Source organism: Heliconius melpomene, chromosome 19, assembly GCF_056956725.1.
Source record: "Heliconius melpomene rosina isolate 202511_hmr_F chromosome 19, ASM5695672v1, whole genome shotgun sequence".
Classification (NCBI taxonomy): domain Eukaryota; kingdom Metazoa; phylum Arthropoda; class Insecta; order Lepidoptera; family Nymphalidae; genus Heliconius; species Heliconius melpomene.
In genome coordinates this window covers 450,416-594,594 of record NC_140407.1, presented here as the reverse complement: position 1 = coordinate 594,594, position 144,179 = coordinate 450,416, and the positions used below count along the sequence as shown (strand labels likewise).

The 144,179-nt window shown below is 33.6% G+C and overlaps 4 protein-coding genes across 7 annotated transcripts in view; 1 reads left to right on the top strand and 3 right to left on the bottom strand.

Moving 5' to 3' along the window:
- Positions 1 to 34,930, bottom strand: part of mbc (dedicator of cytokinesis protein myoblast city) — a 48,651-nt gene extending 13,721 nt beyond the window's left edge. For 2 of the 3 annotated variants that reach the window (XM_085202602.1, XM_085202603.1), the window contains exons 1-19: positions 34,772 to 34,930; positions 19,243 to 19,414; positions 16,004 to 16,106; positions 15,558 to 15,703; positions 15,073 to 15,196; positions 14,317 to 14,544; positions 13,767 to 13,993; positions 13,372 to 13,492; positions 11,492 to 11,707; positions 11,044 to 11,142; positions 10,603 to 10,779; positions 9,784 to 9,979; positions 9,011 to 9,162; positions 8,411 to 8,571; positions 6,913 to 7,087; positions 6,581 to 6,711; positions 6,285 to 6,459; positions 1,038 to 1,127; positions 1 to 51 (exon numbers count right to left, since the gene is read on the bottom strand). The exon at positions 1 to 51 is cut by the window's left edge and continues 135 nt beyond it. In XM_085202602.1, the coding sequence (XP_085058728.1) occupies positions 1 to 51; positions 1,038 to 1,127; positions 6,285 to 6,459; positions 6,581 to 6,711; positions 6,913 to 7,087; positions 8,411 to 8,571; positions 9,011 to 9,162; positions 9,784 to 9,979; positions 10,603 to 10,779; positions 11,044 to 11,142; positions 11,492 to 11,707; positions 13,372 to 13,492; positions 13,767 to 13,993; positions 14,317 to 14,544; positions 15,073 to 15,196; positions 15,558 to 15,703; positions 16,004 to 16,106; positions 19,243 to 19,414; positions 34,772 to 34,817 (2,790 nt within the window). In that variant the 5' untranslated portion in view covers positions 34,818 to 34,930. The remainder of the gene's footprint in view (positions 52 to 1,037; positions 1,128 to 6,284; positions 6,460 to 6,580; positions 6,712 to 6,912; positions 7,088 to 8,410; positions 8,572 to 9,010; positions 9,163 to 9,783; positions 9,980 to 10,602; positions 10,780 to 11,043; positions 11,143 to 11,491; positions 11,708 to 13,371; positions 13,493 to 13,766; positions 13,994 to 14,316; positions 14,545 to 15,072; positions 15,197 to 15,557; positions 15,704 to 16,003; positions 16,107 to 19,242; positions 19,415 to 34,771) is intronic. The other variant, XM_085202604.1, reaches the window with a different exon arrangement.
- Positions 34,931 to 72,814: 37,884 nt separating this feature from the next.
- Positions 72,815 to 78,800, bottom strand: LOC146528217 (uncharacterized). Its single transcript, XM_085203539.1, has 5 exons — positions 75,019 to 78,800; positions 74,367 to 74,477; positions 73,942 to 74,039; positions 73,486 to 73,545; positions 72,815 to 72,915 (listed from the first exon to the last, which is right to left on the bottom strand). Exons 1-5 carry the CDS (start codon positions 75,096 to 75,098, stop codon positions 72,857 to 72,859), a joined length of 408 nt encoding a protein of 135 aa, XP_085059665.1. The 5' UTR covers positions 75,099 to 78,800; the 3' UTR covers positions 72,815 to 72,856.
- A 3,472-nt stretch (positions 78,801 to 82,272) lies between these two features.
- Positions 82,273 to 134,034, bottom strand: LOC146528216 (uncharacterized). 2 transcript variants are annotated; one of them, XM_085203223.1, is made up of 4 exons: positions 133,929 to 134,034; positions 109,910 to 110,092; positions 97,058 to 97,115; positions 82,273 to 85,634 (listed from the first exon to the last, which is right to left on the bottom strand). In XM_085203223.1, the coding sequence occupies exons 2-4, from the start codon at positions 110,090 to 110,092 to the stop codon at positions 85,519 to 85,521; spliced, it is 357 nt and encodes a 118-aa protein (XP_085059349.1). In that variant the 5' UTR covers positions 133,929 to 134,034; the 3' UTR covers positions 82,273 to 85,518. The 2 variants fall into 2 exon arrangements, with proteins under 2 accessions (XP_085059349.1, XP_085059348.1); XM_085203222.1 differs by lacking the exon at positions 133,929 to 134,034 and adding an exon at positions 111,226 to 111,376.
- A 7,948-nt stretch (positions 134,035 to 141,982) lies between these two features.
- LOC146528215 (uncharacterized) lies at positions 141,983 to 143,811 on the top strand. The gene has a single exon (XM_085203535.1). It carries the CDS (start codon positions 142,113 to 142,115, stop codon positions 142,959 to 142,961), a length of 849 nt encoding a protein of 282 aa, XP_085059661.1. The 5' UTR covers positions 141,983 to 142,112; the 3' UTR covers positions 142,962 to 143,811.
- The last annotated feature ends 368 nt before the right edge of the window (positions 143,812 to 144,179 follow it).

The window sequence follows — 144,179 nt, the reverse complement described above, 5'->3', positions numbered from 1 at the left end:
CCGAGCTAAGAGGGATACGACTTCCCCCAACGCTTCTACGCATAGTTCCACCTAAATTTAAAAGTTTATTTAGCAATTTTAGTACAATAGAAAGTATAGTACGGCCGATGTGTCGTAGCCGCCTTGAATTAAGATTTTCTACACTTTTTCGCCTTGTACACCCGGAAAGAAAACAAAGTAAGAAAATATCCTAAATTCAAATCTGTACAGACATCTCAGAAGACGGCAGCCACGACTCGTTGACCGCGTTGTAGTATCGTACCGTACTCAGTGATTATTCAGTTGATAGAGGAGCTAGCGTTAAAAACTCGTCTCAATCATAGAACAAAAACAACATTTCTAGAAAAAAATACTAGAATTCTTTTAATTAGAAAATTTTTACATATAAACTAAATTTTCATGGTAAATATGGACTAAGTTTTTACACATACCAGAAAAGTCTATGTTCTACAATTGGGACGAATAAGTGCTATATTTTATGTATACAGTATACACACAAAACTAACCTTCACATCCACTTCTATATGGCTGCAGTGAACCACATAAGGAAAATTATTTATATATTTCATATATATTTGTTTAAAACAATATTTTAATTAATAATAAACATTTTATAATACTTATTATTATATGTTAGAGTATTTAGAAATCATATTGTCTTCCTACCCGTAGTATTCTCAGTTGAGGGTAAAGAAGACCGTTACTTACTTAAATCGAAGTCTCTGCAAGGATCAGTTAGTAGTTAATATTGTATATTAGTTAACAATATAATATTTCAGGGAGTCATTCACAATCATAGGTCACAAAAGTTGTGAGTCAAATGGACGACTTAAACGACTGTCAATTGAAAATTGAAAAATTCGAACAAAAAATGCTCAAGTCTAATCGGCTGTATTTATATTATAAAGTTATCGTTTATTAAAAAATAATAAAGTAAGAAAACGTATTCTAATTTAAGGTCATACCTCTTCAATCCATCAACCTATCAATCTATATGTCACAGTCCAAGCGACCGTACACAAACACTATATACGTACAACGTGTTGCAGATGCGTGGTGTCCGGCAGACAGGCGCTGGCGCCGAGCAGCCGCGCCGCCTTGCCCGCCGAGCGCGAGCGCTGCTCCAGCTACGACACACTGACGATAGCGACGCGGACTTATGCCTCATATACTGGGGTCGGTTTGACAAAGACAAAGTGTAATCGACGGACGTGTGATTCACGACGAAAATTTATAAATTCATTTAATTAAAAAAAAAATCGCTATTATGTATATTTTTATTATTAAACGCGAAATAATCGAGAGTACATTAATTTATCCCAATCAAAATTATACCGATAAACCTATCAAGCCCATCACTAGCTGACTGTATAGAAGGTAAAATAATTTTATTTTAATCAGAAGTTACGCACATAAAAACTTATTACGAATTTATTGTCATAACATTTTTACGACAGATTATTATTAAGTAAATAACTAAAGTAACTAAATTAATTGTAAGCTGTAAAAAGGAATGTTTATATATGACCTTTTAAACGATATATCTTTTAAAAGTACTATGAAGCTGGTGGGTAAATAAACAAGAACAAAACATTTACAGTATTAATACAGTATAATTTAAACAAAATAAATGAATGAGTCGTTTCTTACTTCAAAATATGATTTTCAGTATTTTAGTATTCACTCAATGTTTATTTTATTTCACTAGCATTTCTATTTATAAAAACATTTAAAATATATATATATGTATAAAATAAGTTTACTACATAAGTTTACTGTAAATAATTTTTTGATTACACAATTCAACTCGAAAATCACACGTACGTATATTAAAAAAGAAAACACTAAAAACCAACCAGTATATTAAGAACAGCGTTTGCAAGCGGCAATGTTAGCTTAATAGAAGACTACACAAAAATATTAATTGTGTAACCTTCGTAATCATTACAAGCTTACACCAAATGTATTAAATAAAAAAAAAGTACAAACTATCAAGTTTGAAAATTGAAGAATACATTCATAAACAATTAATATTGCTAAAAAAAACAAAAACATAAGAAAAAAAACATGTTAGTTCATACTGAGTTATATATAATGAGATATAAAATCTCAATAACGCTACATGCTACACATCCTAAGTTTGCACACAATTGAACGACATCGAAAGCTAGTTATTTTTTTTTAAGAAAAAAAAAGTTAAAAAAAATAATGTTATGTCAAGTCATATTAAATAAAATTTAGTTTCACGCCATCAAAACTCTTATAATTTTACTTTACTTTTTTGCTCTTAATCAAACTTATATTAAATATATAAACATAAGGAGTTATCATAATTTAAGATAAAATTGATTTACCAAGAATATAATAAAATAAATTCAAATTTATATGTTTTATAGACATCATTTATCATGTTATTGTATTTTATCTCAACTATTGTGTAATTTGTGTAATATATAAATGTATTGTGTATACTTATGTGTAATTTTAGTGAGAATGTACAATGATATATATGTGATAATTTTAAAACCAAATATAAAAGTTAGTAAAAGTGACAACACACAAACACGGACACTCACACAAAAAACATGTTAAATTGACATCACACAAAAAATCCCCAAAGATCCCTCTTCCCCCTTTTCCTCGTCTCTCGTTTTTATTTTCTAAATAGCGATGGGACATTTAATATAATTAAAATATATTAAAAAAAAGTAAACTTTAAGTTAAAATGTAACTTTGAGTTTTAAAATGTGAGTTATTCAAGGGAAAATATTAACAAAAACGACTTCCTCAAAAATAATAAGACTGTAAGTAAAATTCTAAGCCGCTAAAAATTCAATAGATTTTCACGTGAAATTTCATGCACACACACAAAAACAAGTGTATAAAGAATATATAAGTCAAAGCTCACCATGTAACATACAAAACAACACTAAACTCAACTAACATTGAATAATAATAAAAATAAAGTATATTGAACAACATTTTTTAAAGTATTATTTTGAAGTATTATATTGATTCTTATGAAATTAATGACAGAGCTTAAGAAATGGTAAAAAATAACAAGAATAGATGCCAGAAGAGTCAAATTACTTTTTTTTAAGTATCTTTTTTGATATCAAGTTGTCTCTGTTTTCTCCTTAAAAGTTATATATATAAAATAATCGTTGAGTATCTAAATTCAGCGTAACATACAATAGTATGTTTGAATAGTCTGTGAAAGAATCAATCAAAGAAAGATTCTAATGCCTAATGTCTATTTTCTATAAAAAATCTTTAGGCAATTATTCCACTCAATATCAGCATTCATATTTGCTTAAACTAACAGAACAGAAACTTAGCATGTTGCCATTTAAAGAAAGAAAGAATTTTTTTTTAATAATCGAATTAAATGTTACATGAGAAGGCGATAGAAGTGCATAAGAATATATAATAGAAAAATATATAAAATAAAATTACAACAAAAATTTAAAAATGTGTACGAAAGACAGTTAGGTCATTTTGTGTGCATACTTCACGATGCCTGTGCTTTGCTTACACGATTTTAAGAAAAGACGTGATAACATTTACAAAAAAAGAAAGTTGTGGAGAAATAAAAGAATATTTGTTTTTTTTTAATATTATGGGAAGGAAAGGAAGGGCAGTTCTAATTTCTTTTGTTTCTTTTCACTTTCAGTATTAAAATATCAATGATACATTTTAAACACATTAATCTTTTACGCTATTATATTTTTTATATATACATATATTTTAAAAAATAATATTTTTTAAATTCACAAAGTTTCTAGTGAAAAAAACAGTAAAACTATATTTTTATTTCTACACAACTTCAAGAACTGAACATCTTTAAATTATCTAGTTAAAACAAATTATAACATTTAATACATTTAGCGTAGTTTTAGTTAGTTTCATGCAAAGCTTACAATAGTGTATATTAGGTGAACATTTAAAAAAAAACAATCTTACCGTAATCGATGATTTAAAAAAAAAAGCGAAAGTAACAAATATCCACAAAAATATATTATTAGACTTGCCTTTTTTAGTTTATTATGTTTAAGTATTGAAAAATCAGAATATTATTATACGATGGCAACACTTAGCAGTATTTCACATTGTTTTAATTTTTTAAATAATCTGATTAAACAATTAGAAACACATAAGTCCAAAATTATAATCAATATAAACCTCTAGAACTAAAGTGGTGAAAAAATATATTATCTAGGCAACATTTTATTAAAACACTGCATTAAGGTCAGTCGTTCCACAGGGGCGTGCGACAGTAATGTGGGTTCGATTTCCACTTGTAAACGATAAAAAATTACGATTAAGTGACTGACGAATGTAGTAAAAAAATTACTCCCACGTGAAAAGTTTTTTCTTACACTTATGCATAACAAAAATCAAACAACAGATATTAATAATTAACGGGCAATATTTCTGTAGACCAGCAAGTGATGATGATTGCTAATATTAAACAATGAAATCTAGACATTTTTTTATAAATTTGGACTTACACTAAATCAATATACACAGCACACGGTAAAGTGATCCATGCTCATGCAAAGCGTGTCTTACCTCCGTAGTGTGAACGTGGACAGCCGACTATGGATCTTATTTAGTATAGAGATTGGGTTGAGATTTGTATGCAGTGTAAAATAAAGTTATATACTTTTTAGTATTCAAGAATCGGTACCTGTGTCAGTTTTAAAAAATAAAATGTTTTTTTTACCTTTAAAGCAAAAATCTATTGTGAAATATTTTAATAGAGGTTTCATATCATTTATTTATTTATTATTTTCGTTTTATAAAACGGTAACACATTTTTCAACAAATTCAAATATATTAAGATATTTTTTTGTCACTTTATCAAAATTTACTACAAAGTATGTAAATATAATTGAAATGATGTAATGTAATAATTTTATATTAAATACTCACTTTACAAACACAACGGACATTTACAATAAAATTGACATTTAAAAATTCCAAAAATACTCCTAAACAGTACACATTTCCATATAAATCTCAATCTAAACTCTATTATGTAAGTGCCTTGCATACATACCATCACAGGTGTACAGACGGACACTATTACTTTTTCTTATTAAATGTTACATACCGCATGTGAGATCTAGTGTTTTTATTTAATTTAGGTTAAACTATCATAGACATGTTGATTTCTTTATTTATGTTACAATATAAGGTGTTCATTGTATATAACGGCAGGCGATTTAAAATTATCTAACTTACTTACTCTCATTTATTTTAGTTGGTTTATATAATCTTGTTGATTATATATAATCAATCGTATATAATCTTTCTGAATAACAACAATAATACGCATTTCTGAGTAAAATAAGTGATGGGTGCTTTAATTATTAAGTGCTCCATTAGTTAGATACTGAACTGCTCAATTAATAACATCAAAGACACATATTACATAAATATTAAAAAAAATATGTCAACTCTTTCAGAAAAAAAAAATACTTATCAAATATACACAAAAAAGTAACAAACTCGTAATTGCAATACTAAATTTAAACTGACTTAATTCGCAAAAAAAAGTAAAATAAAAACCAAAAGTCTATGCTAGTTTATGGAAAAAAAGTTAAATAATATATTTGATATGTAATGATAATATGATTTTTTTATTTAATCGTAGTTTATGTGTGACAATTGGACATCAAAATATTTTATGTAATAAATAATTATGTATATATGTTATTCCTCCTTATCCCATGAACACATAGACAAAATTCTTTTTATAACCCAGTTTTTACCTATTTATTAAATAAACACATATACCCATTTAGTCTAATTTTTATTAAAAAAAATTGAAAATTTAATTTTAATGTACCAAATGACTATAGTGTAAAAGTTTAAAATTATATGCTTCTTTTGAAACGAAAAAAAATTAACCTTTAAAACTCCAACAATTTTATATCCTGAATATCTTCAAACTTATAATTTATTTTATGTTTAAGTAAGATAAATTAATAAATATATCATTTTAAATACAATATCATTTTTCATTCAGTATTTAAATGAGGCTTTCAATAATTTTTCTAAATAATTTAATACATTAAACACATTAAAAAAAACCTTAAAAATATTTAGTAAAAAAAATCATAGATAAATTTCTAAAAAAAAAATTTCAACAAATTTTATGTGGTATACATATCACTTACATATATTTTAATCAATTATAGTACAAAAATCAATTATAAAAACAGCCACGTTTAAATACAGAATTCAATAATGCAAATAAATTCAAAACTAATATTTACCTCAGCCGGGGCCCTTAAAAGGGCCCTTAGAGTGGAAGCCAAGTGGGGTAACAAGTTTGCACGGGGCCCCGCGGACGCTCCGAGGGGGCCTCGCACTAGCTCTAGGAGCGCGTGTAGACGCTGGTTGGAGAGCCGCCCAAGGGGGAGAGCCTCGAGGGCCCACACTGTATATTCACTGTAACATGTGTTAGTGTTAGAATTCTCTAACATGTCATTGATATTCAGAAGAAAAATAAATATTTATCATTATTTTAGAATAATATTTTAAAGGATGTTAATATACACAGAACGCTCACCTAAGCTGCGTGTCCGGATATATTTTAATTAAATGCGGTATGGCATGAGGTAGGTATTTGAGCGCTGATCCCTGACAGGTTAGAGCGTGGTCACCGCAACGCATTAACCATACTAAGGCTTCTAGAAGATTCTGGAATATGAAAAATAATCTTTAAGTTATTAAGGAGTACTTTTTAGGGCCCTATTTAAAAATTAACTTAGTTTTAAGTGATTTCAATTAACTTTCCCAACAATTTTGTACCACTATCAAAAAGTTTAAAAAAGCTATTATTGTCTATTACTTGTCTAATTAATCTATCTCTAAAATATATCAATTCTTAAATAATCTCACCGTCAAATCATGACAATAGACCAAATCTGCATCCAAGGCGGATCTCAATTGCCACGAGCGGACCAGAACCCGCGCTAAGCTTTCCAAGCACTTCATACACTGTAACAGACGTTTGGACGCCACTTCACCTTGTTCCGCCGAACGGATCGCCCACACCATTATTGATATTAGTTTTCTGTGGATAGACGGGTTTATATTAATGTTAAATAATCCATACCTATATTATAAATTCGAAAGTAACTCTGTCTGTCTGTCTTTTACGCAATCAGGGCCAAACCGCTAATTTAATTGTGATAAAATACTCATATAGAGATACTTGAGGGTCTCGGGATGAACATAGGATACTTTTTTTTTCTCATATTTGTAATATTTTCGATATATACCAATATATTAAAATAATTAATTTGACATGCAATTTATTCCGCCATGTTAATAACAATCGTCGCTACGCGTTGCTAAGCAACGGCTTGCAAAGTTTGTTGTTTTAAGAAAACGTCACCCAAAGTGAGTTTGCTTAATGCATACATGGCTTATTGGCCGATATAGATTTGTATACATTAACAAAAATTAGATGATTTCTATAATTTAATATTCATCCTTATGAAAATAAATATAATAGTCACTTTTAGCATTTCATCTAGATGGAAATTATAGTTTACTGTATAACATTCTAATAAATAATTAAAATGGTCATTGATTCGGAATGACCTAGCCTACGTGCGCCATAGTATGACCGACGCGAACGGGCAGACGACTTTGATGATTTTGTAAATTTTTATATATTTTCGAATTACTATTATTTTTTATGTAATTATTTGCTGCTTATAATTAATTTATCTCAGTTAAGTTATCTATACCGATGTTATACACTTTAGATATCGTAATTTTAATCATTTGGGATTTTATATAATATTGTTCGCAAAAATTTTTAATTATTTAATATAGAAAAATGTTTAGTACGCGCGCACGGCAAACTTTAGGTACTTTTTCTAATATTAAGAATTTCTTTTAGTTACTTTTACTTCTTTCGTTTGTTCATTTCGGTTACTCAGATATATTTTCTAATAATAAATCTCCACTTATTATTATTTTTTAAGTTATTTTAATTATTTAGGCTTATATTTTCGCGGGCGTAGCCGCGTCCGGGCCCACTAGTAAATACATAAATACGTATTTATGGCTCTCGTGATATTATGAATTTTGCAACGTTAAATCCTCAATATATTTTCTATCACTAGTGTGGAATAGTGCTGCAGAAAAAGAACTGAAAATATATGAAATAAAAATCGGCAAAATAAAGTGTGAGTCCCACTCACTCACTAAGTGTTCTGTACCTTTGTCTACAAAAACCACTGTAAAATTACGTTTCTTGTATGGGATATAAAAATATTTATTTTAATGTGTTTTTAGTATCCAACTATAACGGTTCAAGACAAAAGAAAGAATTGTTGTATTCTTAGTTATTCAAGAACTAGGAGAAAAAAATCCCTCCACTCACTCATAAGCCAGCGCATCACAGAAGCTGGTCTCTATGTACACGTGCAACACCGGCTGGAAGTGCTGGTACTTGTGATCGGTTACCAGCGCCAGCACCTGCAGGAGACTGTCCAGCACTAGCGAGGCGTAGGTCTGCTCTGTGTTGGACTCGTCTTCCTCTACCTGGGTAGTAGTTCGTTATTAGTATAGTTATATTTATTTTGTAAAAGCGCAATTTGCACATAGAGTTCATAGGTATAGTTTTCCAAGCTCTTTTGTTTTTATTTGTGGCATGGAGAAATCAACGGCACGAATTATTATTTTAACATTTAGAGCACTTAACTGACACCAAAAATTAATAACTTAACGCAAGTACAAAGTTTACTAGAGGCCAGTCGTGTTGCAGGGGCACAAGATGTTATATAGTACGACAGGTTGTATGTTCGGTTCCCATATTCCCCAATGAAATATTTAATATTTTTTTTCTCTGCTGTTGAAGCAAAAGTGAGTTCCGCTACTCAACACTCCTCCAGAATTCGCCAAACAGTGTCTTAACACTAGGTTGCCTCTGCCTACCTTGCTGTGTGCGGTAATCCCAAACTTAAAAGAAATTCTAACCTACCTGTGTAAGTATACAAAAGAGTGCATCCAAAATGTCCTGTAGGAATTTAACTAGTTCATCGTTCGGCACTCGTAGAAGGCGGGTCAGGGCACCGCGGAGCGCACCCGGGGAGTTCAACGCCGTACTCCATTTTAGGACGCCTAAGATTTCCTCTGAAATGTGAAGATGTTTTAATTATACACTTATATACATACATAGATATTGTTGAAAGTGGGATAGCGCAACAGATTTTTTTTGTTAATTGGAATGGAAATAATAAATTGGAATGATTACTGTAGTATTATTTATAATTTCTCATTTCATCTGAAAGTCAGCGCGGGGTTCTCGAAAATATTGCAAAAAGTAAGAAACGGAGTATCTTATCATTAGGTTCACTCTGCCAATCTTGAAGAAAAAGCATAAAATCCCCGTTTTATTGTTATAAAATTTAAATATATACTAGTTCAAGTTACAGTAGCTGCGGTTACAAGTGGTAAAAATATTTCAGTGAATCCTGGCGGAGTTATAAAGTTTTATGTCCTCCTTTTTGGGCTTTAGTTTAATGTAGCTGTAGTTTAATGGCTACAATGGGGTAGTTGTGTCAAATATGAAGTGTAAAATATCAGTTCAATTGTCCAGTTATAGTTTTAATTTTTTAAAGGACAAACAGGCATTCATATCAAATGTCAATTATCAAGTGGAAACTGTCATTCGTCAACTGTGGTCTGTCACCTATCATCTACCTCTCTGTCGAGTTTAGAGGTATATAATAGTCGTAAGAGAGGCAGCCTCACCTCGCTGCGTGAGCTTAGTAGAGCATAGGCGCGTGGCGACGCACAGCGAGTCGCGCGGCAACAGCAGCAGCGCGGCGCGCGCCAACCCGCGTTCGCAGCCCGCCGGCAGCTCGTCGCGGCGCGAGGGCAGCTGCAGGCACGTGCTGGACACCTCCACGTCCGCCGATGACGGGGTGCTGGCGCGCTTGTGCTCGATCTGGGGCAACAAATATAGTTGTACGGTTTACGTACACGTACCGATTTTTTATATAGCTGACAACGCGACCTTGTTTATGACGCATATCAACGAAATATATTTAAGCCAATTATTCATACAATTCAAGAGTACTTTAACATTTCAGTTTCGCTGTTTTGGTAGCAAATGAATCTAATATATTCATCACTTTCAGATTCCCTAAAGTGTATTTCAATGTCACTCACTGACATTATACTACAAACAGATAAATTATCCGAGTATAATTCATACAAGAGTTCTTCTACGATACTTTCCTTGGTTGAAATTATACTAAAATAATGATAAGAAACTTAAATAAAAGTATAATTTTTAAATAAACTTATTAGTCTTATCATGTCGTATCAACAATATTACACTTAGAATTTTATTTCAGAAATAATAAAAGAAAAACGAATAATGCGCTTTTGCATCGTTACCACAGCGAGAAAATGAAAATATAAAAAAAAAATTTCCTAGTTGGAAATCGAATGAAAATCCCATCCTAACCGCGCTGAAGTCAGCTGTAGATGTTTGCGGGAAATGAATACTTGGAATGTAATTTCTTTTATCGCAAATACCACATACAAATAATAAAAAAAAATAACCTTATAAACGGCCAAATTGTGAACAGTATCCGGCGTAGTGGTGCCCTCTTTTTGCATTAAACGGAGATAGGAGAGAGCAAAGTGTTTCTCGGCGCGGTCTTTAGCCTCGTTTGAACTGCGATGTCTACAGAGGAACACTATATGTGCCTCTTTGAACTCTTCTATGTTGAGACATACCTGGAAATTTTTCATATACACACATTTAGAAAAGAATGGTATATTTATTTAGAAAACATAGAAAAATTTAAAGAGAGTAAATAATTTATAAGCGTATGTATAAGACTATTAAAGTGGGTTGATGAAAATGTATGAATTAGTGATCAGAGAAATCTTTATAACTTTCCTAAAAATAATTTCGAATACTTTCTTCAGAATGATATAATGTTTTTATAAATATATTTTTTAAATATAATATAAAACTAAAAATAACATATTTTATACCTTAAAAACCTCCTGCCATCTCGGCTTATCTTCATGGTAGTACACTACTGATGTAAATTCATTTGCTAGTGGAACACCTGCTCCCAGAGATATTACCCCCTAAAATCAAAATTAGAAACATGAATAATGATGGTCATGAATTCAAATCTCAAATCAAATGTCATTTTAGCATAGATACATTTTAAGCCTTTCACTTTTTATCCCTTCTACTATAAGTCTTTTCTGTTGTAATTGCCCATCACTTTGTTATCAGAGCAGGGAAATTAATTATTTTCATTTCCCCGCTCCGATAACAAAATAAAGTGCGACATTGCACTACACCATTTAACTGGCAACGTCTCTAAATTGTGTTATGCGTACCGAACGGAGTATCTCAACCCCTAAACTCTCTGTCTACTTCGCTAAATGAGGAATACTCCGAGAAGCTGGCAAGACAACTACCACATACCGGTATTGTATTTCCCATCCTGTCCACAACCCTGGCGACCAGCTCGATGTTCCTTTCGGACGACTTCCCAGAGCCACGGGAATATGAACCGGCACACACTGTTACGTACAGGTCGTTGCGGGCGTCCCCTGGTAGTATCACTTCGGGGAATCCCATTTTACGTGCAAACACTGTGTTGCGGACACCGAGTACCATGTGCGGGTTTTCACGGCGTATCTGTTAGATATAAATAAAATCATTATCATTCAAAGTTCTTATTACATAATTACATCACGATATTTATTATTATATTTTTATCTCACAAGTTTTCTTTATAAAGTCTCACTCCGAGAAATACTAAATACATAAAAAAGAAAATATAATACTGATCTTTAACAAAAATTATTGTGCATAAAAAAACCACTAAAAGTCACACTACTTCAAAACCCCCTTTTATATGTTATAGTAACTTGTTAATCTATATATATAAAAGGACTTGTCCTCACTGACTGAGGTAAGACGCACGCACAGTAACCGCTGATGGTAGAAACGTTGAATTTGGACAAAAGTTTACTTTCGTAATCTGGACATCCTGTGAAATGTCACAAAGAGACGATAGGGTGATAGAGACACTGATCCAAAAACTTAAGGAAGGCGTTCTGCATAAGCCAGGCCAAATCTAAAATTCCACACCTATATACATAATAATTATACAAAAGACTATAATAATTATACAAAAGACTCTAATAATTATAATTTTTATTCTAATAATTTCTCTAATAATTAAAATTAAAATTTAAAAAAAAAAAAAAAAAAAAAAAAAAAAAATGTCGGTAGGGGTCTCATCCAACCCCTCTAGTATAAGCTCTAGATATAAGTACAGTTTAAATTGTCCCAAAATTAAGTACGCCACATTAAAAAAAAAAAAAAACTTTCTTAAAATAAAAAAAGGCACGGGCAACTATGAGCCCGTGGATGTAGTTTTTTAAAATAAAAAAAAAAAAAAAAAAATCTGGACATCCACTAAGAAGGGTTTTTGAAAAATTTTAACCCTAAAGGGATGAAATAGGGGTTGAAAGTTTGTATGGAAAAAAAATTAAATCGGCACCTATTTTTATAAGATTTGAAATTTAGATTTTTAAAAGTATTTAATTGAACACGTGTTTCATCGTTTTCTAGAATTCTTCCCCTAAGGGTGCAAATAAGGGGTTGAAAGTTTGTATGGAAAAATCTTTAAAACGCCACCGATTGTTATAAAATTTGAAATTTAGACTCTTTAAAATATTTAATTGAACATGTGTTTCATAGTTTTTTAGAATTCACCCCCTAAGGGTGCAAATAAGCGGTTAAAAGTTTGTATGGAAAAATATTTAAATCACCACCAATTTTTATAAAATTTGAAATTTGGATTCTTAAAAATATTTCTATTCAATTTAATTCTTAAAAATATGTTTCGTGGTTTATTACAATTCACCCCTAAATAAGCAAGCGAAGCTGCGCGTGTCCGCTAGTATAACATATATGTATAACAAAATATTATGTACGTTATATTATGCATTGAGAAATTATGAATATTTTGAAAACATTAAAAAAAACGTACATTCATAAGTAAAATATTTGAGATATTTGTCATTTAAATTGGTAAGTCTAGTAATTGTTTAGTAGTAGGAGTTTCATTGTATTAACATCACTTCGCCAACTTAATCCAAGACTATTCATAAAAATTATTTGAGTCTGTCAACCCTCACTTGGAAACACTTGCTCTAGCAAGATAAAGCGCGGCGTTGTGTTCCACAACAACTAATTCAGTTGATACTAGGCTCAATACCTACCCTGCTATTTATGGGATACCACACGAAACTGAAAAAGAATTAAAACAATAATGATTATATATTATTTACCTGTTTCAAATCACCTTCAACCATTTGTAAGAACACCCACAGCCCTTGTGAGTGTTTGTCTTTTAGTTCCCTGTTAGCTATCACTTTCTTTAATAGTGAGTCCATGTTTTCTTTTTCACAACTGAAATATTGTGTTTCTAATTTAATATATTTATATTTTGCATCAAATATATATGTAAATATGTGTTTTTCTTATTGTTCGTAAATAATAGTCTAAATAAACAGTAAATATTTATCCATGTGTGAGCGCTCGTCTGTGTATGTGTGAGAATGAAAGTCATATACTATAACGACATAGCAAGACCAGCCAGCCAGCCAGCCGTTCATCAGAGTAATCGTGTACGTGTGTTCTTGTATGAGTGAAAGAGACAGACTTATAGCAGAACAAAACTCACGCGTAAAAAGGCAATTGTATTTCTTTATCACTGTTATCAGAGGCCAAGTGCGCCGTGATGTCAGCGCTCGCCACTCCGAATGGGCGCCTCATGGCGGACTGGGCTTGGTTTGTGGGCGCAGATGTTATTGTACTTCGTCGGTCGATGGTGTGAGGTTCCATGAAACCTACGCGCACAACTTGGCATACTAGGAAGATCTTTTCTTTTTTTATATCGCTGCCTAGATCCTGTAACACAACAAGTAATAGTTCATAGTCATTCAGTCAAAAAAAAGTCCACTCCAAGGTTTATAACTTCTCAATGCAAAATAAAATATAAGTTTTACAGACGAATGGATGGAATTTTAACAGTTACTTTTATTAACAAGTTGATATTTTTTATAATCTATAATCGTTGAATGAAACTATTTAGATAATTTATGATGATCAGCAAAAAGAACAATCATAATATATCTCAAATAAAAATCAAAAAAGTTTGTTAGAAGAAATACAAAACAATATAAGAAATATCACATACATTTTATCATCAAAAATGAACATATTTGACTGACCGTAAACACAACAGACGGTGCTGTAAACAACTCCGCAGCACCCAAATGTCCTGGTGGCCATTTTAGTAAGACATTTTCTGTTATTTTACTTCCCGTTGAATCGTGTAAAGCTAGTGATAGTTCCGCGGCGTCGCTCATTCTGCATACAAAGTTCTTTATGTTGACAACTATGGTGTAGGTGCGAGCGGTGGGAGTTTGACTTGTTGGGCGGCTAGTTGGGGTTGTTTCCTGGGGAAGGTATAAATATATTGATGATATTCAAATTACAAAAAGATTTTTTAAAACATTTGTAAGGTATGTTGTATTTAAAATATTGTAAATAAAACTTTTTTTAATGAGATCACTATAATTTCCCTAAACACAAACCTCAAGAAAAAATACTAGTATTGCCTTGTATTGTTTTTTTAAAAAAAACAATTAATCAATTCAATTAAATTTTATTAATTAATCAAAATATTTTTTTTCCTTGAAAAAGTATGTTTTTTTAAGTACTTAAGAAAAAAATTTTAAGTAAAAACTTTTAAGAACTCTTCTAGAAAAGTAAAAATTGTTTAATGGAAATAGAATTTTGCAAGTACTTTTCAATCGTCGAATGAACAAAGCTACCACCGGCTCGGAAGGCAATTTTGTCGATAAAAGACAATGATGATTAATTATGTAAGCTAAGCATTTAAACTATTCTTTGTAAATGTGTATAGTATAAAACTGCCATTTAATCTTATCCAAAAAAACGCTACAAAATAAACCAAATCTCACCATGTTCTTGTCAATCCTAGAATAAGCTTCATCGTGTAAAGCGTTCAGTTTGAAAGTTGACGTCGTCAGGGGATCTACCAGTTGACCGCTAACTGTTCGAACCGCTAACTCCATTCCTAATGTCCTGAAAATATTGAAAAAAAGAATTTAAGCAAAAAAAGAAACAATTCCCCACTGTATCCTGCATATAGCAGACAACATTCTGTTCCTGACTTTCAGCACAATTTCCAAGACATTGCGTCCTGTTTGGTGGAATTAAACGCCATGTTTTGTAGTACGGGAAAATTAAAATAATAATTTTCCCCGAGTGGGGATCGAACTCACAATCATTGCGTTGACAGTCAGGCGTAGTACAATTCTAATTTTATAATGCCATTAATTAAAAAAATGAGAGCAGGTCAACTAAATAATAAGTAACAAAAATTGTAATTTATACCTTTAAAAAAACATCTAAAAGCACAAATTTCCACACATAAGAAACTCACCTATTCCCCTTATCAATAGTAAACACCGCGGTCCTGGCCACCCTTCGTAGCTGATCCTGCGGGAGCGCCCCTGAAGCAGCCTGCCCTCTCAATTCCAATAAGGCTCTCATACTAACTTCCATGAATTTGAAACGTTCGTCGTTTGTCTGGAAAAGAGTAAGATTTTGATTTAACATATTTATTGTAGCTACCTTTTTCTAAACAGTCAAACAAGAGATGTGCGAGATTTGCGAGAGTGTGTTTTTAACCGACTTCAAAAAAAGGGGTTATCTCGACTTTAAATAAAGGGGTTATATAATATGTTGTTAGTTTAACACGGACAGTCCAAGTTTGAGGCCAGTCGTGGCGCAGAGGCACAAAGGGTGGCTGTAAACGACTGGTTGTGGTGTCAGTTTAACATCAATCATCATATATTTCTACTGTATGGATAGTAAAGTTTAACTTACTTTGTACAAATTCTTCCAGTGTGTAAGCCATTCTCGCAACGTGACGGCGATATCGTGCACCACGCCGGTGCCGCCCGCAGACGCGACCACCGTCTCTCCACATCTTAAAATACCAAAAAAAAATGTTTTAAACTGTATCCCGCATACAGAAAGGTAGGCAGAGGGAACCTTGTTTTAAGCCACTACTGCTACATTGCTCTGTGCTGGATACAGTGTAAAACTGACTTGATTAGATTTTTTTATGATTTAAGTTCTTTCAACTATTCCTATGGGAACTTAAATACCCAAATTAAATCCAAAAGGAAATAAAATTCCTCGCGAACAAGTTTTAGACTTCACAGGAAGACTAGTATTTACACAAGTTACAAAATAACAAGACAGATGTCGACAATAAAAATCCAATAATAGCTATTAGTTACATATTGTTTCAAATTCCATAACTCCATTACATATGAAAACATGGTAACATTATTTATAGAAGCTATTATAAATAGACGCCATGTCTTTGAACTTTTATCGTATTGCATTTGCGATTCTACTATTAATAATTAATATCTATGTGAGAACATTTTTATTTTTGTTTTAGCTTCACGCTATATTTCGCATACCTCTGAAGCATAATAGGAACAGGGAAATAATGTTCAGACACTCTCTCAACCACCTTCCAGACTTCGTGTGTTAAGTGGCGTCGTCCCGCGTCGTCTTGTCATTTGGGAATCGAACCCACAACCGTCGCGTTTACAGACGAATGCTATGCCGCTGCTTTACGGCGGGCTCAACTACGTATATTACCTCGTTACATTGGTTAGTTATTTTTTTGTAATTCAACATATGAACGGAGAGAATGATTACTACGCAATGTCTTCCCGCTGTCCATATGACGCAAAAAAACATGTTTTCAATAATTTTTGCATTTGTTATGTCAATACACAAAGGTAACGATTGACTCATAATACGCTTGACTCACTTAGGTACATGAAATTCGATCAAAAATTTAAATACGAAAATAAAAAGCTCTACTCTCATTTACATTGACTCTTCCGTCCCCCACTTTTCGCATATTTCTGGAGACATTGCGTTGGCGGAACTCTAAGCCGCGCTTTTCCTCGTCACCAAAGCGAGGACATGAGAATATTAAATACTTCATTTCCTCAAGTGAGAATCGGAACCCCCGCGCCACGACTGACCTCCGCCACGCCAAAACAAAAACTATAGTAAAAAAATACAACAGAAAATAATTAAGCAAGTAGCACAAAAAAAGGGGGCAGTTAAAACTGATAATATTTCAATGAACGTTAGACGGGGGCGCTGTGACTCACCGACCGCGGTTGTCAACAGGTCACCGACCCGCCACGCCACACGCCACACGCCACTGTGGTGGCATTTTATTAATGCTGGATTCATATTAATTTGTATCAAAGTCTATATGAATCTTTAGTTATCATTACATAGTTCCTGGCTTGATCCCTTATGGTAAAAATCTCTAAAATCGAGGCGAGGAATGGCGCAGGGGTACAAATGTATTTTTTTTATAGTTTTATTTTGTTGTTGTTATTTGTGTAAATGTTCAACTTGTATATTATCTATATATTGTGTTGTATTGTGTAATAACAAATTAATTTTGTCCGACAGCTTTACCTATCAAAAGATTGATTGCCGCTTTCAAATTAAGCTTTCTGCACTTTGAAGGAAAATAATCAAAAGTTACAAAAATTTGTAAAATCAAATATACGTCGCCGTTTACACAGAACTTTACTCAGAACGACCACAACTCGACGACCATACTAAAAGCATGCACCACTACCGCAGCTATATGTATATAGGTATATACGACCTACACTATACGTATTACACAAAAATAAATCGATATAGTGTGAATCGATTAAATTCTGAATTGGGTCACTGCAAATTTCTCCACTTAAAAGGTAAAAGTTTTACGAAAGTGCATAATTTACTGTCATAATATTATTTCGAGTGGGCGGGCTTATTTTAAAAGTTCAAGTTATTAGGCCGTTATGAAGGCCCCACTCGAGGAGATAAAATATTTATTTAAATTTATATTCTCATTTCTTTGAGAGGCATTATGTGTTGAGTTCCACCACTCAACACACAATGCCTCTAGATATTTAATTAAAATTAAATTAAATCAGCTTAAGTAACCTATTGTAAAGATACTCCGTTCCCCACTTTCCGCCGAATTCTGGAGGCATTGCGTGTTGATTGGCGGAACTCGTACCCATAACTATCTCGAGTGAGTGATACACTACTCCACTGCGTCACAGTGGAGCTGGAGAATGGCGTCACTTTTATGATAATAATCATGTAATGATACCCAGTCAATGGCTATGCGATGATTAATTAAAACACTATTCACATTATAATTTTTGTTATAAATTCTTTTGTATTGCATACACGCCTTTGCTGCCACATAATACGTATCGGGTGTACTGGGCTTGTGTCAACGCTTATACGAGTATAGATGGCAGTTGCGAATATTAATTTTATAACTGTTTGTTATATTATTGAAAAGGAGGCCGTCGTGGCTGTAATAGCGACGGTTGCCAGTTCGATTCTGGTTCGGGGGGATGGATTAGCTTCTTGTGTTCTCTTTCTCCTGTTTGGAAGATTAATTTTTCAGCTTCACGCTGTATCCCTCACATAGCAGTGTAGATAGATGAAATGAGGTGTTAGGACACTCCGTTCCCTATTTACCGCCGTATTCTGAAAGCATTGAGTGTTGAGTGGCGGAACTCAACGCCGCGCTTTGGGAAGACTCACAAATGTGTGAAATTTTAATATGACGTGCCAGTAGCGTTGTAAAAACCAAGTTTCGATGTAGGTGTGAGCTTCAGATTGTTTCAAATTTAATTTCGACGTGGGGATTTTTTTTTTTAAATAATATTTACTATTGCCAGCCGTGATTCACGCTGTATTACTGATATTTCACATACACAGTGTCAAAATACCTACTATATTTTATCTTAAAATTATACACTTGTAATGTCGTTCTTTATTTTAAGGATTTTATAGGTGCCAATGGAGGACCATTTACTCCATCTATATCACGTAGGAAAAAGACAAGACTGAGATTGGTCAAATTAAAACAACTTTAACTTTAACAACGCTTAAAACAATTTCAAACACACAATAAGATTTTCGCGATTTTTACAAAAAAAAATTATACTAAACGAGTACTATTAATACGTTTAAAGAGATTCATTTAAGCTAATAACACCTACCTGTCGACATTACACTCCCGTATAACAACATAACGTTTGGGGAACGCCCCGTTTTTGTCTCTCCGGATACTTGAACCCCAATACCAGTCGGCCGTTTCACGTTCCAGGTGGACGAGCTCCCCCACTTCTAGGGGTAAGTGGAAGGGAGATGAGGAGTTGTAGTTGTAGAGAGCTGTAACAATGAAATATAATATACATTTTTTTATTCAGCCTTCACTTTTTTAAGAAAAAGGTTATCAAATTAATCGTATAATTTAGATTACTGATCTTAACCCACACATTAATAACACCACAATTTAAGCAAAATACATCAATACTGGCTTTTATCAGAAGTACAATCCGCGAGGTCTGAGCTGAGTAATGTACCTACTTGCTTGGCGTTTTAAAAAAAATCATCACTTTTTCTCTCTCTTAATGCTGATGATATAAGTAATGGAGAGATTCAACGTTCATTTATTTTTATTGATTTCTAATAATAACATTTATTTTTAGAAGTTTTTTCTGCCTAATTTTCGGGATATTGCGTGTGGAGTGGTGGAACTCAATATGTGTCTTGTTACTAGGGCGGGGAAAAAATAATTAATCATCTCGAGATGTTGAGTATTCGTATTTCTTTTACTAACAGACGGTGTAGCCTGCGCCACGACAGCCTCACAAGTAGTGAATATATTAGAATTAGCATATATTAACTTGAAATATTTGTATTAACTTAAACACAAAGTTCCTAAAAGGACCTTGGCGTCACGTCACTTCAGCCTTCAAATTTCATTGTTATTCGTACGATGAGTCTACTACTATGCGGTTATGGTATTTTAGTGAGTACGGTACCATATAATGGTAGTGAAGCGAAATATACAAAAATATTTTTTTAATAATTATTTTTTTCCCGATCTGGTTGGTTAAACAAATTATACCGTTTCGTTACATTGCACTAGTAGAGTAAGCTGAGCGGAAATAGTGTTAAGACACTCCGTTCTCCGCTTTCAGTTTAATTTTCACAATATATTGCGTGTTGAGTGCCACGACCGCCGCGACAGAAACTACTAATAGACGACGTCACTAAAATATATGCGAAATAATAAAAACGAAATGATGCCCAAATGATGCACCTCCTCAGCCACAATAATTTAAAATACAATATTACAAGCACAAATTATAATTCAAAATAGAATATCCATATAAATTTCCAAAAATGCTTCCAAATGTATGTATCTATGTCACTGTTACATCAGCGCCGGTCTAAGCATTTGCATAACTATTTAACGTGGGTGTAAATCGTATCTGCGACCTTCACCTTCGATCGCATCATCAATGATAGTATTACAAACTGAACTGTTTGTTAGTTCGATGTCAGCTTCACGCCCTATCCCGCATATAGAAGGAAAAGCAGAGGGAACATAGTATTAGACATTGGGTTACCACGTTCCACTTAATTTTCGAGATATAACGTGTGGAGTGGCAGAATTCATCACGCCGCTCCTATTCTACAGTGGAATGAAAAAAAAATCCCCCAGACGTAGTATAGGGATCTTCTTCTTCATCCTGGCATTAATCCCGGCTATTGCCAGGGTCTGTCTTAACTCTAAATTACCTGTGCCTACCCTGCTATGAGGGAAAACGCATGAATCTGCTTTTTTAAAACATTTGTATCACTTATAAAGTAGGTAGGCACTTAGAACAGATTGACAGTGTGAAGGCGGCTTATGGGCGTCGTTTCCGACGTAATGAAAACCTGATGACCGTTAATCTAACCATATGTTTTTTACATAAATTATGTCACTTCCTTCGTACTTATTATGTATACTAATATGAAAAGGTAAAACTTAAAAAGCTTAATCCTGTCTGCTGCATATCTCTCATCACGTCCACTGTCATCAAACTCCTCATACATACTCTCCTGATGACTCGTGCTTTTTAAACAACCTTCCAGTGTCACGAACACTGTATTCCCGAAGGACAGCAGAGTTCCTTCACTGCACTCTTACTACCCACTCTCACTTCTTAAATCTATATCCACATTCTTTCGTCACTTATTGTCTCGGCGTACAGAATCCATGAGTACATTCTCCTCGTTCTATACATTTTCATTACAAGTAATAAAACATACCTAAGTATATATAATTCAATTACAATAGCTCGACATGAGGGATAATAAAACAATAAAATTTTAAAATAAAAATTAATTCGAATATAATAATAATCTTAACACATTAATACAAAATCTAACCTATAACAATTATAAACAATGAAATTTATATAAAACTGACGCCATTATACCCTGGGATCCGGCCGTTGAATCCTGCATATACGAGTTTTCTTAATTAAACCTATATTAATGAATAATACATGATTAGTAGAACAGATTACACCTGGGTTGCCTGGAAGAATCCTGCCGCAATCACCTTTAATTACATTTTTTCGTAACTCGTTTTTGGAGAAAATTGCACCAATACGTTTTTTATATGAATCGCACATCATTTGAAAGATAATCCCATAAGGAATTGGAAAATTAAGGGTTGCCAGCTCTCAGTCTGCCGCAAGTCTAGGGTTGCCTGGTTTAAACATGTCACTAAATGTTAATAATTTGCACTCATGTGTTTTTTTAATGAATTATATATCAAATTAAAGCTTATTTTTTTCTGAACACTATAAAACAGGGTTGCCTGGAAAATTCCTGCCGCAAACAGGGGTTGCCAGCGTTTGAAATATTTTATTCCGGTTCCGTTTGACTATGAGAATAGACGATGAAATGCGCGGTCTGCCTTATGTTTTAAAGTAAAATATTATATAATAGAAGGTCAATCTTAAAATCAATGTTTATTCTAATTGTTCACCTGTTAAATGATTTTAATCATATTAAGTACACGCAGAAAACTATTTAAAGATCATGGGGCAGAAGAAATCATCCTTATTTTTAAAGTAAAATAATGAATCTATAATATTGAGTCGTTGCAAAATCTATTTTCTAAATACTAATATTTATTTATTAATTTAAATTACCATTTTAAACAATTAAATTATCTAGTTAAATAAATGTTTACAAATATTGATCTACTATAAACTATTAATATATATACATATACATCATGTTCCCTTAATATAATGAAGGATGACCATTATTGCGGATATTTTTTTTATTAATTATATTGAAAAATACATTTCAATGAACTCTCTCTCTTCGTCCTCTACTTGTTTGATTTGACAAGGCTTGCCGCATTTTTTTTTCTCACGCAATTTTTAATAATTTGCATAGGAAAGAAATATATATAATAGAATTATAATAAACAAAACTAAGTTAGCAAAATAATTCGAAGAAAATTCGACAGTAATGCCGACTAATAAACGCTATTTACGGTTTATGACCAAGAGTCGGCAAATATCAATTAGTTGGCTATTTTTTACTATAGATAAACATTTTGCGGCGCGATACAAAGCAAACCAAATGCAATAATATTATTTTCGAAGATGTATTGTTTCTAAATGCAATAAAAGTGCAGATGGCGAAATGAGTTGTTTTTGAGCATATTACTTAGTTACTTACCTTTCGTTTTGGAGTAAAGACGTTTTTACTTGACAAAAATGAAGATGTGTTTTTTGTGCGGCAGGAGTGAAAATGTGATAGAATTTAACAAGGAATCTCTCCAAAAGTGTAAAATTATGATATTGTTTCGCCAAAAAATGAATTTTAAATACAGTGACATTTTTTTAAATAGTGACACAATGCACAGTTATCATTTACAGTATTACAAAAAGTTCATTGTTTTAAAACAAAAATATAAAGAAGTATTTTTTAATTATTTTCTAATGCAAAACGTAAGTATACTTTAATATTTAATATTATATAGTTTAATAAAATGTAGACAATTGTGGCCGTGGGAGTTGCCTCAGTTTTGATTATACTAAGTTAGGGACGTTAGTGAGTGATTACGCTTTATTATAATTATAAGAACAATTCTTTCAGACCTAAATACCTTAAAACTTTCAGCATAGACGGAGAAGTTCTTGCTAGCGACATTTTTTAATCTATATTTTTTAATAGTTTTTATTAGTTGAATAGTTTTCATTTACTTTGCAAAAACGTAAATATTCGTACCAAAAAGATGGGCGCCATAGTTTTTTCTACGGATACGGACGGCGTTGTCAAATCAAACAAGCAGAGGGCGAAGAGAGAGAGAGAGATTGTTTATTGAAATGTAATTTTCCACATTTTCTTAATTAATAAAAAAAATATCCGCGATAATTGTCACCTCTCATTATATTAAGGAAACATGTTGTAATTAATACCTTATAGTAGATCGATATTTGTAAACATTTACTTAATTAAATAATTTAGTTGTTTTAAATAACCCTTTTATTTAACTAAATATTATTATTTATAAAATAAATTTTGCGAAGACTCAATATTATGGATTATTATTTTACTTGAAAAATAAGAATGATTTCATCTTTAAATAGTTTTCTGCGTGTACTTAATATGATTAAAATCATCATTTAACAGTTGAACAATTAGAATAAACATTGATTTTAAGATTGACCTTCTATTATATAATATTTTACTTTAAAACATAAGGCAGACTGCGCATTTCATCGTCTATTCTCATAGTCAAACGGAACCGGAATAAAATATTTCAAACGCTGGCAACCCCTGTTTGCGGCAGGAATTTTCCAGGCAACCCTGTTTTATAGTGTTCAGAAAAAAATAAGCTTTAATTTGATATATAATTCATTAAAAAAACACATGAGTGCAAATTATTAACATTTAGTGACATGTTTAAACCAGGCAACCCTAGACTTGCGGCAGACTGAGAGCTGGCAACCCTTAATTTTCCAATTCCTTATGGGATTATCTTTCAAATGATGTGCGATTCATATAAAAAACGTATTGGTGCAATTTTCTCCAAAAACGAGTTACGAAAAAATGTAATTAAAGGTGATTGCGGCAGGATTCTTCCAGGCAACCCAGGTGTAATCTGTTCTACTAATCATGTATTATTCATTAATATAGGTTTAATTAAGAAAACTCGTATGTGCAGGATTCAACGGCCGGATCCCAGTCTATTAGTCATTATGATGATGAGTGAAGCCGATACTTTTACGCTTAGGTATATAATTTCGTACCTCCACCACAGGGGATGTTCCTACACAAACAGGACAAAATAACTAAACATCCAGCTATAGCAAAATAGGCTTATAATGTGTGAATAAGAACTAAAATGGAAAAATTAATTATATTAGTTAAACAAGGTGGGTACACCTAATAAAGGCCAGGGTCTAATTTGGCGCAACAATAAACTTGAGTCACCGCCGCCGCCACCGGCCCGAGGGTTGCGCCGCTTTATAATCGAATTGCTAAAATGAAGAGCAAATAAAATTAAGCTCCCAACGAAATGAGCGCAAAATTCCTCTAACAAATAAGGAGATAATATCTTTTTATTATTAGGTAGGTACTAGCTCGTAAAGCCGAGGTGGTCGCGCTGGAGCTGCATAGTGTGACTGTATGTGCGACGGTGGCGGGTTCGTTTCTGAACTTGGAGGAATTAATTATTTTCATTTCTTCGCTATTGTAATAAGATAAAGCACGTGGTAAATGGAAGTGTCTAAATAGGCGCGGTATGTCTTCACATTATGTTCCCAGGTTCTCTCGGCCTTCAAACAGATTCGAACCCCCGGACATATCGTAATCGAGGATGCTTATCACATACCTGACCGAATAACTCGATCGACTGACCCCGCAACAATATTAGCGTCTTCATTAATTAACCAATGAGTGAGATGGACTTATACAACACTACTATCCTTGTCTCTTTCCCTCATTCTGCCGAATGCCTTAGATAAAACTTTGGTCCATATTATGGCATCTGATTCAATTTGTACATGATTTCATTTCGTAAAAAATGGACATATTTCATTCTCATAAATATTTCATTTTCGGGAGTGGGAATCGAACTCCCAGTCACCTGCGCCAAGACTGGACTTTTTTAGCTTCACGATGTATTTCGCGTAGGTATAGAACAGCTTGAAATATTGAATCTAATGTTAATTCAAGCCGTTCCTCAAGTTTCGCTCCGATTTTCAAGACATCGCGTGTTGATTGGTGGAAATCAACGCAGATTTTTTTCTTCTTACTAAGAAATGAAAATAATTCACATTCATACAGTCAGGCGGTGTGCCGCTGCAAGTTGCGCCGAGACTTACAATATCTTATTTATTTGCAATGCAACTCAAACAAATAGTACAAAAACTAAATAAACTCCCACAAAAAACATAATTTACACAATAACAAAAAGTTTATCACACTTGAATGATGAGTCAAAATGTACTTAAGACTATTAAAATATATAAAGAACTTTATTGTACAAGTAGGTATGTTGGTTGGCAAAACTCTACACCACGTTGGCTTTAAAGCAAAGAAAAGGAAATAATAAATTTCTTCTTCTGCACCGACAACTATTGCGTCTATAATAATTCTGTTCCACTGCGCCACAGCGATCTCTAAGTACTATAAAAAATTGACTCCGTGTACGCTCCACATATTACAAGTAGGGGAAGTAGTGTCATACATACAAATATGTAACGTACCTAATAGAACGACGCGTGGGCGAACAAAATCAGTTAAATAATCCGCTTTGGAGTGCGAGCGAAGTCGCCAATATACAGTACTATTTACATGCAATTGACATGCTATTTACATATTGATAAGTTCTAGATTCAAATCTATTGAAGTATAAATAAAAAGTATTCTCTCCACTTCTGCCGCATTTATTTTTCGAGACTTTCTGTATTGAGAGCAGGAACTCATCGCCGCGCCTTGTCTTGTTACCAGGGCTCCGTTTCTCCGAGTGAGAATCGAACACTTATTGTAAACAGATTTCAAAAAATAAAAAATGTTAAAAATGTAAAAAAAAAATATTAAGTATTTTTAAAAGTTACTAAATATTTACTGTAGAAATGAAGGCCAATGATATAATTGATAGATGTCAAAAGTAAATACAAAAACCTAGCACAGCAGTCCATGTACTAAGCCATCGATTGACGATTGACATCTTTAAAGCGATCATCAAGAAAATATATAATTATGTATATAAAAATTATGAAACTCTTAAAGCAACAAACAGCAATACATCACAAAACATTCCCATACACGTTTAGGGGGGGTATAAAAAAAGCAAATAAAAGCGAATGGACGCAGATGCTCAAGTAATTACTTAGCTACAGTGTTTATTAATAACCGTCGTGCTTGCTGCTAAATAATAATATGGGATACAATGGATGAATCGACGCAACGGCGACGCGGTAAAAAATATATGTTTAAGTTCAATTGAGACCGTTGTGGGTTCGATTGCTATTCGGAAGAATGCTTTTTAATTCATTTCCCTACGGCGTAAGCGTGGCTCAAAACATTACAAAACATGTTCGGAAAATGGGGTAAAAAAGTGTCTAAATATTAGGTTCCGTCAGACTCCCTCGTTATAGGCTGGATACAGTGTGAACCTATTTTCTGAGGTTCCATACGTCAAATGAAAAAAACCCGTAAAGCATTACTTTATTGTTCCTCTGTTAAGACCATTTATCATAAGATCACGTGGTATCAAGATGAAATAAATTTTACACAAAATTAGTACATACGCCTAGAAATTTGATAAATTGTACTTTCCGTTGACCTACAATTACAAAATTGGAAAGGAACCTTCGACCAGTGTTTTTTTATTATGGAACATTAGGGTAATTCGGAAGAGGGGCTATTTCCAATACCTAACTAGATACCTAAGATATCTACTACGTGAATGTTGCCAAAGCACTAAATACTGCTGCCTCTGATACGTAAAGGTAAATATTAGAAATACTGCTCTTCGTAATTACCCAAATGCACCTAACTTTTAATGTATAAAGTACCAATCAGCGAAAAAACACGTTTTCCCCCTTATAGGGATGTAGGTATATCTACACCAGAAAAAAACTAGAGAATCAATGAAAAGACTCGAAGACTAAATACGGAAGTGCCAAATGACGCATCAGATCAGTTCAGTTAATTTAATCATATTCGCTTTATCAAGTAATTCGCTAACAACAGCAGGTGCGAGGGTTACAGGCGATCTCACGAGTCCCGGGCACCTGCTATCGACACTTTGCTTTACGAGTCATGTCCTCTCGTTGGAGGTTTGTTAAGGGAGACATTATCGATATTACAACTTTGGTAATAAAACTGTGGTAATTTTACTGAATATCCATTTGACAGACGCAGTGACGTGGTGGTTGTGGAACTGGCCTTTATGACGATTGAAATAAGATTCTCATTGACAATTCATGTTAAATAGTGTCAATGTTTTTATTAACTCTAAATCTAACTCGTGATAAATGACAGAACACAGTCACTTGGCAGTTTTTTTTGCCAATATTAATAAAATTACTACCACATGTTTTTACCAAAAGGAAAGCAAAGCAATTCACAAGGAAAGTACAATTTACTTACAAAGCCTCGAAAATTCCTCGAAAATAGGGGTCTTTATAAGTTTTTTAGGGTAGGCTCGCCATGCGAAAATTTAGCTATCTTTTTATTCTCAAAAGTACTTAATGACCTATCCTTATTCCGAACGACTAATTCATCTAAAACGTCGACCTTAAACTATTCAAACCCAAGAGTCCCACATTTAAATCCGCATAAATCCATACAAAATATACCTAGTTTTGTATGGATCAAAAATCAGCAACATGTTAAAGCGAAACCAATAGCCTAACGGTAATGTTCCCGTTTTGACATCATAATTGTACATCCTCAGGTGGGTCCTGGGCGAGTAGCCGTGGGGGACGAGGACGTGGCGCGGCGAGCAATCACATCGTAATGAATGTGGTAATTCGTCGACCTTTGATTCGGTGTATCAAAGTTAAAAGGTTAGTGACGCTTTAGTGATTCAAATTGCACAGAGAAGTATTATAGATAGAGGGCACACAGTGTTAAAACAATGTGTTCCCACGTACATACTGTGCAATTTTCGAGTGCTTTTTTCTTCAGTTTCACGCATAGCAGGGTAGGCAGATGAAACCTGGCAACCTAGCGTTAAGACACTTCCGTTCGGTACTTTCCGCCAAATTCTAGAACATTGTACGTTGACAGGTGGCAGCGACGCCGACCTTTACCTCGTTACCAGAGCAAATAAATATTTTAAATATTTAATTTCCTCGAGTGGTAATCGAACCCACAACCTGTCACGTTCACAGTCGCCTGTTGTGCCACAATATTATTACTTGATATTTTAAAAACTTATACAAAAAAAATCACTAAATCAAATTTCAGTGCTGCACTCGTCCTATGCAGACGACTGATATGATATTCAAAATTTTATCGTTATCTCCGCCCTTATCTTCTTATCAATGTTTATTTTAAAACTAATGTAACAGAAAGACTACCGGATATCGTATAATAATAAACATTGATATACGTTCCCAAAATTCCCATGAAATTATCTTAAAAAAGCTTACGAAGCAGTTATATTATGTAGTCGTCTCTTGCTCAAGCAATTTTGAAACAAATCTTAGAAACTAAGGTAAAAAGGGCAACATCGAAATTTGTTTTTGTTTTTGTAAAACTATTCAGCTTTATCACAAATATGACTACTAGGTACTACATACGAAATACAGTGCAATTCTAAGAAAAAGTCATAATACAAGATCACAAAAAAAATAACAAATAAACCAAAACCAAAATATATGAGCATCACAATTACAACGCATACATAACGTAACCCCAATGGAGCTTTTAATGTCAACCGTTGTTCGTGAGCTCTTTAATTTTAACCCATGTGGCTCGACATTTAATAATACGCAACATACTAAAGTAAACAGAACAAATGTATGTTTCGGACTAGCTTTCACCCCCGGCTTCGCCTGCGTAGTAAATCGAAATAATAAGTTGTATATGAGGTGAGGTACAGTGGGCCACATCGAGACTATTCACGTGATTTTATATAGCTTGTTAGTATTTCTCGATAAACGAACATAGAAAGATTTTTGAAAATTTTAACCAGTTATTCCTTTTATTAGCGCGTCAACCAGACAAATTATTCAGCTTAATAATATTTATGCAGAATAATATTCAATAATTATTGGGGTGTTTTTGTAATATCGAGACAGGCATGTTACGTGATATTTATCATTTCCATTTTTGAGAATGAAGAATAAAAACGTATACCCGTCGCTTGGAAAGACACCCAAATGAACTTGCTTGCGACTTAATGAAGCCCTCTCGCGTCTTCAAACGTATAAAGCAAACGCCCCAGGATCTTCTCTTATCATAAAACAGTATCTTTTGTAGAACTCCTTCACATTATTTGGAGGTGCCACTGGGTGTATACCGTGCACGACATTCATAACCACCCGCTAAATGCCCACAAAGGGCAGATTGCAGGAATAAAAAGGAATTAAAAAAAAATCCTTTTATTAAATCCTCGTTAAATTTATATATTATTCCCCTTAATTTACTATATATATATATATATATATATATATATATATATATATATATATATATATATATATATAGTAAATTTATATATATATATATATATATATATATATATATAACATTCATAGAATAATCTAATAACGTCATATAATGTTTGTTACAATAAGGAAATGTAACAGGAAACAGTATGTACTGGATAGGCGTGCGTACGCTTATAACATAGCAAGGGACATTTATACGTACATATGTCCATACTTTATATATAAATAATAGTCCCTGTATGGTTTGTGGATTAGCCTTCTGGCTCGACTTTGCATGGATAGTGCTTTCTTATACTCTAAAATATTTTGAATTTACCGAGGCACACAGAACTTGGTGTGTTCAAGTCAAGTTTTTGCTTCGATGACCAATGTCGAAATAAACTTACATCTTCTGTTGAGGTATCCCTAGGGAAAGGCTCCGTATAGGTTGAAGGTCCCAGGTAACGCTTACCATTTCGAATGACTGCCAGTCTCACGATCGTCTGGAAAGAAAGGCCAAGTTGGACTTGAAGAAACTAGTCGTCATCGGCAGCCGTACTTCATGCCAAAACACCGATTGGCCCTGTGTAGGACAAGTACGGCCTCATACAAAGAGAACATTTCTTATCATCGGGCTGGCGCGTCCCAGTGTCTGTAGTATCACATGCAGTTCTTCTTTGGGGTTGTGGCGGTGGTCACTCACCATAAGGTGCTATACCTCGTACGCTCGTTTGCCTTGTCTTTTCCATATATAAACGGTGTAAAATGGCATATCAAAAAAAAAATACTACACAATATGTAACTTAGACACTTGTATGTAACATAACACCAAATGCGGGCAAGTGTGAACTGTGAACACTCGCCTTTTCTTATTCAAAAACAATGTAAACAATAAATATCACCCGTCTCCCGCATCTTCAAAGGTAGGCAGAAACTACGTAGTGACACATATACCACTTCTTTTTTTATATTAATGTACAAAAGCTAAAGTAAAAACGTGGCGTTGAGTTCCGCCACTGAACACGCAATGATTGAGCAGTGCGTGGATAAAGGTGCCTTGTCTAAACACTAGACTCCCTTTGAGTACTCGCTAGATGCACAGCGTGAAATAATGAAATAAAAAAAAAACTAATGTCGTCATTTATTTCATCCATTCGTATCTATAAAAGTGATTGTGAGTTCTATTCCCACTCGTGGGAATTAATTAATTTCATTTCCTCGCTCTAGTAACAAGACAAAACGTGACGTTGTATTCCACCACTCAACAATTACATTTTTGTACGTAGGTTATATACAAGTGTGTATATCATGTAAAGTAGATAACAACACCGTAGTTTTTAGTATAAAAAACTCAAAAAAAAGGTACAATAAACATTTTCAATCCATCAATATCAATTTACTAATAAATGTGACACCAAAAGAAAAAAAATACTAACAATTCGTAACAGATAAGATAACGATAGCTAATCTGGTGATATTTATTTTAACTTTATTGTATTTATCTATAATCTGTATACATACATTTGTTCAAAGATCCATTTTATTGTATAGGATGGATTTCAATATATTTTTTACACAACTCCTCAGTTCCTTAAATTACTTTTTTGCTCCTACTAAACTATAGCTAATTAACTATACGCTTTATTCGCAAATCATGATAGACAAAAAAATGTAATGTCAATACACTTATTCCTCCATTCGTTTGTCTTAATTCTAGACAGTGTTGAGTGACGATGAAAATCAACACTGCGCTTCCCCTTGGAAATCGAACTCACTATCACCTTGTTTACACCTTGTCAAACAGTTCCACTGCTCCACAATGACCTCAAATTTCTATATATAAATATAGCAAGAAACGAATAGAGTAGAATAATGTTTATTGCACGCAAAAAAACAAACTTAAAAACAGAAACATAAAAAAGTGTGCAAATACGGTCTTATTGTTTCAAGCAATTTCTAACAGGCCTTAGGTAAATAACAGAGTAGTAAATGACAATATAACAAATACCAAAAACAAACATCCAATAATGTCTAGTCTAAAGCTGAATTTGAACCTGTAACCAATCGCATTAAGACTCGATTTTATTCCGATTAACACACAACATCAATAATAACCTATTATATAATGTAAATTAGATAACTCCACAATTAACAATATGTAATGAAGTGTAACGTAATTCAGCATAACTTTAAACATAATTATGTACTATATTACGAGGCGTCGTGGCGCAGCATCAGTGTCTGACTGGAAACGCGAAGGTTGTGAGTTCGATTCCCACTCGAGGGAATGAATTGTTTTCATGTTCATTTCAGGCGGTTTGTGGGGAACGGAGTGTTATTATTATAATACAAAACTATTATAAACTACAAGTCAATAGCAACATACGTCGAACACGTTAGGTAATATCTTTACGCTTTATGCAAATTTTGCAATACTTTCTAAACTTCTATATTTACTTAAAAAGAATTTTGAATTTTTTAGTATTCGTTTTTTTTAGTTTCACGCTATAGCGCAAAAGCAAGGTAGCCAGAGAGAAACTGGAAACCTAGTGCTAAGACACTCCATTCCCCACTTTCAGCCGAAGTGGCGCAACTTAACGCCGCGCTCTGCCTCGTTACCAGAGTGAAGAAAAGAAAATATTAAAAATGTTGTTTACTTGAATGGGAATCAAACCCGCATTTTGTCATGTATACAGTTACACGCTTGTGCTCCTGCACCACGGCCACTATAATATGTCACTATAATAGAACAATGAAACAGGTTGGATTCATCATGAAGGTCCCAAGGTGTTTCATACATTATGTGGTATAATTATAGGAAATATGTCACAATATATGTATATTATATGACATAACATAATAACATATCATATAAACAAATGGAATCTTATTAATAACGGAACGGAATATTATTTTAATATGACTTGTGTAACCCTTTGATGCCCATCATGGCGACTAGCACCAAAGTTTTATGTAAGGAATGCCATGGGAATGGAATGTTTAAGACATTCCATTCCAACTAGGTTCCCTTCGAATAACCTGCTATGTGCTGGTATAAGACAAATCAATTTTTTACACAAATAATTCTTTATGATTTTTGTTACGAGCTACTAAGTTTTAAGTACATTTGTATGAAGATTTTTATTATCATTGTTTCTCTCAACATCCTCTACATTCAAGAATTTCTGGTAGAGACAAGTTATGTGTTGTACACATTTTTCTGTTATTATAAGTTTTCTCCATGTTTTATCTTGTATAGTACATAAATAAATAACAAAAAAAGCTAAGCAAACAAAGTAATATAACATAGCTTCAATTTTTAAAGAGGCCACCACAGCACAGTGAAACTGTGTCTGACTGCAAACATCATGTTATGTTATCTTTGTGTGATCAACACCCACTTGGGGAAGTTATTTTTTTTCACTGTCAAGATAACACAATATTGTACAGTCCCATCACATAACACACACCAAGTATAGTGCAGACTGTCTGTTCCAGGTTCTCTCAGCATATTATATTATGTGTGCAAGCATAAAATAAAAAAATTATATGAAAGCAAACAGTTTCAATTCTGAGAAAAATTGATCAATAAATGTCAATTGATAACATAAAAAACAATAGTAAACTAAATGTTTGTTGATTGCTTAATATGTAACATCAAAAATATAGCATTTTTATACAATTAATAATATTTTATACATTATATAACAGAATAAAAAATAAAAAAAAATGGTACATTGATTACATTAGTAAGTATGACTCACTGGTCTTTCTACTTTCACTTGTTACTCACAATAAATATTAACATTTGTAGCCTTTTAATATGCGATAAGGGACAACTCACTGAGCCTAAAGCCATCTAACCTTATTTAAAATTTGATGTTTTTGGATTCTATATCATGAAAGGAAATATTGACTCATTATTGTTACTATTATTATGACCGTAATATTTGTTAACTTGTAAAAATATTTTTTGCTAAATACATAAAGATATTAAACTAAATAAATAAATATAATCAGAATATTTTTGCATTTTTTAAAATGTTTATACACATATAAGTAAAAAAAGTGTTTCTAGTAGTAGTTTCTATTTTTAAGCATTTCTTAATATTTTTTTATCCTCAGTGTATGATTAAGAGAGATCTCGGGAATATAGTGTTGTAACACTAAATTAATGTGTATTATGTAGTAAGTGTAACATATACAACTTTAACTGGTAAATTTTGCTTTAATTAATGGCACAGTACTATTTAATATAATTAATAATGATGATAAGAAAACAAAATAACAATAAGGTAATAAGTGTATGGACCAAGCATCTGTGGTGGTGTTATTTAAATAATAAAAAATAGTGACTAACAAACTTTCAGCCTATCCTGCTTTAGGCGGGAGGTTCATCGAACTTAAATACAAGTAACATACATTTAAATAAATATTTTAATAAAAATATTCATTTTAAATTTTATAAAAGATAACTTTAAATCATCACAAGCCAGTATATTTATTATCAGAACCACCATGTAAGCAGGAAATTCAACTTTTTTATCAGAGAAAGTTATAGTTATAGGTATTATTATTTACATTTTCGTAGTATTTACTATTGAAATTCACCTGATTATAATTAATTTAATAATAAATTAGTATTTTCCTTAATACGAATATAAACATTTTAGATATCAATATTGTGCTGGCATCATAATGAAAGGTTAGTGTCAGTATATAAAGGTAATAATTAGATATATAAACATAACAACGTGACATTGAATATTAAATTTTGATAAAATAAAGTATCTCACAAAAACGTCATCATATAAAATTAACAATCAATTAACGTAAATTTATCACTATATAAAATTGATAGAAGTGGCCTTTATATTATTTATATTATAATAATATAATTGTGTAAACAAATATATTTTATATTTTTTGATAGCAATGAGAAAAAAAATACTGTTTATATTTTTGGTCTCAGCGGGAGGGATGTTCTTAAGACAAATTACAACTAAATCAACATTTAAGTAAACTTAAAAATATGTATATATTGACTTACCAACAGCGTAGCACTCCTCATTTTGTAGTTTACGCCACACAGTCATATTTGAATATTAGTTTTTAATATTATTTCTAACTAAAAGTGGTGTTCGTCATTTTTATCACGGTCAAAAGTTTGTCAAAACACGTTGTTTATGGTCGGGCGTAGATGCGCACTGACGGGTGGGAGTTTGAATCGACACGCCTATTGTCTATGAATTATAAATTCTTATTATTCAATAATGCTTATTCTAAATACCACGGTATGTAATAATTTGTTATATTTCTTTTAATCATTAATTCATTGTATACTTATAAAGACAAAGGTTATAATATACTTTACAGTTTACACTACAATTTGCACAAAAGATGGCGCTTTTTCAACATATTTTTAAAGCTTGCGCTTGTTTTATTCATAAATTTATTTAATTTAATCATATCTTAATGTAATCAACTCTATACCCGTAATTTTATATCTATTTTAAATAAAATACCTAAAATCAACCATTTAGATTAATAAAATTACATTAATATTGTTGCAATTTACTTTTTTAATGCTATAAAAAAATATAAAAATAAAGCTATGAGATTAATATAAGTTATTTTGAGATACTTATGTAAAAAATATAATTATTTTGCCAAGCATTTAATTATATATTACAAGCTAAACCACATAAGATAAAATAAATTGACATTAGATTATAACTTTTATTATAACTTTAAAATCTTTTTCAGTAGTTATGATCTCGGGTATTACTACTTTAGAAGTTTCATTTTTAGGATTAACATTGTAATAAAGTTGAAAAATGTCTAACTTTTACTAGTTTACATTCTATAATAGTTCACAATATTTATTATTACTTTAGATGTTTTGTATTTCTGAGTTAAGGATCTATGGTAAACATTAAAAATATTTAAGCTTTATTAAAACAAGTTATAAATAGTGTAAATTATTCAAGCATATCTTTTAATATCAAAAAATACCTCTGGCTTCGCCGATACGGTCAAATGATCCCTAAAATATGTTATGCACAACTAAGAGTTGTGTATAAGTATAACATTGTTGTGTTTATGGACGTCAGGTAACTGTCATTTCAGAAACAGTGAGTTATTTTAAACAACAGTTTAATTTTTCCTGACATTTACATGTTCAGCCAAACATATTCTTTTTAATAATAAGCTCCTGTTGATAAAATATAGCTAAACATCAGATATGCACATATTATGACACCCGAGGGAACCTGTAAATCTAGTTCTAAGATACTCCGTCCCCAATAAGACACTTCCGCTGCGCACCTTTCGCTGAACTCTGGAGACATTACATAGAAGTGGTGGAACTTAACGGCGCGCTTTGCCTAGTTTCCAGAGCCTCGAAATGAAAATATTAAATATTTCATTCTCTCGAGTTTGAATCAAACCTCTGCTCCCCGAAGGTTTCAGAACATGTCTTTACTTCCATTATCCTATGGAAAAGAAAATAGAGTAACCAAAAAATGCATGTACGATTAAAAAGAACAAAACAAATAAACTTTATTAAAAACAATACGAAAGGATTCATCGAATTTTATAGGAAACCATTATTTAAGCTCACTGACGCTTTTATTTAAGTTTTTTATTTTTATTCATTTGGAGTGTTAATTATTTGCTGGTCGTTTGAAGGTAATTATATCAAATTATGATATTATTCAAGTATTTACTAGCGCTGTGCTGGTGCACTTAAGTGTAATTTGTAAATTAAAAAAGATTAAAGCATTATGTGGCTGCTTGAGGGGGTTGTCGGTGGTACGGACACCCTGTGGAACTAGAACCTAAGCTTGCGATCGACCGGCTCGGGGACTGGGAAGAGTTTTGTTTGAGTTCACTCGCACATTAATTGCAGTAAGTGCCTCGTTTGATGGACGGTCCAGCACCGGCCACCTAATTCTGATTATTTGTGTAACATTACCCCTTTTTACAATCTCCTTTCGTGTATTCTCTATGCGACGTGATTAATATTGGTGAAGTGATTAAGTTCAACTGACACGCTCACAACGCCATAATCGAAGAAATGGGCTCATTAATAGAAACAGGACTCGAATCCACAGATATCGTGTAGGTTAACTGTCACCATAACCATAGCGCATTTCCTACTAACATTTTATATGAATAAAACTAACTTCTATTCTAACGTAGACGCTCAAGTAAAACGCTCCACTGTTCAAACTACTTGGCATAGTCGTTTTAGCGCTCACGAACACCAACACGCGGTGACAAATGTGTTTTAAGCTCTTAGTTCCTAAAGCTTTAGAATATTACACTATTTTTCTATTGAAATTTTATGAATATCATTTATTGTGATTTCTTTCTATTGGTTTGCTTAGTATTAAAAGCTGTCTTAGAGCAGGGCGTTCGTGTAACCGCGACGGTTGTGTATTTGATACCATTTTGGGGGAATTATGTTTAATTTTCTTTTTCATTTCTCTGCTCTGGCTCTGTAGCAAATGCAACGTTGAGTGCAGCCACTCAACTTTCTGAAATCATCATCACAATTCTCCACCGACTTTCCACCGAGCTTTAAAGACTCAATTTCTCTAGTGGGAGACGGAGTGTCTCAACACTAAGTTTTTTTATAATCGATGTTCGTAAGATATAAAGCCAGAACGCGTTGATATATATATTTTTAAAAGATTATTGAAAATGAAAAACATTCTGTAGTCAACGTCCACATTTTGCTTTTTACAAAAAACCGGAAAATAAGCAATTTTGAGGGTAAAGCATTAAGAAACTATGACACCTATTATTTAATAGTGAAGTTTCCGTCGTGTAATTTGCTAGATCAGCTGGCTCGCCCTGAAACTTAGGTAATCTTTCTATTTACGTCTTCGGACGACGAGATGACAGTGGGTAAATATAGTAGTAGGTATATAGAGGTACATTTACGGCGCGGCGCGGCGGCTATGGGCTCGATTTCTTAAAACTATTTCGAAATGGACGTCAACTGGGACATAAAAGTAGACCCACAAACGTATTTGAAGAAACAGCGTTGTATCGTAGGTACCTACATCTGTTACGGGAGAGACGAAGACAAACAATACTAGCGAATGCACTGAATTTTAATATAAAAGGTGATTGCTGTCGCAGGAGTGGCAGATATTCATAAAATAGCTTTATATACGTTATTTATATATTACAAAACTCTTCCGTTCATAACTGACATAAAAGGCTGTTAGCAGTTTTACATTCTAAGCTATATCGTGGGATATACGTATAGACAACTACATCTCTGGTGAATGATTGACCCTACGACTGTATACTTTCAATATAATATTAATAATTCAATAAACAACCTTACTATTCTTCACAAGAAACTTCCGTGGTGTAATTTGGCGACGCCCGTTCCCAAGTTCACTTCTACAAAGTTAGTTACAGACGGCCGTCCGAATCAGAACTCCAGAGAGATTAGTTTGTGATAATCGAATAATACATACAAATTGCTCATTCAAATGGAATTCGTATTAATTTGAACGGTTATTCTCATACTATGTTTAGATTTACCTGTCAATGAAATTGGTTTAGCATTAATTTGTGTAGACGCCATCGTGGCGCAGTGGTGCCCATGATGACCTGAGAACTCACTTTCTGTTATTTCTTTTTAACTTCACATTCTTTATTGCATATAACAGGATAGGCTGAGAGGATCTAGTAGAACACTCCGTTCCCCACTTTTCGACATAGTATTGAGTGGGTACCAAACCTACTGCCGTCGCATTTACATATAGGTATATTAAGCTCTGCAACTGCGCTATCACAGCCTCCAACAAATCAAAATCATTCACAGTATTGCTCTCCAAAAAACATATAAACGAAATACAAATAAAAGTAACTCAAAACGAAACATTAAGTACTAATTTAGTTCCCCAGAGACGTCCCTATTATGAAATTAATGTTCTTTAGTAACTTATTGTTAGTTATAAAAATATACGAGCCAGGACAAACTACGTCATAATAATATTAAGAGGAGCTTTTAAAAGCTTTAGTACAGTGTACAGTGGAATAACTACTTTGCGAACATAGATTACAGTGCCAGATGCTTTCTATTCTACTTTAATTATATCTTACTGGTGATATAAATATTGCTAAGAAACAAAAAAACTGGTAAAGTGCGAGTTCGAGTCGCGCATTAATTGTCCCTTACATATTTTAGTATTTACGAGTCGACACGACTAATAAAATCAAAATTCAATCATATATCAAAACGAGTAATAAAATCAGCAGCTTCACTCTTTTTTATGCAGAGTAGAGTGGGTCAAGACACTCCGTTCTTCAATCTCTGTTTCTGCATGAATATAAACGCGCGGAAAAATAAAAATAATTAATTTCTCTTAATTTTTCAGTCGATAAAGTAGTCGTCGCAAGCAAGTCTTATAACGATTAAATTTCAGATACTCATAAAAAGAGTAAATACTTCGCCTAAATTTAGATTAAAAATGAAATATTCAGTAACAGTCGAGTTAATTTTTAATAAGTTGTAAAAATAAAAAAACGCAAGCACTTAAATAAAATGGTAAATCTGTCCCGCTCTCAACATTCTACTATTCCATTTATAGATTACGACACGACACTACATACGATACATATAGTAGGGGCGGCGAAGAGGGGACTTTGTGGAGTCATTCGAGCGCATCAGATTAAGATACTGGGGATTCCTTGTACTCGGTTACGTACTTCCACCAAATATTAGCTTCATATGTATAGCCGCGCGTCTAGGATAAAGGATCAGATTAGTAAAAAAAAATTGATCATCGGACATTCTCGAGCGCGTCAGATTAAGATAGGGTAAGTTAGTTACATGCCAAATCGTGTATATTCCACTAATCTGACAATTTGAGAGTGACGCAAAGGAGGGAGAGGGCTCCAAAGTTGTAAAAAAAAACGTTATCTGGACATTCTCGAGCGCGGCTAATTTTTTTTTTATTTTGAAGGGAATTATTCAAGGATTACGAAAAACGTATAATCTGACAAATTCCACAAACCGAAGTAATAGAAATTGATTGATAAAGTTTAATATACCTAAGAATTGCATATATTCCTCTCACCGTATTTCTATTCCTATCGCACTCTTTTTTTATTTATTGGTCCCTAACTCATCAATGAAGATGATAAATTAAAAAAAATACTTGAAAAAAAAAATTTTTTTAGTACTTTTTTTTTATACAAGTATTCTATTTCAAATATACATTCTTTTAGTTACATTCTATTTCTTGAGCTTTTCTATTGATTGCTGTGTGACAGTAAAACAGACTGGTTGTGGGTTCAATCTCCATTCCAGGAGATGAAATATTTATTGAAATTTATATTTCCATTTCTTCGCTCTGGTGTTGAGGCAAAACAGTGACGTTAAGTGCTGCTACTCAACACTCAATGCCTTCAAAATTTGGCAGAAAGTGGGGAACAGAGTGTCTTAACCTTAGGTTCCCTCTGCCTACCCTGCTGTGTGCGGGATACAACGTAAAGCTGACTTGTTTCTTGTATTGGTTTAAAAAAATATTAATAATTGTCAGATTAAGCAAGTCCCTTCAGATAATCGTCTGATATTGAGATATCACGTCTAGGGCATGAAGATGAACCATACATATCTTAATCTGACGCGCTCGAGTATTTCAAGATGACGATTTTTTTTTGCATTTTCAAACAACGATTACGAGCTTGCGTCACATCCAAATCGTCAGATTATTACATAAGAGCTTTTTTTTTAGGTTCACTTAACACCCCCTTAGAAAATCTGACGCGCTCGATAATATTTTTTTTTTGCCATTTTTAACTCTTACGTACGACCACCTCCACCACGGAAACTGTCAGATTAACATATTTTCATGCTTAAGAAGACGTAGGCAATTGATGATATCAATATCTGACGCGCTCGAGTATGTCCATGGAACAGTTTTTTTTTACATTTTTGAAAATCTATAACCCCTCAACCCACCGGTGAAACGAAATTTTTTATATGACATTTTTTTCTTGTTATCATCTAAGCTTCGCAACCCAATAGGTCTCCATGACGCTCGAGTGACTCCACAGTTTGCTGCTTCGCCTCCCTAACTAATACGATTGTATTATAGTTATTAAATATTGAATATAAGATCGATAAAGAAAGAGTAAGAAAAGAAATTCTAAAGAAAGAAACAAGTCACTACGAGATATCGAAGTGACTTATCACTACATTAGGTTGCATTTTTAACCGACTTCTGTAAGAAAAGGAGGTTATCAATTCGACTGTATTTTTTTTTGTATGTTTGTTACCTCATAACTTTTGACTGGGTGAACCGATTTAATTTTTTTTTGTTTCTAGTTTCACACTGTATTACACATATAGCAGGTTACGTAAATTAAGCCTAATTAAGACACTCCGTTCCCCACTTTATAGTAATTAGTTAAAATGATTAATCGCCTTTAATTGGGATTATTTAAACAGAATGTTTTGTTAAGTTTGTTAAGTTAATATAATGTGAAGAACGAAGTGCCTTAACACTAAATCCTCTCTAGATTTTTTTTTAAAAAGAGCATAGTAAATATATTTCAGAAACAATCTGTTACTTTAAACATCCTTAAAAGTTATCATCATAATTTCGAATGACTTCATTATAGCTGCCTCGCTTAACTTTCAACTCCTCAAGTGCTGTTGTTTTTTTGTTATTTTTTTTTATTTAGGTACTAGTACTTGGTATTACCTCGATCATATAAAATTATATACAGCTTATAAATATATACTGTAATATTTTATCTTTATCCTACTCTTTGATTATATTCATTTCAGATCCTATACCTCCACGCAGTCTTGTGTTTTTCAGGCTGATGACAGTCGGACAGAAAATAAACTGATCCTATAAGAATTCTGTTTGTTCATTTTGAGGTATGCAATACTAAAAAAATATATATTATTTCTGTGACTATTAACTTTTTTTCTAAATTATGTTATATTTTAAGGGTCGTTTCGCTTCGCTCTGGTAAAATAAAAATCCGAGGCGTTGTGCATAAAGTGGGGAAGGGAGTGTCTTAACCGGGTAAGCTAGGTTCCCTCTATCTACTCTAATATATGCGGAATACTGCATGAAGGTACAAATATATTTTTTAAGGAAAGTGAAGTTAAATGATATCAAATATATTTCCACAAAAACCTTTTCTAAGAGAGTTTTCAATTGAAAAGCTTTTCGATTTCCTTAAGAACGACATATTTCAAACCGAAATTCGTCTTCAAGCTCAAGTCTCGTGAGTTACTGTAAATGCCAGTTGTCAATCTTATATATTAAATCGTTTGGGGCAAAGATATAAACTAAACTCGACAAGAAAAATAAAATATTTGTTGAGCTAACATAGATAATAGATATTGTTGTAGCTTGAAAGTCAAGAAACGTTTTTTCGATATTTCTATATTCTTAACTATTAAAACGTAATCTCTGGGAGATAGGGCAGGAGCTAGGGTTTTTATTTATTATTAAAAGGGGCAAACGGGCTGAAGCATCATAGACATTTACAAGCTGAGGGGGTTGCGGATGCGTTGCCGGTCTTGAGGATGAAAGTGTCTGCAGAAGTGAAGCTTGAGAGCCCCCGGATCATAGCGCTCAGGAAACATCTAAGAATAGGTCGAGAGAACTTAATATTAAGATACGCTGGATTTCACATTCCATTAAGACGGATTCAGCGTAGGAAGTTGGACCCAAAACTATCATGTTTATAGACAGACGAACAAACAACTTGATTGAGAATGCTAAAAATACCAATAATGCCGCGCTACTGTAATTGCGACAGGTCGTGGATTCGATTCGTTCTCGAGGCATTCCCTCGCTTTAGTAACGAGACAAAGCGCGGCGTTGAGTTCCGCCCCTCAACGCCATACCTCCAGTACATAATCAGTGCAAAGTAGTAAACGGAAATGTCTTAATGTGAAACGTGAATGAGTTTTTTTAAGAACAGGTTTCCAGATCTGATCTGCCGACTCTGTTATATGCGTGATAAAGCGTGAAGCTAAAAAAGATACGTTAAGAACGAAGGAAACTCGAAATCTCACATCTTAAGACTATTCAGGCCGGTGTGTATACAAACAATGTATAGGAAAAATTACTGTCCCGAGATGTAATGAGGTTCCATCAAATACTGCTGTTTCAGCTTCGGCCTGAAATATGCTTTTCGTTACGAGGTCTGACCTAAGTTACATTGTGACAATATTTAGTAACTTTTGCATGTGATTTTTCATAATGATTGAAGATAGACAAAATGTAGTGCTAAGATACTTCGTGTTGCTTAAATATTTTATAGCTTTACGCTTTTATATCCTGAATGTAGGGTAGGTCGAGGGAATCTAGTGTTAATACACTGTGTTTCTCACGCACCGCTCTATTTTGAACACATTGAGTTTTGAGTAGCAGAACTTAACTCCGCGCTTTGTCTTGTTACTAACCGAGGAAATGACAACCGTGCTGCTTTGCTACGACGCGACGGTCTCAATGATATATCGATAATGATCTCAACCTCTTCTACCATTAATTATTATCGATAATTAATAACATATTTCATCATGTGCAATCATTTCGCTCGGATGAAACCCGATTGTGCTATAAGTATAATCAGATACAGTCATTCAATATTTTCCACTTCAATACCAGTCATTAATTATGGTTTCTATATGAACAAGACAAGAACAATAAGCTGGAAGCAAATTGATTGAAACCTTTGAAAACGAGCGTCTCCACTTAAAGCACTTCAGAAATTCAGATTTCGTTACTGAAACAAAGGTTTTACCTCATTTATATAAATTTAACCAGCGGATTCGTTTCCTCGCCTGGTGGAACAATAATAGTGATAGTTCTTTTGACAGCTTTAAGGTTTTTTCCATATAGCAGGGTATGGAGATGGAACCTAGTGTTAAGATACTCCGTTCTCATGTAACTTTTAAGCCGTAGCATGATGAGTGGCAGAATTCAACTTTGCCTACTTTGCCAGGCAGATGGAATAAATGAAAATAAAAATATATCATTACGGTAGACCTATGTGCATCAATGGGAGTCGAAAAAAAGATGTGATGATGATTATCTGGTGTTTTTTTTTATTTCCATAGAAGGCAGGTATTAAAACATAATGCTTAAAAGAATACAATATAATATTTTAAATTATATATTTCCTATGAAAAGTTATAAAAATTGAGCCTACTTAAGTACAACGTCACCGTAACTTTTAAATAATAGACGCATAACAGATTGGGCCGATTGATCGACGACAGCCTTTGAAAAGTTCGCTTTACCGACCGCCCGCCCTCGAGCTCTTTATAATTTAGAAGTTTGACGAATGAGCTCGCACCTGATGGCTGAACGGGGAACTTCTGCTTATTTCAAATTTATAGTCCTTGTTAAATGTTTTATGGTTTTTTGATACTATTGGAATCACGATGTTTTTTACCTATTTATTCATTTCTAAATTAGTGTTGGTGAGAAAGTTAGTGTTATGTTCTCCTTTTTCCTTTTTAGTCGAAGAAAATATAGTGTTAAAACATTCCGATAGACAGTCAGACAATTTCGTTCCCCACTTTCCACCGAATTCTGGAAGCATTGCTGACAATGCTTGAATAAAATATAACTGATTAAATGGCGGGACATAACGCCGCCCTTTGTTGCGAGACTGTCAGAAAGTCATTAATAAGCGGACCGTTCTATATTTGAATCTGTATATTATGGTATGGAATTAAATCGTATATTATACAAGAGCTTCATGGTATGTTGGGGTCGTCGTGGCGCAAGGCCACAAGCGTGCGACTGTAAACGCGATAGGTTGTGGGTTCGATTCCCACTCGGGGAAATGCTATATTGCAATGCCTCCAGGATTCGGTGGGGAATATAGTGTAGCGGGGAAGGGGAGTCTCGTAACGCTAGGTTCCTGAATTTTCTCTGTCTATTTTGCTATGTGTGTGATACGGTCTGAAAAAAAATATATGTATTGATCACATTTGTACGGATTATTCCTGAATAGTGTCTTTTGTAAGTGGGCAGAAAATGTGTCCGGACTTCGTCCGATCTAAGATCGTCTATGACTCCAGTTTTTATTCATTTTGTACGTTTACCGCCGGTGCGGTGTATTTAAATTATTAAAAAATATTTTGAAATCATAAAACTGTATAAAAATGTAGTTTGAAACAACAAAAAGCTAAGCAAATCTAAATTATAATGCATTTTTTTAACGAAACCAACGTTGTAAATGACAATAGTATAGTATAAGTTCATCATGGCGTGTTGTCGCTGAAAACAAAAAATAACTTTCATTTCAGAATAGAATAACCGAAAGAGTGGCCTTTATTATTTCACGAATAATTCAGCTTTTGTTTGACATTTTTTAAAAATATTTTTAGGTTATTAAAAACAGTTTGTAAATTTTAGATTTTAGTCGCTAAAGTGTATTGGTTATGTTGTATGTTTATAGCTTAGTTATAGTAAGTTACATTTCTGCGTAAAGTATTGAAATGTGATATCCAATAGTAAATACTGTTACTTAGTTGTTATCTATATATATAAAAGGACTTGTCCTCACTGACTGAGGTAAGACGCACGCACAGCCGTAACCGCTGTGCGTAGAAACGTGGAATTTGGAGAAAAGTTTACTTTCATAATCTGGACATCCACTAAGAAGGGATTTTGAAAAATTTTAACCCAAAAGGGGTGAAATAGGGGTTCAAAGTTTGTATGGGAAAAAAATTAAATCGGCACCGATTTTTATAAGATTTGAAATTTAGATTTTTAAAAGTATTTAATTGAATACGTGTTTCATCGTTTTCTAGAATTCTCCCCTTAAGGGTGCAAATAAGGGGATGAAAGTTTGTATGGAAAACACTTTAAATGGCCACCGAATTTTTTAAATTTTGAAACTTAGACTCTTAAAAATATTTCATTGAACACACGTTTCATAGTTTTCTAGAATTCACCCCCTAAGGGTGCAAATAAGGGGTTGAAAGTTTGTATGGACAAATCTTTAAATCGCCACCGATTTTTATAAAATTTGAAATTTAGACTTAAAAATATTTCATTGAACACATGTTTTATGGGTTATTAGAATTCACCCTGAAATAGGCAAGCGAAGCTGCGCGCGTCCGCTAGTTTGTTATAAAGTTGGCCAAGCATTTACAATGTGTTACACTGCTAAATATTATTTTATCTAATATTGACGATAATTTCATACAACGATGAATGAAAACTTCTTTGACACGCGTCTAGTTAGAATAAGTACTTTCACTCTATGTTAAAAGGCAATCCGGGTTTTCATTTAAAATTCTGTAAAAGCGCAACTTTTCCATTCAGTCTGATGACGCCTGCGGCTGTACTGCTCGTGTCGCTTTTGGCGTCTGGAAATTAGGCCCCGATGTTAGCGAGATTTGTCATTATCAAATTCAAAATATGCTTTATTCAAATAGACTTCTGACTTTTGGAATCGTCGAACGAATATAAAGCTAGCGCCGCCAGCACGGAAGGCTGTTAAGAAGAGTTGCTCTTTTTAATATAATGTTACAATTTTATAATAATTATTTTTTGCTTTACGTTATATCCTGCATATTTCAGGTTAGGCAGAGGGAACCTGGGGACCTAGTGTCGAGACACTTCAGTGCCCCTTTTGTCGCCGAAATATAGGCATCGAAAATATTAAATATTTAATTTCGTCGAGTGGGAATCGAGTTCACAATGTCATTATATTTAAAGGTAAACGGCAAACGCTACCGACATTCAACTGTTTAATTGCAATGTGTTTGACCGATTTATTAGTTGTGGGTTCAAATCTAGTTTTCAGAGACATATTTTAAACCAGTTTCCTCTCGAAACTTTACTTTACGCTGTTTAATGAAATTGTACTTGAAAATGATAATTTACTCCTTTCACAATTAAAAACTGAAAAAAATAATTGATTGTTTTAATATTCTTTCGAGTTAGATTTAAACTCATAACCATCTACAATCATTTTCAGCCAGACACGTCCTAATACCTATGATAAATATACATATCTTACAAAACTCATAAAGTAAACTCGAAGTAGTTCGTCCTCGCAAAGTTGGCAAGCCAGCAGAGACATCTGCGTCAACTGCATCTTGTTGCTAGTTAAGCCAATTCCTATGCATGAACTATTGCAAGACTCTTATGAATACTAGCGCTATAATGTTGGTTTTGACGTTGATTTATTGTTTTATGTACGTAGTATCATTTATATGCGGCTTCGCTTACGGCCACGCTTTGTCTTCTATCCGGAGCGAGGAAATGAAATTATTTCAAGCCCCGATCCTCGAGTGGGAATCGAACCCGTAACGGTCGTGCTTGCAGTCGCAAAATTGATTTTAAATAGTATAAATTTAATAACGAACTATATGTTGTAAATAAGTACACGAAATGAAACAAAGTTCTTTAGATTTATCATCGACAAGTGGCAGCTGCGCTTTATATCGAATATTAGTTGGAGCGAAGAAATAGATCCCTCTTGAAAAATGTTCTGGTATATCCTTGAATTACTTGTTTAACTGATCATTTTATTACTGATAAGCTTTTATATGCAATATTGCTTAAAATTAACAACAATAAGGCCAGGCCACGCGATTGTATTGTTGTTCCATAGTGTTAAAACACAAGGTTCCCAGGTTCCTTCTGCCTAACCTGCGTTGTGTGGGATACGTGAAGTGATGCCACAATTGTCTTATTATAAAGTTCATAAAAATTATAATGGAAATATTCTTAAGTATTTAACAGGCATTGAGTGTGGAGTGGTAAGACTTAACGCCGTGTTGCCTCTACAACAGAGCGAAAAAATGAAAATATTAATTATTTCCTTTCCTCGAGTGGAAATCGAACCTACAACCTGTGTAATTGGTAGACAGTGACAGTGGTATTATTCGAAATACATATTTTGTATACCGAGTCGATTTTCAGCAATATATGGACTCGACCCTTTCCCTACATTTTCGCTCGAACAGCACTAGGCCGTATAACTCATAAACATTCAACAACGGTTGTTCTTGAAATATGATTTGTTTTCATATTGCGAACAGATGCGTATAATATAATAATATTGTCAGCATTAAAACTATTTATTAAAAAAAGTATATAAGTAAAACAATAAAGGCCATCGTGGTGCAGGGGTACAAGCGTGCCACTGTAAACTCATGTCTGTGAACTTAGCAGAGCATTGTCCAGCAGATCAAAAAAAAAATGGAGTTCTCTTCGCATGCACCTGAGTTCTATAGTTCCTGATAGGTTTTATAAATAGTTCTGCCGTTTTTACCCCTGAAAAAGTTATGTAAAAAAATGATCTGCTAACTTCCCGTAGCAGATCATTTTTTTGCAAATAAAAATCGGGGCGAGATCTGCACTCATAGGGATGAATAAAATAGTTCCTGATAATTTTTAACAATAGTTCTGTTAATTTCACGAAGAAAAAAATTTTTAAACAGAAAAAAAGAACGTTCGTTTCGAAAATAGTTCGAAAGGTAAAGTAATTTTTAAAATTAATAAAATGATACTCAGACGCGAGAACTGTTTATTTTACAATAAAATATAAGTAGTTCTACGATATTTAGCCTGAAAGAAAACCAGAACTCTGAAAAAACTGCCAGCAGAGCATAGTTGATTGTATGAAATATTGAAAAATGTCCATTTCAACTCTTCATATGTAAAAGTACTAAATAATTTATTTCTGAATGTGCTCAAACACGAGAACTCTTGTATTTCTAACAGAATATGAGTTGTTCTATTATAAAAAGCCAATTACAAAACTAGAACTCCTGTAAAAATGCCAGCAGAGCATAGTAGAAAATTCGATTTGTTGAAAAATATCAAATTAACTTGTTGCGACGAAAAATATTTTTTAAAAATATGAATATCTTGCTCAGAAGCGAGAACTCTTCATTTTTCAACAGAATACAGGTAGTTCTACGATATTTAGCCTAAAAGAAAACCAGAACTCTGAAAAAACTGCCAGCAGAGCATAGTTGATTGTATGAAATGTAGAAAAATGACAATTTTAACTCTACATATGTTAAAGTACTAAATATTTTTTTTTGAAAGTGTTTCGACACAGGAACTCTTGTATTTCTAACAGAATATGAGTTGTTCTATTATACAAAGCCAATTACAAAACTAGAACTCCTGTAAAAATGCCAGCAGAGCATAGTTGAAGATTGAATTTGTTGAAAAATATCAAATTAATTTGTTGAGATGCAAAAATATTTTTTAAAAATATGAATATCTTGCTCGGAAGCGAGAACTCTTCATTTTTCAACATAATACAGGTAGTTCTACGATATTTAGCCTGAAAGAAAACCAGAACTCTGAAAAAACTGCCAGCAGAGCATAGTTGATTGTATGAAATATTGAAAAATGTCCATTTCAACTCTTCATATTTAAAAGTACTAATTAATTTATTTCTGAATGTGCTCAAACACGAGAACTCTTGTATTTCTAACAGAATATGAGTTGTTCTATTATAAAAAGCCAATTACAAAACTAGAACTCCTGTAAAAATGCCAGCAGAGCATAGTAGAAAATTCGATTTGTTGAAAAATATCAAATTAACTTGTTGCGACGAAAGATATTTTTTAAAAATATGAATATCTTGCTCAGAAGCGAGAACTCTTCATTTTTCAACAGAATACAGGTAGTTCTACGATATTTAGCCTGAATGAAAACCAGAACTCTGAAAAAACTGCCAGCAGAGCATAGTTGATTGTATGAAATGTAGAAAAATGACAATTTTAACTCTACATATGTTAAAGTACTAAATATTTTTTTTTGAAAGTGTTCCGACACGGGAACTCTTGGATTTCTAACAGAATATGAGTTGTTCTATTATACAAAGCCAATTACAAAACTAGAACTCCTGTAAAAATGCCAGCAGAGCATAGTTGAAGATTGAATTTGTTGAAAAATATCAAATTAATTTGTTGAGATGCAAAAATATTTTTTAAAAATATGAATATCTTGCTCGGAAGCGAGAACTCTTCATTTTTCAACATAATACAGGTAGTTCTACGATATTTAGCCTGAAAGAAAACCAGAACTCTGAAAAAACTGCCAGCAGAGCATAGTTGATTGTATGAAATATTGAAAAATGTCCATTTCAACTCTTCATATTTAAAAGTACTAATTAATTTATTTCTGAATGTGCTCAAACACGAGAACTCTTGTATTTCTAACAGAATATGAGTTGTTCTATTATAAAAAGCCAATTACAAAACTAGAACTCCTGTAAAAATGCCAGCAGAGCATAGTAGAAAATTCGATTTGTTGAAAAATATCAAATTAACTTGTTGCGACGAAAGATATTTTTTAAAAATATGAATATCTTGCTCAGAAGCGAGAACTCTTCATTTTTCAACAGAATACAGGTAGTTCTACGATATTTAGCCTGAATGAAAACCAGAACTCTGAAAAAACTGCCAGCAGAGCATAGTTGATTGTATGAAATGTAGAAAAATGACAATTTTAACTCTACATATGTTAAAGTACTAAATATTTTTTTTTGAAAGTGTTCCGACACGGGAACTCTTGGATTTCTAATAGAATATGAGTTATTCTATTATACAAAGCCAATTACAAAACTAGAACTCCTGTAAAAATGCCAGCAGAGCATAGTTGAAGATTGAATTTGTTGAAAAATATCAAATTAATTTGTTGAGATGCAAAAATATTTTTTAAAAATATTAATATCTTGCTCAGAAGCGAGAACTCTTCATTTTTCAACATAATACAGGTAGTTTTACGATATTTAGCCTAAAAGAAAACCAGAACTCTGAAAAAACTGCCAGCAGAGCATAGTTGATTGTATGAAATGTAGAAAAATGACAATTTTAACTCTACATATGTTAAAGTACTAAATATTTTTTTTTGAAAGTGTTTCGACACAGGAACTCTTGTATTTCTAACAGAATATGAGTTGTTCTATTATACAAAGCCAATTACAAAACTAGAACTCCTGTAAAAATGCCAGCAGAGCATAGTTGAAGATTGAATTTGTTGAAAAATATCAAATTAATTTGTTGAGATGCAAAAATATTTTTTAAAAATATGAATATCTTGCTCAGAAGCGAGAACTCTTCATTTTTCAACAGAATACAGGTAGTTCTACGATATTTAGCCTGAATGAAAACCAGAACTCCGAAAAAACTGCCAGCAGAGCATAGTTGATTGTATGAAATGTAGAAAAATGACAATTTTAACTCTACATATGTTAAAGTACTAAATATTTTTTTTTGAAAGTGTTCCGACACGGGAACTCTTGGATTTCTAACAATATTTTTCGTCGCAACAAGTTAATTTGATATTTTTCAACAAATCGAATTTTCTACTATGCTCTGCTGGCATTTTTACAGGAGTTCTAGTTTTGTAATTGGCTTTTTATAATAGAACAACTCATATTCTGTTAGAAATACAAGAGTTCTCGTGTTTGAGCACATTCAGAAATAAATTAATTAGTACTTTTAAATATGAAGAGTTGAAATGGACATTTTTCAATATTTCATACAATCAACTATGCTCTGCTGGCAGTTTTTTCAGAGTTCTGGTTTTCTTTCAGGCTAAATATCGTAGAACTACCTGTATTATGTTGAAAAATGAAGAGTTCTCGCTTCTGAGCAAGATATTCATATTTTTAAAAAATATTTTTGCATCTCAACAAATTAATTTGATATTTTTCAACAAATTCAATCTTCAACTATGCTCTGCTGGCATTTTTACAGGAGTTCTAGTTTTGTAATTGGCTTTGTATAATAGAATAACTCATATTCTATTAGAAATCCAAGAGTTCCCGTGTCGGAACACTTTCAAAAAAAAATATTTAGTACTTTAACATATGTAGAGTTAAAATTGTCATTTTTCTACATTTCATACAATCAACTATGCTCTGCTGGCAGTTTTTTCAGAGTTCTGGTTTTCATTCAGGCTAAATATCGTAGAACTACCTGTATTCTGTTGAAAAATGAAGAGTTCTCGCTTCTGAGCAAGATATTCATATTTTTAAAAAATATCTTTCGTCGCAACAAGTTAATTTGATATTTTTCAACAAATCGAATTTTCTACTATGCTCTGCTGGCATTTTTACAGGAGTTCTAGTTTTGTAATTGGCTTTTTGTAATAGAACAACTCATATTCTGTTAGAAATACAAGAGTTCTCGTGTTTGAGCACATTCAGAAATAAATTAATTAGTACTTTTAAATATGAAGAGTTGAAATGGACATTTTTCAATATTTCATACAATCAACTATGCTCTGCTGGCAGTTTTTTCAGAGTTCTGGTTTTCTTTCAGGCTAAATATCGTAGAACTACCTGTATTATGTTGAAAAATGAAGAGTTCTCGCTTCCGAGCAAGATATTCATATTTTTAAAAAATATTTTTGCATCTCAACAAATTAATTTGATATTTTTCAACAAATTCAATCTTCAACTATGCTCTGCTGGCATTTTTACAGGAGTTCTAGTTTTGTAATTGGCTTTGTATAATAGAACAACTCATATTCTGTTAGAAATACAAGAGTTCCTGTGTCGAAACACTTTCAAAAAAAAATATTTAGTACTTTAACATATGTAGAGTTAAAATTGTCATTTTTCTACATTTCATACAATCAACTATGCTCTGCTGGCAGTTTTTTCAGAGTTCTGGTTTTCTTTTAGGCTAAATATCGTAGAACTACCTGTATTCTGTTGAAAAATGAAGAGTTCTCGCTTCTGAGCAAGATATTCATATTTTTAAAAAATATTTTTCGTCGCAACAAGTTAATTTGATATTTTTCAACAAATCGAATTTTCTACTATGCTCTGCTGGCATTTTTACAGGAGTTCTAGTTTTGTAATTGGCTTTTTATAATAGAACAACTCATATTCTGTTAGAAATACAAGAGTTCTCGTGTTTGAGCACATTCAGAAATAAATTAATTAGTACTTTTAAATATGAAGAGTTGAAATGGACATTTTTCAATATTTCATACAATCAACTATGCTCTGCTGGCAGTTTTTTCAGAGTTCTGGTTTTCTTTCAGGCTAAATATCGTAGAACTACCTGTATTATGTTGAAAAATGAAGAGTTCTCGCTTCTGAGCAAGATATTCATATTTTTAAAAAATATTTTTGCATCTCAACAAATTAATTTGATATTTTTCAACAAATTCAATCTTCAACTATGCTCTGCTGGCATTTTTACAGGAGTTCTAGTTTTGTAATTGGCTTTGTATAATAGAACAACTCATATTCTGTTAGAAATACAAGAGTTCCTGTGTCGAAACACTTTCAAAAAAAATATTTAGTACTTTAACATATGTAGAGTTAAAATTGTCATTTTTCTACATTTCATACAATCAACTATGCTCTGCTGGCAGTTTTTTCAGAGTTCTGGTTTTCTTTTAGGCTAAATATCGTAGAACTACCTGTATTCTGTTGAAAAATGAAGAGTTCTCGCTTCTGAGCAAGATATTCATATTTTTAAAAAATATTTTTCGTCGCAACAAGTTAATTTGATATTTTTCAACAAATCGAATTTTCTACTATGCTCTGCTGGCATTTTTACAGGAGTTCTAGTTTTGTAATTGGCTTTTTATAATAGAACAACTCATATTCTGTTAGAAATACAAGAGTTCTCGTGTTTGAGCACATTCAGAAATAAATTAATTAGTACTTTTAAATATGAAGAGTTGAAATGGACATTTTTCAATATTTCATACAATCAACTATGCTCTGCTGGCAGTTTTTTCAGAGTTCTGGTTTTCTTTCAGGCTAAATATCGTAGAACTACTTATATTTTATTGTAAAATAAACAGTTCTCGCGTCTGAGTATCATTTTATTAATTTTAAAAATTACTTTACCTTTCGAACTATTTTCGAAACGAACGTTCTTTTTTTCTGTTTAAAAATTTTTTTCTTCGTGAAATTAACAGAACTATTGTTAAAAATTATCAGGAACTATTTTATTCATCCCTATGAGTGCAGATCTCGCCCCGATTTTTATTTGCAAAAAAATGATCTGCTAAGGGAAGTTAGCAGATCATTTTTTTACATAACTTTTTCAGGGGTTAAAACGACAGAACTATTTATAAAACCTATCAGGAACTATAGAACTCAGGTGCATGCGAAGAGAACTCCATTTTTTTTTTGATCTGCTGGACAATGCTCTGCTAAGTTCACAGACATTGTAAACTCGACGGATGTGGGTTCGCTTCTCACTTGGGGGGAATGAAATATTTATTAGTTTCATTTCCTCACACTGGTAACAAGACAAAAGCCGACATTGATTTCCACCATTTAACATGTTTAAAAAAATCAGCGGAAAGTGAGGAATGGTGAGGAGTGGTGAGCTAAAAATAATAATAAGGAACTTCGTTTAAGCGAATCAGTAGCTTCCAGCGTTGTAGGTGAACCCTCGTCATAGATAACGACGCCTGCTTTATTTCGTACAAATTTACTAACTAGTAAACAAAATATATATTAAGTTTCAAAATATTTACAAAAAAATTTTGAATGTAGAGACAAAATATTTCATTTCACAAAAAAATAATTCATAATAAAATTAAGATTAATAATAAAAATTCCGCTACGTTCATAATTTTACATGTTATTTAGCTTCACGCTGTACCCCGCTTATAGCAGGTTAGGCTTGAGACCTAGAAACCTAGTGTTTAGACACTTCCGTTCTCCACTTTCAGCCGAGTTCTGGAAGCATTGCTTGTTGAGTGGCAGAACTTAATGTCGTGCTTTGCCTCGTTACTAGAGTGAGGAAATGAAAATAATGTGATACATTTCATTCCTTCGAGTGGGAAACGAACCCACAACTTGTCGCATTTAGACAGTACGTAGTATTATAAAACTGTATATATAGCTTATAATAATACTTTAAGTTAAACTAGCTCGTAGCCTGTAGCGCTGTAAGTAAACCCTTGTCATAGATAACGAAAGTGATGTCTGCTTTATTTAGTTCATTTCGTTTTACTTCTGATAAAGCGACCCGCAATTCTTTTGTTTCTTATTTTGATTGCCTGCATGTACCAGGATAGGCGAGGGAAATAGTGCCAAGACACTCAATTCCCCACGCACTGTCCTATTGTTGAGAGAGAGTGTGTAGAGTGCTGGAACTCAACAGCGGGTTGAATATTTTATCGAAAATAATAATTCATTTCCTCGAGTAGAAATCGAATCTCGAGATCTACAACCGTCGTTTTTGCTGTTAGACGCAGTACCGCTACGCCCCAACAGGCTCCAACACTAAGAAAATCATAATAAAAAATATCATAAAACGCTAACTGTTAAAGAGGCACTTTAATTAAATATTTAAATGCGTCCAAACGCACTTACAGTTGCTTACTGAAGTTAGCTGTAGATGGCTGCGAAGATTTAATATTGGCATTTTTTCTTACTTATTGCAGTGCTTCCGAATGTGCAGAATTTAAGAAAACCTAATTCCAGAGCGGCCACAACTTGTTAACCGTACTGTAAATGTACATCATAACATAATATTTGGTAGTCATATTTTTGTGTCCAATAAAAGTCCAGAATTACGCAATAAGGGAAACATGAAGCGTATCCTTCAACTGACTGTATAACTCATACAGAATGCACTAAATGTGAATATTCTTCTTTATATCTCGATGTTATACGAATGTAAAAAGTAATAGCCACATCTTATGTTTACGACAAAAAAGTTTATGTGATAACTTAGAATTATTTCTACTGAAGCCATCGCTTTAAAGCTACTGATGCGTGCAATGGAACAGTCCAACTGTAAATGCGATGATTGTGGGCTCGATTTCCAGTCGAGGAACCTACTAATATCTAATAGCTAATATTTGATAGCTTCGTTTCCTCGCTCTGGTAGCGAGGCTAAATGCGGCGTCGAATTCCTACAGAATTCTAAATTAAATAGGCAAGTGCGCAGTTGTGCTATGATTTTCAGTTATTATTTTATAGCGTATAGATACAAATATATAATAGAAAATATAGAATAAATAACATAAAATAAATCTCGCGTTTCATATTTCATTAGCATTCATCCTAATATATATTTTATAGATGAACATTCACACTATAGTTTTCAAGTAATTAATGAGCCATCACTCCAAGGTAGCGGCTGACTATGAAACTTTATGGAATCAAGGGACTTAAACCGAATTGGTCGAAGTTCCCTAAGCCTTAGCTATTCTTAGCATCCGAAGGGTTCTCAGATTGGATAACTTTGATACATTCTTCGGTGGATATCTCTTGGGAAAAGTGTTCAATTGTTTAAAGGGTAAGCAAGTTAAGTTTTATATAATATACATAGGTATATATATATAGACATACAGATTATTCTTAAAAATTGAGCGGAAAGTGGGAATCAGAGTGTCGTAACTATAGGTCCCCTACCTTGCCATATGCGGAAAGAATATATTTGGATTTTAACAAAATTCTTCTTTAGCAATGTTACACAAAGATATACATTAACACAAACAGCAGACATATGAAAGCATGTCAAAAGAAATAGCAGCGATAAACTGTTTCTCACAAAATATTAGATACATAAGAGAAGATGCCTTCCCGGGGCTTCCCCGGCGAGCGTCCTCTACTCCGCTCAATCATGTATAAGTGCAAGTTTTTCTTGAAATATTGTTTTTAGCCGATATTTGTACATGTACATTAATTTATTGAGAAATTACATATTTTATATTACACTTCTATACTACTAATATAATGAAGTTGACGCGTTTGTTTCAAAGAACGCTCTAATGTCAGAAAGTACTGGGTTCTAATTGAAAAGCTCTAGTTGTTGTCCATTTCTCGATGGAAGCTATCTACTTCCTGGCATTAATCCCGGCGTATGTTGCCAGGGTCTGCCTTCCTTCTTAACTTACTCCACTTAGCTCAATAAAAAATGATCAAATTGATTGTTTTTTATTGAAGAGTTGATACGGTAGTCTATTTATCTAAGAAGGCTATAGATATCACGTTAATAGTTTTGATGTAACCCACTGAACCAGAGTTACTCCGGATACTTAGGATATGTCATATGTCATACAGGACTTCTAGTTTTTTTATTCTTTCTCTAGTATTAGACCACGCTCAGAACGCTGCCGTTAAAGACTATTATTTACATAAAATACCACACGAGGACAAATAAAAAGCGATCCTGATTGAAAACCACTTTGCCACCAGACGTTGCGTAAACATCTCAAGTTCTCATGCTAATACAATAAAGTAGTCTGCCTTTTTTTACTGATTTGTTATATGAAATTCACAGATTTTTATTTTGAAAGTGTTATCTGTAGATAATTACTAAAGATTAAAAATAAAATATTTACAATTTTTATAAAATGATTCTTAATATTTTTCATTTAATAATATGGTACTAAAATTACTATTTAAACAATGAGGAAGCAGTCGTGGCGCAGTGTCTAAATGTAAACGCGACAGCTATGGATTCAATTTCCACTCAGGGTAAGTTTAATTTATTTTTATTTTTCGCTCTGATAGACGAAGCGCGATGTTGACTTCCGCTAGTCAACACGCAATAATTTGAAAATTAGGCGAGTAGTGGGAGACAAAGTGTCTTAACAGCAGGTTCCCTTTGCTAATCAACCTATTCGTATGGAAAACAGCTTCAAGCTGTATTTAATAAGCAATACATAAGTTGAACCCAAAATTCTGAATCACGCTCGAAGGACCACAAATGAAAGTTTCCTTCAATACCTTTATAAATACAGTACAGTTTCTGACAAACTACGAGACTCTCGATGGCTGGTATATTCGACAATCTGTTCCACATTTAACGTGTTGAGTATAGAGTGTGCATACAAGCGCCTCTGAGGAAACCGCAGCTCCACGAGCTACCCGACAGTGGCTTAAAGTTAGTTAAGTGAAATATATTTGGTGAAATGTTAGTAAAAAGTTTTGTTTTGCCTTCTGTTTATATATTGTCTTCTTTTTATTTATATGGGTACTATATTTTCATATAAGTTTTGTAGATATGACAGATGTTGTAACGTTTTTTTGATATTGATAATATATATTGTAAGAATGGTGATTTAGTAGAGGTTTAAAGAATTTTATATGTTTTTGTTTGGAAATTGGTCATTCATAGTAACTTTAATATATGTACGGTTATTTATAAGAATGATTATTTATAGATAATAAAAACTGAACTTGAAGCTGAAACTAATATATTTATATTAATATCAAAAGATCTTGCTCAACGAAAAACATAACATACTTTATGTCCGCATTATACATTTTCCGAAGCGGTACATCGCGTATCGGGTTGATAGCAATTTAGGAATGGGATCAAAAGGTTGAGGTCCAGATGTCACTGAGTGCGCGTCTGTATGGCGAGTGGGAGGTCATTATGTGAACACCAGTTATGATATATTGGCTAAGTTCTAATACGGGTTTTATCCGGCTATTATTTTCACACATTTCTAGTCATATTTGAAAGTATTTTTTTACGGAAGGGAACTTGGTGTTATAACACTCTATTTACGTTTAGTAGCGGATGTTAACGTCGCGTTTTGTCTTACTGGAACGGAGAAATGGCAATAATTCATTCCCCCAAGTGGGTATGGAACTCACAGTCAGATGTTGCACCGCGATAACCACTGTTGTTTATAAAGAAAAATAAATCTACAAAGATGACTAATTGAATAGAATAGTATATCTTGTAGCGAGCGACTTCTAGAGTCACTTGTAGTATGAGTTGTTAATGGTGGAGGTAAACGATACGAATTGGATACTTTGGATACGAGCCAATACTTATTTGAACAGAAATAACGATATTGCTGGCGTTTGGAGCTTCGCTGCAATTTTTCAATTAAATATTTGTTTATTGTGTATAATTTTATAATTAACGGCATTGCAGCTCATTTGTGTTCGTATAGGCGCGACAGTTCTGGATTCGATGTCTATTTGGGGGAGTATAGGTATGTGGTAAATGTGCACTATCATCATGTATATATCCTATTGTATATTTCGATTATTGTAGTCATCAAAGTAATAATTAGAGTCGGCCCGGTGGCACAAAGCTGTGACAGTAAACCCGAGGGTTGTGGGTTCTATTCCCACTCGAGGGGATGAATTATTTAACATTTATAAAACAATTATTTTTATTACGTCGTACTGGTAACAAGACAGCGCACAGAGTCCCACTAATTAACACGCAATGTTCTAAGAATTGAAAGAAAGGTGATGTGTTCATCAAGAAACTATTGTTTCTTAAAACTCAACTTTAATTCGGGATACACCGAGATTTTTTTTTTACCACATCGTATATAGTTTTATAAACAGTCAAACATTGACCATAGTTATCTATAAAGTGTAATTATTTAATTTATATTTTTATAACACTTAAATAAAATATACAAATATTTTAGGATATAAAAATAGAACCACTAACAAGCACGTAGTCGAATTTCACGCCATTTTACGGAGCCAACTAACCGTGAGGACGTGGCACTTTCCCGCCCAAATCATCCCTTAGATATGAGGGTGGGATGCTGTAAAAGCGAAGGTCAGATTATTGTATTAAAATTACAATATAATTGAGGGCGTCGTTTTTCAACGAATGAATTCATTTTCCTGTTCTGGTAGACATTGCGCGGCGTTGTGTTCCGCCACACAATTTACAATGTCCATACCAAAGATTATTGCTTAGAGTTGACAAAAGAGAATGATTCAAATGTTTATACGTTTTCTTAAAAAAAATAAGTTATTTTCTCTAGTAACAAAGCTTGGCGTTAAGTTTCAGTACTCAATACTCGACATTGAAAAGATTTTGTCGATGCATTCAACGCCCACCGTACTTTATGTGAGATATAGCGTGAATCTAAAGACAATCTTATGATTTCTTACTAAATTATCTGTTACGACTCTACAAGAGTATAAAAGAAAACCTTTTCAATAATAATATTTTTCAAATATAATACTTCATTTATTCCATACACAGTCACAAACACCCACTCCTACTGGGAGCCGCATCTTCATAAAAATCATTAGCATCGTATTGTAGCGGTAAATATAAGGTGTGTGAGGGAACATTTTTAAAAGACTATCTGTACATTGTTTAGCTTTATAATTTATGTGTTGTACAGCCAGTTACGCTACCCAAAAACAAGGAATGCATCAAAGATGGACAGGAAAGAGAAAAATAGAGTGTTTTTACACTAGACTCTTTCTGCCTACCCTTTTAAATAATATAAATTCCCTTTCCCTTTCTTTATTCCCTTCTAAATAGAAAATAACTAAATAATTAATAAATATATACACAAACTAACACAAACTTTCTGGTATAGCAACAGAAATACTATAGCATAGGGATGCATATTTTAGAAAAAATAATTAAAACTTTTGCTACATTTCAAAAGAGTATATCCCTAGGAAATTATAATGTTAGAACTAAGTAAGACACGCGTTCAGTCCCTGTGACAATGTGTTAACGGCGCAGCGTAAGGTTGGAATAAATACACGATAGTCGTGGATTCTAATCCAATTGAAATATTTTTTGAAGAAGCAGGCCTAGTGTACCTTGTCTTAAACACTCAGGTACCCAATCACTGCCCAATTTTCGAGACATTGCTTGTTGAGTGGCGGAAGTCAACGCCACGTTATGACTTCTTTCAAGAGCGACGAACCCACTACCGGCACGTTTACAGATACACGCTGTGCCGCTGATAGTATAAGTAATAGTAGTATGACGATTATGTTTTTTTTATATCGTTTATATGTAGTATTTCAACAAATGAGTCTTTCCTAGTCCTATTTTTACTAAAACGCGAAATACATAAGTAAGTAAATATAGACGCATACAGTCGCCCAGATTACAGGTAGCACGCTCCCTGACAAAGGAGAGGAAGGCTTCTCTATGTCACTCACTCGTTCCACGCACGAGCGATCTGAAATAATAGAGTGATGGGGTTGTAGAGCAATTGGGTAAAGTACACTTCAGTTTAAACGATGGGTGACCGCTTTCTTGTGAATGATGTTTTTATGGTGGTTAGGTGGGTATTTGTATGTCGAAATCTTCTTTTTGTAATATTGTATTGAGTTCAAGTTTGTATGTCTGGTATTTTACCAATATTTTTTTCCCTAATTTCAGTGACGAAATAAAATTCACCTTATTTCCATCTCAGTAAGCCAAAAAAATATATTTTTTAGATTTACAGTGTACCCCACATATAGTGTTGGATGGCCAAACTCAACGTCGCCATTTGCCTTGTTACCAATATAAGAATAATTAATCCCCGAGTGAAAATCGAAACCGTGACTTTGTGCGCTGATTTGCGGACCTCAACGCCGCGATTTCTCTTTATTACGAAAGAGAGCAAATGAAAAAATTCAGCCCCAGAGTGTGAAACGAACCGCTAACCGAATTTACAACAGAATTTTCACAGAAAAAAAATCCAATATAAAAAAATCAATAGATTTATAGCATACGTTTCCTCTGACTGATCGAAAACTAAGTATAAAGACATCTCAAGTATCGAGCCGGACTGTCGAATGCCAAATTGGCTATCGTCCAGTCACTGGTCACTGCCGCTGTAGTGCTGTCAAAATATTAGATAACTGTTTTAAATGAAACTTTGCATTTATTTTTGCAGGTTAAATCGCGTATATTTTGATTTTCGAAACTATATTTCGGAAATCCTATCGTTTTGAACAAGTAATTTTGAATAGCTTTATTTAAAATCGCGAAAATTGATTATTTTATTTTGTATAAGTTTTTAGTTTATTATATAATAACTTTTATATTAAAAGAAACTTAAGTGTGATGATTGCTTCTTACTTTTTCTTACTATGTCGTAATGCCATGGTTGTTGATTGAAGGTGGCGAAATCGCAGCGTTGAGTCCCGCTACTCAACGTCTCGAATAGGGTCGTGCGTAGGGAACGGATTGTTTTAAAACTAGTCTTCCCTGCCATATGCAGGTACAGAGTGAAGTTAAAAAAAATAATAAAAATATTTGAATACATATAAATATGGGTACATCACTATTGGCTGCGTTTATAATTCTCACATTGTCTATGTCTCACATAAATATCCGAAGGTATCCTTAGGATTGACAATAAATTGAGACACAAAAACTTTGATTCTCTTACTGAGTAGTACGTATTCCATATACATTATATTTAGTTTTTATTCAATTTTAACCGTAATACTACCTACAAGCAACTGGCAGAGGGAAGCACTTCCCTTCCGTTGAGTGATTGACACGCAACGCACGGACGAATTTACTAGTCTTAGCAAACTGTACAATCTCCTTCGTGTGTTCTCCATACAACGTGACATTGGCGAAGTGACTAGTGCGCTACTGACACACACTAAGAATAGAACAGTAGATTACGAAGTTGGAATTTGACATGTAAATCGTTCTGGGAGTTTAGGGGAGGTTCCACGAAACTCCTGCGGGAACGGAAAATTAGAGGACGGGGTTTTCCAATTTACTAAATGGACAATAATAATTTGTGACAAAAATATGACTTTGTACAACCAAAACGCTAAACAACATGTGACGTCACAGTATCACCTAAAACATATATTCATGACCAAAATTTTTGCTGTAAAGTTTACTTCAATGGCCAGTGTTTGGGAACTGTACTGCATATTTCCATCGGGAGTATTTACAGAACAAAATACGAAACTATTTGAACTTTTATTACGGGCTTTGTGCTCGCAGCGAGCTGTTACAGGTATGTTTCAATGAATTAAAACATTCTCAAGTTTAATTTTTTAATTCATTGTTGTTTAGTTATTTTAGATTAGAAGTTACCAGAACAAGGAAATGAAAATGTTAAATAAATGTATGTCTTCAAATTGAAATCAATCGCTTTTCAGCATAGAATGAAACACAATGGCTCTAGTGTCGAGACACTCCGTCTTCCGCTTTCCGCTCAATTCCGGAACATTGCATGTAATACAATACTTCCTTACTCTACACCGCATTTTCTTTTACTAAACTAGTGAAGTGGAAATAATTGAAACAAGGAGACTTATTTCAATTATTTCCACTTGCTTAATTTAGTTCCGGCGCATCTTATTTAAGAGTGAGTGAGACTAGTCAGGGCGCAGGAGAACATAGTGGGACCGTAAAATCGACTGGTTGTTGATTCGATCCGCAATTGAGGAAATGAAATATTTCATCAAATTTATGTTTCCATTTCTTCGCCCTGGTGTCGAGGCAAGGCGTGGCGTTGAGTTCCTCCGCTTAACATGCAGTGCCTCCAGAATTCGGCGGAAAGTTAGAAACGGAGTGTTATAACACTAGATTCCCCCTGCCTACCCTGCTGTGTGCGGGATAAAGCGTGAAGCTGATTTAATTTTAATTTTTAATCTTACTTAAAATGTCAGAGTTCGTAGTGGCACAGTGAACAGCGTCTGGTTGTAAGCGTGAGTGTTGACTCTGACAGAGAACTCGTGCCATTAAGTGTTCTAAAAATTGGACGGAAAGTGAAGTCTAACACTATATTTTATCAGCCTATGTGGAAAAAGGTAAAAAAATATGAATACTATAAATAGAAACATTCATAATAGGTAGGTAGGTACGTTCGGAACGCCATGAATTCAGAATTGGAAATGAATATTTAAAATATATGTATGATGTTTTCTCACATTAAGTCACCTAAAACATAATAATTTCAAATAAGAAGAATGTAGAACGAAGTGATTGATCACTTGATATTGATTTTCATTCAATAATCAATATAAAAATAGTTCAGGTTTTACCTTATGATATTTGAACTTTGATCTTTAACATTTCCCATTCTATTTGTCCATTTTCAAAGCAAATAAAGGCTCTTATAGCAATACAAAGTAATTTCTGCGTACAATATACACATCTGGGTACGCACTAATAAAGGATTTCGTTAGCTCCGACGCGTATTGTTCCTAATTGTTTGGTTAATAATATTCTGTTAACAAAGCGGCGACTCGGGACCTTCAGGCCTCATACTGCCGTCGCACTTTGCGTTGACTATAAGACGAAAATCGAAAATCTCGTTTTCTCGTTTCCGACGGAATTTTCTATCTCAATAGGGAACAAAGTGTCTTAACTCTAGGTTCCCTCTGCCGTGAACCTGCATGCCTTCTAAGCATCTGACATTATATTTATGTAGACAAAGCCACAAGCAAAAGTTAGTATAGAATAAAACAATAAGCTATATTTCAATAATATCAAAACAGCCGCTGGATATGTGTCAGTAATCGTTCTGTACACGCGAGTGCACTTCGCTTTGACACCAGTTATTGACATTTGTAGTCAGTTCTGTTATTGGTAGTTATTGTACACAGTTGCAGCTACACGTTGCCCTTGGTCAGTTCTCTTGTAAATATGTAACTAATACGAGTATTTTTGCATTTTGCATTTTAGTTTCACGCTGTATCCCGCATGTAGCGGGGTAGTTGGAGGGACACCCACGAGCGTGGGAATAAGGGGGGCTGGATTATCCTATCCCAGATACTTGAATAATAAAAAATGAACGCTGAAAAATAAAAAAATATTCAAAGAAATCTCTTAGAAGCTAAAGCCCAGACCCCTTGGAAAAAATCTCTAGGTACGTCCGTGCACACACCAACATTTCATTGCGTGTTGAGTTGTGGAATTCAACGCCGTATTTTGTCTAACTTATACAATGAAATAAATATCCGTTATGTTATAAGTAGAGAATCAAATATAGCCTTTCTTCTTCAGGGACTTAAGATTTAGTTCTCTCTCAACCTAACATTTATAACGTAAATAAAAAAAAAATATGACACTTATTTAAACTATAGATGTCTGTCAAACGTGTTATGACAAAGTTGTTACATATATAGTTTCCCCCGGGCTAGTTCTACGCCAAGTATTACCGACGGATGTTACTAAACTTATCAATTCATAACTTTATAGCTTGTTGTTGTTTTAAAATATATTGTGACTGTTGAAATTGTTTGGAAAATGTATATTTGTATTTATGGGAAAGAACTCTGGTAAGAATCGGAAAATACATATCGTATCCGCAATAATTATGGTATAATCGGGTAGATTGCAATTTGCTTTAATATCAAATTTTATCACAAAATTGAACGCGGTTATTTCAGTACTAATTTAGTGTAGAAAATGGTCGGTAAATCAAAAACCACATCTAAGCCACTGCAGGCACACTGCCCGAACTGCAGCGTATGTACAAAGCCTTTTATGTATTAAGCTATTGTCCTTAATATGAATTATTACTTTTCTGTACAAATGTTATGTATTGAGGCACAGCATTAAACTGTAAACGCAACGGTCTATTTCTGGGTGGGTTCTATTTCTTCGGAAAGTTTCATAAAACCTCAGAAAAGGAAGTTGTGACAAGACACTAAACTTCATTAAGAATAAATATGAAAAACAAAAATGTAAACATAAATTATTTTATGCGTCACTCTATAAATCTACGTCTATATAATCTACGATAATTGATCCGTTTTTTTTTTAAAAGCTATAAAGTAAAATATATAAAGTAGTATAGGCAGAAAGAACATAGTGTTAAGTCGCTCCGTTCCCCATTGCGTGTTGAGTGGCGGAACTCACCGCTGCGCTTTGCCTTGACATAAAATCGAAGATATCAAAATATAAAAGTTACAGTTGGGCGCGCCCCAACAAATAATTTTATAAGAATTCATATATTTTTATACAAAAAAGAACATAGCGTAAAAAATGCTGAAAAAACAAACGAGGCGAGCCATCTGTGAACAAATACGCGGATTTTATAACAGCTGTAAAGTAGGATAGCGCTGAGACCTGTAAACATGTTTTCTTTACCTTTTTTTTTATAAATTTTCATGTATTTTCTATGTATGTATTTTTATAATCGTTTTAAATATACAGTTATTATTGAAATAGTAGTCAGTAATAGAAAAAATCAGTTTCACATTTGTTTATGCATAGCACGATAAATAAATGGAATCAAATGTTTAGCTCACTCAATGTAAGGAGACATTGCGTGTTGAGTGGCGGAATTTAGCACTGCAATATATCTTGTTAGAGCAAGGATATATAAAAAAAATTAAATACACCCCGAGTGGAGATCGATCATCGCACAAACGACTGTCGCGCTTACAATGTGACACTGTCCCACTTCGCCACGATAGAAAGTACCCACGAGTATCTTATATGAAAAATATAACAAAGACAAATTTCACGATCAAAGTAAAAAAGTAAAGTAAATTAATCTCAAGAAATATACAAAATAAGTACAGTACAGTCGTCGAGTCGTGGCCATCCTAGAGTTAGGTTTTCTGAACTTTTGCACATTTTTCAGTCGGGAACAAAATTATCAAAAATTAGAAAAATGCTCAAATCGAATCTGCGCAGCCATGTACAGCTTCAGGTTCAGGGCAGCCACGACTCGTCAACCGTACTGTAATGTTATTCAAAACAACGTACAGTTACCGCGGTGTCTCGTAAAAAATCAGCGACAGTCGTATTAAGTGGCGCAATTACTCAAGCTCCTATAATACGTTACTGTCGTCGCGTCGGTCGGCTTGTTATATGAAAATTTGTATGAGACGTGGAAAGTATCCCTTCCATCTTTGCTGCAATAAATCATTTTTTTAAAAGATTTAGTCACGTTTTTCGGAGCATATCACGATTGGCAGAGGGAACCTAATGATAAGACACTCCGACGACACTCCAAGTATTTTCCAATTTTTCGAGACATTGCGTGTTACTTGGCGGAACTTAACGTCGCGCTATGTTTCGTTATCAAAGCGAGGGAATGAAAAATAAAGAATTCCCCGAGTGTGAATCGACCCTGCGCCACTGCGCCATGACGGACCAAATGTAGATAGATTCATAGAAAACTTTTACCTGTATTAAAGATAGCAACAGCATTGTTTTATTTTATTTAATATCTTGAGTACATTAACAAATGTAATCTCGTATAGAGAAATATATTCATTCATAAATGATAAGTGTACACTACAAAATTGTATTTTATTCTTTAAGACTTGTTTTATTTCACAGTTATAATTTGTTTAGTCCCCTTCTATCCCACATATAGTAAGATAGATAGTGTTAAGACACTCTATTCCCCAATTTTATCTAAAATTTTCGAGATATTGAGTGTTAAATAGCCACGCCACGCTTTGTCTTTTTACCAGAGAACATAATTTAAAATAATCAAACCTACAATCGTCACAGTTACAACCACACGCTATGTCAATTCTGGCTCTACTATTCTTAAAAAATAATATTTTTACCATATTATGGTACTATTAATAAAAAAATAAAAATAACAATTATTAAAATTTGAAAACAGTCATCGTATAATAATAGAAGATACTATTAACATAAAAATTATCTTTTCTTTTCGGTTCATTGACCACGAAAACCCAAAAAAGCAAAGAAAGTTGAAGAAACCCCTTCAAATCCCTGGACCACAATTTAAACGACCAAAAATATTTTCTCATCAACGTTTTTCTCAATTGTACCCTCTGGACGTGACTAATTAAGTCCCCTAAGCTGGACATTTTCAGTATTGCCGTAAATTCGGACTTTAGCCGCAACATTGGTTATTTCCCTGAGGGTTTTGTGATTTTTGCGAAAAATTGTATTTTACTGTAAGTACTAGGTTTTGTTTTACTTAAAACTTAATTTATACTTTATACAAATAGACCGTAATACTATAAAACTTGCAAGTAAGCTATTGATTTGAATTGAATAAGTATTTTTTGTGTTGAATAGTCCATTTATAGAAGACGGCTTGGAGATGGAATATGTTGAGTGGCGGAATTCAACGCCACCTTTTGTATTGTCATCAAGACTACATGAGTCAATGGAAAATGAAGTAATATTGATCAAGGATTTTCGTAGTTGCAAATTGTTTAGTTCCACGTATACATTAGAGTTTTTAACCAACACAACACAACAGCTGGTTCAAATCCTGCTACGTAAAGTATTTTTTTTTACAAATTTTCAATGTTTCTACCAAAAATATAGGTGAATAAATATTGGCTATTATATTATTATGAAAATAATTTCTTTTGATATAAAATAATTATGCTAATGACACGTAATGTAAGCTATAATAATTAATAGTTAATCCCCAATAATGAAATATTATTGCAATATATTGCTACGAGAGTTTACTGTTCATTTGTTTAATATGTTGATGATGTAAATGATATTTAAAATTGTTATATTATAAAAAAAATGTTTATTTGTTACTGTAAATATTTTTGAAGCTGTCAAACGTATACGTGAGTAGACCCGATGCTTATGCGTTCCATTCTCGCTTGAAGACACGTAATGTACTCAACTCAACACTAGGTATTCACAACACTATTCTGATATATATTTCACATATTTATTTTTTTAACCTTAATGCTGCATCTGCTGCATCTTAAGACTTTAAGATACTAACATGAGCGAAGCAGGTGGTAAAAGAGAGTAAAGACATATTATATATTTTTTATTTTAAACATAAAAACGTTGTATTCATGTATACTACCGGATGAGATAGCACTACTGTTCTCAACTTTGTGTCGATAGTGTGCTGTCCTACTTCTATTAACTCATGGTCGTAGGTGGTTCGTATACAAGGTCCCAGGTTCATTTCTTAATTTTTCTATGTAAATTTAATTCTGATTTTCATTCTGAGAAAAGAAAAAACATATTCTCGACATAAACACTATTTACATTAAATCAAGCATTACCCAATTAAAAACTAATATAAAATTAACTAAAAAATATTACTTAGGCCTTTACACTAAGTACAGTAAGTTTCACTCGTGTCGTTCGTCTAATATGTATATTGGCATGGTGTCAGGCCGCCACGCTGCGCCTATTGATATTGAAGCGAAATTGACTTTGTAAAATCGTTACTAAGCTTAGATTTTAGGCACATATACTCGTATAATCTACATATTACTATTATAAATGTGAATTGAAAACTACTATTTTTATATAAAGTAAGAATTCGGTGGGAGGTGAGGAACGGAAGTCTCATAATCTTAGATTCGTACGTTTCCTACCCTGCTAGCGTGAAGCTAAAATAAATAAAAATAAATTAATAATAGAATCTTCGTAGAAGGAAACCAATTTATTTTATTTCCTTTTCAACTCTATATTCTAGTATAACTCATACTCTACCTACTAATGTTTATACACTAGTAGGTAGAGTAGAGCTACATACTGTTCAAGTTCTAGATGACCAGAAAGCTCATATTATAACTAGATTTGAAAGCTTAATTACAGTACAGGCAGTACGGAGAGTTGCGACAGCTTTATTAACTTCGTGCACTCTGAACTGCGACGTCAACTTCACCATATGTTTGAAGGTTTAATCTTTGTTTACCTTTTTAATTTTATATGTATATCTTGCATAGAGAAACGGCGGCGTTGAACTCTGCCACTCAATGCGCAGAATCTCGAAAATTAAGCGAAAAATTAAGAACGGAGTCTTTAAGTTCCCTCCGTCTTCTCTGGTATACGGCAAGACGCTTTTTATGTGATATTAAATGTTCCCTGTATTTACACTATAGTCCCGATCATCGTCCAATCTCATATTAATTGTATGAAAAATATTTTTATATGTGAATCCTAATGTATAGTATTTCTATTACGTGAAGTAGACTTAGTTTCACGCTCTAGCCCGCCTAGTTTCCGTCTACCGGCACAGGGAACCTAGTATTAATTATTATTGCTTTCGTACATACATATCTACCTACATAAATATAATAATCTCAAGTAGGTATACTCGTAGATTTATTTATTCCCAAACAAAATTCATCAATCATGGAATTTGTCTCCTGACAACGACATAATGTGTTTACATATCGGCAATCCTGTATAACGTTATGGAAGGCTTGAAACGTGTATTTTTGAGTAATATCAATGTTTATGGTAAGAATATATTAAATAGAGACCGTCGTGGCGTAGCGATACGGTATTTGTTTCTACGACGGTTCTGGGTTCATTTCCCACACGAGGGAATGAATTATTTAAATTTTCTTGTTCTAGTAAAAAGACAAAGAACGGCATTGAGTTCTGCCATTTAACACGCTATGGAAAAATAGCGAAAATTGGGCAGAAAGTTCTCCAACAGAGTGTCTCAACACTAGAAAGTTATTAGAAAAAAACGTGAAGCTGTTTATATCCAGGTTCTTCTACCTTCATAAACCGCAGAACAACACAGCACAGCACCCAGTATAAGCAGAGGGAACTTAGTGTTAAGACACTCCATTCCTCACTTTCCGCCGAATTCTGGAGGCATTGCGTGTTGTGTGGCGGAACTCAACGCCGCGCTTTGCCTCGACAATAGAACGAAGAAATGATAATATAAATTTAGATAATTACGAGTATTTTATTTCCTCGAGTGGAAGATTTAAATCTTACTTTTTATACATTTACGTTTTTCTTAAAATTAAAACTACGGAAGTTTAACTAGAGGCAAAGTTCGTTTAGTTTTGATAAGAAGTTAGATCTTGCGAAATAAAATTGCAGTACCTACTGTAGACGCCATTCTCTTTTGTATTACTTAGAGGTATTCATTTTAAAGCTCATGATGTTTATAATATTGAGTTTGAAGTTCTAATTCCATTGAAAAACAATTGTTTTTAGATAACTTTTTGCTACCATATAAATAAAACCGGTTAATTTTTGTGCTATTACTTTATTTTCGATGACTACCTCAATACGTTTTCATTTTTCACCCAAATAAGATACTTTGCGTATTTGGTAGCGAAGTAATACAGAAATTGAGGCCGTATAGCACAGGGGCATCAGTGTGCGACTGTAATAGCGCGGTTGTAGATTCAATTTCCACTCATAGGAATGAGATATCTAATAATGCCTCAAGTATTCGACAGAAAGAGGGGAAAGAAATTATTCTAATGGGAATGGAGTGTTTTAACACTAGGTTCCCTCCACCAACCTTGCTAAGTGCGGGATACAGCGTGAAATTAAAAACGAGGTATCGCTGGCTGGGAAGCATGAGTTAAAATTATAAATATTTCTATGTAAAGTTTTGAACTTACAATAATTATTTCTAACGAACTGATAACATTTGTATACATGTTTAGCTTCACGCTGAAACGCAAGTCTAATACGATGTATCAAGATGCTCCTTTCACCACTTTCTGCGGTGAGAGAAATAAATGAGTGTCCTTGTATTATTATTACCAGAGCGAAGAATGATATAATTCAATGCCTCGAACGGAAATCGAACCCATAAAGGTCGCGCTTGCAGTCTGCTAGATATCGGAAAAATATCCATTGTATGTACAAACCACCTCTGTGACATGTTTCGCATACATTATAAAACCAAAACGTGCGCATTTTACCAATACCGTTAATTTCATGTTCAATATTTAAATATCCCTCATGTAAGCATGACATGGGCATGATGAGATCAGTCGTGGCGTAGGGTCGCGACAAGTTTTCGGTTCGACTCCTACTCGAAGACATGAAATAAGAGTATTTAATATTTAATTTTCTTAATCTGGGGTGATGTTGTAAATCGTGGCGTTAAAACATCCATCACTCAACACGCAATGTCTCCATAATTCGAAATGTGGGAATCGAACCCATAACACTCGAGGAGATGAGATATTACGAAGCCGCATGTATAATATAGTAAAACATTTTATAAATCCATATACAAAGATCATTAAGCTTGATATAGCTGATCTCTCAGAATCATTTATACAGTTGATTAATTTTGTTACCTTATACATATTTAATGTACGTATGTACTCGTATGTATGTTACGCTCATACAGGATAAACGTAATTTGGGTTGGGGTTTTGTATTGAATCAATTATATAAGAATAAATACTAGGAATAACAAATGACTGCTAGAAAAATAATGTTATGCTGCAAGTAGAATTATACGCTTTTCCCGGAATGCAATTAAAATAGTGCTTTCTCCACTCTTCTGCTCGAAATGTTTAAAAAAAATAAAAAAAAAATGTATCAGCCCGCCCACTGCGATGGTAACCAATTTCTTTAGCTTATTCCTGTATCCTTAGGCTTATACCTTCACTGCGTTCTGTATTTTCCATCCAATTTTCAAGACGTTACGTATTGAATTGAAGAAACCCAACATCATGCTTTGTCTTCTTACCAAATCGAAAATAATATGAAAATAATTCAGTCCCCTGAATGGGAATCGAACCTCACATCCTATTTAAAACGTCAATATAATATTTAACACGGAAATGTTAGATTTAATGCTATAACAAATAATCAGAATACAAAGTGGTTACAGATACTATATATTCAATGAATTCCTGCTATTCGGAGTATTCCTGTAGTACATACTACATACTTGCATTACTGAGCGGAGACGTATTGTTGCCTAACCCTAATGGACGGGCAAATACGGGTCGGTTACTAGAGAAGTGTTCCGCATTAATATTAAATTGTATAGTGAATATGTTATGACAATCCTTGTGGATTCGATTTCCACTCGGAGAAATAAATTACATGTTTAATATTTTCAGCGCGGCGTTGAATTCAGCTATTCAAGTGTATATATATAATTTTATATAAATTATACAACATTTTAAATCATATAAGTAATTAATTAAATAAATTCACATTTCAATGTTTCTGAATCCAAGTTATAAATTTGCTCTTTGATATAAAATTTGTGTTATGTGTTTTGAAAATTTTCCATTTCAGCTTAATACAAAGTTTTGATACGTTGATTAATTTAGATCCCTGTTGTTTGGTCAACGTGTTCTCTGGTAGTAGTGAATTCGATTGTAGACTAGGGCTATTATGAAATAAAGAAAAAATATTATAAAAAATATCTATAAATATAATTAAACTGTAAATCGCTGTCTGTACTGTGAAAAACTATTAGTTGGGGCATTTATTGATGTGATAGAACACAATATAATGTATTTTATTTTCTTGTCTGCTTGTCGGATTATCGGTTTGTCTGTTTGTATTGTACGTTTGTGCATGCTAACTACAGAAAAGGCTAAACCGATTGAAGTAAAGTATTTACTATTATATTTTGACAATTTTGACATTTAGTGTTAGTGTTATTTAACTCGGTTTATAAGTAAAAAAGTGATTTTTTATATATTTTGGAGAATAAAAAATTAAATTCTTTGTTTGTATGAAAATTTTATTACAATATAAAAACAGCTGTCAGTGATCTACCATAACGTAATATTGGTCCAAAAAGTAGTCATCATCATATGGATAGACTGAAAAAGAAAACACAGTTATATATTAAATTAAGGCACGTTTATATATTAAAAAATCATTTAATATATAGAAAAATATTAAAGATGTACAAATTTAATATTTTCATATCTTCGCTCTGGTGACGCAAACCGCGGCGTTGAGTTCCACCACTGAACACGTAATGCCTCTAAGATTTTGCAGAAATTGGAAGTAGAAGTGTCTTCATGGAAGTAAAATGTCTTAACACTTGGATCTCAGGTTCCCTCTGTTCGGGATATAGCGTAAAGTACAAAAAGTTTATGTTGAAATACAACATTTTATAGATTTTATGGTGCTATTGTAGTGCAGTTAGAAAATAATTTATTTCACCGAGTCAAATCAACCGTGTGACTTTCGTGTAAAGTCAAATTCTGTCAAATTGATTGTATTTTTATAATGATTAATTAATCAGCTTCACGCAGTATCCTATACACAGCAGGTAGAGGGAATCTAGTGTTAAGACACTCCGTTTTTTGTGCCCGAATTTTGTGCCCTCTAATATTATTTTTTCTTGTAATATAATGTGTACATATGTAATTGGGTGTACTCACGTAAATATTCCGTTAATTCTGAGACGTTGAAACATTCTCCCATGTGGACTACTTGCCATACTGTAGTATTAAACATATTTCGTTAAAATATTTCCTAATAACCTTAGATTAAATAATAACAGTCATTTTCTTTATTGTTATTGTGATATAGACATGTGAAAAAGTGGCATTTTGTGACTGACTCACTCATCGAAAACCACCATCTAACATTACACATTACCTACCTAACCCACTTTTAGATGACCTGAATCAAATGACTTGATACTTGGTAGTATGTCTGCATATGCAATAAAATATTCTATAATTAATTAACATCAAAAAAGACAAAAAACACAGAACGTAAGTATATAAAGCAATTTTTATGGCCTCCACAGTTCTGCGCAAAGTGGAGAGCGAAGTGCCTCAATACTAAGTACTCTAGTGGGAAGATAAAAAAACATTAAAACATATTCTCACCTTCATATCTCTCCATGCAATTCACGTAGTCTAAGAGACAATAGTTTTTGAATGTATGATAAACATAATACAAGGTTCTTCCACATAGACTTCCTGTGCTATAAAATATTTATATAATTAATACTAAAAATGCAAAGTTCTTAAATGTTATTGAATAACGTACTAGGTGGCGAAACCTAACGCCGCCTTTTGGCGAACAAGGTATTATGAAAAAATGGCTTCTCGTGTTTCTCCGTGTAGCATAACAAATAAAGGGAACTTAGTATTAAGACACTCCGTCCCCCAATAACTAAAATGTTTATTGTAGAACTCGACGCACTCCTTAGTCTACTGTAGCGGGAAAATGAATAAAAATAACAAAAGATAATAGTTAAATACTATCAAAGAATAATAACTAAATAATATCTGTATATTAATATATTTACTCGTAAGCTTTTAAACAGTAGTGCGCTAAGTAATCGCAGTTCTCCTCGAACGATATACGCATTGGCGTAGTTCTGACGAAACGTCGGCGCGTCGTCGTCGGTTTTGTAAATCTACAGGAAATTGTTAAATAGAGAAAATACAATAAAATATATATAATACACACATATGATGAACATACAGCAAGGACAGAGAGAATCTAGTATAAGACACTTCGCTTCTCACTTACGTCGTATCTTTTGAGACATTGAGGATTGAGTGGAGGAGCTTAACGCCCCGTTTTATGTTATTACCAGAGAGAGAATACTCGTATGGAAGCTGTGTAAATAGTAGGGGAATATATTATCTTGATCTACGCGCTCTAGTGAAGCAAAGCGTTCACCATGCAAAGTTTCAAATGCGGGTAGAAAGTGGAGAACAGAATATTTCAGCACCAGGTTTTTTGTTATATGAGATAAAATGTAAAGATGATCGGAACGTAATCATATATGTAAGGCTATCTTTATTCTTTTTCTTTTACAATTAAACTTATTTAATATTGTAATAAAAGTTTAATAATATGACATGTATCACTTAATCTCATTACTATAACATCGTGAGATCTGTACATAGGCGTATTTGAAAGTCTTTTTTATTCTTTTTTTTTATTTTTACCTTTCCTTTTCCATTTTTCCAGCGCTACCTTTGCTTGGCGCACTGGGTTGCACAGGATCCAAACCCGTAAAATCTGGCATCTGAGAGATCCCCTGTCTTCTAATTTCTTTGTGTTCTACACTGTGTTCACTGGTTATTAATATAACTATAAATATAAAAATTAAGTAAGTTGAAAATCATGGTAAGAAACACAAAGGGAGATTTTAAATGACGTTCAACAAGACGTGATACAGGAGGAAGCATAAGGACCCCCTTTAACTCGTTTATGAGGAGGATCAAAACAAAAGACGAGGTGAGAGGTATATGCAGAGTCCTTAGCTTTTGGCATTCTGGCTACCCCGCTAAAGATGAAAAAATATTTGATTTTACTCTTGAGCTGCTCTTCATTATACTATATAACCCTATTGCTCTCGTTAGGCAAAGTCTCAAGAAGAAAGGAGACTAGTGTCTTGATATTCGGAATGAAGATCAAGTTTTAATTATTACTGTGGAAACAAAAATATCATAATGGGAACGAAGTGCCTCAACGTGAGGTTCCCGCTGCCTGTCTTGCTGTTTGCAGGGTACAGTGTGAAGCCAAGAAAATAAAAAAATAATAATATAGTTGGAGTAGTTGGAGTAGTTCCATACTGTACACTCACAGGGCACTGCACCCGACAATCCCAATCCCAAAGAGACAGAGAAGTACGGAAAAGAAGAACTGCTGAGATGGTCGTGGCCTTCTTCCTTCTCTTCTCTTTAATTTTTTACAATGGTTTAATTGTATGAAAAATGGTCACATTTTGGTTTTAGAGTGTATACGATAATTATATACAAGCCTTGTCTTTAGGTTCGGTTCCTTACTTGGGAAATGGTTATATTTCAAAGTTGAAATCTTAACGGTGGGTTCTTGCTATCTATCCTGCCATATGTGGGGTAAATTGGACCTCAAATAAACATTTACTTACCAAGCAAAATAATGCTGCACTGATTTATATTCAATATTAATGTCATGATTTTTCTCTTTTTTGTATCTTTACATAACATACCGATACCAAATTTTATATTAAGACTAGGGCGGTGCCCGCTATTTGTTATTTGTGGACTTTAAGGAGAAAATACAAAAATCTCTTTATTCCCGCTTTGGCAGGAGTTGTGACAAATGATCTTTTAATGCCTACATGATAAATTTCAACTTTCTAAGTCCAGTAGTTTCGTTTCTGCGTTGTCTGTCAATCGAAGAAAATAAGAAGAGTGGAAGAGTATTGTATGTAGGTATAGATTATCTATAAATAATCACATAAATAACGATTAGTATTTTTAGTTAACGATTAGAGTTTTAATATTTTGTTAACATTGCTAGTATAAACAAACTACTTGTAAGAACTATAAGTTTCTTATTAATTTAGAACTAAAATAGTAGAAAAATTATTAGTACGATATTTAATAACGTCTATTAATTTTCTTATTTTTAAAATAAATTTACCTTGAAATTGGATGCTAAAGCTAATCAAACGTATTGTGTTGATTTAAACGTATTCTTATAAAAGGCTTTCGTGGCGCAGCGGCATAGCGTCTGCCTGTAATCGTGACGGTTGTGGATCTGATTCTCACTTGTGGCAAGGAAGAGCGTGACGTTGGGTTTCACCACTCTTATTAGGTAACGATAATTGTGCGGAAGGGAAGTGAAGGGAAAAGAGTGTCCTAACACTGAGCTGCCTGCTATTTGAAGAATACAATGTGAAGCTAAAAAATATTCTTTAATAATATCGGCAATACAGCGGTAATATATTTACCCAATACACAATGCCTCCAGAATTTGGCAGAAAGTGGAGAACTGAGGGTCTTAACACTAGGTTCCCTCTTCCTACCCTGCTGTGTGCGGGATACAGCGTGAAGCTGATTTATTTATTTATGTTTTTATTTATATTACCTTACTACTTATTTACTTGTCTACACTTCTAGGTTAATATTATAAAGCGGAATAACTGTTTCAAGCAATACTGGTTTTAATTGAAAATTTCTTTTTTGTTATCATCCATTTATCACGTCAATTTTCCCAATGTAACTATAGGTACTTGTAGTTAGACTTAGAATTACCTCGGGTAATCAGAATGTGCCACATAACATCAGAATGTGTCATGTGTCATATACAACATTTAGTTTTCTGCTTCTGAACTAGGGGAAAGCTAGAAAGTATAAGCAAAAAAATTAATAAAGGCGTTTAGTTTATTTCTCTCTCTCCTGTGCATTATTAGTCCCACTGTGTCCAGTGTTTTCGCCCCACTTCGCTTGACTCTCTTAATGATAACCGCCCATCTCATCTTCGGTCTTCCTCTTCTTCTGGACCTATAGATGTTCAGGTTCATTGTGACATTTCCGATATATTTAGATTCAAAAACAAAAACATCACAATTTAATGTCAATTAACTTTTCTGAGTCTGAGTCGTTATTTATTATGAATGACAGTAACACCCGACATCTGGATCTCCGGGATAAGGAATAATTTAGCTAAATTTTACAAAGATCATCTCTTAAGAGATTTACGCCATTTGCATATTTTCAGACGCAAATTCCTTTGATACTTATACAGATTATGAAGGCTTTGTGTATCAAACGTTATGTATATAATCATTTACAATATTTACAACATCATTTTTTTTGTATTCTTAACATTTTTGAAGGAAGGAACGTACTTTTTTAGAAAACATACAAAAATTGAAATCCCATCGTGGCGCTGGGGCAAGAGTGTGTGACTGTAAACGAAACAGGTTATGAGTTCGACTCTCACTGGAGAAAGTGAAATATATATTTTTTCATTTCCTCGCTCTAGTAATGCCAACAGGCAATGCCATCGCATTTTGGCGGAAATCGGGAAACACAAGTGGGGACGGAATTCGAATTCTAAATAATATACCTAATGCACCACAACTTCCATTGAATATTTAATTTCCTCGAGTGGTAATCGAACCCACAGCCTGGCCTCATATATAATAATAATATTAAACGTAAAGTAACAATACAAGGATGTCACAAAAAGAACAGCCACAAAAAGTACTCCACCTACTAACAATCTGTAAATGGAAATTGTCAAAATGAAAGCTCGACATAAATTCGACTCACTTCCACCGGCGTAATTATGTAAGCCTTTGTCCACTTGCGTTGTGTAGCTGTCTTTGGCGTTTTTGGGATTAAAATATTAGGGGACTGTTGTTTTGTCTAAGAATTTTAAATTATTTTGTCCTTCCCATTGGGATACATTTGCAAAATGTTGTATATTTTTAAGTTTCACGCTATATTCCGCTTTTAAAAATTGAGGGAGAAAGAGGTTAGTGTTAAGCTTAGGTCTTCTCATAAATATATTCTTAAAATTTAAATAAAATCCGTTGATAGGACGGACTCACCCTTCCTGCACGACGAACACTAGTGACATATTTATGTAACTTGACTAAATCTTATATATAGAGATAAAAAATATTTTGACTTTCATATTTTAAGTAATTGTACATTTTAAGAATTATAAGAGAGTCCACCGCAAGATCTAAACGTGCATTCTCATATAAGCTAAGCGTATGCAACATTGCGGCGCAATCGGTTGAATATAACTCGTTGAAAATTCAGTTGCAAAATTTTACATACGACACATACAAGCGAACAAAAAAACTGCGCAGATAAACATTAATATAATGAAATATAATATGAAAATAATTTAAATATAGTTATTTCCGGGAGTCCACGACTGCAGGGTTTCAGGGCAGTTGCCGTCTAATAAAAAAAACTCAGTCTAATATTATACAATAAATAATATAGCCGTCGATATATATATAAATAATAATAAACATCACTTTTTTCTTTTCGTGCCCATTCTCCACATTCTTCTACAGAGGATAGAAGCATCCATCGACTAAAGAATCAGTTCGTTTTGTGAATTCACGATTGGTGACGACAAAGCGTACTAATTCTAATATCGGTGAGGTGCTTTTCTTCTTTCTTCTTTTTTCTATTTCTTCTTCTTTGTTTTCTTAAAATGGTTTATGTATAGAAATTTAGAAATATATTTTCATCAAATAAATTAGTTTTATTAAATAAATTAGTAGAGGCCGTCGTGGCGGCACAGGTATGGCTGTAAACGTGACGGTTGCGAATTCGATTCACACTCGAAAGGAAAAAATAGGAAAAGTAGCCTCACTTTGAGATGATAATTAACTGAGTCAACCAAACTGTTTTTATTTAAGTATAGTGCAGTTACATCTTTTTTAACTCCCACTTTTGGCGAATAAATCCCTCTTTTTTACTTAAAACGTCGAGTAATCCCCCTTTTCTCCAAGATAAAATCTGGCAACGCTGGTACATATGTTGTATTTATTCTACGAGAATAAATCCCAAAAAAGATACCGAAATCAAATTGAAATCCCTTCTATTTGAAAGAAGTTAAACCCTTTATGCCGTTATGAAAGGTAGTACCTAAGCACCTAATATCGCAACTAAGATTATTCAACTGACCTCAGTCTGCAAATTCCCGACACTTCATTGGAAGGCCTTTGAAAGGGATTACCTCGATTGTAAAGAATAGGTGGATTTCAAGAATTGTTCGTGAATATTTTTAGACAAAACTTTGTGTTAGAAACGTTTGAAAAATACATAAAAAATAAACAAAAAATATTATTGAAGCCAGTCGTGGCGGAGGGGTACTAGGCTGCGACTGTGATACCCTCTGCCTGCCTACCTCTGGCTATGTACTGGATAGAAAATGAATAAAAAAGAAACAAATATATAAAAAAATTGAGCTTAGCTTTATTTAATCTAATCTAGACGTTATCTACTTCATCCCGAAAATTATCCTGGAAATGAGAACGGAACGGAGCTAATTAAGCTGGTTTTACCTACCCTGCTATGCGGGAAAAGCGTGAAAGACATTTTTTTTAAAAGAACAATAACCTGAGTTATAAATTTTGACCGTGATATAAAGAGATAAAACGCAAACCAGCTTTATTCTCTTTAAATCATTTGATTCACATTACGCAATCGACGCTCGCTTTGTAACGTTTGGGAAATGTGTGGGAACTCGCATTTGCCAGTTCAGCCGTAACTTTAACATCTACATTTGCGGGCGATGTAGATTTAAGTAAAATTTAAAATCTCGTTATTGTAACATCATGGCCAGGCTGTCGTATCGCAGCGGTACGTTGCGGGTTCGATTCTCATTCGGGGGAATGAACTAGTTTCATTTCCCCGCTCTGGTAACAGAAAAAAGCGTTACCAAAACATGGGGAATAAATATATTAAATATTTCATTCTCCCGAGGTGGAATCAAATCCACAACCATCGCGTTTAGAGTTTACGCCTGTGCACCTGCGCCGTGACGGCCTCAATTTAATTATATAATTTCTCTACCCATTCCTCATGGGAGGTGTTTCTTTAGGCAGAGTGCCAGAAGTACAATGCGGGCATCTCTTGCTCTACACTCATTAAAAATTCAAAATCCACAAGATACTTGCGTCAACATGTTTATATTTTAATATTTTATTTTAAAAAATGTAAATAATATGCTTGAAAATCTACATTTTTAAAAAAATATATATATTTAGTTTTATGCGATGTCAAAGTAGTAAATGAGGCAATAGTGGCGCAGTCTGAGAGACCCTGAGTGTAAACACGTTTGTTCTTGGTTCCATTGTCACTTGTGGGAATATAATATTTTCTTTTACCTGTTCTGGCATTTAATACTGCCATTGAACACTACTGAATTCAGGTAACTTGGTAATTGGCGAAGGCAGTAAGTGGCGGACGGAGTGTCTTGACTCAAGGGTCTGTATTTATAAAAGACTCTCAACTCTGAGATCAATCTTGAGAGCGATTTCAGAGTTGAGAGTGGTTTATAATTACGGACCTGCGTTGTCACCAGAACGAGGAAATAAAAATATGAAATATTTCATTCCACGAACCCACAACCCATCCGTTAACAGTCACATGCTTGTGCCCCTGCGCGCCTGCGCCGCGACTGGCTACTAGTTAATAATAATTTAATTCAAACAATCATGACGATCTTTAAGTCAAGTTTAGGACGTCTTTGACCAAATTTTGATATATATCGTCTGGAATGTTCATATCAATCAAATATAATTAAGCTATAAAATAGAAATGTAATAAAAAGAATGAGATATATACGAGTAAATTTTTCGTACATTAGATCCAATTCGAACAATTCAAAGCACCTCGTGGAGTTCCGCAACTTACGATACAATGTCTCGGAATTACACAGAAATTGAAGAGCGGAGTGTCTTGACATTAGTTACTCTCTAGCTACACTTTATTAAGGAAAAATAAATTCTTCAAAATCCAAACACTAAAGATTTTAAAATACTAGCTAGAAATAAATATTAACAAGCTCTTATAATTCAAATCAACTCAAATACCTATCTCATTTAACTCACCGTTTTCTTGTAAGCTGTATAAAGAAGCTTTTCATGAAGACACGATTTAAATATAGGTCGAAAATAGTTTACTTAATTTACAGCTTAACGTTGTCCCGCCTATAGCAAGAGGTCACTTGTTTACCCCTCCAAATGCGGGATACCTAACTACGAGACACTTACCTACATAGTGACAAGACACTGTTCTCCAAATTTTGCCGGAACTCAATGATGCGATTTGTCTTATTACAAGAGCGAGAAAATGGAAATAATTCACTCCCCCGAGTGGAAATCGAACCCACAATCGTCGTCTTATGCCATTATGGCTTAAAAGACATTAAGTGGACATAAATATGAATAGGCTCTTATCGTTCAAATCAACTCAAATACCTAATTTAACTCACCTTTTCCTTGCAAGCTATGTAAAGAAGGTTTTTATCAAGACACGATTCAAATATAGGTCGAATAAATCTTATCTTACTTGCTATAGATATAAGTCCATCTTTGTACACGAAATGTCTTTATGTATTTGTTTATTATTTATTTTTAGTGCAATAAAGAATATTATTCTAAAGAATTCTCAAATAGAAGCCGTAGGCGCAGCCTCTCAATGTAAACACAACGGGTGTAGATTCAATTTCTACCCGTGGAAATGAATCATTTTCATTTCTTCGCTCTGGTAAGAAGACAAAGTTTAACGTTATGCTACTTAACACGCAATGGCTTGAAAATCGATAACGAATCGTTTTGAACAAAGCTCCCTCTCCCTATCCTGCTTGTATAGGATACATCGTGAAGCTTATAAAAAGTATTTTAACAACTCACCATAACACTGATTTTTAAGAAAAAAATAAACATGAAATGATCGATAAATTGGTCTTTATTTAGCTAGGAACGAAATGGAAAATAGGGCGATGTCTTATAAAATTCACAATTATATTATATTAAATAAATAAAAGAACTTTACATTACATTACATTAGCGATGTATTCAAATGATACAAGGAAAATGACTGCAGAAAATTATTTGTTTTAGTTCCTTTTTGAACATTTAATTGAATTTATTAATTTGAACCACATTTTAAGGTAATTTACAAAAAATCTGTAATGTAAAGATCTGTACAATTAAAAAACCTGAAAACACATACTATACTATATAGGTCACACCGTTACAAAGTAATACTTTACATAAATAAAAAAAAACGTTAATTTATTATTAAAAAAAGTCATAATTATTTCTTTCGAAAAAAAAAGCGAAGATATAAATAAGAAATGGTTTCACACGTCTTCATATCTATATTTCTATATTCATATTAATACAATAAAGCGTGAGAGTATGTTTGAACGCGTTAATCTCAAGAAATACTAGCGCGGATTGCAAAATTCTGAGTCCACTGAAGATTCAAACCCACAACCATTCCATTCGTTTCCTATTCCGTTGATATTTTGAATGTAATATACAAAGATTATATTATAACGACGCGACCAACAGTATTTAAATAATATTACTGACAGCAATTATAATTATCATTACAATATGGTAACACTACATAATTATAAGCTTTCGTTGAAACACAGTGCCGATTTCAAAATATTGTTTTGTTTTTAATCTTAGTGACTTATTTTAAATTAACTTACTTATTTATCTAAGTTATCTATTCTAATGATAATTTAGAATAATTCAGTTTTTTGATGTACTTAAGTGATATATCTATAAAGCGTTTGTTTATGCGTCGCCCAGACGACCGTTATTAATCTGATGCGGTTTTTTAAAATAAAATTTCAGAAAATATAAAATTTAAAATATTATTTTTATTAATAAACATTATTAAAATCTCAAAAGAAATATTAAACATCAATAAATACAGAATTGACAAAGGTGTTTTACTTTAAAAACTATACGGGCCCGAAAATTTGTTTGTGTCATCATGTCCAAGATCGAGACTCGTATGCTGCAAAAAATAGTACCTGTAAAAATATCTTTTACTTAGATATTTTTTTAAGTTCAGTTTTTTTTTTCTTTACGTAGTTATTGACTGTATTAATAGTGCTGGAGACAGAATATTGTAATAGAGATTGAAGTAACTAAAAACTAAAAACAAGATTCAGTTTACTTTCATAAAAACCGGACCTTATAAAAATACAAAAATAGTGAAAATAGTGTAAAAATTGTAGTTGTATTTAATAAGCACAAATAAGTTCTTGAGGATATCTCTAATAAAAATTCGCCCACATGGGCATCGATATAATGATAATGTCGTTTTCTTTTCAACGCAACGATTAGAAACGGTCGTGTGCGCTATGCCTTAAAGTGTTATAATTACACATTACGTTGAAATCTATTTATCTATTAAGAAATTTGACTAATCTACATATATAATCTAGAAAATACAGACAGCCAATTTATAATTTTCATTTTAAGTATGTGAAAACAATGCATTTTGTAAAATGAAAAGTATTGAAAATCTATTTGAATAAACTATTCTTATTTGTCTAATCACTGTTCAATATTATAACATATTTACTTATATATTATTAATTGTCTACGATTTCTTAAGCACATTTAAAAGTCGGTTAAACTTTAAATCTACCTGAATTATTACAAATATTGTAATTAAATAAGTAATAATGTATAACTTTTTAAAGTAAAATAAAACTTTTAATTTTTAATTTAATAAGCTATTAACCATTTTTTTATTTCTTCTAAATTTGTGTGTTTATTTTAAGCAAAATATTGTATGCTAATGTAATAGGAATATTTATTTAAATTGCTTGTATGATTTGTAAATAAGCACTATTCTAACATTATATATATAATGTTTCCGTATTTTAGATATAAAATTTAATTTCTTGTCTAAAAGTTACAGAAACGTAAAACCCTTATTTTGTAATTAAACAATAGGGTTTAAAATTTTTCGATAACATCTGATAAGATATTCATCATTCATATTTTTTTTTAAATGCTGTATATGCCCCTTGTACAAAGGTCGATTGGAGCTCAAAGTAACTTATTGTTTATTTAATTTACTACGTTTATGTGTATTTCAAATAAACTTTACACTCAAATCTTGCAATATACATTTTTTTATATAATATCCCGATAGGTTAACAAGGCAGAATATTAAAATTATTAACATCTTAGTCATAAATAAAGAAATAGATAGTTTCAATCAATCACAATTATACTGATTTTTAATTAGTTCTTTATTTTCCCAAAAAACTCTTTAGCCTTGTAAATCTGTTACTAAAGAAGTAACAAGCAAAGTCGATACCAATTTAATTAAATGGATAATCATTTCAAAATGGCACTTGATTGAAGAGTACTTGAAAATTGTTTCCTTTTCTCATATACGATGAGATGCAAACACACAATGGCTCTCGAAACCAATACCAATAGATACGCGAAACTGATTTATATGTTTAATTACATTGTAAATATATTAAAATGTCTTTTTGTCCGTACTTCATTTTTCTTTGTTATGCATTACATTTCATTTATAAGTATCTTAACCAAACAGTATTTAAAATTTTATTATTCTATAGCGCTTCAGAGATATTACTCACAGATAAACACATATTATTAAACTTTTAATCAACTTTTAAACAAAATCACATTATCGTGTCATAAAGAAAAAACAAAAGTAAAGCTAAAATCAACGAAATTAAGATAGATGTGTTTATATTAAATGTGTGAGTTTGAACTTTTTTATTATGTTTTTCAGGCATATTAAAAAGAAAATAATAATTACGACACTAATTTCTTTGTTTTTTTTTAAAATTTTAATGCAATGCAATGAATCTTTTAATTACCAAGGCATAAGTAAGTTTAGATGTGAGTGGATTTGCGTAACAAAGAAAAGCTACACAATTTTTGTAACTTAATTTAACTACCTAAGTACAGAATATTTATAAAACTGCATTTTTCTTTTAGTTATAAGACAAAAAACCTAAAAAAAATTACCTAAATTGTACTTTTTTTGTATCTCTATAAGAAGCATTATAATTTTAGGAATGAGGTATAGTGCATATATTACTTTTGAAATAAATTATATAATTTAAATAATTTTAAAGTGAAATAAATTTAATTATAGCTATATTTTATAGCGCGGTCAGCGTGCGAAGATAATTGCGATCGCGATTACGATCAGTGCGATCGCCGGACTTCGTGTGAAAGCTCCATTACATTCGTCGGTTTCGCAGCAGAATGTGCGAGCGCCCCACCACTCTGTGAACAAACTTATGGTAAATATTTTTTATTTTATGTTTAATATATTTTTTAAAGTAAATATTATTGCTTTGGTCGACAACGTGGCGCAGGGGCACAAGCGGGCCGCCTGAAATATTTTAAATTTTCATTTCCGCTCAATTCAATGAAACACATACCTAGCAGCCACATGTTGACAAATGCATCATGATATTGCATTACTAGCAGACACACTGATCGCACGTTTCTACTTAATTGGCATTCATTTACAGGTAGGTGTCTATTCATTTTAGTGTATCGAACTTGATGATTTTGGCTAAGTAAAAATCAGTAGCTTTTTTTTCTTCGTAAATGTGGGTTGTCAGTCCGATTTCCACTCGGCAGAGGACAAAGCCTGGTGTTAAGTTCCGCCTCTCAACCAGCAATGTCTGGAAAATTGAGAAACGATTGAGAAGCGGAACCCATTGCCGCACATTGCTTAATCAATTCCCTTGAGATATAATCAAACCCACAACCATTACGTTTTTAATCGAAACACTGTAGATCAGTGCACCGCCTCCAATAAGTAATTCTGTAAATATACATACAAATGCAGACATTATATTTAACATAATGAGTATTAAGAGATAGCCCTCTGTATATCTCTGTCCCTTTTGGTCCTTTCTCTTATCTGTTAGTGTTTACATCCGACCCTTCATTCCATGTCAATAATGACAATAGTAAAATATATGTAAGCAAACATACATATGTATGTAATCTCATTGCAATCGAACTTGTGTTTTATTGTATACTAACGGTCGCTAGATCCCGCGCGGCTTCGCCTGCTTGAACTCTACAAATGTTATTTTAATAATATTTACGTGTACTGAGACAAAGATTGTAGATTACTTTAGTAGAGTTACTTATACTAGTATAATAAAACGTAATTTGAATCTTTTGGGATATTTTTGATTAAAATAAAAGTTGTCGTATTTAATACAAAAAAAAATAAAAAAATATGTCGCTCCACATACCCTCTATCTATCAGTGAAAGCTCTATAAAAATTGGTTCAGCTGTTCCGGAGATTAGCCCAGGCAAAAGAAAGACCATCGACAAACAATAAATTAAAAATTGTTTGTTTATGTTTTAGTATCAAATATATAATTTATACTCGCTTGATGCACAAAATAACATAGATATTTTGATATTACGACACTTTAATTTAATTTATATGTATAGACTAGCATTACCCGTTGTTGTTTAAATATTAAAACATTAAATTAATTTAAAATGTAATATATGCATGTATATTATTTTGATAGAATTGAATGGGTGTAACGCTGAAATGGAGATTGTTCCGGTTTTCAAAGGTTTATAGGTCAGATTTGCATCTATTCATTCGATTGGATCGAGTTCATTGCTCACTATGTAATTTACTACTAAACTAATACCACATATGTATACCTACAATATTTACTTATTTGCTTCTCTATAATAAATAACTTATAATAAATATAACGAGACCACCGTGCCCCAGGGGTAAACGTTCAATTGTTAACGCGACAGCTATGGATTTGATTCCCACTCGGAGAAATTATATGTTTAATATTTTAATTTCTTCGATCTGCCACTCAATACGCAATGCCTCAAGAATTTGGCAGAAAGTGTCTTAACGCTAGGTTGCCTTTGCCTACTCTGCTATGTGCGGGATAGTATGAACAACTACAAAAAAGAATTTGTAATATCACCTATAAATTCCAATTTTTTGGAATCCTTTTATTTGCACTGTAAATTTTATAATCAATTGTGCGCGGAAAGGGTCCCATTTTTTTTTTCTTTTGAGGTACGGCCTAGGAACCCAGAAAAAACAAAAATCATCTTAATTTTTTTCTTCCCACAAGGACAGAGGGAATCTAATTTTAACAAATTCAGCTTCTCATTTTTCGTACACCAAGTCTCTTAAATTGTGCTTTTTTGCGATATTATGTGGAGGATTGAACTATTAACCATCGCGTATATTGCCAAACACATTGCCCACTCCGCCATTACAGTTTATAATGTAAAACCTAAATAAATATTTATATTGCCCTCGTTGCCTGCAAAGGATTATTACGGGGCACGAAGTTATTAAATGCCACTAAAATATTATAAATCACCGTTGCCTTTTAAAATAATTGCTGGTACAAAATTGATGTTTTATACCAAGTATATATAATTGGCACATTTACAACCGACGACTGTACGACACAATAATTTATTTAATTTATAATTATTTAAATCTAGAGTTTTGCCACTCAACACGTAATGCCTCCAGAATTCGGTGGAAAGTGGGGAATGGAAGTGTTTTAAGAGAAACGGTGTATCTTAACACTAGGTTCTCTGGTTCCCTACAATGTGCGGGATACAGCGTGAAGCTAAAAAAATAGTTTATTTAGGGAAAGTTAGTAGTTTTTTTTGAATGGATGTGTGTATTATAGACACAATATATCCTTTATGTATCACAAATGCAAATATATATTTTACAAGCTTTTTCTTGCGGTTTTAACCAAACATAGCTAGAACTCTTTAGCTTTAAAATATTAATATTGTTATTAAAAATAGCTGAATTAAATTCTAACACCACTACTTTAGATTACGTATACAAACTAAACCACAATTTACTGTCGTATAATTTTGCTTTCTTGTATCAAAAAAAATATCGTTTCTCGATCGGGCATGTCGTAAGGTCTAAAATATTAATTATTTTATGATTAAATTCATGCGAGGAGATTCAATCGTATGCAAATGTTTGACTCGTCGCGATGGAAGTCAATTTCGCGTTCAGAATGTACAGTGTAATATATAAACTATTTAAACTATATAAACATCCATCGATCGACAAATTAGAATATATTTAAAATTAATTTGTATTAAGCGTGTGGCAGTGAACGCGATAGTTATGGGCTCGATTCTCACTGAGGCGGAATAAATATTTAATATAAAACATTCTTAGCTTTGGTAAATAACGCGGCGTTGAGTTCTGCCACTCAACACGCAATGTCTCGAGAATTTGGTAAAATGTAGAGTATGGAAGTCTCTTAGGGAGTTGTAACACAAGGTTCCCAGGTTCCCTCTTCCTACCCTGCTATGTGCGGGTTACAGCGTGAAGCTAAAAAGAGTTTAACATTATCATCAGAAAGGCACAGAGTTAGAGCGCGTTACTGCAAATGGAGTGGTTGCGGGTCCAGTATCTGTCGAAAAAAATATTATATTTAAGACTAAAAAAGATACTCTATTGGCCGCTTTTCACCTGGATTCGATTATTTCGACCAGACACCAGAATGTCTTTAACAACAGGATGATATTGTTTTATACTTTAAATAAAGTACAATAAAATATATTTGTTATGTTAAATGACGCTTTTAAAACTAAACTTAGCTAAGTAAGTCGTAAATTCTGATTCCTTAAGCAATAAATTTGAATTGATAACAGGAGAAACGAAAACACTTGTATTATTTTATGATGATTGAAAGTTTTATATTAACTTGGATTTTAACTTTGTTTTTATGACATTCCCAATCGAAACCAATGACTTTCTTTATTCTTTAATCTATTCATTCTTCATTTCATTTGCTTAAATTCATTTCATTTCAATTATTTATATTTATATTTCCATTTCTTCGCTCTGGCAAAGTGCGGTTGAGTTCCGCCACTCAGCGCGCAATGCCTACAGTATTGGGAACTCTTCTTCTTCTTCTTCACACACAGCGTAAACCAAAAAAAAATCCACGCGATCTTGAGAAAAAATGGTCTTGATATATAGAAATAGACAGGCAGAGAAATAAAAAGTGATCCTATAAGGATTCTGTCCTGTCCGGCCCGGAACTCTACAAACAATGATTTTGTAATAATCTATAATTTTCTTTACTTAACTCTTTACGAGCGAATTCACATATTTTATATCTCCTTTTATCACTTTGACATGCAAAGTCAGCATTTTAATGAGATAGACCCATTTTTATTATGGAATTTTTTTTTGCAGAGTTTCTTTATTGCCTAGTCTAGGTCTAATGTTACGGAACATATATAGGTCGTTGGTTTGATTCACACACGAGGAAACGAAGAGTTATCTTAATTTCCTTGCAAGAAAGATAACAAAGAGCAACATCGAATTCCGCAATTCAACACGCAATGTCTGGAAATTCGGCTAAAAGTAGAGGACGGAGTGTTACAATATTAGGTTTCTTCTTCCCACCCTGTTATATGCGGGAAATAAAAAAATAAAAATATGGTTGATATTCACGCTATTAACTTAAAGTAATCAATTTATAAGTGTCCCAATTTTATTATACATTCTCTGGAGGTGCCCTCCAGCGCTTTACTGTATACAGTAAATTAATAAATCGTTCATAAAAATGGTTGAGTCGCAAATTTTCGGTATAAAATACAATTTTCATATTAAGTCTGACCACATATCAAATTATACGATTATATTACGCTTTTGATAAATATCCGTTATATTTTATTGAAAGTTGTAAAATTTATTTTTGTGATGTTTGTGTTAAAATTTAAATGATGTGCTAGGTAGGTGCTATCTATCGAAATTAAAAAAAAATCCAAGTTTATCATGCTCTGTGCCCCAATTTACGCCAAATTTTCTGAACATTGCATGTAGCGGATCTTAACGCTACGCTTTGTCTTATTCCCGGATGTTCAAATGAAAATAATTATTTCTCTTTTTATTCAAATAAATATAATATTTATTTGAATAAAAATCGCAAAGAATTTTCATTCCACTAAACCGGACGTGTAAGCGTAGCCGGACTTAATTACTTACGTGACTAGTTTATTTGCATTTTTAATGAAAATCTGCAGTCGACTGCACTGCACTGCACTGGAACGTCCAACTAAAGTTATTTGTGTTAGTTAACCGTCCTATTACTACGACTATATTTTCAACACCTTTTCTTAACTGACTTCAAAAAGAGGAGGTTCTCTATTGGACTGTATATTTTTCAATGTTTGTTCCATGAATTATGAATGGTTTTTTATTATTCCTTTTATGTAGGATAAATCATGTTTTAGATAAAAGAATTAGTTGCACGCTGTATTCGTTTAATGTTCCCTGCTTTCCGCACAATGTTCGAGACATTGCGTGTTGCGAGGTTCAACTCAATGTCAGACATGGTACCATATATTGTTAGTTACTATATTTGTCAACAAAAAAACAAAAACTACACAAAGATGATGAAGTTTTTTGGTTTAAACATATTATTTTTAACCATTTTTAATTTACTTTGTAAATAGGTACCTAACATATTATAACTCATGTTCAACACACAAACAGCCTTTCTAAACTTAACAAATTCTCTTACTAATAGTTTGCAACGGTGGCTATATGGAATTGCTGTCATTAGTCTAATCAGACAAGATCTGATAAGAATTGTGTTAACTTCGTGACTCCATCAGTTACAAGGAAATGATTTTAGCGGAGCCAGAATATTACTTATTGCATCCTGCATCTTTGTGACTTATGGTGATAATGGAGACACAGATAAGACGTGCTCTTTGCTTTTCTTTGCAAGAGGTTTGGCTTATTTCATTTGAAAGATATGAGACCTTAGCGTTTTGCGCCTCGTTTCCTATTGCTACCTCGTGTATACCTCTGATAGAGATAAAGCGTGAAACTAAAAAAACAAAAAATAAATGTCATGACTTTAGTATATGTTCACTAGATTACTGATAGTAAATTTCTACTCCAAAAGATTACCTTCTATTTTTAACAAGACTTAACTTAAACTTATTAAATATAATATTCCTCGATATTTATTTTTCATTATGTATTTGACAAATAAAACCCTTTCATTTAATATCCGTATTAGATAGATTTTGTAAAAACAATTTTATTTCAGCTCAATGGGACACTGGGAAATGGGTCAAATTAAACTTGCAAGATTTCTCACGCACTGACACGGCAAGTCAAATAAAAGCTGTGAAAAATTAAATGTATATGACGACGGTATATGACGATTATTCCAAAGTAATTTTATTAATTAAACTAAACTAAAACTAAAATTTCAGGAAGTGTTAGGATTACTCAAATGAATAAATTTAGTATTATTTGTTCGCTACTAAAGTTTAACAAACAGTTCAATAGCAAGCAGGATGCGGTAAACTAGATAGAATTTCAAAATTCAGTGTATGATGTAATTTGAAGTTATTTTATTCTCACTGTATTTTAGCAGTTTTACGCTTTTTTCCACATAGCAGAACAGGTAGGAACCTAGTGTAAAGATACTCCGATCTCCATTTTCCGACCATTTACGAAATATTGAGTGGCGGAACTCAACGCCGCATTACCTACGAAAGAAGGAAAATGAAAATAATATAATGTAGTATCTGCAGTTCAATGTTGATCGGTTTCATATATTATTACAATAAATTGCGGGCAGGCTTTTATTACGGAACACGTTCGGAATAGACGATATGTTGCTGTTTACATAATTTAGCGTTTGTCCTACATACGGCAATGAAGGTAAATGTTTGTTTTATTGGAAATAAGTCCAGCTTCAATCATTTCGATATTCGCACCCAATTCCTGTATTTATTGATATTAGCTTTTTACTACGGCTTCACTCCCATTGATAAAAAGAAATAAGAAATTATTATGTATAATACAATACCCGTCAAGTCGAAACACTTCAACATATAGCCTTACTCTATAAATGATCGATATTTTTTTTACCAAATAAACTCTACAGATTTATAGTATTTTGATATAAAGATAATTCAGGCTATGACCCGAAGACTAAATAAATGTATTATATTGTGCAATTATGGGGTAAATTTAAGTTGATCTCCAGCCATCCGAATATATTGCTGGCCGCTGCTTATAGATTCTCAGAATAATTTTTACACATTCTTTTTTTACTTTTACAGCATTTTTAAACAGAGACATGTCGTGCATATTTAACTAGTCTAGTGAGGACTAGTCCATTTCTTTCTGCGTTTTGCGCAATATGTCCAAATCCAAGAATCCTGGTTTATAGTCTTAGTATCCAACCATCGACCAAAGATTAATTTATCTATAGCAATATTTCTTTTGTTCTCTCCTGGTAAATACATGTGGTGAGCAGAAAACAAAAACGGCCATCATTACACTATTAATAAATGACGAGAATAATATGTAACAAACAAGCATTTGCAGCACAAACAAAAGAACAAAGAAAATCTCGTTACATCAAACAATAATTCTAATATTCTACTAGAATGAACCGACGTCAGTACACCTGCGCTATATAATTGACATTAGCTTATCTGATAATTGAATTTCACGTTTCACTAGTTCCTAAGTATTACCTTTGATATAAGAGTGCCAGGTGATTTATTTTTCGTTATTACTGACGTGACTGACATGACTAATTAATTTGTAAGCCTGTTGATTAATTGTGGTATTAGTTTTGGACCAGGTGTCTATCGATGTTTATTAATTCATCAAACATGAAAAAACTGTCAATTTTCTTTTGAAAGTGCTTTTAACAAACGATTGAACTATAGAAGAAGATTTTACTTATACCATTAGGTTTTACTTAAAAACATTATATTGAGTTGTCCCGAATTACATAAAGCGGGCTTTATGTAATTAAACTGGCGATATTACTATATACATTTATATATATATATTTAATATACATAATGTAAGCGCTAGAACAAAGAAAGAAAAAAAACTCCTGATTTTCTCGTATAGTACAAGAGCTAACACAATTCTTACAGTCCATATATCATAGCGGAGTTGTAAGAAGGATTTTTAACATGAAATCATCCCAGCCGCATCGCTACGTGAGGTACGTGCTAAGTGCCCTCGTCTATTGTAGATTTGGGGGTCGTGAGCAAAATGATTGTTAGTTGGAACGTTTTGTTCTATCATAGGCTGATTTTCTTTGAATGGTGGTCGTGTGTTTATTAAGGCTTTTTGTCTATTTAATATGAATTAAGAAAATTGGTCAAGTAATTTGCGAGTTGGAATCACTTACCGGATCTCGTACATATTTCATGTTTGTAGATTCGATTCGAGAATTGTTCTAAAAGTTCTTTTTCTGTGACACAGCAATAAAATTTCAATTTTAGGATTTTTTTCTTTTATTTGTATTGTAATTTTTCAAAATATAAATGATTGTACACGTTTTTTCTTTTGAGATACGGAAATCTATAAATCTGCCAGGATTAAAGAATGAAGTTAAATGGGAGGGCCGTTTATCTCAAAATAAATTGAAACAAGTATATAATACCGGCCAAGCTTCGTAGAATATATGGGGTAGTGGTCAGAGAGCTGGGAATATTCCCAAAAATGCGCAGGTTGATATCCTGCTGCACTCAAAATTAAAAATAAACATACTCTTCACACTATATTCCGCATACAGCAGGATAGGCAGAGGGAATCTAGTGTAGAGTGTCTTACGCTCCGTTCTCTCTGTATAATTTGTCGAACCATTTCGTGTTGAGTGGCGGAATTCAAAGCGAAGAAATGAAAATATTAATAAAAAGTAACTCATTCTTCCTAGAGGGGATCGAACCCACAACTATCGCGTTACAGTCACACCCTTGTGCTCCTGAGCCATGATGGCCTTAAATTATAAACGTTCTCTAAAAAGTATTTTTATTCCAAAGTGAAAAATAACACTGTAAAGATGATAACTTATTCGTATACCAATCTGTTACCTACGTACATCGCTAACCACCACGCTATCACGATAGTCTACTATTTATTTAACCACAATTAACAAAAGTTTGATCCATTTATCTCAATGTGGGAACATTGCGCAGTATTAGCGGAACGAGCGCCGGGAACAGTTAGCGGTGGGTTTAACGAACTAAATACCGCGTAGTTTTACGTTTGTACGTATATAAATAGCTTTCATTAAATGGTTCGAGTTTAATTTATATTGAGCATATGTTGTTTTAATGTTTCGCTTTTATTTATGTTGTTTTGCTGTATTCGCGATGGTTGTGGGTTCAATTACTGATCGGGAAAATGAATTATTTTCAATTCCTTGCTCTTGTATATGTTGTTCAATCAAAGAAAGCGTGGCGAAAAGTTCAATCATTATGTCTTGAAAATTGGGCAGTGGGTAGGAACAGTGTGATTTAACACTAGGTAACCTCTGTCTGTGTTTGCTGTGCGGTGCTATATATTTTTATAACGACTAAAATTAAGCATAGCAAGAATATAAGAAATAAATCATCACAATTTTATTATACTTAGCATTCTTTATTTATCACTCGCGAACAGTGACTTTTGTTAACGTCATCGAAATATCCCTTTGTCATGGTGGTCCAGAAATCACTTCATAGTACTGAGTCACGCTCTCACATAGAAGGTATAGAGAGGCAGTTGTGGCAACTTGTGCACTATTTTCTAGATATTGCATGGCGGATTCGCGCCTGTTAGAACTCTTTTTGGCTTTTGGGCTTAGACAATATTCAAGAGGAGCAGGCTCAAATTCTACTTTTACTTTAATTTTTATAAGCTTTTTCGCACACTTGTATCCCTCAATTATAATAAAATTTTCTTTTCATTGTGGGATCGAACCCACTATCATCGTGAATTACATACATACGTACGTCTAAACTTCAAAGTGGTTCAATAGGAGCATGTATCGCATATAATATTTGTATGCCACTCCATTAGTAGTCTAGAGGTGGATACGAAAACATTTGTTCGCTAGAAAGCAATCTTTTAGCGGAAAGTGGACTTTATACAAGTTTTTTAGAAGAAAATATAAAATATATGCTGTATATGAAGATTTTATTATCTTAGCAGTCATTTTATGAGGTAGAATGAAGAAAGTTTATTACTATAGTAACGTATTATATAGTATTGCGAAGAAAAGCGAAGCGAGGCGAAAGAAAAATATATTTTTTTAGTCTTACGAGTAAACTGTATTTCACATGTAGTAGATTTAGCAGGGTAGGAATATGGCACCCAGTTTTAAGTCATTCCTTACTAACTTAATATACTACTTTGTCTTGTTCTCAGAGCGAGGCAACGGAAATAATTCATTCCCCCGAGTGGAATCCGAACCCATAACCGTTAAGTTACAGTTACCATCAGTGTACAGTTTGACTCTACAATTTTGAAGGGTTCTCAGGTTCCCACTGCCTATCCTGCTGTGTGCGGGATGCATCGTGAAGCTACAAAAAAGAAACATTTTATAAAGTCCGTGGTGGGGCAGCATAAAGGCAATGTCTCCAAAATTGAGTGGTGCGTGGGGAAGGGATAGCCTTAAAATTAGGTTCTCTTTACCTACTCTTCAATAATATGCGGTATGAAAAAAAAAAATAGGCACAAGTGCAAATTTTACTCTCTTTTAAAATTGTCTGACTTCGATCTTAGAATAGTGATAACAGAGTAATTAATCACTACTAAAATTTAAAGTAATTATTCTTTACAAAGTGGTCTAGAACGCGACGTTAGCGATGGCCTTGTATGACGCAACGCCGCAGTGAAACAATAGAGGCGATATGTGTAGCAAAGCCAGATGGAAATTGTAGATAGAAAATATTAATAGAAAACGTATAAAATATTTTCTAATCCTTAGTGTCGTAGAAACACTTTAAAAATGTCAAATACGAAAGTACATTTATTATTATATTTTTTATAGTGTCATCATATCCTGGGACCCTAGCCATCCACTTTTTCTGAAGGCATCGCATGTTGAGTGGCGGAACTCATGGGATCGGAAATATTAAATATTTAATTTCCCATAGTGATAATCGAACCCACAACCTGTCGCGCTTGCATTCGCACGCTTGTGCCTCTGCGCCACAATAGATCTCATGAACAGAATGCATTAGGGAAGGTTTTAAAATTAGCTGTTTTATGCCGAATTTAGCGTCAACTTAAAAAATAGAACCCATAACCATTGCGCATAGTCAGAAATTGCTCCACTGGGTTACTGTGAAGCTATCATCTATCTAACAAATTACATTCTAATCACGTACTTTTTATATCTCTATAAAGGAAAATCTAATTTTGAGAACATGGTTTTACAATCAGAGCGGGATTTAGAGGGGTTTGTCAAACGAAATTTGCTTAAAATTGTATTTCATTTTTTTTTTATTTTTCATATATACTTAATTTTAAAACGCATTTTATTTTAAATGCATTTTTAATTTAAAGCTTAAAAAAGCGTACTTTTCTGGAATCTAAGGCCCCATGGTCATATAATTTATAGGTTTATTGAAAAAGAACAGCTTACTTTATTTTATTTTCATCATTAAATTTAAAGTTATATTTGGCAGTAGAGCAACAGCGGCACAGGCGCGCGGCTGTAAACGTCACTCGGGGGAATAATATATTTAAGTAACTATATATGTATGTACATATAAGGTAGTCTAAAAAATTGTTCACAAAATATCTAAGAAAAAACTTATCTTTTCTTATTTAGGTTTTATTAAATGTGGAGTTATAGAAAAATATAATTACCTTTTTCATTGCAGGTTGGGACACAATCACGAACAACAGTCAACTCGCTGACATATTTCTGAAACAACACACAAGAATATATTTATGTTAACAGGTGAAAGAGTTTGAGGCCAGCCGTGGCGTAGGGCACAAGCAGTAAACGGCTTTCAGTTCCGCCACTCAACACGCTCCAGAGTTCGTCGGAAAGTGGGAAACGAAAGTATTTTATTGGAAACGAAGTGTCCGTTACGTTCCTAAATTCCTTATTCCTTATGTATACTCTCTAATGTGCGAGCTAATAAATAAGCTAATTAATAAATAAAAGTTGAATAAAAATATGAAAACCAGCAAATTGAGTCATAAAATAAATGTTAAAGAAAAGTGGGTCTTAAAAATAAATAACCCCTAAAGACAAATTATTATAACAATGTACGTAATTTATTTCAGATTTTAGTACACTTTACTTATTATGTATATATATTATACAACAGTATAAGAAAAATTTTCAGAGGAGAAATATTTATTTATTTATCTTAAGTTTGGAAAACTCACAGCATTATAATACATTTGATGATAAACTTATGAAATTTAACATATCCAATAAAGTTTTCACAAAAAAAGAAAACAACTGATTGAACTCAGTATTAAAAACAAAATAACAAAGAAACTTTTAAAAGGCAAACATATGGATTCAATAAGAGAACCCATCAATGTTGCTCTTTATTATATTTGTTACAATTTCTTGATATGAAGCAATTTTGAAATAATTTAGTTTTCACACAGTTGTTAAAAATGTTGCTTGAGATCACTTTTAATATTAAACATTATAAAATAAAAGTGTGTAGGTACAGTCGGAAAAGCCCCAACTTCCCCTATACCATTTTAAACTCGACTATAAGAATAAAACGCTACATCTCTATGATTTATTACTCTTTTAATGAGTATGAAATGTATTTGGTGTTCTGTCGCCGTTACAAATGTTTGTAATATATTGTGATAGTTGGACTTGTTTGAGACAATAATGTGAGATGACGCAGTATGAGGCAGTGGTCGCGTAGCGGGACAACGCGTGACTAATCATGAAGGTTGCGGGTTCGATTACTTCTCAGGGAGTGAAGTTATGCTTATGTCATTATAGCATGTTCATTTTCGAAAGTGAAACCATAAGATTAAGGTCATCGTGGACAATATCTGACGTCGCGAGGGTACAGAATATCTTACCTACATTTCCTCTGCTGACTTTGCCATGCAGGAAAAAGCGTGAAGCTACTTTTTGCGTTAGTACAGTATAGAAGAAAAAGTACTCGACTGTAAAATGTATATTTTAAAAACAAATACTTACTAATTAATATATTTATTAAGAAAATGCAGAAAAGATTAAAAAATATATAATTTGATACTGTCTTGGAGCAGGTGCGGGCATCCGATGCATTATGCATTATTATGTGTATTCGATTTTCATTTCCTCGCTTTAGTGACAAGACAAATTACGGCGTTGAGTCTCGCCACTGACGTTCCAAACGCAGATGGGCGTTAAAGAAAAATAATTTAGAACATTGGGCGGAAATTGGGTAACGTAGTGTCTGAACACTGGGCTAAGCCCTAAGGTTAGGTAAGGTTTTAAACTTTACTACGTTCCCTCTGCCGACTCTGCTGCTTTATTGCCACCTGTATATATTTAAATAACACTTTCTCCGTTGGGGTATTTAACAGGGGGTAAAATATTTGACCACCCAGACTTTATCAATCACATGTAAAATGTCTTTATATCAAATGAAAGTGGAAAACGGAGATAAGTAGCGTATTATCTCTTTGTCTTTCTTCACTCTCTGTTTATCCGATATATTATAATCCACCTAGTCACTTATGGACCGATGTTTATCGAGTCGCAAATTCTATTAGCTGCAGTTTAGTTTAGTTTACCTGCCATTATGTCCGGGATGTGCTAACAGGTTCGTTAGGTAGAGGTAAACAACGAAGTCATATATAATCCTACCTACCTGTAGTTCAGTAGTTATTGTTACTGTGAGGTGGAGGTTCAAACTTTAAATGTAATGTTTAAGTTAAACGTACAACAAGACCAGTCCGTTGTTGGAGAGCCATTGTTTTGATGGAAAAAGACAAGGCAAACGAGCTTTCGGATCACCTGATGGTAAGTGATCACCGCCGCCCACGACCCCGTGCAACACCAGAGGGGGTGCAGATACGTGTCAGCAGTTGGTGTATCCGCATTAATAATATTTTTTTTCTGGTGGTTCCGTCTCTTGTGATGTACTACGCAGAAAAATATCACGTTAAAGAGACAAAATTGATTGATATATTGAATTTTCAAGGTTGTCTAAACCAGGAAATTGGAATCAGTAGGTTAGGAATGAGAGAGGAGATCTTGAAATACCCACGGAAACGAAAAAACAAAACAAGATTTTCCATTATACGTCTAAGTAGAAGTTGGCTACGATGAATTGTAACCTCAAAATGAAAAATAAAAAAAAATCTATTTAACTTTGAACATAAAAGAGATATCACGGACAAATTGAATTTCCATTAAATCGTTCCCGTTCTAGTGTGACACACTAATCACCTAATCACCTTGCATTAGCAGAAGTAGGTCGTAAGTTTAATATCCATTGTTACACGTCAAGCTGACGCCTAATTCGTTTCAATTATTACCGTATTATAGTCAGAGAGGCGGCTGTGTGGAGGTGATGGCCTGACTACACTCGTATGTGGAATAACTGTGCTAGAAATGTAAATATTAGAAAGTTTTTATTAAGGTGGTTGTGGGTTTGAACCCCACTCGAGAGAATCATTTATTGATTATTCATTATAGATATTTATTTCTCGTTCTAGTAGCTAAATACTGAAACTGTTAAGACTGGTAATACGAAGCGTAGAGTTAATTTCACTCATTAGTCTTGAAAGAGTGGAATATGGAGAGTGGAGTGTCTTAATACTACAACATGTTACTTTCATGGTAACATAATAAATCTTTACTATTATTTTATAGTTAGAAATATAATCAATACAAACAAATAAAATACCGAGCGTGGGTAGTATGAATTAGCGGAACAAGTGGGGATAGTCTAGTGAAAGATCCGTTTCTTTTAATCTTCTTCATATTATGTATATATAGTATCTATTAAATATATTTAGCAACAACAGACTCTTAGACTATAACATTGTACGTGTCAAAATGAAATTTTTGCTGTGAAGTGATATCGTTTAATTGATGTTGAGAAACGAAAGTGTTTACTTAATTGAGATTCTTAATTAGTAATTAAGTTTAAATTTTTGGGATAAGAATAAGCATCAATATAAGCACTAAGCTTCGAGGGTAGAAAATTTATACTATTTATATGTATATGGAAGGTGGCAATACAATCTATTGTTAACATATCCACATTTCCGTCCAATTTTCGAGATATTGTCCATTGAGTGATGAAACTCAACAACACCCTCTTTAGTCTTTTTGTAACGCACTGTACCTGTAAGTATTTAGTCACCTTGAGCACTTAGAAGGTGCAAACTTGAGCAATTTTCATTATTTAAAACATATTATGACGTTGTCAACACGTATTAAATTTGATATACCGTTAAACTTTAATAATAATAAAAGAAGGTCATTCCAAGTGGTTTGGGTGAATCAGTGTATCCGTCGCTTATGTGTCGTAGTCAAAAGAGCTTAAAAGCTTAAAGTATTTTTAATTTAAAACGCTATACGACTTAAGCTCTTTAAAAAGCATGCAATGTTATATGCAAGGTTATTCAAAAGTTTTCTACATATTATATTATATCAATATATGAATATACATATATTTTTTCTTTTAAATGTATTTCATTTTTCTTTGAAAGTTGACAACGTTGATAGGTTAGAATAGATTGAATTGAATAGATTACAATTATAGTTTTTATATTTATTTTAGTTCGTGATAATACAATGGCAATAGTTGCTCTTTGTTAGGTTTCTAGAGTTTTTAGTCGTGTTCATATATGAAATATTGTATTTTAATAAAAAAAAATAATGTTTTGTCCAGAATATAAACTAAAATTTGATTATTTTTTTAGCTATTGCATATAACAGGATAGTTAGTAGAGGCCTAGTTAGTGGAAGCCTAGTACTAAGATACCTAATGAGGTATTGAGTGGCAGAACTCAATGTCGCACTTGTCTTGTTAGCATAACAAGAAAGTGAAAATAATTGATTCAAATTAATTCTTTCCCCAAGTGGAAATCAAACTCATAGCCATGGCGTTTTTAACCAGACACTATGCCACGACGAGCTCGTCAAACTACGTCTTCATAATATGTATATTAGTAAACACTCAATTCTTCATAAAGGCTCGTCCGTTCCCCGCTTTCCACCTAATTCTTGGTGGCATTGCGTGTTGAGTGAACTCAACCCCGTGCTGTACTTCATTTCCGCGAGGAAATTAATAATATTAAATATATCCTCATGTGGGAATCGAACGGCTTCGAAAACAACATATTATATTTATAAAAATATAACAATAACGGATTAAGAAACATAAGAGCCGTTCAATATGAAAAAATAACAAATTAAGTAGCCTAATTAACAAACGATCACCGTTTCGTTCCGTTGATTAATCAAAGTGAAAATCTCTTGAAGATATCTATATATCAATTAACCAAACTGAGGTGAGTACGAAAAGTCCGAAAATTGGCACAAAAAATAACCTACATACATACTAAATGTGAATTTTTTCGCTTCAATTTTTGACAAACACGGAGCTGTAATGAATCTTCAACGTATCTATTCAGCAGTGTCCCACATGGCGCCCCTCTGTCACCAAAAATGCGGAAACTTTTATGCGCTGGAATAAAATATGTTACTTATGGAAGCATGCTCATGAGTAGCAGTTAAGCCAAATATTCAAATATTAAGGTAATAATTACTATTACATACAATAATTACTATTATCTAAACTTATTTTTTATAAAAACTTTTTATAGTCCAGTAGCAAAAAGCTATACAGCATGCAGCTACAGCTGTAGTAGAGTAGGCTGTGAAAACTTACTGCCGTCAATATACTTTCGAGGCATTGAATTTTGAGTGGCGGAACTCAACGCCGTAACCCTCTCACTCTCACTTACCTGGATGCCAAATTTTAACTTTCGAAGTGCAGTGGTGCCATTCCGTCTGTCTGTCACTCCGTAATAAAGAAGTTTACTGTCACAAAAGTATTAACTTACAAGCAATTCTATTGAAGAACCTAAAATACCGTTGATTCTTACAGAATTGGCCATTTGCTCAAGAATGACGTGATAATATGGTGCTGTTATCTGAGACATCTGAGTTATGAGCCATTATAGTCAGCCGTGATATGTATGTAGGTGCTGTTCCTATAAGTATGTCCGTACGTGTCTATAAGCCCCAAAAATTCAGTGACAATTGTCTCCGTTTTGCATTTTACGAAGATTTCAATGTAAATAAAACGTAATACTAAAAGTATATCCTGCGTATACCACGCAGTTGCAGATCCCTAATCTAGTGATAAAATATTCCGTTCCCATTTTTCACCCAATTTTCGAGAAATTGCGGGTAAAATGGCGGAGCTTAACGTCGCACTTCAAAACGTCAATTGCTATTACGTCTAACGTCAATGACTTTTGTTTTCTGTAGCAAAGTGTAAAAATAATTTCCTTAGTTAATTTAAAGGAAGCGAATGAATGCTTTAGATTAGCTTGTAGAGGTAAAATATAAAAAACAGAATAAATCTATTCATAATAGTTCGTACCGAGAACTGCAATCAACCAAGTCACTTCACATTAAAGATGCATAATTTTATATAAGGGAAGCTTTCAACGCTATTATGAACTTCCTTTCACTTTAGACTTTAATTGAGATTAGTTTGTTTTTAAAACTCTCCGGAGGATTTATAAAGAATTTTTTTAATACATTTAGCCTTGGTTGCCTGACTCTCGAAAACACAACAGCGATGATACTGCAAAGCATGAGGAGCCTCCACATACAGGAGTATGTATGTGCGGGTTGATGACAGTGGACGAGGCGAAAGGGGAGAGAGATGTGGAAATCAAACCCACTAAGTTACAGTTTCAGTCAGTCGCTGTGCCACAACGCCACGACGACCTCATAATAATATCTATTATATAATATTACAATTATTACGATATCTTGTAATATAACTCACAATTAATTAAATTGTTTTTCGAGCTGTAGAATTCCCGAGAGTCTCGTATCAAATAGAAATAAATCATTGTCTCCACGATCACTGTTTGTACAGTTCTTGTTAAGCGGTCGGCGACGCGTCGGTTAGCCGATGCAGATTGTTTACTATGGACTACAAATACGAGGATAGCCTAGAAGTGACTAAGCTTATACTTTGTGAAAAATTTTAAAGATGAATTTGGCCCAGTGGCAATGCGTGTAACTGTAAACAAGAGGGTTGCAGGTTCGATTTTCGTGCGGGGGAATGAATAGTTTAATATTTTCATTTCCTCGTGCCTACCCTGCTATGTGCTAGATACATATCATATCTGCTGTATCCCACAACATACATATAACAGAGTAAACAGAATCAACCCTACGTTAAAACATTGCGTTCGATACTTTCCGCCAAATTTTAAAGGTAATGCGTGTTGAGTCTCGGAACTCAGTGGCGCGCTTTATCAAGTTACCAGAACAAGATAATAAAAAAAAAACAATTCATTCCTCCGAATGACATCTGAAACACAATCGTCCAGTTTACAATAAGACAATAAGATATTGCAATCCGTTTCAAAATGAGTTATTGTATCAAATTATCAGTGTAACTTAAGAAATTCGACACATTTCTCAAATTCCAGTGTATAAAACGGAATGTAACCAAGATTAATTGCTTGTTTACTTTACAAAGACCAGCCAATGCTTGACCTTTGCAGATACGAGCTTAGGGGGGTTGAAGAGGGGTTTTTATAGCGTTCTGTATATAACGGGCTCCTGTTACTGAGTAAACTGTGTTAGGAAAGACAGAGATGCATGTTTAGATTCTTAAAAATATTTATATTAAAAAAACTAAACCATTTTTTTGAAGCTTCACCTTCTTTATCACTCAGCAGGGCAGGCAGAGGAGATCTAGTGTTGCGACACTCCGTTCTCGACTTTCTGCCCAAATGAGACATTGCGTGCTTAATATCCGTTTATGTGATTAACCATGTGGGGGACATTTATCATATTTCATACCGAGTTTGTAATGAATAATAGTTGTCTCTTAATTAGTTAGAAATCTTAATATAAATGAAAAAAAAAACATTTAAAATGTGGAATAAAAGCGAAAATTAAAGGTATTTAAATACAAAAAATATTATGACATATTCTAATTAAAAAAAGATGGTTTGATTTAGTTTTCACTCTGTCGGTAAACAATACACGCTACGGTCAAGAGGTACCTCGAGGCGGATCAAACATTCGGACGTCACAAAGGTTTAGAAAGACTACAAAAAAACGTGTATTTTAAATTAAATTGCTAACAAGTTACTCTCTTTTTTGTTCTTTGATTGTGGCATTTCGAACTTGCGAGTTGAGTGCTAAACACTTGTCACACCAATGTCGGAATTTCTAATAGACAAAATGTAGCTTTAAGTTGTTTTGTGTTGGTTTTTTTCACACAAAGCAGGATAGTCAGAAGGAACCTGGGAATCTTGTGTTAAGTCACCCCATTCCCCTTTAAGACACTTCCATTACCCACACTTCTGGAGGCTTTGCGTTTTGGGTAGCGGAACTCAACGAAGCTAACCACCACAGCGAGGAAATTAAAATATTTAAATACATATTTCATTTTCTCAAGTGGGAATCGAACCTACAACCTGTCGCGTTTATAAAGTATATAGGGGCTGTCGAGATGCTGTCAGCCATCGCATGACTATAAACCCGACGGTTGAGAGTTTGATTTCTACTTGGAGTCTCCAATTATTTTTATTTCCTCACTTTTTAAAGAAGAAAAACTTCCGCCGACCAACACGCAATGTCTCCAAATTTTGTTACGGAGTGTTTTAACATTTTACCTGTACTCCTCCTGTACTGTACTCGTAAAACAAGTAAAAATATGGTTAAAAGTAAATATTCCGTAACTCGGTTCGTACATTTATTTCTTTTATGGACTGTATATTATGATTTTGTTGAAGCTATAAAGATTGGTTATGGGTTAAGTGGCGCACGTTTCAAGAATTTTTATAAGTAAGGATAAAGAAAAAAATGGTTTTTAATACATATTTTTTATTTAGTCTTTATATTATTTATATAATATTATTTTAGTAACTAACTACACTTTGTTCTACTCATGTTGACATCGTAATATGAGCAAGTTGGAATTGAACCTACAACTATGTTGTTTACAGTTCCAGGTAGGGGAACCTCACTGGGAAACGTAATACATCCCTATACTCGTATGTAGATGTTTTAGAATCATCGTTACATTCGGAAGCATGTCACAGAACGAATAAATATTGCCTAAAAAAAGGTGACATTGAGAATGGTCTGCAAATCCAATACGTTGATTGAAACGTTCGTCGCATGGGCTCTCAAATTTTGCGTATTTGCCTATTTTAAATTACACGCTGGGTCGAAAACTGACAGGTGCAGGCAAATCAAAATGAATTATATATTTTTTTCAGTTTCACGCTGTATCCCGGACATAGCAGGTTAGGCAGGGGGAACCCGAGGATCTAGTGTTAAGAAACTCGGTTCCCATTAAGACACTCGTTCCCCACTGTAGCGATCCATTCCCATTAAGTCACCCCGACGACGCTTCACCTACTTTTCCCCGAATTCGAAAGGCATTGCATGTATAAAGGTGTAACTCTACGCCGCGCTTTGCCTTGTTACCAAAGCGAGAAAATGAAAATATTAAATATTTCATTCCCCCAAACGGGAATCTAATCAGTCGTAAGCGTCGCACGCTTGTTTCCCTGGACCATGACTTATTTTTCGTATGTCGAAAATATATTTTAAGAAAAGTTAACACTTCTTTAAAAAGATTTGCCTTTAATTAGTAGGTTAAGAGTCTCATCTCGCGTCGTTAAGTGACACTTACCAAAGCGCGGGAAACATAAGAAATGAGAAAGAAATTGCAAAAAGTGACTTTGACTGCAAGTTTGTATGTATTTATTTACTTTGCTTTGAAATTAACGTTTTGAAATTAAATTTTAACAAATTTTATATATGTGAAGATTTTATTTGTATATTTAACGGACTTCTGTAAGAAAAGGAGGTTATCAATTCCACTGTATTTTTTTTATGTTTGTTACCTCAGAACTTTTGACTGGGTAAAACGATTTTGACTATTCTTTCTTTATTTGGTGCTTTCCGTGTGGCCCGAATTTAAATTGGTCCATGTCTGACAATGTTATTCATGAGGAAATCACATAGGTCTTAGATGTGCATTCAGTATGTGCGTGACAAATGGAAGAATAACTTAATAGTGCGCCAACCGATTTCGATGATTCTTTTTTTATTGGAAAGGATACACTTCAACTGTAGTTTGATGAGAGAGAGAGCAGAGATCGAAACCTCACTTTGGTGATAGTTAATACGAACTTAACACACAAACTACCGCCTATAGATAGTAATAATATCAAAACAATTCTAATATTGAAATCTTGGCTGCGTCATCAGACCAGCTTATTACAAATAGATCTAAGTCAATTTCTTAGATTTTGTTACATTTAATTACTACAGACTAATTAAAGCATGTTAAAAAATCCTTATTAGTTAGTAGAAAATTTTAAGCTATTGAAAATATTTTTGTATGAAATGTATACCACAGCGTATACTCCTTATTTTTACTTACTTTCCTGAAATTCTAACCTAATTATAAAATGTTACGGTCACTGACGTTGTTTAAGTTTAAGGCTTGTAAAGAACATGACGGTAGGGAGTTCTTTAGAGCATGAGTCTGACTATAAGAAAACACTAGCAGTGGTAAATTAATTACCGCTATGGTTATGGGTTCGATCCCCACTCAGGGTCATGATTATATTGATCTCCGTTTCCTTTGTTATACAAAGCATTGTGTTAAGTCTCGTCACTCAACATGCAATGTTTTGAAAATCGTAAAAGGGGGGACAGAATTTCCTAATACTAGGTCCCCTCTGCTATGATTATCCTGTTATGCGGGAAAAACGTGAAAACGTGATATAAGCACTTTGCGCCACACCAATGTTGGTTATCTCTGTCATGCATCAGAATATCATGTGATAGTTCAGTTGAATGCTATCGGATCTGGCACGAATCGTTCGTCCTATTTAATTTGCAATGAGGTCATTGTGTTGATAACAGACTTTATATATAAATATGAATAATTAATATAGATTTGTATAGGATTTAATATAGGTATATGACACGCGGTCCTCGCCACGACTCTATCAATTAGGACTAATTAAGTTGTCCAGTTTTTATAAAAATTGTTGCCCAACATGCATAATTGGTACACGCCTGACTGTAAGCGAAGCGCCACCTACTTGAAATACGATTGGGTGATATACTAGTAAGTGAAGCTGAAAAAAAATATAATAAAAAAATATTCAAAGTGAAACCAAGTTCAAGTAACTAGTAGTAATAAACTAATAGATTGAATCACTTTTAAAGCATTTTCAGAATATTGTTAAAATATAACGAAGGAAAATATTTTACCATACAATTCTATTACGAGGGTTCATGGGCCGTTGCCAATTATTTGTACAAAATTAGTCCCCACTTGCCTTCGGGCGTAGCATTTTTTGTTCCAAAAAAGCTTCCTTTAATTTAGAAATATGGATTCTGAATTTTTATTATAGCATAATCTACAAGTCGTCGTCCGCGTATTTCCTTATGTGGACTTTAAAACTGTTTTTCCCCATGAAAGTAGGAATTTTGAGAAATCTTCTTTCAGCGCTTTCCTATACTTCTAAGGCCACTTATAAGATCGACTATCGCGAACCACTTGTCCACGGTCACCCAATTGACCTCTTATTAAGAAGACCACTATTGATATCATCGATCTAGATTGAAGACCAAAAGCACTTATTACCGAGCACTCTTTGTTATCATTACCATCTTATCAACCAGCGGTGAAAAATAAACGATCGTAGCACCGCACTATTGTTACTTATAACGCGACAGTCGCAGGCTCTATTCCCACTTGAGGAATGAATTATTTCCATTTCCTCGCTCTGGTAAGAATACGAAGCGTCATCAGTTTCACCAACTGGCAATGTCTCGAAAATTAGGCGGAATGTAGGAAACGGGTTATCTTAATTTTAGGTCCCTTCTGCCTACCCCATTGTATGGACGGCATACTTTTAGAAAGCATCAGAATGATTTGATGTTAAATCAGATAAGGGTTTCTTTTTGGTTTCCCAGTCTAGCTGGGCAAAGTACAGCGTTGTGTTCCGCAACAACAATCTCTTTAGCGAAATGCAAATTCATCACGCCTGCTCAAAAAGAAAGCAAAAAGTATATCAACGACAATATTTAAATTCTGTTAATTCTGTCGAATAGGGCGAGGATCGATCGTGGAAATTTAATATATAAGATAAGCTTTTTTAAATTTCCCCGTTAACTTTAACGAGGCAATTTTGTTTCTAGTTTATTTTGATCGCGCAACAAAATTGAAATGTTGATATTTTTTCCGCGTTGATTCAATATGTTGATAAATTACTTCCGCGCTTTGATGTATTGTGTGGAGTAACGATTTGTATACGTTTCCTATAATGGAATTGATTTCTAGAAAAATTTTCTAAATTACGAAGCTGATAACGGCAAATAGACTTATAATCTTCTTTGCGTATTGATATACTCGTACACTTCTATCTATTAGCTTTGCGCTGTATCCCGCACATAGGAGGGCAGGTAAAGGATAAGGGAGCCTGGGAATCATTTATTCTTTCGAAAATCGAAAATAACAAGGCCTTTAACACATAAAACACTTCGTTCCTTTTGAGACTCTTCCATTCCTTCTTCTGTTTCTGGCCAATTCAGAAGGTATTGCGTGTTGAGTGGTGTACTCAACTTTACTAGAGCGAAGAAATTATTTATAAAAGATATTTAATATTTCATTTTGTCGAGTAGGAATCGAACCCACAAACCTGTCGCGTTTACCGCCGCACGCTTGTGCCCCTATGCCCCGACTAGCATCTGGACTCAGTTTGAAGCTAGTGTAAATAAAAAGGTGCTTTTCAGTATTTCAGCCAAAATTAAGTTTATTTTAACTATTCCGACAATTTTCACTCGTTTATAATCAAAGGTCTTTATTATGTATTCATATGTTACGCATTTGTTTAGGGGTTCACTTTGATCCTAAATTTAATTAACTAATCCCTGTAAGTAGATAAGTTTCCTGAATTATAGATTTAAAAGGAAATTCTAGTATAGTGGTAGGTCTATAGTTTTTGGTTCACCCTGTATCTCGCATATAGTAGGGTAGGCGCAGGATAATTAGTGTTAAGACACTTGTCACATTTTATTTCAATGGTGTCAGGGTTTAGACGCTTTAACTATTCGAAAATATTTATTTAGTCATTTTCCTGCTTAGTTCAATTAAAAAAGCAACGTTGAGTCCGGCAAATTTATTCAATTCAATTACAATAAAAACACATCAGTTGAAGGAACTAAGCAAGTGTAAATCAAATAACTTTTTGCGCGACGTAAAAACAAATAGAACATTGAAGAGTGAGTCGTATATGAAGCCGATGTATTTGAAGATACTGGAGGAAGATCAAATAAAAAACATGAGGACCACCCAAACGATATATATGAAGAGGTTGATGACAGTGGACGAGGCGAAAGATGTATCTATGGAAAGACCACAGCGTTAAACACTGCGTCCTGTCGCTACCCTGCTAGGAACAAATGTGAAATTAAACATAAATAATACTTACAATACAATATTTAGCGTCCGGCGGACATTGATTCAGTTTGGCAGCACTTCGATTGTTGCAAGGCGTAATCGAACCTACGCCGTCACTGTACTGGCCGCATTGCCAGCACTTGATGCCCGTGGCGACTGTGACGCACGCTAGGATGAGGCCCAATGTTGCAAATCTTGTTGAATTCGACATCATCTGGAAATAAAAAACAAATATATATTCGGAATATAGAAGATTTAAGTAACAAATGGGTGGGTTAGAGATAGCAACAGAAATAGTCATGACAATTTGAAAAAAGAAGTAGTTCAAGACATATCCATTTGACAAAGCGGGCGAAGCTGTCAATAAAAGCTAGTGTATTGTGTAAGAATATGCCTTAAAGTGAATACATAAGTATTCTCAATAGTATATTAATCTATTCTCCGTTATAGTGAACTCCCCGAGGCGCATGTATCGAAACAAAACAATTGAACTCAAACAAGCATTGACGTTTGTGTTCGAACAATTTGAAGAACCCTTTTCAAAGTCCCAAGACTTTCCCCATAAGTGTACTCGTATATTTGTGTCTATTTTTTATACCATAGACCTTATGTGGAGACAAGAACATGCTACGTTACATTGTAACGTAAAATTAATATAACAAGTTTAACAAAACCAATGCGAACCTAGGGAACCTAGTATGCACGTAGACACTTGGTCAACGCATCGCCCAAGTTAGTAAACCTTGCCCAATGACTGAACCTGCACTATGTCTCTTATCATTCACTTCGCTATAGACGCTATAGAAGAACTTATAGAAAATTTATTTATTAAGATATTACTTAACATGTAGAACGGGGGAATGATATTAGTGTTTGTGAGACGTTGATAAATTGATATTACGGTAGGTACTCCTACCTGCGAAAGCCGAAAACAACTTTTGTTGATAGAATCTTCTATTTCAATATACAAGTATATTATACTGAGGCAAGTCGTGGCGTCGCGTCGTAGGGGCATACACAGTTGACTGTAAACGTGGCAGGTTGTGGGTTCAATTCTATACTCGAGAAAAATGAAATATTTAATATTTACATTTCTTGACTCTGGTGTCGAGGTTCTGCCACTCAACACGCAGTGTCTCAAAAAACAGATGGAAAATGAAAAACGACTCTGGGTTCCTTCTGCCTACAGCCTGAAAGAATCTTAGAAATTCAATACATTTTCGCCAAGAAATACAAAATTCATCCCACATTAAATTCGAATCTACACCCTACGCCGTATTTTTAAATCTAACGATCAGCAAACGATCCTATAAATTACATTACGCTCCAGCTGAACCAATTACTTACCGCATCCATTTTTTAACAGCTGCCTTTTTATCCTTTTAATTTTTATAGAAACAAACTACCGCGATCTCGTTTTCACTTATATACATTTTTAATAAACTTAAGTTTAACTGATACGTGATGGTTATGTTTTATCACTCTCATATACAACTATACATACTCGTATATCTAAAATTACTGTTTGTTGTTTTCCTCTGTAGACGTGTCGAAATGACGATTACCTCTGATTACCTCGTGTTTATACATGTGTCATAGACAACTATTAGTTGTTACCATGTTTAAATTATAAAATAGAAACCGCAGTGATGAAGCGGCACAGCGTTTGTTGTTGGTCCCCACTCGGGACTAGGAATTATTTTCATTCCTTCCCTCTGAACACAAGACAAAGCACGGCGTTTAGTAACGCCACTAAGCACGCAATGTGTCGGAAATCAATAGAAGTGTTTTAACACTAGGTCCCTTTCTCTATCCCACTATATAGTGAACCATAACAACGCGTACTTAAGTTACATAAGGGAGTGTTACTTAGGTTATAAATCGTTGTCGAAATTCTTACAAGTTTGTTAAAACTTAAATTGTGACAAACGTAAAAGAAAATTTAATAAGAATGTATGGCTTAGGGTTCAGGATGCTTGGACGGTTGCTACTGGTTTCGGGTGAAGCTACGTTCAAATTTTCATACGTTTTCTCAAATATGATTCCAGCGCCCATTTATTATAATATTCTAAATAAATTATAAAGACAATAAACGCTTCATTCTTATTTCTGTTAAAATTTGCAGGTGCATGTATTTTAGGCCAGTGGCGCAGGGGTACATGCGTGTAACTGTCGCGACAGGTTGTGGATTCAATACTCTCTCGAGCAAATGAACTATTAAATATTTTTATTTATCGCTCTGGTGTCGAGGATAGGGCGGCGTTGAGTTCCGCCACTCAACAACCATTTGAACGGGCTTTTTTCAAGTCAAAATTGCACATTTTTTTTGGTTATTTTGTTTTGCATTTTTTTTCTACTTTATGACATGTCCAAGTAAATGTTAAGCATTTTTATGGAATAAAGATATTTTGACTTTGACTTTGAACACGCAATGACTCCTGAATATGGCGGATAATCGAGAATAGAGTAACACTGGGTTCTCCCTGCCATATGCGGGATACAACGTGAGACTGAAAAAATAAATGTATTTAAGTATTTGAAAATGGCACAAAATGAAACGAAATAAAATATAAATAAGGCAAAGTTTCAGCTGTTTCAGTAATTTCTTAAATAAATTTAAATTTCTAAAGACATTCGACATTATTGAGATTTATGAAATATGACGAATTATTGCCATTTAGAAATATCTCAAAGGCATTTTAATAATAAAATTACGGATGGCAAGGGTTTAGCTATTATTCTGTTAAATTGACAATGAATAGGGACTCTTATTAGTGAAATGAAAAATGAAATTAGTGATAAGATACTCAGTCTTTCTCTTTAATTATATTCTAAGTATTACCTAACGTCCATCTTGCTTGAAATTCAAGGAACGTTAGTATCCACTTTATCACCAACCGACGCATTTACAGTCAGACGCTGTGCGACTGCACCACGAAGACCTAAATTATTCGTATTATATTGCTTAAAAATATAAATAAAATAATTTTAATTATATTCTAAATATAGACCAAATTTATTAGACAGACGATCCATTCAGTTTGTAAAGCCTCATTATTTTCCCTCGGCACACTAATTATTTAATTTCCTTCGCTGACTATTTAGCAATTTATCATTTTCATTCTCTAATCAGGTAGACTCGTAAACGTGAGGCGTCAGGCGCTCAGTGTGATATATTTTGGCAGTGGACTGATGTTGTTCAACCACTCTTTGAGTTATCTTATTTAATACGAGTCATCGCGAGATATATAAAAAATATAATATAATATAATAATAGTCAGTAATTTCAGTACTACAGAAAGCTACCACCGAAAACAAGTACCGATTCTCTGTTAATACGCATAAAGTTTTGAAAAAAAGAAGAAATCGATTAAATTGAAATTCTCCAAATCAAAAATAGTTGTCAGGTCAGCTATCCGTATTCAGTTTCCAAGTGGCGCTCCAGTAAGGGTAAGATTGCACCGCTATCGAATAAACTCGATATTTTAATCGGATTCAGAACGAGGAACGAGATCAAACTGAAAGATAATGACGGAAACGATTCATCGATTTTCTCTCACGGTCCGTTCGGTATTGGGAGTGATAGTCTTGTTATAAAATTGATTGGTTTTTAAGTAAACGCTTAAAAACCTTTTCAATGTTTACTTGTTCTTTCTAAAACGGAGGACGTGAGATTCTATTCAACGTAAATTTAATTAAATTTATATATGTACTTCTGTAAAAATACGTCAGCCTATTAAAAAAAAATATTACGACGAGTGAGGCAAACGGGGCTTAAAGAAAAAAACTAATAAAACTCTCGTTTAATGACAATGACACTATGTATTTTTGTACAGTGACAAATACCTATATAATATACAAATGTAATTAGGACTTTGACGATTAAAGCGACATTGAAACTTCATTGAACTGCAGTTGCCTGTCCATTTGTACGTACCCCTAAACACGTTTTGAATGAAATTATTAATTAGTAAGCAAATTAGTTTAATTTATCTTGAATATACTACTACTAAATTTTACCTGTGGGTTCGCTCGCGCCGTCGTATGCAAAAAGAATAAGAATTGTGTATGACAGGAGACACTGTGAGTGGTTCCATTTCAGGTTCCGTTAATAGTCTAACGGAACCTGAAGTCAATTATTAATATCGCTAATAGGGAGGAAATGTTTCGAAAATTGGGCGGTGTGTGGAGAACGGAGTGTCGTACCACTAGGTACCACTTATGGTACCTTTTTAGGCTTACCTAAACAGCTGTACGTGGGATTTAGCGTGAAGGTATAAAATATATCGAGGCATTATATGTATACATATGTATGTTATATACACTCGCCTGTGACCTCGAGCCTCAATTGCATGAGTGTATGAGAATAGAAGCACTACACTTTGTGTACAAAGCGAGTTGAAAATATTTATATATTATATATTTAATATTTAAGTACTTCATATATGAATAAAATTGTAATAATAGCGACTTGTAATGTTAGCGACCCGCTCGCGGCTTCACCCATTTGAACTGACATATATAGATACTAATCTGAATTACTTCAGTCTTTTTTACATTTGTTATAACACATGTAGGAAAGAAAAATACTATTTAGAAAACATAAGAATTAAAACGTAGCGGGACTTGAAACCGTGCCTCTTGGAAACCACCCAAGCGCTCTGACCAACTAAGCCATACGGTCTTATCGAGCGAGTCGAAATATTTACATGATAACTTATTTTTGTTGATAGCATCTCTGTAGGGAGATTTTTACAATTTCCGCTACCCAAAAATAATTGCTTAGTATTATCATTTGGCAAGAGAGAGCGAGCCTATTTATTAAATATTTTTTACATTTTTAAAGTGTTATTCGACACTAAGGAAAGAAAAATACTTTTAAGATAACATACTCGTATAATACTTTAGATTATTGTAAAGTTCACGCTGTATCCCGCATTTAGCAAGGTGGGCAGAAATGTTTAGTGTTGTTTGGCCAATTTTTAAACATTTTGTTGCAATTCTGTCGAACTAAATATATTTATTGATATAACGTACCGTATGTGTTGAATGACGGCACTCATCACCGCACTTTATCTACATGTTAAATATTATCAATTCCCGTTCAGTTCAAACACAATTTTTTGAAATCGCGTAACAAATATAAAAAAATACAGTCAAATGGAGAACTTCTTTTTAGATGTCGGTTAAAAGCGTCTAAGGAGCCTAATGATAAAATGAGATGCGAACAGCACCAAGCAGTGCTCCACAATGGGACGTGCCATTAGATTCTATGAAGTTTTGCCTTTGTACATTTAAAATCACTCAGACGCTATAACAAAAGTCGTCTAGAAGCACTTTCTCGATATAATCAATCATTACCAGATATCTTTTTTTTTATCGGAGTATTTTTTCCTTTTTTGTATGGAGTAAGAGTAATTTAATGTTACCCCTGTTCTTCATTTTTTTCTTATTTTAGAGAGATTCTATGAAACTAGTGGAAAGTCACATAAAAAACAAGAGGACCACATGGACAGCATGTATGAAGAGTTTGATGACAGAGGACTTTAGAGTTTACCCAGATCCCTTTCGTTTGGTGCTCCATTCTCTTTGCATGCCCCACTAAGGATAAAGCCGGAAGCTAAATACGATAAGTAATAGAATTCAACGCGTTGTTTTATATAACCAAATTGGGGAACTAAAATATTATTAACTTTGAAATTAAAGGACGTCGTGGCGCAGGGGCACAAGCGTGCCACTCAGCTGTGACTCGATTCCCACCCGTGGAAATGAAATATTTAATATTATCTCACTTTGGTTGGTGTTTGGGAAACAGAGTATTTTTATACAAGGTTCCCAGGTTCCCTCCGCCTGCGCAGTTATTTGCGGGATATAGCGTAAAGCTAAAAATTAAATCATCTTTAAATAAACATTCATCCGAGACATCGAACCTACAACCTTTGTGTTAGCCAGAAGTTTTTGCCTTTGTACATTTAAAATCACTTAGACTCTATAACAAAAGTAGCCATTTCGTAGCACTTCTTAAACATCATCAATCATTTCCAGATACCCTTTTCTCTCTATAATTTTTCTCTGCCCCATAGCCTTTGTTGTAAGTATAAACAATAATTGGAGAAGTTATAACAATTAATTCATTGAAAATCGAAAAAAATAGCACAAAGGTGCAAACTTAGTTTTTAATTTTACCGGGGGAATAAATTTTAAATATTTTTCTAGCTCTAGTAAGGAGACAAAGTGCTGGCCGCGCCGCTGAATTCCGCAAGTCAACACACAATGTCTCATAATTTTTAGCTAGCTTCTAACTAGCCATCGACCTACTAGGTTCCCTCTGTTTGCTTTGCATGTGCGCATGCAGCGTGTATTTCCTTAAAATTTTAACAACCGCAAGTCGCAGGTTCGTTACGATTTAAGCAAAAAATTGGCCGACAAATTTGACATTATAACACAAACATAAGATCAGTTCAGGCGGAATACTTAAAATATGCCAAACGTCTAATAATGTCTGTGTAAAGGGTTAGCCCAAAGTTTATTAACTACTCGATCAGGAATTTCGGTCTTAATTAAAAGTTTGCGGTGTCTTAGAATTATTTAACCATGTATATGCAAATGTTGTTCAAAAATTTTTTGGTGAATGTTTCTTAAGATTAATTCGTGTTTAGTTTTCTTAAGTGTCGAATAATTATAATGTAAGGGACAGCTTTACGACTGTGACAGTTCATAAACAGATGGTGTTCATTTTAACTCTAGAAGGCGGGTAGTTATTTTGTATGACTTGAAAATCTCTGCAGAGAGAGAGAGAGAGTTTTTTATAATTTTCTCATATTGAACGTGGTGATTATTTTTTTATCTATACTTCTATATTTATGTGATAAATGTTATTTTTCAGGGTATTTCTCAGGGTATTTTGCACTTAGAATGAATCCCCCGAGTGGGAAACGAACCCACAACCCTCGCCGCCTGCGCCGCTGCATCACGACGGCATCTAACTACAAGTTCAACATGGATAATTCTTGTTATGTTGGATAGTTAATTTTTTGAGTGGTAGAACTCTACGCCAGAATGCCAGAAGTCCTCAACCATCTAAACCAAAATATCTTAATTAAATTAACTGTTATTTTTTTCACGTCTCTTTAGTTAATAGAGAGAGAGAGAGAAAATTGCCCAAATTACAAAATCTCAAAAAGAACAACTTAAACAACATAAAGTCTGTTTATTTTAAAGCCCAAATATATATTAAAGAAAATTGGACCGTAAGACTATTAAAACGTTATTATGAAGGGTATAATTGTTAGTATTGTTTCTTTCATTTCATTCTTCAAAGGTCGAGGTAACAATGGGACACTTTTAGTAGAACTTAAATACAGCGGATTAAAAATTACCATACATTGTATATGCATTGTTAATCATTATAGCAATTTATCGTTAAAGCGCGGAGTTGAGTTCTGTGATTTTACACAGAATGTCTCGAAAATTGAGAAGAAAATATATTTTTCAAATAAAAACACACACATGGTGGTGAAAATTAAAACGCCAATATATCATTAGGGATTCTAATTGAATTTATCTACCTTAATCTATATATATAAAAGGACTTGTCCTCAACCTAAAGGGGTGAGATAGGGGTTGAAAGTTTGTATGGAAAAAAATTTAAATCAGCACCGATTTTTATAAAATTTGAAATTTAGATTTTTAAAAGTATTTAATTGAACACGTGTTTCGTCGTTTTCTAGCATTCTCCCCCCAAGGGTGCAAATAAGGGGTTGAAAGTTTGTATAGATTTTTTTTTAAATCGACACCAATTTTTGTAAAAATTGAAATTCAGACTCTTAAAAGTATTTAATTGAACACATGTTTCATGGTTTTCTAGAATTCTTCCCCTAAGGGTGCAAATAAGGGGTTGAAAGTTTGTATGGCAAAATCTTTAAAACGCCACCGATTATTATAAAATTTTAGATTTAGACTCCTAAAAATATTTAATTGAACATGTGTTTCATGATTTTCTAGAATTCACCCCCTAAGGGTGCAAATAAGGGGTTAAAAGTTTGTATGGAAAAATCTGAAATCGATTTTTATAAAATTTGAAATTTAGACTCTTAAAAATATTTCATTGAACACATGTTTCGTGGTTTATTAGAATTCACCCCTAATTACGCAAGCGAAGCTGCGCGCGTCCGCTAGTATAATATATACCCTATATATCAAGAAATCATATTTTTCAAAAAAAAAACATACACATTTTTATTGTTCCGCTGATAAGAACCCGTGAAGAGTTCCGCCACTCAGCGTTTTAATTCAGAGGGAAAAGAAGAACGGAGTGTCTTGTCACTAAATTTTCTCTACCTACTTTACTATGTAGGGGATACAGCGTGAATTTAAAAAACAAAGTATAATGTATAAATATGTAGAGACAATAATCTATCTATATATATAAAAGGACTAGTCCTCACTGACTGAGGTAAGACGCACGCACAGCCGTAACCGCTGATCGTAGTAATGTGAAATTTGGACAGATGTTTACTTTCATAATATGGACATCCACTAAGAAGGGATTTTGAAACCCTAAAGGGGTGAAATAAGGGTTCGAAGTTTGTATGGAAAAAAATTTAAATCGGCACCGATTTTTATAAAATTTGAAATTTATATTTTTAAAAGTATTTAATTGAACACGTGTTTCATGGTTTTCTAGAATTCTTCCTCTATGAGGGCCAACAAGGGGTTGAAAGTTTGTATGGAAAAATCTATAAATCGCCATCGATTTTTATAAAATTTTAAATTTAGACTAAAAATATTTCATTGAACACATGTTTCATGGTTTATTATAATTCACCCCTAAATACACAAGCGAAGCTGCGCGCGTCCGCTAGTCTCATTATATTTTTGAACAATATTAGTCGCATCAATCGTATTAACAAAAGCTCGACCTATTTTGGACAGCTTTATATCGAGTTGCTGCTATTTATTGTTTAAGCTTTAAGTTGCATCCCGAACATAGGGAGATAGGAAGAGGGAACTTAGTGTTAACACTCTCCGTTCCTTAACTCCCGCCCAATTTTCCAGACATTTGTAATATATTTGTATATAATGTACATATTAGTAAATCTAGAACCATGTTTATATTGATAAACGCATGTATATGCTATTATTTTCTTTGATAACATTAAAACCTACGATTAGAAAAAACGCGGTATTGAGTTACGCATATCAGCTTCTATTCCAAAGAAATTTGTAAAAATTCATCGCAAAATATATATAAAAAAAACAAACGTACTCGTAGTCACAGGCATTACGAAGTATACCTAGATAGAACAAGTAACATAATCCCGCAAACATTGACGACAAACAAGCCAATATCTTCAGATTCATCTCGGGATTTATTATTTTATTTACTCCTTCCCGCTGTTTCCCTTTAAAATAACTCATGATGGCTATCTATAGGCCTCCTTTGATGGAATAGTGTAATTGAATAATACTATTTTCGTTTAACTTAAATATATGGTATAAGTTTGGTATAGGAATATAATTATAGAAATATTTTCTGATCATTTTTCGCAAACTTATTTGCTATATGGCGAAACTAACCAATGCGCTTTCTCTTGTTATCAAAGCTAGAGCGACGAAATTAATATAATTAATTCCCCCGCGTGAAAATCGAACCCAGAACCGCGTTTACAATGAAATTCGAACTGTAATATAAATGTTGTGTGGAATTAAAGATAATAAGTAATTAAAAATAATGAGGAATATATTATATTTTTTGTTTCCCGTGCTTCATCAAAACCCTAGAATGTGTCGTATGTCATGTGTCACAAGCTTTCGCAAAAACTACTCAACGGATTTAGATGAAGATGAATTCACAGTAACATAGCTTATGTTCTATATAAAACAGAACAACACATAGGCTACAAGTTATATAAAAATATTGGCTGCACAGTAACAATATAAGAGGACGAAGCCGCGGTAGGGTCGCTAGTATAAGATACAAGTAAAGAAATAGCACGTACGAGTATGAAGGTCAAAGAATCTCGCTCCGAGCGGCCCTCGTTCGCTCTATTGTCATGTTTTTAAAGGTACCATTGGAACATTTTCGTTGATTTTCTATACATTTTTGATAAATATTTTTGAATGTACTATTTATTTATTAGTTAAAGTAGTAGATCAAATATAATTGAAATTAATTTATAAACGATGCAGCTTCAAGTTTTGAGATATTAGTTATTTCAGTATAAAAACAATTATATACAATCTAAATTCCACCATTTACTATTGTGGGTTCGATCCCCGAAGGAATAAATTGGTTTAGCGTTCGTTTTAAACACCAAACTCGGATTCAGACGGAAAGAGGAATACGGAGTGAGTAATTGGTTAAATATTATTATTGGCGTCATTACCCTCTTCCTCTTTTTAAAATATTTATTGAAAAATTAAAGCAATTATCCAATAAAAGCTCCAACGACCCGAAAGCCACGTACTCGTCGTCTATATATTATTCACACGAGTGGAGCATTTTCCACTTAAATACCGCTGGCCACGCAATTACACCGTTTTCAAAACTGGCTAGGAAACAAAAAGTTCGTTAGTATAGCTTCGCTTGGCCCAATATCCTGTTTTAATATGAATTTCGGTCAAATTTTTGCTTAAATAAACTTTTGAGTATCCGAGTCGATTGCCTTGTGCATATATAAATATATTTGTCTGCTAGACTTTTTATCTTGAAGTGTTTTGCCTCCTTTTCTAGCTTCATACTATATCTCGCATATAGCAGGTTGGGTAGAGAATACTTAATTCTAATACATTCCGGTCTTCATACACCGCCTAATTTTAATTTTAATAAGACAAGACGAACAATATTTTTAAGATAAAAAGCTTACTTGTTTTTAAGGTTAAAAAGCGTAGAAGTAATTTGCTATGTTGTATGCTGCATATAGCAGGATGGACAGAGAGAACTTAGTATTAAAACACTTCTCTTCCACACACCGAATGAGAGTTGAACTCACGATAGTATTTTTTCAGAATACATATTTTATTGTATACCCAAAACCACTCAATTCAATTGTAGATAGCAAAAAATAAGAAAGACTATGAACATCATCTATCACTTTATATCGGTCCGTCCTCGATATATGTCATCGTGACACTCACGTGTCTCAATTGTAATTGAAATAAGAGCTATCATTTGTAAGCCAACACCATTACGAAGATTGTGGATTTGAATCAAGTCATATGTATCTTTAGAATGTAGCAAAGAAACAGTACAGATTTTTTTGTATCACAGCAGGTAACCTGGGAACTAATGTTAAGACCCCCCCCCCCACACGTGTTGATTGGTAGAACTCACACTCGGGAATCGAACCCACAACCTGTCGCATTTACTATCGCACACTTGTGCTCCTGCGCCATGTTTGTATATCAGAACTAAATATTCGACACTTAAGTAGCTTAAATTTCCAAAACATTCTAATGCTAAAGCCAAGAGCTCACTCTGTATGAATGAATTATGTGAATTTAGAACTCGCAGGTTCATTGCCTGATAGAGGCTTATTCACCAGGTGGTGACGAAGTTCATTGAAATCTGATCATAGCATATTTTATTTCAGCATTAAGAAGTATTATAGTATAATATCGAGTACACGGTTGTGGGTTTGATTCTCATTTAGTGAAATTATTATTTTTTAATTTTTAGGCTCCGGTTGGACTGTTGGAGAACAGAGTGTCTTAGCATTAGGTTCCCTGTGCCTACCCAACTATATGCAGGATACAGCGTGTAGCCTAAAAAGACAATTTAAAAGCCATTCTAATATCAAACGAAAGTGGAGTAAGTATGAGTACTAGTTTCATATATTTGTTTAACTCATTTCTTTAAAGATATTTTTTAAATACAAGACAATACATTCATTTCCGTATTCAGCGTCTTATACCAAAGATGCTTTGTTCTAATGAGAATATATTCTAGGGTATGTAGTCGTAGATTAATTTGAATCATAACTTTCTCTTTAAGGCTGTCGTCGTCGTCGCAAAAACGATGTTTTTGGGTTCGATTCTCACTCGTGGATTTTTTTTTCATTTTCTCGTTCTGATAGTAGAATTTAAGTAGGTAGACTTTTCATACTCGATTGTATGTAACTTTTTATATTAAAGAATAATTTTAAAAGCTGTAACATATAGTAAATACTCTTTAAAATAATGCTACCAATAAAATAACTGCTTCCTACACTATATTTAATACACTGTGTGGTTACACACAGCATAGGCAAAAGGAATCTAGTGTTTTTTTTACTTTTGTACAATTATCGAGACATTACTTATTCAATGGTGGAACTCAACGCCGCGTTTTATCTTGTTGCTAGAGCAAGGAAATGAAAAAAATATTCCTCCCGCATTCGAACCCACAACCGCTGCAGTTATTTTCATCATGTTTCTTTATATTTAATTTAAATTCTCTTTTCGTTACAGAATAATATAAGTTGTTTTAGGCTTCACGAAATGTCACTTATATTCTATTCACGTCTAGTAATATAACTGTCTAACTGTTTATTCTTTTGTAAGAAATGTCAAAAATGGTCTGCGAATATGTGAACTTCACATATTATGTGGGAAGAAACACCTGATGTTATAAATGATTGAAAAAATATTATCCCTCGTGGCGCAGTGGCAGAGTCCGATTAAGTATGTACCTACTTAAACATTTTAAAACAAATCAATGAAAGTAATTCAAACGAATTTATGTAATTTCTCTAGCAGGAAGGGCCGAGGGAACCTAATGTTTTAGTGTTCAGAAACTCTGTTTCCCCCACACGTATCATATAAAATCTCTAAAATCGACAGAAAGGGAGAACGGTGTGTCTCATCTTTCTTTTCACAGCCCGCATAACAAATGGAAAGCTTGAAAATACAAAATGTTATAGAACTAAAACTCATCCCTAAAGGATCAAAGTAAATTGACAATGTTTAAAATTGGCGCCGATCCAAGTCTGTTCGCGATGAGGCAGAGCGGCTTCGAACTGAAATCGTTATAAGTTTGTTTGATGTGAACTAGCTCTCGTAATACTCTTGAGCGCTTACTGGAACCTATTCATATTTGGGAAACAATCTTTTTTAGTTTTTAACCCCCGACGCCAACAGAGGGTGTATCTCTTAGTGGCATCGTAGCTCCCAAACGGCTAAACCAATTTTGATCTATTGTTTTGTTTTTGCTTGAAAAGTGAATTTAATCGAGAGAGTTGCTAGCCATGATTTGAAAAGTTAAGAATAAATATATAAGCAAAAATTTTTATATTGTTCTGTGACATATCTATAAACTTCCAATTTTTTTTATACGGTCAGTTCTATCATTCAGAAGCCACGACTGGCCTGATGCAGAGGCTCAAGTGATATTAATTTTTATGCCAAATTTCATAACTCTACGAAAATTAACTCATTGTTTGTTGGTGGCAAAATAATCCAAAAATGATATACATATACTAAGCGAACATATTCTTTGATATCGTCGCTTGCTTAACTTTTCTAATAGAGTAACAAGTGCAGCCAACACAGCGATCTCTGGAACTCTAAGAGTTATCTTTATTTTAAAGTAAGTGAAAATGTTCATACTAATTATACCTGTCATCTCATATTTCATTTTGCTCTTAACTTATCAAAAGAGGTAAGGGGTGAAAATGAAAATTTGTTCTAGCGTATAAATTAAGATGCCAATAAAGGCTTCTCGGCGAAAACCTTTGAAAGATTATTTAGACATATTAATCTACAGTATAAATTGTAATACCGTCGTTGCGGTGACGGTCACGGTTGTGAGTACGACTTCCACTCTGGGGGGCTGAATCATTTTTATTTCCTCACTCTGGTAACAAAATATAGAGCACCGTTGAGACTCCCAATAAAAAACAATGTTTCGAAAATTATATGTAAAATAGGGAATGGAGTGTTTCTTCTGCCTACTTTGCATGATAGAGTAAGCAAGTAAGCAGAAAAAAAGGATATCCATTAAATGAGAAAAGCAAAGCAAGTTTATATAACTTTTGCTCGTCAATTATGATTCCACTAAATTAAATCATTAAAATAATGTAAAAAAATAATTAAAATTATGTAAATATATACTTCCTTATATTTTCCTTTAATATCACTCGACAGTACTTTAGATGAAAATATCGAGCCCTCTATCATTAAAATTTTAATCTGCTTTTCAACTGTGAAGATGTTTTTGAGTTCAGTTAAATTTAACTTAAATATTCACTCCGATATTTTTATAAAATAAATTATTCGATTGCCGCTCGGGGAACGAGCTCTTTTAATTTTCCCACTTTATTAGACACGGCGCAGTGTTGAGGCCATGCGTGGAGATTAGATATGCGGGTAAAAGCGTAAAATGTGTTATTTAATTACAATAAATAGATTATTATTAAAGAGGAAAACAAGAACGTGAAAGAATAATTTTAGAATTGCTTATGAATATTTCATATGGATATTTTTTCTTCAAATGCTTGACATTGATCCCATTAGGAGCTTATACGATGTAATATTATTATTATAATTTTAGATGTCATGTTACCTATTTCTTTTGAATGTATAAGCAATGGTTGTGGGATCGTTTCCTACACGGGGAAGTGAATTGTTTTCAACTTCCTACTCTAGCAAGGCAAAGCGCGGTGTTGAGTTCTTAAACACAACACGCAATGATTCGAAAATTGAGGGGAAATTGGGTAACAGTGTGTTTTAAGACTAGGTTCCCTTTAGCTATGTATGGGAAACTGAATAGCAAAAAAAAAAACTTATTTTGCACTTTAAAGTACTATATAATATATCCAACTCTCTTCTCTTGGAGACTGTCCAAAAATCAGCTAATTAAGTTATTCGTTGAACTTTAAATCCTGCCACAAAACTTGTAGACGAAATCACGTTTATAATCCTAAGTGTTTTGCAAACTTAAAGTATAAAGCAGCTTTTTACTGCATAGCAGGGTAGACAGAGAGAAAGGTACTGTTAAGACACTCCGTTCCTATTAAGATAACAACTTCCATTCTTCACTTTCCGCCAAATCGAGGCGTTGAAGGGCCTGGACCTTAGTTGTTAGTAAAATGTGTGTGTGTGTGTGTCAACTAGTGTAACTCTACGAAATATTTCATTTCCTCAAGTAGGAATCGAGCCCACAACCTGTCACGTTTACCGCATGTTTGCGCCCCTGCGCGACGACTGGCATCTTTATCAAATCAAAAAACTTTAGATCCAAATCTAATATAGCATTACAAGGCAAACCAGAATAAATTAATTAATCGTGAAGTTTCACCCAGTTCTCACGTCGTGTAAGACGACGCTCTCGATGTCAACCACAAAGCAATAAGTGGTAGTACTGGCTCGTACTAAGTCATACATTTATCATATTTATTACGAGGTTTCTTCATATAATATAGTATGTATGAAATGAATGTATCTGTGTGTAGCTTTAACTACTCAAGAGATAAATTTCATTGCTATATAGTCGAAGAACAGAGCGAAAACTGAAAAGGAACTCATTACACTTATATAATATTTCAGTTACGTCCAATTAGACTTAGCGGTGAATGTGGCGTTATGGTTATGTACGGTTTATCTACCTTTAAAGGTCGTCGTAGCAGCAGTTATCGTATGTGGGTTCATTCCCCACTCGAGGATGCGGAGTTCAGTTGCACCACTCAACACGCAATGTCTCAAAAATTGAATGAAAAGTGGGGAACGGAGTTTGTTGACACTAACTTCCTTCTGCCTATCCTGGTGTATGCGTGAAACTAAAAAGTAATTAAGTATGCTGACAAGTATTATGTGAAAGTTCCATGAAATGAAAAAAATATTGACTTTTAATATAAACATATTGCAAGTGCTCCAAAGATACATAATATTTCCCAGAAATATAAAGAACTGCCCGAATAAACAAAATTGATGAATGTATCGTTACGTTGAAATTGTAACATTTAAGTATTTAAAATTCGCGACCTAAAAACTCTCAAAGCCCGTGCACTCGTTACACGATGTATAATAATGAACTGAAATACACAGCTTCATGCGTTTTCTCGCTTCATGGAGTAGACAGTGGAAAACTAGTGTTAAGATACTCCCAATGGCATTCAAAGTCGGTGTTTTACATAAACGAACAAAAAGATATATTTAATTATAGTATATACCACGAGTAGGCATCTAACTATGCACCACGACGGTCTCTATTTTTTTTTTTCAACTTAATGCAGTATTTCGCATGTATCAGGAGAGGCAGAGAGAGCCTACTTTTAAGACACTCCACTCCCCACTTATTGCCGAATTCTAGGGGCTGAATTCAGAATGAAGAAATAAAAATATATTTTATATTTTAATAATTATCTTAAATGTGAAGTGAAATATTTTAAATTGACGGCAACTTTTTAAGTTGACGTTTTTGATGAGGATATCTTATTTTAATTAAGATTGAAATAATTCTGAATATCTGATGTTATTTTATATCAGCTTTACGCTGCTCATACCAGACAGCGACACATAGCGTGTTGAGTGGCGGAGCTCAATATCGCGTTCTGTCTTAATAAAATAGAGCGAGGAAATGAAAATAAGTAATTCCCCGATTAGAAATGGAACCTACAACCACCGCGTTTACAGTCAGTCGCTGTGCCGCTGCTATGTATTCTAATTTGATAACATATATTAGATAATACAATGAATTACCGTTATATTAATTTGCCCATAAACTAGTCACTGTCATAGAGAGATCCTACATCTGTATCTGTAGGTATCGTATAGAACATTTAGACTATAAATTCGAGGCCGTAGAGGCGTAGCGGCATAGCCTCTAATTGTAAACGCGATGGTTGAGGGTTGGATTCCCACTTTAGGGTATTGATTATATTAATTTCTTTGCTTTAGTAACAAGTCAAAGCGCGGTGTAGAGTTCAACGAGTCAACACGCGATGTCTTCAAAATTGGCCGGAAATTAAGAAATGGACTCGCTGCCTACCCTGTTATATGCAGGATACAGCGAGAAGTAAAAAAAACAAAATGTCTAAAATGAAATATAAAAAATGCAATCTCCTTGGATAAATTCTACAAGAATCTTTAGCAAAGCTTTCGATTATCCTAAAGCTATGTCTCGTTTGATATCATTAAGTAGAACATGTTTCGTTTCGACATCAACAAATCTAGCAACTTACTTTGTTTTTAGGGTTCTTCTACCAAAATGCAAAATATAGGCCTTATAGTAGTAGTAATGTAACGCTTTATATTTCAGTCTTTAGCATAATTAATAATTAAAAAATAACAAAAATATTATTAGGTGGCGCAGCGGCACAGCGTCACATTTCAAACACAACGGTTGTGGATTCGATATGTACTTAGGAAAATTAAAATTTTTAATTTAATCGCTCTAGCTCTAGTAACAACACAAAATGATGCGTTGAGTTCCGCCATTCAATTCGCAATATCTCCATAATTGAGCGAAATGGAAAACGGAGTGTGTTAAAACTACCTACCCTGCTATAAGACAAGCCTACAATACATGTGACACATGAAAAATCACAATCGAATATGAAAATAATTTATACAGGTCACTAGACACTTGATGAGCTGAAAACTTCTTTAGTTGTTTTCCAATAATACAATAAATATATTTTATACAAAAGACAATTTTATGAATAACTAACTATAAAAGATATAAAAAATATCCTATTGAGAAACTGAAACTGGAATAGAAAAATACAGTTTAATATATCGCAGGGTAGCCTAGGGGAACCTTGTGTTAAGACACTCCGTTGTCAAAGTGTTAAATCGGAATGCAACGCTGCGCTTTGTCTTATAACCAGAGATAGGAAATGTAAATAATCGAGGGAATCTTTGAGTGGGAATCGAACCTACAACTATCGTACTTACGAACAGACGGAACGCCCTGTGCTATGAACTTTTTAAAATTTGAAATACTATGGATACATGTAGCATTTCGTTTGTCATTAAAACTACGAATGTCAAAGAAAATGTCTTGTTTTTTGTAGCGACTAATTAGTACAAATATATGTACGGTCGCGTCAAGTACTGCGTTACTTGACCTCTTTGTATGTAGGTAACGGCTGTGGTTCATTATTTTGTTATTTACACTTGTCATTTATATATACGCGGCGTTTAGATCCAAGTTAGTCTTATGTCTATTCTTTGTCATTTTCATAATATGTATAATAATATTTATGTGGTTTCTTGATGAGCCGTATATTATAGGGTTACATAAAGATTAATTTCCTATGAAGTGTCTTAACAGTAGGATCTTAGGAAACCTACCCCCACCCTGCTATATACAGAATGCCGCGCGAAGCTAAAATAAAAGGTTTCACAATTTAACAAATAATATTTGTTAAATGAATAATGATTGTTTACAACTTTAATGAGTTAGCTCGCACGCTTTTTTGCCCACAGCAGGGAGGCAGACGGAACATAGTTTTAGGGCACACACACCATTCCCCACTTTCCGCCTCGTTTTCAAGATATTGCGTGTTCAGTGGCGGAAGTCAACGCTGCACTTTATCTTGCAGTACGGGAATATGAACATTTAAATATAATCCTCCTACTGAGGATTGAATCTATAAATAAAATCGCATTTCCATTCAGACGTGATGCCACTCAGACACATTAATTACATATTTTTATCATGAACTCTAATTCAACGACAACAACAAATCTATTGGATAGAGGATTCGATTCCCATTTTCGGGAATGGATGACTTATTTCTTCATTCTAATAACAAAACAATGTGCAGCGTTATGTTACACTTCAACTGAGCGCAGAATATCCTAAAAGTTGGGTGAAATGGAATGTTTTAACTCTAGGTAGCTTCTGCTAATAAAATGAAAAACTGAGTGTCTTATCACTCGATTCCTTGTTTACTTCAAAGTTTAAATGTAAGATATACCTCAGAATGTCGGAAAAAGGCACCTAGTTTAAGTTGCTCTAACTGACCTAATAAACAATAAAAACTTTTAATCCCGAAAACGACGGTCTTAAAGGAAAAATCTTGATAAATAATACTTTCAGGGGACTTTTTATAAGGACCAAAGTTGTCTTTACAATCGATCTTCGATCTTCTTATCTTGTCTAAGTGTTTTGACCCACTGCATTGAAATTTCGAACAAATCGATTATTTATTATAATTAAGGTGCTTATATTTTTGTGAAAAATAATATGGCAGGATAGGCGAGATAACTTGGTGTTAATTTTCTCCTTTCTCCACTTTCCTTAAAATTTCAATATATAACATGTCGTAAAGTTAATATCAAAGATATACTCGTATATCAGCCCCACGTTCCACATTAAGAGAGTTAGTTTTAAGACTTACTTATTCTATTTTAAAATTTTCTTTTAATTTTCGATACATTGCATAGTGCAAAGACACAACGCTGTCTTGAAAATGTAATAAAAGTGAACACTTGAATTCAATTATATAATGCACAATATTGCTAGTGACTCAACACTCCGTTTTCCTGTAAATATTTACATTCGATGTATATTTTGTTATTGCCGTAATATGCAGATTTGGGATAGCACTGTTATTGTATTGTAGAGCTAATCGCATAATGTGTGTTGGAGGTTCGCCAAAGTGTGAAATATATCGTTAATGTGCTTACGTGTTTCTTCTATTTACATTTATATGGATAGAGTTTATTTGGTTGAACGTGCTTATCTCAGGAACTAATGATTTTAATACAAAATTTATTTTTGCATTGCAAAGTCCAAAAAACTACTAAATTTCGTACCGGCTCTTCTCATCAAAAGTGCTTTTCGAACCTGTGGGAGCTTTCTGTAGGACAACACTACAGATATTTACATGTAACTTGACAATTCAAAGATTTTGTAATTGTCCAATTCAATAAATAATGTTTTATATAATTTAAAACCTAGTTTATGCTAAAAAAAATTAAAATTCCATATAATTTTCCAACATTGGCTGTAAAACGCTGACTACACCTACCAGGTTACATAAATTGTAAACTTTGATCATAAGAATCCCTTAGTCCGTACATCGCATTGGCATACGTCCAGACAGGTAATAAAGACTTCTAGAAGGCTTTAAAATATAAGGGTGGTCTCTGATTGTGAGATAACAAGGGTGTAATGTAAATGATATAGTACGGTATAGCATGCTACGGTATCGTGTGCCTTGATTTTTTTTCAAGAAAGGGCTTGAAGTAGTTGAAAATTATTAAAATTAGTATAGAAAACTGTTCCGTTTCTGAGTGGAGTGACACAGATAACGCACTAACGAAACTACTAAACTTAGAAAAATTTGATATGTGTTTGATGTGAAGATAGGTTAGGGAGTGGAGTGGAACATTAAATGATCAATTTCCAAAATTCTTAAAAGATCGGAAAATAAGAGGATATTTTATTTTACTTAGGCCCCTCCAAATAAATTCGCTGACAAAAAAAGGTTTAATATATATTTTAGACATAATTAGTTTTATAACTTTTAATTATTATAATAAAAACTTTTAAAAATTTTTATTAAGTAAAATGTTCGTTTGATTCAAAATTTGTTTTTGTAGTCCTAAGGGAATCCAACTCATTGTAACACTTTAGTACTTTTTTACTTCAGCAGGGTAGTTTTATGCTGTATCCTGCATATAGAAAAATAGGCAGAGGGAATCTAGAATTAAGACACTAATAGTTAACAAAATGAAAAAAACATACAAACAAAAGCTTTCTGTGTATAAAAGTCGGCCGCCAGTATTATGGTTAATAATATTGATCGGCGGAACCTAACGCCGCAACAGTCCTACAACCAATCGAACTCATATTCATAACGTGGTAAAAATTACCATAACTTCCTCACAATTCACAAACTGAAATTTAACAATATGTTAAAAAAGCAAAGTTTCTGTGCACAAAAGTCGGCCGCCAACAGAACTGGGCCAGTCCTCATGCAGAGGCACGCCGCTTGAATATTTATGATGATGCCATCTTCTAAATAGCTGCCGGGCTGAATAGGGCTTAAAGTAAATTTTACACTTTGAAGCCTTTTAGTGATCTTGCTTTTCCTTGTTTGTGAAATGTGATGTGTTTTTATTGTTTTGACTACCTCAGAGTCACTAGGATCTTTGGATATTCTTCTGTTTGTCTTATAATTTAGAACATTTAGTTATTCGAAATAGATCAATTAAGAAAAGTTATAGATCAATTAAGAAAATTCTATTTGGTTATACAGAGTGCAACGTTTAGTTCCATAAATTCTCTGAGTTTTAACTCTCAAGTTGCATTAAATATAGTGATTTGTATCGACTACCTTAGGACCTCAAGGGTCCTTGAGAGTGCCTTTCTTTCCTACATAATTTAGATAATAGGTAGTAAATAAAGAGCACAATTAGGGAAAACTTTATGTTTTCCTGTTACAAAACTAATTAATTATACAAATTGGTTCTTTATTACCCGGCTAATATCCCGTTTGTTAGTTATCTATAATATTTTTATTAATATTATAAAGCTGAATAGTTCGTTTGGTTGAACGTACTAATCTCAAGAACAACTCGTTCGTTCAATCTCAAAAGCCGATTGGTAACATACTCTAGTTTTAAAAGTAATCTACGTGTCTTTATATGCGCAAAACACAGAAAAAACTTTAATTATTTATTTATTTAACATTTTCCTAGCTCTGGTAACAAGACAACGTGACGTTAAGTTACCCTACGCAACATGTAATATCTCAAACATTTGCCGGTAAGTAGGGAATGCCGCCTATCCCGCCATATGCGTGATGCAGCGTGAAAACCCACAGAATTAAAGTAGGCTATTCCATCCATCAGCCTTTTAAAGTCCACTGCTGGACATAGGCCTCCCCCAATGCTCGCCACTCCGTCCGGTCCTGCGCCCTTTGAATCCAGCGGGTTCCCGCTGTCTTCTTAAGGTCGTCGGCTATTATCAGTTAGATATTTTTTATAATAATAGTGCCTCTAATTAATTGTATTATTCATACGTACATACAAACACAGCTTGAGACTCCATTCGATATATTAAGTGTTTACAAGTTCGTAACTGTTGAGCCAATTTACTAAATTGGTGACATATCTAACCATGAAGAAGCCGTTTGAGGTTATCATTGCACATTGGCCCGTGCAATTCTAAACGCTTCGGTTGTGGGTTCGATTTCCCCTTGGTAACCGCTCTGGTAACAAGGCAAACACGGCGTTGGGTTCCGCCGTTCAAGCGAAGCAAAAAACCTCGCGAAAGTGGTAAACGGACAATGAGTAAGTTTAAGGTTTTTTTTTCGAACCAGTCTTCCTGAGATTAGCGCATTCAATCAATTCAAATTCAAAATATTTTCTATTCAAATAGACTATTACAAGCACGTTTGACTGATATGCTATATAATATTAGTAAAGAAGTATAGATTTTAAAGGGAACGATGGAACTAAAATTTCGGTATTGTATTTAGGTACTTTAATTTTTTTTTAGTAAAAATAATTTTAAAAAATGAATAATCTTAAAAATAGAATATATTCAGTAAAACCTCGAGTGTTTCTACCATTGACGTAATTTTACAGAATTTGACACATTCGTCATTGTGAATCTAAAAACATAAGATTACAATTTTGTAGTGTAATTGCTTTTATAATTGGTAAAATAATCATTAGTTTTTCATCACACTTCAAGGAATACCAAGCTTTTCTTCAATTCCTTTAACAAAACAAGACGAAGAATACAAAAATTATCAGCATACCACGAAGTTTTTGTCGAGTTCTTTAAACAAGTTTCGTGAAGGCATCAAAACTTTGGTTTGAGACGATTATTTTTATGATTTTTTAATGAATTCTGTTATATTATTTGAGATATTGCGTGTTAAGTGTCGGAACTCAACTACGTACTTTGTAACCAGATTAATCACGTATATATTAGTAGTAGTTGTTACTAATTTTCCCGAAGTTTCGAACATTTTCCAGTAGTCCGTGGTCACACGTTGTGGTAGTCTCCAAGTGGAAATGAACCCACAGTCATCCCTTTTACACTTTTGCTCCCAATGCGCTATGATGGCAGCATGCACACAAGGCACAAATAAACGGCATAAATAATAAAAATATGCATAATATGTGTCTTAATGTGTTGGAATATACGAATTAAACATAAGCTGTTATCACTCCGTTCCGCTTATCGAGTAAGTTCAAGGTATTCTTCTAAGTATATATAGGATAGTTTTATATTATGTACTCGTGTATTAATTAATCGTTTGTTTTAACATAATTTAATAGATATATCTCATAATTAGAATTAAAGGGAGTTAAAAAAATTGGACTTATATTACCGGCAGAATAAGTAAAGGACATGTTTCACATTTAAAAAATATATATTTTTTTAAGGATTATTTTTCGACAATAACTACAAAAAATATTTTTTAAGTTACATACAAAAAATAATAAATCAGTAGTGCACACGTACACAGAGACTACAATTTATGTAAAGATTTTGTATAATTTGGTTATAAATTTTTCAACGTAATAGAACCCAAAACAATGATTTAGAAAATTGTTATCTGTTTGTCTGTGCCTTTGTACACGCTAATCTCAGAAACTGAGTTTAATCGACTTAAATGTGGTTTTCTTTATTGTAGGCTTCGCTTAATATTAAGCTTTTATAATATACGTTAATAAAATAAAAAAAGCTCTATCAATTTAAGGAAAGTTTAAAAAAACGTAATATAACCGTTTTATTCATTTCGTTAAAATTTTAGTTTTCAATGTATATTGTCTTTATAATAATAATTTTACCAGAAACCGAGAGCAATTGAAATTAGTATATTATAAGTAATTATGCAGTTCAAGCGAGCGAAGCCGCGTGCTTGTGGCTAGTGTTGCAATCTAGAACTTTTCAAATAAAACATATATACATTTATTATATTTTCATATTTTTTGTAAAAGTTGTGGTTTAAATTTCCAAGATTTGAATAAAATAAGAAAAAAAAATACAATTTTTTCTCTCTATTTTCTTTTTCAAATTGGCTACTCAAAAAGCTCCTATTTAGAAACTTTTTTTTTAAGTTCCTATTTCTTCTATAACATAATAAATAATTACTTACCAATTTTAAAGTACGTAAGTATACCACACAAAAGTAAGTTCACTATGTACGGAACGAGCGACCGACTCGAGCTCTCACACGGTACTGAAGTCTTATAGAGTTGTAGAACAATCCTATAGAGTAAAAAGCTTACCTTACTTTTACTATGCGTGTTTTGTTTCAGCTTCACGCTGTAACCCGCATATAACGTGTTAGGCCTCTACCTTCTCCCTTCAACTTCCATTGGCTACGTTTTGCGGAACGTAACCATGCGTCGCTACAATAATTGTAGGAAAGCGCTCCCATAAAACCAAGTAAATATTTTGATATATTGAAATTCATATTTATGTATAAAGTATTTTTTTTTTAAATTATTTTGCGTATTTACAATTTTGGATTTTAAAAATGTGTAAAGAACCTCTATTATTTTAAATTTTTATGTGTTATTTCTTATTATATATATTTAGGTTCACGTTGTATCCCGCACTTAGCAGGATAGGCAGATTCCCTCTGCCTGATAACCTAGTGATAATATAGTTCGTTCTCATTAAGTTGCTTTTGTGCCCTACTTTTCCTGACAAGTTTTTGACGAATTCTCGAAGTATTTAGGTTTGAGTGAGTCATTAGTTCCTGCGATTGGTACGTTCAACCAAACAATCCCTATAGTTTTATAACTTTAATACACAACTGTGTGTGTGATATATGTGTAATGCTGAAGTAATGTATATAAAGCACCTCATCAAACACTTTCTCATTGTAAAAGATGCCTGCAATTTATTAGTAACTAATAACTTTTATTTAGAGAGTACAATCATCGCATACAACACTAGTAGTATGTTCTAAAAAAATATATAAACTATTTTCTATTGAACGAATACAGCAAATAGCACTGCGATCCAAATCAAAATACTGAAAGATAAAGTTTCAATCAGTTTCAAAGTAATTTTGATGCATTCAACGAAACTAAGTCGGGGATAAGTTTTGCCGTCAATATAATTGACGCTATAGCACTACATGCTAGAGCTGACAAATATAGTAGGAGATACGAAGACTTGTGAGAGTGAGCGACCCACACGCGGCTTTGTCCGCTTATATTTATTACTATTGGTTTTTCTTGCATCACCCTGAATAGCCCTGCAGGGTAGCCTGCAACATGAGGAACCATGAGGAACCTGCCTACGCAGAGGGAACCTAGTATTAAGACTTTTAGTGTGTCAAATTTTGTTATTTGGATTATAAAATCCATGTATCATGACATTTGGCAGTTCTAAGCAGGTTAGATGGCAATATAATAATATGGTACTATCAAACTGGTCTAAAGATTGGAGCCAGGACTTGAATAAGGGAACTTTTCAATTGTTATAGAAATATGTATTTTTAATTATACAATTTTGTAATTATTAATATTTTAATACATTTAACATTAAACGAACGGTAACAAATCACTGTAACGTGTACTTGTACTGGTACATACATTTTATTTGACATAGGTCGCGTGGAGTAAGACTCAGACCCTCATCAGAGCGGCTCTAGAAAAATCTCTTTCATTAGAGCTTTGGAACATTGAGAGCTTTTTGGAAACTTTCAATTTGTACTTTACTAAGTACTACTCGCTCGCCGCCTGCATCTTTATACAGATATCAGTAGGAAAGCTATAATAATTTGTTAAAACGTTTTTGTTCTTTTTTTTAAACGTCACGCTTTGTTCCTACCGGGGTAGCCAGAGTGAGAAGAGCACCATAAACTACGCCATACCTAGAACCTAGTGACTAGTGACTATATCCTCTGTTCCCTTTAGGGCACTTCTATTTTCCACTTTCCGCCAAATTCTCGAGGCATTGCGTGTTGAGTGGTGGGACTCAACACCGCGCTTTGTTTCTTTGCCAGAGCGAGCCATTGAAAATATATTTCATTATATTTCATTTCCCCCCAGCGCGCATCGAACCCACGATTTATTTTTTAAAATCGCACGCTTGTACTGTTTTAACAGATATAGTTATTAAGTTGTCGCATCCTTTTGAATTACCCAACGCCATTGTTGTACGTATGAATAAAATAATCATTACAAAAATCTATACTATTTTAAAACCGCTACATAGTTTTAATTTAATGTGTTTATTTTTATGTGTTATTGTATATTCTACTCAATGAATACGTGAGTGCGTGAATGCCACTACAGAGAGAACTAACGCTTTCAATATTATTATTCATTTTTAACTGTCTATCTAATAGAGTGTAGAAAAAAAATATATATATATATATATTATTTATTTGATTCATTTTTAATTCATTTTCCCTTGAACTGTATTTTATATTATTTTTAAAAGTATATTTTCAAATCTAACCTCAAAAGAAAACGGACCAAGCGTTAATACAAATCTTTTGTTATTTTGATTTTTTTAAATATTGTAACAGACAAAAATAGCACACAGATAAATATTTATAATTAATTTGATACAAAATTAATGCATAATTAATATCTCAACATAATTATATATAAATTGTACCTTCCGTTCAAGCAAGTCCGACTTACCCTTGATTATTCTAAAAATCCTCTAAGTATTTGTTTGCGTTCATAGTAAATTAGGAACATTTAATTCTTTCTTAATTATATACTGCAGTTAGCTGTCTATTAATTTCGGTCTTTATTCTCTTAAATGATACTGTTTACTGGCTAGAAGCTACTTCTACCATATAAATGATTATTTATTTTCTTATTTCTTATATTCACGCTGTATAAGGTATAATTAATAGGGTAGACATATACACTACGATAGAGGGCATCGTTGCGCACGCACCGCCCAATGTCTCTGAGACATTTTAAGTGGCGGAACTCAAAATTGTATTTGTCTCTTTACCACGCAGAAAAAAAAGTGATAAAACACTATATTAATTTAATATCAATATTAACCTCAATTATGTTAAATAACAAAATTTTATCACGAAATAAATACTCGTCTCAACACAGCATCCGTATGTAACATTCATCTTAGCAACATCTAATTTCCTGTAGTCTGGAGTTCTGGACTGTAGCTTACGAGTATATAACTGTTTATATACTTGTCTACATAACCTACTTGTCATATGTCCAGTTTAAATAGTGGTAAGTCGTGAAAATGTTTAAAAGGGGTCGTGGGGCTGTGTAGCGTCTGAAACACAATCGTCGTGAGTTCGATTTTCCACTTTTCCCCTTGATTTTAAATACGGCGTTGAGTTACAACAATGAACACGCCATGTCTCAAATATTCGGCGACGAGTGATGAACACATTATTTCAAGAGGTTTTTCAGATTCTCTTTAAGTGTTGTAATAAAACACCAAGATATTCTGTTTTTACTTCCTTTTGCCATCTACCCATTGTAGATATATTCCACATTAAGCACCCCACACAACCAAATCAAGATTTTTTTAAATCTAATATTTATTCATTGAAACTGTCTCTACATTGAAACAAAGCATCCGAAAAACCTGCACACCGCACTGTTAGTATTTTATTAGCTCTAATTGATATGAATGCAGTGTCTAACCGACGTGAAATAGCCCTTTATTTAATTCCGCCGTTAATCTTCCCCGTTGCCATGCTTGCCGGTTGTACCGACTAGGCGCCTGCTTAAAAGATACGAAGGTAGAGCAGTAAATCTATGGGACGGAAAGTCAACTTTGATAGATTTATATGCTGTGTTGCTTATTTTACCTAAGAACAGCGGATATATATAAGGTTTTTTTATTCATTTGTTAACGCCGATTTTATAAGACAAAGTTCGGCGTTGAATTCCGCCACTCAGGTACACACAATATTTTTAAATCGATTGGAAATTAAAGAAAGGGCTGCTTTAATACTATATTTATATATTTATATTTTTTATGTGTATACATTGCTGTTTGCTTGACCAAATTTTGTACCAAGTACTAAAGATCATGAACAACACAAAAAGAAAATATTGCTCAACTCATGTGATCGTGTCGAAGCGGCACAGGGTCTGACTGCCAACGCGACAGCTATGGGTTTGAAAATGAATAAACAGTTTCATTTAAAACTTATAATAATCGTGAAAATGAAATATCTTATTACGGGATACGGCGTAAAGCTGATTTTTTTTTCTCGAATGTCTCGAAAATGTAGTTGCGCGTGGGCAACAGAGTGTCTTAATACGAAATCCCCCTGTTTACCCTGTTTCATGCGGAATACAGCGTGAATTTAAAATATACCGAAAACTAGCCATGTTACAACAGAAAATACAGATATTATATCATCCTATTACAGATATAAGTTGAACAGTCGAATTTCCAATATCCCAGCATACTCCCCAGACACGGGGACTACTGCTTTATTTATAGCGCGGCTCATATGGTTGACATTCGGAGGTAACGAGCTACTTGATACTTTAGGCTCAGTGGTGAATAGGTCAGAATTGGGAAAAAATTGTTCTTCCATATATTCATCGATTTTTTAAAACTTTGTATACTAAGATCGATTGTTGAGTATAACAGTAAATTTAAATAACTGATATTTGAAAATAATATAAATTAAGTAACGGATTATGATAAAGTGCCAAAAACTGAAATCCTCTCCCTCCCCGCAAACGTCCCTCTCCTGTTTGTTCTACTCGCTAATTAGAAGTTAAAAAAACGAAATTGAACATTTTCTAGATGTAACGCGCTTAGGATGATTTCAAACTAATAAATTTAAATAATAATCTATTCAAAGAGATAACATTTAAATTAGGAAATTAAAAGTAGAAGTTTAAGAACTAAATAGTCAATCAAATTAATCCCTACGGCTCTAGGGCTTGCGCCATAGATGGATGGTACAACAGGCCGTTTTCCTCGACGCCGTGAAGCCGGGCTAACCTAACCTCGCCCTGCTGATCACTTTTGATCATTCTGTCTATAGTATAGTATGTTATTTATTGTTGGTTTTGATTGATTACCATGCACACTGAAATGGCCCATCTGGAATCGAATCGAACTTATCGATCGTCGCACTTCAACAAGGCGGGCGTCGACAAACATAGTGTAATAATATTTTTTTATTTTCAAGACACCTAACAACATTTTAGTATGAAATGTACCTTATATGCTCGCCCATCTGCTTCAAACGAAATTTCATTCACTTCAAATGGATTTCTCTGGGCTGTTTAAATAGGACCGTAATTTTTCCTCCAGATTAATCATGCGACGGCATTAGTGTGATGATACGGTATTTTCTTTAAATAATTTCCATATTTAGGAAATTATATACATTAATTAAGAAAAGTAACAAGGGAAAAGAGGTATGTAGAGACCGTAGCGTTTGGCGCCCCGTTCTGTCCTCTACAAGCCTCGTATACAATATTACAGTCAAATATCTCCGTCTGTGCTACGATAATGTCACCACATTCATATAAACGGCATTTCGTATGTTCAAAAAACTTTAAAAAAAAAAGAACAAGCATTTTTTTTTACAAAAGAAACGAAAGTAGACCAGATGAATATATGTCAAAAAGCTCTTAACGTACATTAGCACTTTGTTGGCACTTGGAGTTTAATTAGATGTAATTATGAATTCTTAAGGAATACTCGTAATATATTATGATATAATAAACATACTTATATTTTTCTTAATTATTCAGAAAACTGGTTGCATGTCCTTATAAAAATATATAGCAGAGTAGTGAGAGGGAACCTGGTATCTTAATGTTAAGACAGATCATTTCCATTAAGACATTCGTTTCCCACTTTCCGCTGAACTTTCGAGGTATTGCGTGTTAGGTTACGAAAATCAACACCGCACTTCGCCACCAGGGCGATGGATTGGGATGGGTTTCGATTCCCATTCGTGGGAATAATCACTGAGTTTTACAGCGGCACGCTCGTGCCGCTGCTCTACGAAGGCCCCAATATTATTATTTAAGTAATTACTGCGTCCTGGGAGATATCCCGGTGATAAATTACTGCTCGGTTTTTTCATTACCGCCAAAACAATGTCGAATTGACTTTAAGTGTTATTTAACGCGGTAATAAAGTCGACGCTTCGTCTAGACTTTTTTTATTATGTTTTATAAAAAAAGATAATTTTACACAGGAACGACTACTACAAAAAATATGTTTACTTGAAAAATATAGTGATGTAAAAATTATAAGCAATATAGATAAATGTATTTATATTTTTTGCCAGGCGGCAAAAAGGGACGGCGTAACCGCTTATCATTGTAAATACGACAATTGTGGGTTCGATTCCCACTCAGGAAAATGAATTATTTTCATTTCCTCGCCCTGTTTCAAAGCGAGCGTTGCTTCCAGCCATTGTACACTTAATGTCTGAAATTGGGTGGTGCATAGGATACGGAGTATCTAACTACTAGGTTCCGTCTGGCTACCTTAGTAAATGCGGGATACAGCGTGAAGTTTAAAAAATGTGACATATATTTTTGAACATCTAAATATTCTAGTAAAAGGGAGTGCACACGAATGGTATGTAAAATAATGCGATGGCTAGCGATAAGGTTCCCTCACCGGTGTGGACCGCGCCTCGGGCAGCGTGTTGTGCTTTGTCTACATGGTACATGTATGATACGAACATTTAACGTTTTTTTTTTGTTTTTTGCATGAAATGGGATATGCAGAGGAAACCAAATAGATATTGCATTTTAATAAAAACACTAAGTACGAACGCAGTAGTCCGTGGTCACACGCGGTGGTAGACTGAGGTGGCGTTCGTCTGCCAGTTGACATAAATATTATATCAGACTACCGCCAACGATATCTTAATTACCTCGCATACTGCCCTGGATTGTTGCAGAATGAGCCGACTGTATCTTGACCTATGGTATGATGGGTTAGGTACCTCTGGATTGAGGCTTTAGAGCAAACAAAGCGCGGCATTGAATTCCGCCACTCTAACGCAGCATCTCGATAATTAGATAATGCATAGAGAACAGAGTGTCTTAATACAACAGAAACTAAAGACAAAACGTCCAATGTGTACGAGCCCTAAAGCCTCCGCATACAACGTACATCCCACGAAGAGTCCTACATAACCCGAACAATGGGAAGTTGTGAAAATAATCTATTTTGCATTTGAAACACATTTCTTTATAAATATGGAAATGATTTGGCTCCAGGCACGATGTCGGGATTGCTTCCCACAATGCCTACTACCCAGTGGGTATTGAAATTACGTAGTCTTTTGAAATTGAGGGAAGGTAGTTATTATGGCTTAGCTTAGTTACCTACCTAAGTTTCAAAATGTCCGTTGTTGACTTAAATATTAAATTGACAAGATTTCATAGCTTCCCGTTATATCCCGCATAGCATGGTAGGCAGAGGGAACCTGTGAAGATACTCGATTTTCCAATTTCCACATAATTTTCGAGATATTATTTGTTGAGTGGCGGAACTCAATACCGAAACGAAATTATTCATTTTTCGAATTTTAAATGTATTAATAACAATTTTTTTAATGTTTTACATATTAAATAATATAATAAGTAATATACAAAGTATTTATTTACAGTGTAAAGCTCATAATAAAATGAAAGCATACAAAATATCCAAAAAAACCTAATGCCATGGACAACACATAATTTATCCCAATTTATTCCCTGTTAACCTCGGGATTTCCCGAAAGAAATAAAAAGTAAATGTTCCTTAATCATCTTCTCACCTTCAGTATTTTTCCTTGAAAACACATTTTTGTAAGTCATCAGAGCTATTTGGTTAATGAGGGGGACGCGGGCTGAATAGTAGAGGATATGCTGGTGGTCCAGTGAACAAACACTGTCAAATCTTATGGAAATTTATCATAACGGGATTCGAACTTGTACCTTGTGGAAGCTGAATACGTCGGCCAATTAGGCTATACAATGTTATTGTAACTATGATAATCATACATGAGGTCGCCGCCTCGCAGCGTCAGAACGTCTGACATTAAACGGGAAGATTGTGGGTTTGATTCCCACTCAGGGAACTGAATTATTTTCTTTTCCTCGCTCTGGTAACATGTCAAAATAAAAAAAACCTATTGTCATGCACGGTGTGGCTTGTTGAAGACTCGACTTGCGCTCGCGCATAGGTCAAATCGGTCGGCCAGTCGTTTCTTGTAACACACGCGAAGCGCATGTCTCTCGCTTGCTTGCCGCTCGCTTGCTTATATCGCTAACGCCACGTGCTTCATTACTTAACACATAGTACACACATTCTATACTGGTGACCCCTAGTTTGGACAATGTCTGTTGAGAAAACGGTGAAAAGCGCAACCGGACCACGCCCGGCAACCAGTGCTGGGGCACGGCCGATAGAAAATGTCGATGTGTTTCGTGTTGGTGTCAAGGTGCCACCATTTTGGCCAGAGGAGCCAGATATATGGTTTGCTCAAGTAGAAGGACAATTTGCGATATCTGGAATTACTAGTGATGTGACTAAATTTAATTATGTAATTGGACATCTCGATAATCAACATTCCAGGGAAGTGAAAGATATTATCGTAAATCCACCACCAACGGAAAAATATGAAAAATTAAAGTGCGAATTAATTAAAAGATTGAGTGCTTCGAAAGAAAATAAAATTAAACAATTATTAATGCACGAAGAGCTTGGGGACCGAAAACCTTCCCAGTTCCTGCGACATCTGCAAAGTCTGGCAGGATTAAATGTTCCCGACGATTTCTTAAGAACGATATGGATAAGTCGTCTGCCACATGATATTCAAACAGTGTTAGCTGGACAAGCCAGTACAGCTTCACTCGAAAACTTGGCGGATTTAGCTGACAGTGTGAATGACCTCGCTTCATCTACTCCAAAGGTAGCCACCGTTAGTGAAATACCAGGATCTATTGTTAGTGACTTGGTGAAACAAGTGGCAGAACTGCGCAAAGAAGTACAGAGACTATCGATGGGTAGAAATAGCCGAAGCCACTCGCGTTCGAGAACGAATCGTACATCCAGACAGCGATCACTCTCAAATTACCGCAAGTTCCCAATTTGCTGGTATCACGATAAATTCGGCAGTAAAGCTACAAAATGCGTGCGACCGTGTGACTACAAGCAGTCGGAAAACTCGAAGGGCAGTCGGTAATGGCGACTGACGATTGCCTTTCATCCTCCACTGGTCGCCTGTTCGTCACGGACCGGACTTCAAAGATGCAATTTCTGGTTGACACTGGAAGCGACCTGTGCGTTTTTCCAAGATCGGCAGTGCGTGATCGTCGTGCTCGAAGTGACTATAATTTGTGTGCTGCAAACGGTTCCACTATAAATACCTATGGTTTTATTCATTTAAATTTAGATTTTAGTTTACATAGAATTTTTCCTTGGCGTTTCGTAGTAGCGGACGTCACAAAACCAATTATTGGCGTAGATTTTTTAAAATATTATAATTTAATTGTAGATTGTCGTCATAAAAAATTAATAGATAATTTAACTTCTATTTCTGCTATTGCTACTGTAATTAATTGTAATAATATCTCTTCAGTAAAAGTGGTAACAGGGGAGTCGCAATTTCATAAAATTCTTAATGAGTTTCCACAAATTACTCGACCAGCTGGAATACATAAAAACATTACGCACAACACACTTCATCACATACACACGACACCAGGCCCCCCAGTTTGCTCTCCACCTCGCCGCTTAGCACCAGATAAACTTAACATTGCTCGCAAAGAGTTTCAAGCTATGCTGGCTAATGGCACAGCTAGACCATCCAATAGCCCATGGTCCTCTCCACTTCATCTAGCTCAAAAAAAGGACAACGGATGGCGTCCGTGCGGTGATTACCGCAAATTGAATGCCCGTACCGTGCCTGACAGGTATCCAATAAAGCATATTCACGATTTTACGCATAACATATCAGGTTGTACCATATTTTCTACTTTAGATTTAGAAAAAGCTTACAATCAGATACCTGTCAGCCCCGGGGACATTCCGAAGACCGCCATCACGACACCTTTCGGTTTATTTTGGACTCCGAAACGCGGGGCAGACATTTCAGCGTTTCATCGATGAAGTTACTAGGGGGCTGGATAATGTATACTGTTATCTAGATGACTTCCAAATATTCTCACGCACTGAGGTTGAGCACGAAGAGCACCTACGCCAAGTCTTCACAAGGCTTGAAAAATATGGTATCTTGGTGAACACCTCCAAGTGTGTTTTTGGTGTGAAGGAAGTAAATTTTCTAGGTTATAGTATTTCAGCGCAGGGATGTAGACCCCTGGATAAAAAAGTCCAGGCCATTCGCGAGTTTCCAGTTCCATCTAATGTCCGTCAGTTAAGAGCATTCCTGGGTATGCTAAAT

Excerpts from the sequence above, each read along its gene's own strand:
- LOC146528216 (XM_085203222.1), bottom strand. Across the intron at positions 97,116-109,909 it reads CGGACGCTAAATATTGTATT|AAATATGTCAGCGAGTTGAC; the intron begins GTAAGTATTATT and ends GTGTTGTTTCAG. Across the intron at positions 85,635-97,057 it reads CCCAACCTGCAATGAAAAAG|AGTGGTGGGGCGCTCGCACA; the intron begins GTAATTATATTT and ends GTTTGTTCACAG.
- LOC146528215 (XM_085203535.1), top strand. The coding sequence starts at position 142,113 with ATGTCTGTTGAGAAAACGGTGAAAAGCGCAACCGGACCACGCCCGGCA.
- LOC146528217 (XM_085203539.1), bottom strand. The coding sequence starts at position 75,098 with ATGCCAGATTTTACGGGTTTGGATCCTGTGCAACCCAGTGCGCCAAGC. Across the intron at positions 74,040-74,366 it reads TACTGTTTAAAAGCTTACGA|CACAGGAAGTCTATGTGGAA; the intron begins GTAAATATATTA and ends AATATTTTATAG. Across the intron at positions 72,916-73,485 it reads AGAATTAACGGAATATTTAC|TCTATCCATATGATGATGAC; the intron begins GTGAGTACACCC and ends TTTCTTTTTCAG.